Source organism: Ipomoea nil, unplaced genomic scaffold (genome assembly GCF_001879475.1).
Source record: "Ipomoea nil cultivar Tokyo-kokei standard unplaced genomic scaffold, Asagao_1.1 scaffold1932, whole genome shotgun sequence".
In the NCBI taxonomy this organism is placed as follows: Eukaryota; Viridiplantae; Streptophyta; class Magnoliopsida; order Solanales; family Convolvulaceae; genus Ipomoea; species Ipomoea nil.
This window is the reverse complement of record NW_017618360.1, coordinates 974744-1108741: the sequence shown is the minus strand read 5'-3', so window position 1 is coordinate 1108741 and position 133998 is coordinate 974744. Positions and strand designations below refer to the sequence as shown.

General features: G+C 36.4%; 17 protein-coding genes across 21 annotated transcripts; 6 read left to right on the top strand and 11 right to left on the bottom strand.

The window, feature by feature from the left end:
• Nucleotides 1–791: 791 nt before the first annotated feature.
• On the bottom strand, nt 792–4955 carry LOC109193930 (putative aminoacrylate hydrolase RutD). Its single transcript, XM_019344757.1, has 11 exons — nt 4673–4955; nt 4365–4560; nt 3840–3922; nt 3277–3377; nt 3022–3117; nt 2873–2926; nt 2572–2720; nt 2367–2484; nt 1692–1779; nt 1347–1554; nt 792–1250 (listed from the first exon to the last, which is right to left on the bottom strand). The coding sequence occupies exons 1-10, from the start codon at nt 4788–4790 to the stop codon at nt 1364–1366; spliced, it is 1194 nt and encodes a 397-aa protein (XP_019200302.1). The 5' UTR covers nt 4791–4955; the 3' UTR covers nt 792–1250; nt 1347–1363.
• Nucleotides 4956–7823: 2868 nt separating this feature from the next.
• LOC109193928 lies at nt 7824–10102 on the bottom strand. Its single transcript, XM_019344755.1, has 2 exons — nt 9204–10102; nt 7824–8531 (listed from the first exon to the last, which is right to left on the bottom strand). The coding sequence occupies exons 1-2, from the start codon at nt 9974–9976 to the stop codon at nt 8036–8038; spliced, it is 1269 nt and encodes a 422-aa protein (XP_019200300.1). The 5' UTR covers nt 9977–10102; the 3' UTR covers nt 7824–8035.
• Nucleotides 10103–11277: 1175 nt separating this feature from the next.
• On the bottom strand, nt 11278–15110 carry LOC109193926 (nephrocystin-3). The gene is made up of 10 exons (XM_019344754.1): nt 14979–15110; nt 14686–14829; nt 14107–14380; nt 13828–13978; nt 13495–13717; nt 13301–13392; nt 13061–13193; nt 12541–12872; nt 11789–12179; nt 11278–11564 (listed from the first exon to the last, which is right to left on the bottom strand). The coding sequence occupies exons 1-9, from the start codon at nt 15029–15031 to the stop codon at nt 11929–11931; spliced, it is 1653 nt and encodes a 550-aa protein (XP_019200299.1). The 5' UTR covers nt 15032–15110; the 3' UTR covers nt 11278–11564; nt 11789–11928.
• Nucleotides 15111–15236: 126 nt separating this feature from the next.
• On the top strand, nt 15237–16926 carry LOC109193935 (protein PLASTID TRANSCRIPTIONALLY ACTIVE 7). Its single transcript, XM_019344762.1, has 4 exons — nt 15237–15363; nt 15520–15579; nt 15658–15723; nt 16463–16926. The coding sequence occupies exons 1-4, from the start codon at nt 15307–15309 to the stop codon at nt 16790–16792; spliced, it is 513 nt and encodes a 170-aa protein (XP_019200307.1). The 5' UTR covers nt 15237–15306; the 3' UTR covers nt 16793–16926.
• Nucleotides 16927–17036: 110 nt separating this feature from the next.
• Nucleotides 17037–21606, bottom strand: LOC109193924 (importin subunit beta-1-like). Its single transcript, XM_019344751.1, has 3 exons — nt 21446–21606; nt 18011–20434; nt 17037–17892 (listed from the first exon to the last, which is right to left on the bottom strand). The coding sequence occupies exons 2-3, from the start codon at nt 20425–20427 to the stop codon at nt 17694–17696; spliced, it is 2616 nt and encodes an 871-aa protein (XP_019200296.1). The 5' UTR covers nt 20428–20434; nt 21446–21606; the 3' UTR covers nt 17037–17693.
• A 5651-nt stretch (nt 21607–27257) lies between these two features.
• LOC109194034 (luminal-binding protein 4) lies at nt 27258–30818 on the top strand. The gene is made up of 8 exons (XM_019344884.1): nt 27258–27464; nt 28000–28267; nt 28354–28568; nt 28669–28911; nt 29065–29544; nt 29642–29796; nt 29903–29985; nt 30084–30818. Exons 1-8 carry the CDS (start codon nt 27404–27406, stop codon nt 30580–30582), a joined length of 2004 nt encoding a protein of 667 aa, XP_019200429.1. The 5' UTR covers nt 27258–27403; the 3' UTR covers nt 30583–30818.
• A 188-nt stretch (nt 30819–31006) lies between these two features.
• Nucleotides 31007–34418, bottom strand: LOC109194035 (acyl-CoA-binding domain-containing protein 1). The gene is made up of 6 exons (XM_019344885.1): nt 33746–34418; nt 33090–33198; nt 32818–32915; nt 32521–32612; nt 32076–32173; nt 31007–31472 (listed from the first exon to the last, which is right to left on the bottom strand). The coding sequence occupies exons 1-6, from the start codon at nt 34228–34230 to the stop codon at nt 31299–31301; spliced, it is 1056 nt and encodes a 351-aa protein (XP_019200430.1). The 5' UTR covers nt 34231–34418; the 3' UTR covers nt 31007–31298.
• A 566-nt stretch (nt 34419–34984) lies between these two features.
• On the bottom strand, nt 34985–37617 carry LOC109194036 (thylakoid lumenal 17.4 kDa protein, chloroplastic). The gene is made up of 4 exons (XM_019344887.1): nt 37449–37617; nt 37219–37343; nt 35559–35805; nt 34985–35463 (listed from the first exon to the last, which is right to left on the bottom strand). Exons 1-4 carry the CDS (start codon nt 37570–37572, stop codon nt 35240–35242), a joined length of 720 nt encoding a protein of 239 aa, XP_019200432.1. The 5' UTR covers nt 37573–37617; the 3' UTR covers nt 34985–35239.
• Nucleotides 37618–39765: 2148 nt separating this feature from the next.
• LOC109194033 (2-deoxy-glucose resistant protein 2) lies at nt 39766–45089 on the bottom strand. Its single transcript, XM_019344883.1, has 8 exons — nt 44661–45089; nt 42875–44101; nt 42695–42785; nt 42405–42562; nt 42259–42310; nt 41668–41747; nt 41480–41573; nt 39766–41252 (listed from the first exon to the last, which is right to left on the bottom strand). The coding sequence occupies exons 2-8, from the start codon at nt 44003–44005 to the stop codon at nt 40732–40734; spliced, it is 2127 nt and encodes a 708-aa protein (XP_019200428.1). The 5' UTR covers nt 44006–44101; nt 44661–45089; the 3' UTR covers nt 39766–40731.
• A 32275-nt stretch (nt 45090–77364) lies between these two features.
• On the bottom strand, nt 77365–84439 carry LOC109193874. The gene is made up of 14 exons (XM_019344702.1): nt 84421–84439; nt 83112–83288; nt 82894–82962; nt 82382–82823; nt 81753–82296; nt 81368–81512; nt 81248–81277; nt 80534–81161; nt 80061–80362; nt 79667–79975; nt 79337–79513; nt 78655–79072; nt 77820–77933; nt 77365–77377 (listed from the first exon to the last, which is right to left on the bottom strand). Exons 1-14 carry the CDS (start codon nt 84437–84439, stop codon nt 77365–77367), a joined length of 3387 nt encoding a protein of 1128 aa, XP_019200247.1.
• A 5075-nt stretch (nt 84440–89514) lies between these two features.
• Nucleotides 89515–92320, top strand: LOC109193873 (zinc finger BED domain-containing protein RICESLEEPER 2-like). The gene is made up of 3 exons (XM_019344701.1): nt 89515–91591; nt 91681–91739; nt 92252–92320. Exons 1-3 carry the CDS (start codon nt 89515–89517, stop codon nt 92318–92320), a joined length of 2205 nt encoding a protein of 734 aa, XP_019200246.1.
• Nucleotides 92321–92957: 637 nt separating this feature from the next.
• Nucleotides 92958–95888, bottom strand: LOC109193872. The gene is made up of 9 exons (XM_019344700.1): nt 95736–95888; nt 95276–95546; nt 95095–95191; nt 94234–94366; nt 93852–94136; nt 93526–93759; nt 93275–93447; nt 93138–93168; nt 92958–93044 (listed from the first exon to the last, which is right to left on the bottom strand). The coding sequence occupies exons 1-9, from the start codon at nt 95886–95888 to the stop codon at nt 92958–92960; spliced, it is 1464 nt and encodes a 487-aa protein (XP_019200245.1).
• An 843-nt stretch (nt 95889–96731) lies between these two features.
• Nucleotides 96732–98514, bottom strand: LOC109193772 (protein yippee-like At4g27745). The gene is made up of 3 exons (XM_019344581.1): nt 98362–98514; nt 98096–98218; nt 96732–97253 (listed from the first exon to the last, which is right to left on the bottom strand). The coding sequence occupies exons 2-3, from the start codon at nt 98186–98188 to the stop codon at nt 97026–97028; spliced, it is 321 nt and encodes a 106-aa protein (XP_019200126.1). The 5' UTR covers nt 98189–98218; nt 98362–98514; the 3' UTR covers nt 96732–97025.
• A 1948-nt stretch (nt 98515–100462) lies between these two features.
• Nucleotides 100463–105589, top strand: LOC109146486 (RNA-binding protein 2-like). 2 transcript variants are annotated; one of them, XM_019294130.1, is made up of 7 exons: nt 100463–100773; nt 101260–101384; nt 101467–101704; nt 101784–101845; nt 101930–102011; nt 104017–104135; nt 104227–104688. In XM_019294130.1, exons 1-6 carry the CDS (start codon nt 100674–100676, stop codon nt 104118–104120), a joined length of 711 nt encoding a protein of 236 aa, XP_019149675.1. In that variant the 5' UTR covers nt 100463–100673; the 3' UTR covers nt 104121–104135; nt 104227–104688. The 2 variants fall into 2 exon arrangements, with proteins under 2 accessions (XP_019149675.1, XP_019149676.1); XM_019294131.1 differs by lacking the exons at nt 104017–104135; nt 104227–104688 and adding an exon at nt 105301–105589.
• A 4538-nt stretch (nt 105590–110127) lies between these two features.
• Nucleotides 110128–123235, top strand: LOC109193938 (MAG2-interacting protein 2). Of its 2 annotated transcripts, XM_019344765.1 has the most exons (11): nt 110128–110232; nt 110330–110381; nt 110699–110872; nt 111323–111524; nt 111704–111918; nt 112031–113018; nt 113584–114554; nt 114977–115419; nt 118480–119680; nt 119930–120195; nt 120301–123235. In XM_019344765.1, the coding sequence occupies exons 1-11, from the start codon at nt 110128–110130 to the stop codon at nt 122935–122937; spliced, it is 7254 nt and encodes a 2417-aa protein (XP_019200310.1). In that variant the 3' UTR covers nt 122938–123235. The 2 variants fall into 2 exon arrangements, with proteins under 2 accessions (XP_019200310.1, XP_019200311.1); XM_019344766.1 differs by lacking the exons at nt 110128–110232; nt 110330–110381 and having other exon boundaries at nt 110784–110872; nt 111303–111524.
• Nucleotides 123236–123491: 256 nt separating this feature from the next.
• Nucleotides 123492–127237, bottom strand: LOC109193943 (molybdate-anion transporter-like). Its single transcript, XM_019344772.1, has 8 exons — nt 126808–127237; nt 125915–126059; nt 125667–125835; nt 125049–125319; nt 124649–124914; nt 124363–124578; nt 124085–124187; nt 123492–123942 (listed from the first exon to the last, which is right to left on the bottom strand). The coding sequence occupies exons 1-8, from the start codon at nt 126956–126958 to the stop codon at nt 123878–123880; spliced, it is 1386 nt and encodes a 461-aa protein (XP_019200317.1). The 5' UTR covers nt 126959–127237; the 3' UTR covers nt 123492–123877.
• Nucleotides 127238–129489: 2252 nt separating this feature from the next.
• LOC109193940 (metal-nicotianamine transporter YSL3-like) lies at nt 129490–133392 on the top strand. Of its 3 annotated transcripts, XM_019344767.1 has the most exons (10): nt 129490–129579; nt 129842–129910; nt 130345–130703; nt 130793–130965; nt 131055–131152; nt 131232–131366; nt 131462–131651; nt 131999–132113; nt 132203–133176; nt 133280–133392. In XM_019344767.1, the coding sequence occupies exons 3-9, from the start codon at nt 130346–130348 to the stop codon at nt 133138–133140; spliced, it is 2007 nt and encodes a 668-aa protein (XP_019200312.1). In that variant the 5' UTR covers nt 129490–129579; nt 129842–129910; nt 130345; the 3' UTR covers nt 133141–133176; nt 133280–133392. The 3 variants fall into 3 exon arrangements, with proteins under 3 accessions (XP_019200312.1, XP_019200314.1, XP_019200313.1); XM_019344769.1 differs by lacking the exon at nt 133280–133392 and having other exon boundaries at nt 131999–132110; nt 132206–133273; XM_019344768.1 differs by lacking the exon at nt 133280–133392 and having other exon boundaries at nt 132206–133273.
• The last annotated feature ends 606 nt before the right edge of the window (nt 133393–133998 follow it).

The window sequence follows — 133998 nt, the reverse complement described above, 5'->3', positions numbered from 1 at the left end:
ATGGCTGCTCTCAACTCTCTAATCCAGCTTCGACTCAAGTCGTGTTTTGCAGAGTTCTCTTTAACATGACACATAACCTTCGATTTTGCAATAGATGTGTTTGCAGAGCTCTCTTTAACATGACACATAATCTTCGATTTTGCAACAGATGTGTTTGCAGAGCTCTCTTTAACGTGACACATAACCTTCGCTTTTGCAACAAATGTGAGTTCTCTTTAACATGACACATAACCTTCGATTTTGCAACAGATTAGCAGCTCATTTATCGTCTGTTCCAAGCTATTGGGTTGAAAATGACATAGTTTAAGGTCAGATCCTGCTAACAGAACTGGTGAGTTGAATTCTTTATCCATTTTTGCTGTTTTTTAATCTATGATCTTTTTTTTTGAAAGGTTAATCTATGATCTTTGTTTTCATGCATGTTGTTCTGATGATCTGTTAGTTTTGTTCTGCAAGAGTGACATTTTTGTTAGACACAGATAAAAGATCTTAGATTTGTTGTCTAAAACTTTCAGCCAAGGTTTCAGATTGCTTTCTGGTTCATGTTTCTGCTTAGATTTGTTTGGAGTTATACATGTATCAAACTGTCTGCAAAAGAACTTTACTTAAGCACGTCTCACTGGATAAGACTAATTCAACCTGTTCTTGGTCAATCTCAACCAATACCATCTTATAAACTAAGATTGACCAAACCACACTAAAAGATTGAATCCAACCAATTAGCTAATTTAACCCATGGCCTTATAAACCCGTATATTCTCTCTTATTTTTTTCAATGTGGGACTTTTAACATAACAAACTTGTTTAATTTAAACATGAATACTAATACTAATGTTGGCTCCCATTAAAATGAAAGGCAGCCAATTATACAACATTCTGAACATTAACTAGGAGTTCTAGACAGCCAAAATGTTTCAAATTAAGGTTTCTCGGACACTGAAAATTATTATAATACAGATTTTCTTCAAAGAATAGTGACAAGTATCATCAAACAACACACAGAAGACATCCCATTTTGTGCTGGGCTTCATATCCATCTCCTTTGTTTGTTTCTCTTCGAATCGCCCCTTCACATGAGAGTCGTACTTTCATTAGTTGCTACTACCATTCTGGCCTCTTGTGTCGTGTTATACAATTATGTCGGTAGGGATCAATCTGGGTAGATCTGGGGGGAAAAAAGAAGGCAAAAAAGGAGATTCTTGAATTAAGACTAGCCGTGTTACTGAGAGGCGATAAATAGAGAAAATGCCCTGCAAAAGGAAGGCCCGAACGATCAAAATTCAGTTCTAGAACTGATACTGGGTTGGGTGGTGACTTTGAAAGCTTCTAAAGAATGAATTACTTACCAGTGCCTCGTAAGCTTTCATGTGAGGGTAGCTCCGATTCTCACTGTTTTTGCTGGTTTTAATCTCTTTAATGCTCTTTTTGTGTGCTCAAATGCTAGTAGAAATAGGCCAAAAAGGAACAGGAGGAACACTTGGAGCCTGTCTATTACATAAAACATGAAAGGTAAACCGCTTGGTCTAGTAATTGACAACCGAGTAATCTTCCATCCTGACAATTTAACGTTAAAAGAAAAATATGACCAAAGGTATTATTACTGTGTACAAGATTCAGAAGCAACATTGTCTCAAAGAAAACAAAAAAAAACATAAGGCGAGCATTTAGAAGATTAGAACAGATGCTATTACCAGTAGGTTCCACGGACAAATTTGTCCAGTCTAATGCATTAATATTGCTTTCCGAAGCCTTGATCAGCTCAAGAAGTGCTTCGTTCACCTGAATTTTCCAACGTAACTTCATTTAGGCATCCTCAAATCTCAATAGTTGCATACTTGCATATGGTAAAATAGTCGAGCAACAGACATAGAATATCCAGGAACTATTCTCATTGCTAGAGAACACTCAAGCACAGACTTTAATGATGGTTTTTCCCACCCTTCCTCTGGGTGTAGGAGGAAAGGCGGGTTGGGTGATGAGGAAACCCGCAACCACTACCCGAGGGTGTGGACTGGGTAAACCCCGCCTTGTGACTCTAGCCAGCAAAGGACCAGAGGAAACTGTAGGCCGCTCCCGCTAGTCTAATTTGTAACTTTGTGGTTACCAAGTCAACAGCCTGACCAAATTGGTTGGAATTGCCCCCTGTAGGTGGCCTTTTTAGCATCATTAATGATGTCAACCATCCAATAATAAGACTATCCGTAATAATACTTAGATTTCATGAAAGCTTGTGTTAAACTAATAAACTCTAGTCTTCCGATAAGTCACTTTAAATCAGCGCATTTATAGTGTTATATCACATTTTTGACTACCTGGACGGCATAATAGTTGCTACGAGTGCTAACGTACACTTAGAAGAAGTTTACCTCTTCGGTCCTTTCATGGCTCACGAGATGTCCTCCATGAAGTTCTACCATTCTAGCAAAAGGGTATAATTTTTTTGCAAGCGCTCGTGCGTGGCATAATTGGGCAATAACATCATCCCTACACCGGAAAACTCGTCTCAGGTTTATCTGATATATTCGAAATCACCCCTTACAAAAAAATTACGTTGTACTATGAAGCATATACCTTCCATGAATTACGGATATGGGAAATTCAGCAGAGCAAATGGATTCCAACTCCTTCCGAGTCACTTTATGCGTCCAGCAAGCGTTGATCTGACCGTCCAATCCATGATTAGACTGCATTCCCGTCGCTGATATAGCTTTCACATATTCCTACAAAGGGTATCAAACTATCAACGGTTGCAAAAGCTTTTGATTTCTAAATGTCTTATTGTGATCACTTAGAATCGATAATAAAAAAAGTTTAGCTGTCTGAATTTGGATGAAAAGAACACATGAAAATAGTCGTATCTATAATTACTTACTTGATACAATATTGCTCTACGTGTACTCGTTCCCACACATTCCTCGAGAAATTCCTGCATGTTATTAGAAATTATATAACCCTCCACTGGCAAAATCGATACAGCAATGCCCAAAAGGGAGAAACGTGAAAAAGGAAACTCGTATTAACCTCTGAATAATGGGTATCTAGATCAACAGCTGCCCTTTGCTCGGGAGTCTTGGCCTTCAGAAAACGGACAGCAATTGACAAAGTTCGACGATCAAGCTGTAGAAGGAGAAAACTACATGTTACCATGATTACGATGTCAAAAACATCGAATACATTTATTTTCTCCAATTTCTTCGATATTTGAGATCTAATTACGTAACTTCCACAACAAGTTCATGAATGTTACAAAAAAAAAAAAAAAAAAAAAAGCACTACCTTTGGCATGCACTGAAAACCTCCACCCGTTACGTTTAGTAACGCCAAAGACAAAACTCGGTTGGGCACCATTGCAGCCAGCTTGCAAGCAATCATAGCTCCTGCATGATTGAAATAATATGCACAAAAACGTCAAGATTAATACCCATACGAGATACCACGAACCTTCCTAGAAATGCAATGACTTTTAACTCTTTCTTCTCGCTGTTTCACAGAAATCTAGATCAACCATAAGAAAAATGTGATACAGTGTAAATACAAATATTACACTTAGAGAAATTGTCAACATCTAATTCAAATTATAAATTCTAATAAAGAAAGGTAACTATCTGAAAGTTGAAAAGGCTTCATTAGGTGTATCTGAATTATGGAGTAAATATTTAAAGTCAACGGGCATGAACCAAAGATTTCCAGTAATTGGGACCTGCCATTTTTAATACGACTGTAATGCATATATGAATTATATTATTAATTAAAATTGCAAGCCAGACAGTAGAAAACGACTTGATTATACATGAAATGGTCAAAATTTGCAGCTAAATCTTGGCATTGTGAACACTCACCCATTGAATGCCCAAATACATGTGCTTTTTCCCAACCTAAATGATCCATCAGAGCTATTGCATCTTTTGCCATAATTCTCGTTCTGCAACAGCAAACGATGAAACATTAAATTCGCCTTCTCGACTGCTGACCACACTATACCCAACACTTAAACTCATTAATTCTGAGTGGCAAGGAAACTCGTAGTCACTACTCGAGACTCATTAATTCTAGTCTACAAAATCATCAAAAAAGAAAATGCCCAATTCAAGTTTCTCTCATTTGCCTCTATTTACTTTGGAAAATTGCCTCTCTGTTTTCAAGGCTTTCTGCCCACATATTTGCAGCCAGCAAAAGCCAAAGTTCTGAAAATATCTACCAAAATTAAGAACATCAAATTCGAAATCACTTTATTAGCATTGAATTGATGCTAAAGATTATCAGCCCAGACATCAAAATCAAAATCCAGGCATACCCAAAATCACTTTCTTAGCATTAATCACAATTAACACATAAAAATCAAATCTTTGAAACGGAAAACTCACGTATATTCAGATTTTTTCTTGGGCACGGAGCTCAACCCCACTCCTCGGTTATCGAAAGCACAAACTTCAATCTTTCCGTTTCCGGCGACCTCGCCGGAGCTCCCATCACCCGCCGCCGGTTCATCGTCGTTCGGAGTCACCGTTCCGGCGAGCTCCTCGATTTGCGGATTCCACGAATTGTGAGTCCCAGCCAATCCTAATCATCACCCAGACCAGCTTAAACCATTAAAAAAATCCAGCTTTTCTCGGAAAAATAAATAAAATCATTATAAAATTGTTCTCCTTAAAAACAACGAATAATACTATACCGATGATCATGAGAACCTTAACTGGTCCGTGACCATAAGTTCTGTAGAAAATCTCGATCCCATTGTTCTTAGCAGCATCCTCGTCGTCTTGATACCTTGCCACCTCACAGATTGGCATCTTCACCTTCTCCAAAAATAAAATTTACCGCAACTATAAAATATACAAAACAACAATGATAACAGCCTTATTCTTCTCCGGCGAATAAAAAACTCGGAGAAGACCAGAGGGCAAAGCAGATACACGTTGGATTAATTCTGTAAAAAAGGGTAAAAGGAACAAAATCCTGAAAGGTAGAAGAAAGAGAACGGGAATGGAAGCAAATACGGAGTATATATACAAGTCGTAAAGGTTCTAACTTTTTTGGTTTTTTATTATTATTTAGTTATTTTAATAATTATACGCGTTGGTTTAAGTTCTGGGGAGGTGGAAGACGGTCGGCTTTGGGTAGCTTCAAAAGTCAAAGGTACAATTTTATTTTTTTTTTATTTATTTTTTTGAGTACTATTCCTACGGAAGCTAACTCACAATCTCGAAAATGAGATAATAATTTAGTGTCACTAACCACAAGTCATTGGTTTAAGCCTCAAAGGTACAAATTTGAGTGTATATTCGATCTTGATTTTCATAAATATTTAAAGACTTTTATAAATTTTAAAAAGTTTAGAAATATTTAATTTGAATTTTTAAAAGTCATGAGATATTCAATCAAAATTTTTAAAGATTCTTTAAAAGTAATGTGGTATTTGATTAAGATTTTTAAAGAGTCTTTAGAAGTCATAAAGTATTTAAAATGTCATGAATTTTTGTATATTTTTGTAAAGCTTTTTTTTTTTCAAATACAAATATAAATAGTCAAAATTTAACCATTAAAGTGGCTTGTGGTCCATTGATATTTGATTTTTGTGGAAGGTTTAGTGTTTGAGCCTCAGTATAGGCGAATGTTGTGTATATATATGTGGGTGTCCCCCTTTCAAAGTTTTTCTCTCTATTTAAACTCTGTTTTTCTCCTTCACATTTAAACTTTATAAACCTTATACCTAAATTCAATAAATTATATTTCTTTAATATCCTATATTTTCTTCATAACATACTCTGTCATTTAAAATGTCATGAATTTTTGTATATTTTTGTAATTTTTTTTTTTTCAAATACAAATATAAATAGTCAAAATTTAACCATTAAATTGACTTATGATTTATTGGTATTTGATTTGACTTCTTTTGTGGAAGATTTAATGTTCGAGCCTCAATATAGGCGAATGTTGTGTATATATATGCGGGTGTCCCCATTTTCAATAAATCATTTTTCTTTAATATCCTATATTTTCTTCATAACATACTTTGTCAATTTTTTTCTATCCTAAACTTTACAATTTTCCTCAAAAAATTTAAATAATATTATTTTATATATTATTAATATTTTTTTAAAATTTTTATTTTATTTCTAAAATTGCTCGAAACCAAATGGGATGATGGTGTGTAAGGATAATGTTGTAAGTTTGTGCCACATATGGCATGGAAAACGTTGGGAAAAATAAGATTTTTTATTTTTATTTTGTTAGCCGAAAGGATTATTATAAATGTTTTTTGGATTCTTTCAAAAAAAAAAAGAGTAAATAAATGTTTTGTGGACGGGAGGAGATTCCCGTGCCGCGACGTCTCCGACGTGGACTCCCGACGTTCGATATGACCCCATTTACTTTATATAAAGTTGCAAAATTTAATTTATCTGTGGAGCTGGTCACACAGAAAATGTCCATTTTCCTCTTTTATATATATATATATATATATATATATATATATATATATATATATAGCATGCTCTCATGTGAATGTATGCTCAGGGAAGAATGAGAATCATTAAGCGTCATCCACGTGTCCACATAAATGAATCAAATGTAATTTTAAAAAAAAAATGACGCAGTGATATTTTCGTAAATAACTCGAATTTTGGTGCATGTAAATGTGTTATAAATGTAAATAGTTGGTGCATATTTGCAAGTAAAATGTGTAGGTAAAATCTCTTAGAACTGCACCTATTTTCACTTACAAGTGCATGTAATTTTACCTTGTTAATATTCATGCACCTAGGTGCAACTACTTATAACTATAGGTGCACCTTGTTATAACGTTAGATGCATTTAGTTTTGATACTCAGTGTAAATTTTACTTGCACCTGTAATAAATTTTACCTGCATTTGTAATACATTTTACATGCACTGAGGTGCATTATATGAAACTGCTACTTGCACTTGTAATACATTTTACTTGCACGTCGATGTTCAATTATTTACGAAAATGTCACCACATTTTTTTTTTAAAATCAGTATTCCTCATCCCTTAGATCTGGATACGTGAACGACGCTAAATGATTCTCACTTCTCTCCTGGGCTGGCAATTCACACCTATTTTGAGAGATCAGATTGAAATAAATTGAATCTCCTTAATTGCAGTCTGACAATCCACTGATTAAGCATGACATAAAATTTGTGTTGATAAAAAAATAAAAATAAAATTACTCGGTGATCACCTAAGCTTTTTACTCTTGTCCATTCTAATTTCTTGAAGTCCATTTTGAACACGCAAGCTTTTTACTCTTGTCCATTCTAATTTCTTGAAGTCCATTTTGAACACGCACACGTACACTTCCCGTATTCTATTTTCAAATGGCCCCATGAATACCATAATAACAAGAAAGATCTCAACAGGTTCTCATAGACAGCTCAATTAGTTGAAGTAAAATTTGTTATAAGAGACCAATGATCGAGTATCACAAACGACAGTGTGGAAGTGCAGTGAGCAAAATGATTTACCCATTTCACAAACTGTTGGGTCGGAGTGTATGGCAAACTTTGTGCTTAAACGCCTCTGGGTGACTTGGACAACCAAATTTGGAGGATCAGATTCTAGGTGGTTTTGCTCTCCTCTCAAAGTTTTCTTTTTCTCCATCTCTAAAGTACCAAAAAAAGCAAAAAATTCCAACAAGATACTCGTTGTACAGAATGAAAAATAAATTTTTTTTTTTTAAAAAAAAAAACAGAAAACATTACCAATGAGATTCCCAATATAATGGACTAACCATTACTCATTAAAAAAAAAAAAAAAAAAAAAAAAAAAAAAAAAAAAAAAAAAAAAAAAGAGCATATTTTACACAATCACAAGTACACACCCAGATAATTTGCAATGTATTTACATCAGAATGGGGGAGATTTTACAGCATCAGCAGAGAACCCACTAGGATACAATCCACTGCTGGCAAGAAATTTGAAGAAAGACAAACTACATCCTCAACACCAAAGAATACCCAACTGAGGATACAAAGTCTATGTCACAAATGGCACGACCACAACTTCCATAGGCGGATTAAAAAGCGGGGAACAGCCAACCCAACGTCCAGCCTATTAGCAGCCCAGCGCCTGCCAGGCTAAAGCCGACAGCAAAAGCAAGACTGCAGCTGTTCAGTTTGATTCTCGGGATACCCTGTTTCCTCCTCGTAGGAGGAGGCCTACGATGATGACCTTGACCCTTTCTGAGTCGTTTGCCATTCTTGAATGGCGAAGGACCTTGAAGGTGAGAAGAAGACTTACATTGGTCTTTATTCCTAAACTGGAGGCACAGAGCCTCGAGCTGAAGGATTTGGAGCCACTGCCGGTAGGCGAAGAGGTAGGAAGCCTGTTTGAAAAATAAGTTGATGACGTGCTCCTTCTCGTCGCAAGCTTGCTGCGCCAGTTTCTCTGCCTCCCTTGCCCGGGTTTGAGAATGGCAGAGCGCTTCTAACAACTCGCTTCTGCTCAGTTCACCCAATCCTTCTCCTTCGCTTTCTGTTGATTGCAGTTTTTCCGTATCTGCACCACTGTCACTGTTGAATGCCTTTGTTAAGAGTCCCACATTGATAAAATAAGAGAAAATATATGGGTTTATAAGGCCATGGATTCAATCTTTTAGTGTAGTTTGGCCCATGTGCATTTATAGCCCAATTGAGTGACCCTAACTCTAAGTTCTCAAAGTTTCACAAGAAATAACCGCACAAGATCCTACTCTGTCCTTTTTATGCATATCAAGCTCAATCTTAGTTTATAACAGGCTCTAAGTTCTCAATGTTTCACAAGAAATAACAGCACAAGATCTTACTCTATCCTTTTTACGCATATCGAGGGCATTTAACTATGTATAAAATTTCAACAGAAGGCCTCAAACAATAGCATGAACTTACAATTTTTACAGAAACATTATATGGGAAATAATCTGAATGATATTAGGTTGTTCAAGGTAACACGTGTAGAATACAGGATGCTAGAAGTCCTACTAATGAGAGTTATACTTGACTCGAACCTGCATAAGCTCTATCCAAACTGGGTCACAGTCATTTTTATAGAGGTCGGGTTAGATAGTAGATACTAGCAAAGTCAAACAATAGACGAATCCTTATGTTCAAGCCCTTTTGTTGCAAATTAACAATAAGCTAGTATATTATTCCCCCGAAATGACCATAAAAGCCTAAAAGAGAGAACACCAAGTAATGGAGAAATACCTTAATAGTTGGCTTAAACCTTGAGGTGAGAAACCGTCCACACTAGATGGGCATTGAGCTTTCAGTTTGTTTACTAAAGGACCATGTCCCGAATTATAGTTACTTGCATCCATAACACTTCTCTCTTCCATCCGAACCTCGTCAACACACTGAATACCAGTATTTAATTCACTCCCAAACTGCTTGGATTGAAATCGTTGGAGATCCCGATTTTTCATATAGCTGGATGACTCGAGATAAACAGAAGACATCTCCTTATCGGCTGCACGCCACCACGGTGCAGCTTTCTCAACGCCAATCGAATGAGAATCCAAAAGCTTTGTGGTTTGCTCAGAGGCGAGGCAGTAATAAGAATCCAATTCCATAAGCTGAGTATCGGCACACCAGAAACTTTCGACCTCCTTTCTTACCGGTGTTTTCTCCGAGTTGTTGCCACCTGGACTATTAAGTGATTGCATCACTCCCAGATGATCATTTTTCATACAAGCATCGTACTCCTTCAAATGTCCGTCTAAATGCAATAAATCGTTAGTTACTGTATAAGCCTGAGTGAAATATTCCTCAACGAAACGGCCCTCCCCAACTAATTTTGCAATTTGATCAACACAGTCGGGGCAGGAAACCCCGCAATCTGCCTCGGGCACATTCAGTAGTTTATCAACAGAGCCTTCACGGTGGAACCGCAGGTTACATTTCTTGCAGCCTAGAAAATACTCGGGCTCTTTTGACGCCTTACCAGAACTTTGCTTAGACTGTAATTTAACTGAAGACATCGCAAAATCGAGATGATTATGCTGTGGAGCTATCTTATGACACAACAAAGAAAATACTTATTCAAAACCGATAATCCATCGTTATATCTACCACATTTCCATAGCACCACTGCCTCAAACTCGAAGCTGGAAGCATGAAACAGAGAATATAAACCTTCAAAGTTTACGAGTTAGAAAGAACAAGACTAAATAGACAAATTCCTCATACAACTATATATATAGAAACATAAAAAACATTTGTGGGCAATGAAAAAGATTGTTTCACAGAATATATCTATCCACCATAGCCAAAAGGGGGAACAAACAGAACTTTTCATTTTCACTTGGAATCCCAAAATTTTTCAGAAAGTATACGAAAACCCAAGCTCGGATCATCACTCATTCCCACTTGAAATTGGTAAAGGTCTATTCATACCGACAGAACCGATTAATTCATCTAAATACATGTTTGGGCGTTCGTACTAGCAATCAATCAAGAATACATTAAAGAAAGCAGGTGGAGCATAAAGACAGATATGTTGTCGGAAACGTGGAAGAGACGATGAAAGAACTCACCTGATTGATATCCATTTCGGCAGAAGAGAGGAAGAAGAAGATCTAATCCGGATATCTTCGATCCACATCGGAGATATTATTATTATATTTGACAAATATGTAGCCGTATGACAGTGAACATACTCGGTCGGTCCCTTCTTTCTCTCTTTTAATGAGGGAATGTCTACATCTTTCTTCTTTTCTAATAATTAATTGATAAAGCATCAATTAATAAAAAAATTGATAAAGCATTATGCCATTATCCTCATATCCTGTACGGCTGTACCCACCCAATTCTTATATCATGGAGCAAAATCCACCTTACATTGTAAATTATATTCAAAACACATTTAAATTAATGTGCATACAATTAATCTTTTATGTATATATAGTGTTACAGTTAACATATTATGTACATTAAATTAATTAAATATTATTAATTTGTCGTATACACTATTACAATGAATTTTTCATCATTTAAAAAAAAAATTGATAAAGTATTACCTAACGTACACCATCGCACGACAACGGTAAATTTCTTTTATCAAGAAAAAATTTGATAAAGCATTAAGATCATATTTAGTAACATAGTTAGCTTATCAACTAATTTTGACTTATTTGATCACTATTAACTGTTTAACAATTAATATGAATGTTTGATTAATTAGCTTTTTGTAACAACTTATTGCTCAAAAATGCTAAAATTCAAAAAGCTGTTTAAAGTAACTTTTTCGATAAGCTTTTTTGAAAAAGTTATTTTACATGTAAGCTATCAACTAACAACTAATTTACCAAACACTTTTCTAAAGGATCTAATTTAACTGTCACAACAAGGTATCAAGAAGAAGCAAAACCATTTGTTCCCATTCTGCAAATCTTGCCACACGACTACTCTCAAGTCTCACCAATATGGTTCTCTCGATTTATACTGCTGCTGGGGGCCTTAATATTTGTCGTGTTTGGACGGTTGAAGCTCCCGAGCTGCAATCTGACAGAGATACGATCGAAGTTGTGGTAAGCTTTGGTAGCGGTACCACTTGCCCCAACCATGAAACTGCAGTGAACCAAACGAAAAGAGTTGTGTTAAGAAGATGTTCAGACGCGACTGTCAAGATTGTTATTGTGAATATCGTTTCATGCTCTCAGCATGTCAAGTTAAACCGATATTTATGCCCATAACTTGGTTATCATGTACAATCACACAATGAAGACCTCTAGAATGTGCAAATCTCTATCGAGATGAAATTATTAAGCAAAGAGAATACTATTGAAACTTACGTAGCAACGTGATCACTAGCTCCATTTCTGATGGCGCTCACCAGAGGGCGTTGAATTGCTCTGGCAATACGGTGTTTTGGCCTTGTTTATTGCATTGCCATGGCTACGTGTCTAAAAACGGTGGCAAAGGGGAGTGACCTTTAAAATTTAACAGCTTGTTTGTATTTATCTCTGAGACGGGACAATCTTCTTTGCAGAGGGAGTTTTTCGTGTCTCAACCCAATCCTGGTCATGTAATGTACAATCTTTTTGAGTGTTTCCATAACTTCCTCACTGTCGCCACCAAAAGCTTTCTCTTGAATTTTCAAAACTCTATTCAGATGGTCCAGTAACTCGTCGTCATCTTTTCCTAGTTTGCTCTGAATTGAAACTAGACAGTCAAGAGCCTCCCCTGCATCACAACGCATTTTTAAGGTTACCATAAAGCAGAAGTATATTGAGGTCTAGGCTGCTACAAATGCCATTGCAGTCAATGTACCCGGGAACAATTTAGACGTTAGCACCCCGCTGAGAAGGCATTTCCACTTATTGAATCGGCCAAATTTAGTCCAAAATACCCTCACTTGTAGAAGGGTGAATTTTGGTGAAATGTCCAAAAGGTGAGGGTATTACAGATATTTTGGACTAAATTTGGTCAATTCAAAATGTCAAGGAAATGCGAAATTGTTACTATAGTTGAAAGATAAAAAGTGGTATTAATTTCCTACTAACAAAAATGTTAGCATTATTGTCGGGAATCAACATGTGCTCACCAACAGGGAGAGAATCTTTTCCAAATGCCTTTTCACGAATACGTAAAACCTCCAATGCATACTTCTCAGCTTCATCTGTCCGGTTTAAACTGTAAAGAGCAACTGCAAGATGCAGCATCGGGAAGCTAATGGATTGATCATCAGGTGGCAGTGTCTTCAGCATAATTCGCAAACTAATACGTAGCAACTTCTCAGCTTCAGCATAATTTTTGGACCGAGAATAAGAAGTAGCAAGATTTACTAGATGAGTAACAGAGCTGGGATGCTCTTTCCCGTTGAATTTTTCGGTGATCAACAAGCACTCCTCCAAAAGGGCCCGGCCTTCACCCTCCCTGAAAGAAAAGTTGTAATTAATGTATTGTTGTTATATAAAAAAAGAATATACAGACTTAAAGTCATATGGCTAGGTTGTGAAGTTACTTCAATAGATATATGCGTTTTCAATAGAACTTCACGACCTAGCCATATATCTACTTAAAAATTAAAATCACAGTCGCTCTAAGTAACGCACGATATTTACCTTCCTACTAAATGAAGTAACTCCGCCAAGTCTACTCTCATCTTCTCCATAACTTTGTTGTCTGCTGCACATTCAGAATCTTTGAGAATCTGAAGAGCCTTTCTATATAGAACGATGGCTTCATCGATGTTTCCTGTATCAATCCAAAACCAGCGAGATGAATCACAATCCCTCCAAGTTACACATTAGCCCATAGTTTGCATTTCAGAACACGGGAAATAAGAAAATTTTAAGGTTCACCTTTACTACATTTCGCATCTGCAAGAGAACACAATGCCAATCCAACTTTTACATCATTTTCCCCGTATAACTTCATATAGATATTTATAATTCTACATCAAGCCAAGACAAAAGGGAGAAGGTAATTAAGGATTACAAAGAATAAATAACACATAACCAAACACGACCAGAAACTATGCAAGAAAAGATATAACCTTCCAAAAGCAGTTTCAGCATCTGCTGTTCTTCTTTCCTTCAGTAAAAGGTTGCCTAAGGCAAATAACGGAACCACCAATTCCTCATTTTCTTCACCCTTGCCAGATTCCAATATTGAAATTGCACGATGATATGTTTCTATAGCTTTTGTGGCTCTACCTAAACAAACTAGAGCTTTTGCCATCCCTAACAATGGAATGATAAGATAAGAACTGGCATCCCCTGCCAAGTTGGAAAAGTTGTTTATTATTGTGAATTTCCTTCTGCTAGCGACACCAAAGAAAACACGAGAACAGCATGCTATTGAATTCAGAAATTAACAAAAGGCTCACCATATTCTCTCTCCATAATAGCAAGTGCTCTGTTATATGACGAGAAGGACATTTCAAACTCTTCCATTTTCTCATACACACTTCCCATATGCATCAGTATTGAGTCCAGAAGAGGTTCATCGTTTTTCAAGCCTTCAACAATCTTGCTCAACTGCCAAAAACAATCCCCCATCAACCAATAAAGAAGAACAGGAAGTGAAATAGATAGAGAAGAATAAAAAAGACACCAGGGAGGAAGAAAATTCAGAAAGACGAGCTATTTTGGATAAAAGAAATTACCAGATCGAGCACGGATCCAACTTTGTTCAGGTCTCCAAGGGCCATGTGGCCCAAGGCTATTACATCGAGAACAGCAGCCTCTTCTATTCCAGTGAAACCAGAATCAATCTGTTCTTTAGCAGCTTCATAATTTGCCTGAAGTAGATCAACAGCATCTTCTCTCTTTCCTGTCTTTATCATGGTACTTACTTCATTAAACAGTTCATGCAGCTGCTCTTCAAGATCGTTAATATAGCTCATATCACTTTTTAAGCAATTCCCCATATTTCTAGACCTACAATAAGAACATCCGCATATAAACAACTAGAACAAATACTAATACGGGGTGTTGTGTAAGCTTTAACTCAGTGAACAGCCCACACAGATTTTCATGATCTTATATTCTTATAGCAACCACAATACACTGGAAAAGAAAAATCCAATTAGCAGCATCAAGCTTCTCCCACAAATGATTAATTATCAGAACCAAATGCAGAGTTATCCAGATATTAGAAATGGTTAAAATGTGCCATAAATAAAAGTAGAGCTCCCAATAAATGAAAATTCACATATACACACAACTGTAGCAAAAGTTGATACCTTTCTGGAGCAGCTGGATTCAAAACACCAGAGCCCGAAAAGGCTCTACTAAGCTGAAAGCAAAGCTTAACATTGCTCCTTTGTCTAAAGCGAAAGCTATAGAAAGACAATATGGTTTGAGTGCTTCGGCATGCTTCATTTGTCCTGATAATTCAACAATACATATACCGCAGAAACAGTGAAAAAAACATGCAAAAAAAAAAAAAAAAAAAAAAAAAAAAAAAAGGAGAAAAGTAAACAAAATAAATTGGAAATTCAATCACAAACAAGAGAGAGAAAAAGTAGAGAATCACCTGCAGCAGTGATTAAGAGAGGTAGAAGTCCAGGGGGAGAGAAGAGACGCCATTTGTGTAGTTGCAGTCAAAAGCTCTGAGAGAGAGAAGTGGGAGAGAACAGAGAATGGAGATTAGAGAAGAGAGATTATCCATAGCTACTAAGCGGGTGGGGTTTTGAAATATCGGGTCAATTCATGGGCCATTTAGTCCAGGCCCATAATACTAAAATGGGCTACCATCCGGCCCATTTGTTATATCGCTTTTATCTTCTTGACACTCGATAATCCACTTCCAACTTTGAGAGGATAAAGCCGGAGCCGGAAAAGAGCGATCGGCGAACGCAACAATGGCCGTATTAACGACTCCGATCACCAGAGGCTTCTCAACGCTACAAACATTCCCCGTAAACTAATTTCTACTTTCCGAGCTCTAACTTTTCTAGCTAAGAAATTTTGCGAAAAAATCGAAATTTGAGGTGTTTAAGCTCTCTTTCATGGAGACTCTCAGCAAGGTTGTGATAGTTGAGAAGCCGTACTGATTATTTATCTATGAAATGCAGAAAATTGGTGTTAAGCTCGAAAATCCAGGACGTGTCAATAACTTTGTGGTTCTGTCGCAGGTGAATTATCTTCATTTTCAGTATTTGTTGCTTTTTTAAATTGAGAAATCTTAGTTATTGTTTCCTTTAATTACTCAGAAAAAGAAGAGTTCCAACTCGCAAAATGAAGGCCGAGGCCGTAGAGTATGGAGGCGAAGGAAATTGGTAAGCCAACAAACACACTCCCCTCTCTCAGTTTTTCTTTGGATTTCCTGAAAGTAATTGTTGATTAGTGTTTATACTGAAATATGTTATGATGCGAAGAAAATAGGCTTCAAGAATGCATTAGTGTTGACATATATTAGCTGTTTATTTTAGTTTTGTGCATTTGTATGCTGAAGATGATCTTAACAAGACAGTAAAAGTTTGAAATTGGAAAAAAGATTGATGATTCTGTGGAAGTAATCTAGTCTGCGAGTTTCTGGTTGGACTCATTGATGCATAGCTGTGGATGAGATTATTTTCGAGTTACGGAACTTTGAGCAATCACAACGATTAATGATTCTGTGGATTGCTCAAAGTTTTGTTATTTTCGAGTTACAGAACATTGAGCAATCACTATGCTTTCGTTATTCATATATGGCTTTGGAAGGAACTCGAAAGTTTAATAGATCTTCAAAGATATCAGTTTCAAGGTGTGTGTAGAGCATACCATAGAAATCGCGAATTGTATCATTATATGTTTGTTGTTCCTAACCCAACAGGCTTTCAAGTTTCATCATATATGGCTTAGAAGGAACTCAATAGTTTAATAGATCTTCAAAGATATCAGCTTCAAGGTGTGTGTAGTGCACCCATCAGACCACAGAAATTGCGAATATTGGGTGGATGAGAAATAGCAGATTGTATCATTATATGTTGGTTGTCACTAACCCGATAGGTTTGTTTCACTTGTTTATCACAGACGAGGGTGGATGATAAGATGGACTACAGATTGGAAAGAATTCCTTTCTTGGAGGAGCACGTGAGGAAGATAAGGAGAGAGGGGAAGTTGTTGACAATGGACATTGAGAGGCTATTGCTATCGGAAGAGAACCGGTTTGATTTTGTCAATGAGATCGCTGCAGAGGCAAAGGAATATGTTGAGAACAACCGCGATGAGTATGGTTCAAAGAAAGCCATGCTTCATGTCCTTAGTAATCGTATGAATGATGCTGGGTTTTATCGACCAGAGGCATACATTGAGTCAGACCCCTTCAAACCTGGTCCAGGTTATATGAGGGAAGAACTTTAGATCATGCAACCTAAAAGTTTCTTTCTTTTAGCACTTCTCCATTGCCTTAACATTGTTCTAGTTTCATTTTTGGAGTATAATCTAAAGAAAATGATATTAATACTGCACTTTATATATTTTTAGTCCAATTGGTATACTTGACAAGTTGCAATAGCTTATTCCATTAGTTGTGTGCAAGATCGTTTCAAGCGTGTTTTCATATCATTCAACAGGGGAAAAGTAAGAAACAAGAAAAACAAATTACTGGCTGTAAATAGAGAAAAGATATATATAAATGATGATGCATAACATTATAACAAATGCCCTAACTAAAGAGTAGGTAAATTGACACGGATGAAATGGTGTACAATCCGACCTGAAAACCAGGATGCAATTGACTATGACAAATACAAGGGTAGACCGACAAAAAAAAAAAAATGTATGGAGGATATTTAAGAAAAGTTGGGCTTAAAGTGCCAGAGCACCAAAACTTGGGAATTATACTTCCAACCTTAAACCCCTGGATAAAACAGCAGCATCAGAATGGTATGGGGTGCTTCTGCAATGATGACCACATTTACGGTTGAAAACAAAAACACCAGCATACAGCAGCCCAAACTTTTGAACATGTTAGTGCAACCTTCCACGCCAACCAATTTTGAAGGAATTGATCACGAGTTCTCATGGAAGGCCTTCGACCATTTCTGAGAAGCCACATTCACCCCAATCCCTTGTGGGCAAATAAAGAATCCGACGCATGATGCTGGTGGTTTTGTTAGTGACAACTGGAATGCTACTTGCTAGCCGTTGTCGGGAAATGGCAATGACTCGACACATGAATGCAATGTTTGACTCTGACACAACCATATGCATGCAGGGACTTCTAAAAGGAAAAAAAATTATGTACCAAGTGGACAAAGCCTCAAACAGAAATGGCACGACTGATGGCCAACTTGGCCCATTCAGCAGATTCCTTGATCAAATGATCTGAGGAGGACAAACATTCATTCAAAAAGTCTCTGCTTGATAGAGATTGTTGAATCAAAGCAGCAGCATTGCTGCCCAGTGTATCTGCTAGGTCACCAAGGACTCCAATAGCTGTTTTCATCACAACTTCATCCCTAAGATATCAAAAATAGATGAGAAAATTAGTGTGGAAAAAACAACAAAACAAAACAATATCAAGGTTATTGTAGAATAAAGAATCAGAATAACAAAATGAAATTTGCAATTACTCACATGTCCTTTCCCATGTAAATGCTATCCAGGAACTGCAAAATGTGGGGTGCATAAGGGATCAGTAGCTGGGTCTTAGGAGAATGCTTAAATCCCTGAAAAATCCCAGAGTATGCCTCCAAGATACCATTTCTCAGAAGATTGGTATACTCTATCATCTCTTCATCAGCACCCGTTGTGTGGGCAGACAACTCAGCAGCACTCTGTAGCATAGGCATAGCATACAGTAAGTACTTCTCAAAATTCTCTCCTATTGCCAAAGCAATGTCTCCAAAGCAAGAAAAGATTGGAGGTTTCACAGAACGGTGGAGCTGGTTGCTTGATAAGTCTTTGAGAAGCTGGGTCATTATACCATCACAATAAGGCAAAACCTTGTCCTCCAAAGCCCTGCATATGTCACCCACAACACCTACTGTGACAGCACAGACTTGGTACTCCTCAAAATTCGTAAGACCCATTTCTAGGTACTTGAAGAACTCTGGCATGTACTTGGCAAAATCAGAGCCTGCTGCATAAGCAAGGGCTCCAATGGCAAGCATAGCTTCCTCATGCACTGTAGCACTTCTACATGCAAAAACTCTGAGAAAAAGATTCATAATCTGATCTGCGTACTGCATGAATACATATTTTGTTGGCTCATGTCCTCCTAGTTTCTGAATAATGACCTGTAAGCACCCACAAAGAAGACCGTGCAACTCACCCTGCTTCTCTTTCTCATCGGAAGATAGCTTCTGTGCCTCAAGAGTCTTATGGAGCTCCAACATCATGACTGGAACTAGTTGCAAAACGATAGAAGCTGTTTCCTCAGTTGAACACCTGACCACTTCATTCAGTGTCTCATATGCAGCAGTCCTCAAGTGTGATTCACCTGCATCTTCACGATGAGTAACTGTAAGAAGAGACTGGACAATTTCTTGGAAGTAAGGAGTCAATGGAGACAACGAGCCCACATCCTCATAACCCTGGGCAAGAAAATATAGAGCACCGCAAGCTTTCTCGGCAACATTTGGCGCATCCTTCATGCTCTGAAGAAGTACGGTAATAATCTGCTGACAGTTTGTTTGGTTAATAATAGGTGTCTCAATTGTTGATCCATGAAGAAATTCAAATATTCTTCCCAAGGTCCATGCCGTTGTATCCTTTACATGACTATTGGGATCATTTGTCAAAGCAGCAAGCATGAAATTTAGAGCAACATTAACAATAGGTGTTAATTTATCGGGCGAAGGACCTTCCAAAATGGAACCAAAAGCATAGGTTGCAGCCTCTCTTTGCCTCCAATCAGGTTTTGAAATATTCTCTTCAATGAATGGCATTACCAATTGGACGATATCATCTGCCACTGTACGAGCAACCAATCCAAGGCAAGTTCCTCCAGCCATTGCAAGATTCCAAGCACCTTCATCTTGATCTTGATCTTCCTCTTGCTTAAGAAGTGTCTCTAATAGCATAGGAACAAGGATCGGAAGAGCTTGCTTGATGAAAAAAAAACATGGAACATCAGAGTCTGCAGTGCAATCACTACCAAACTCTTCTAGAATATCAATTTCCTCATCACATATTGAACTCCAAAACTCAATGGCTTGAAGAGCAACAGGCTCCTCATCCTCCCTTACAGCCTTGGCTGTAATATTAAAAATATCCTGCACGTATGGAGCTAACTTCTCATAGTATGTTGATGAAATAGACACCAAACATTCAAAAGCAGCCTGTCGAATTTTCACTTCTGGTGAAAGAGTAGCCTCACAAACAACTCTCATAATATAATCCCGCTCCATATCATTGTTAAAATTTGCTTGAGCAAAGCCAAGAGCATTGTACAATGCCCTGGTAGCAGCGAGCCTAACATCATTATTCACTTCATTTGCATTCATTCCCTGAACTACAGCCGTAAGTATTTTATTTACTTGATCCTGGTCCACAACATCAGGTGATACTTCCTCACATAAATACCCCAAGGTTTCCAGAGTAGCTTGCTTGACATGAGCTGGTACCTGATGAACATTTGACAACAGTTCTCCTATCAGCTCAGGCCATTGCTTTTGTGGCAACTCAATACCAGCAACCTTTGCAATCACTTGTGAAGCAGTAGAATGAGCATCAAGAACAGGAGAAGAAAGTGTCTGTAGCAAACATTTCTTAATCTGGGTCTTCACACCCGCATCTAGTGATAACCACCTTTGCACAAGCTCATATTTCCTATGTTGTTCCTTGGCATCCAAGGCATTTTTAAGTATCAAACCTGCTAACTTGCGGCTATCAACTGGCTTTCCCTCATTGGAAAGCTCCCCAGAGAGCGACAAGAGGAAACCAGGAAGGTTTTGCTCCTGAAATTGTTTGAGAGTTTCTTCTGCATGTTTCCGAATTGTTGAATCGATTGATTGTGCATTCAAAAGAAACTGAGTGACTTCCATTGCCATACTATTTCTGTCAACAATCAAATACACTATATATTATATTATATTCAGAAAATCTACAAACAAAATGCATTTTAAGTTTCCATAGAATACATTACAGAACAAGGACATTATATTTTGAAGTTAAAACACGAGTATACAAGTGTAAGGGGGCAAAAATCATTCCTCGCCTTCTAAGAAGTTGTTCGATGTCAAGAGGCTACACAAACCTTTTGACCTTCCTAGAAAACCTTTTTTTGGAGAGTTAAGTTTCTAAGGTAACCAAACAATAGCCGTAAAGAATTGCCAAATGTCCCCACATTGAGAAGAACATAGAACTCAATGCTCATACAAATAAATTGTCTTCGAGACTATACATAAAAACACAGTTGTTTTCTGGCAGCAACCAAAAGAAGAATTCCGAGAAAAAAAATCCTTATTGAGTGTGACACATGACAGAGTAAATTGTTACAGATTTATATTTATAACAAAAAAATAATATGCCTATATTAGCAAAATGCAGAAAAAAAATCCTAAAAATCATTATCTTTGAATGTTTAAATTAGGCAGATCACTACAAACACTGAGGCTTAAGTGCCCTATCAGACAGCAGAATTTGACAATGTAATTCCACAGAAAACCAAAAATGGCAGAAGACAAGAACATGGATGCAAAAAATGAAAAATACCAAAAATCCGACCACAACAGAAATCTCAGAACTCTACGAACTTCAAATGCATTAAAATTCGCTCAAATATCCCCGATCTAACTAAATTCATAAGACAACTTTTTAAAAATCGAACAAAATTGAAATCCACTACTAAAAAACTGTGCCGGTTACACGCAGTTGAAAGCGTACCTACTGAAGACAACCACCACCCCCACCCAAAAAATAAAAATAAAAAAAAATGAAGGACTTCGACATTGCTTAAAGCGTAATGGAAAAAACAACCGATCAGCCAAGAGCATAGATCAAGCATCGAAACAATACACAGGAAAATATGAATCCATAATCAATTGAGTGACAAAGCGAGCGAATTACCTGAAAGCTTGAGAGTGGAATGCAAGGAGACACCACGATTTGAGATCGAACAGAGCAAAAGTGGCGGCTCCTGAAAACCCTAAGAGAGAGAAGAGAGAGGGGACGGGAGCTAGGGAGAGTGAGATGTAAAGCTGGAAACCTGGAATTGAATTATTATTATTGTGTAAATCTATATCTGTGCAATTATATTTCGAGAAATATTTTATTTAGGGAAGATGTTAAGCTGCTTTGATGACCACCGTCGTTTTAAATCAACGTCGTTGGACTTCTCATATATTATCACGGGCCCACAGCCCCACAGTTATTAACCGTCTTTTTTTATTTTTTAAAAAAACTAGTATTTTCACCCGTGCGATGCACGGAATGGAATTGTTGTAATATATTAAGAATATTTAAATCGATATATAATTATTTAAGAGTTAATTTCACCAGAGGTCGTTTATCTTTCCTGACAACTCCAAATTTAATCCTAGACTATAGTTATTAATTATTACAATTTATTCTATGTTACAACTCTTACGTTAATATTCTTACTATTATTATTAACACTTAATTACTTTTAGATATTATTATTACCACTTATATTATTATTATTATTATTATTATATTATTATTATTATTAGTTTCTTTTCAAGTACTGTTAGTATATAATGGTCGTGAGGCACAATAATAATATAACCATAATTAAATATTCTTGTATTGTATTCCGGAGTTAATGCCATTTTTGGTCCTAGACTTATTGAGGCATTGACACTTTTCATCCTCCATAATAAAAATTGCCTCTTAGTAGACACTGTTATTGGTCGTTGGATAGTTTTGATCCTCCGTCAATGAAGTCGTTTGTTGACCGTGAATTAGAAGGGCTTTTTCTGTCTTTTTATGTCTTATTCTTCTAATCTTGTTTAGACCAGCGCTGCTGTGACTCCTGTGAGGCGAGATGGCGAGACTTGGCGGCTAAGTAGTAACCGTCGGTAGTGAGTATCAGCGAGGTTCTTCTCCGGCGAGTTGTGGGTACGACAGCGAGCATACGAGGCAGTAACTCCTTCCGGCGACGGACCAGTAAGGCAGATCTGGCGGTGCAGCAACAGATCCGCCGAGGTTGGGGCCTTCACCGGTGGTTTTTGGTTCCGGCGAAGCAGAGAGGGCCGCAGGTCGTCGAACCCTCCTATGGTAAATAGCAGTTGTAGTTATAGATGACGTGATGTAGAATTTGCACCTATAAGTCCTCCCTTCCATATTGACCACAAATATCCTTCCCATCTCTCTCTCTCTCTCTCTCTCTCTCTCTGACCACAACTACTTGGTGCACAACCTCAAAAACTCTGTTATTCTAACTGAAATTCATTGAAGTTTCAAGCAGAAAATGTGGAATTCGCCGCTCCCCAAAAATCGCATTGTCTGAGGTGTTGGAATGGCCGGTGTTGACTTCCTGGCTGTTGTAGCTTCATTCCCCAACCCGGATGATAAAATTCGGAGCACCAGCTTTGAGGTTCAAGGAGGTGGTAACACTGGCAATGCTTTGATAAAACCTGGATGATAACATTCGTCTTGGTCTTAATCCAAGGATCATATCTAAGGTTGCTGATGACTCGCATGGCGAAAGAATACTTGATGAGCTTGAAAGGGATGGTGTTGATACATCTTTTATGGTGGTGTCCAAATGAGGAAACTCACCATTCACATATGTCATTGTTGACAACCAAAAAAAAAAAAAAACTCGCACGTGCATTTTCACTCCAGGATATCCACCCATGATATCTGAGGGTCTACATACCCAAATCAAAATTGCCTTCAGCGCTTGGAGTAAATATTGTCTACTTAGATGGAATGCTGCATGAGACTGCTTTGATTATAGTGCAGGAGGCAAAGAGTAGGAGCATACCTATTATAGTTGATGCAGAAAGATTAAGGGAGGGGTTGGGTGATATTCCTGACTTTGCTAGTTATGTTGTATGCTCGACATAATTTCCACAGGCATGGACTAACGCCCTTTCTATTCCAACTGCACTTGTTTCCATTATCTTGAGATTGATGTCAAATGTAAAATTCATGATTGTTAGTTGGTGAAGATGGTTTCTTAATGTTAGAAAGGACTGAAGCGGATAACCTCAGTTTGAAGAAATGGATGTAGCAGTGACCAATGGATGGAGAAATACAAGGATTAAAACATAAAAAGACAGAAAAACTCTTCTAATTCACGGTCAACAAAAGGCGTCATTGACGGAGGATCAAAACTGTCCAACGATCAATAACAGTGGCTACTAAGTAGCAATTTTTATTATGGAGGATGAAAAGTGTCAATGCCCCAATAAGTCTAGGACCAAAAATGGCATTAACTCTTGTATTCCGTGAGTCACAATAATAATATAACAATAATTAAATATTGTTCAATTCTATATTCTTCTAGGATTTCTATTACCATCATTAATTATTCCCAAATTTACCATAATTAAATAATTTGACCAATTATAAAGAAAGATTATTAAATAATGCACGGGACAATTGTTTAATTAAAAATTTTAAAAATTCATTAACAAAACATAAGGTTCTCATAGTTTTTTCTTAGAAACACTTTAATAAAGTATTTTATTTAGAAATTGGTGGGCCAAACCGCCTACAGCTGTTTGCGGTGGATAGATCTCGAAAAAATACGCGATTTCGAAAAAACATTTGTCCAAAACGGACAACGGAGTCAAAAGTTATACCTTGCCGAACTTTTGACACTTTACAATTTAAAAAAAAAAAAAAATTAAAGGCCGGTTCAGCCGGTGAGGAGGCCAATTCCTTCCTTCCTCGCCGCGACCAGCGACACGATTTTTGCAACACTGATATATAAAATAGATATAAAATTTTAACCCAGAATTATTGTAGAAATCAATATATTTTATTAGGAAGAGAGATTTTTTAGGAATTGGGCGAGAAGTTAAAATTTCAGGATTTTGTTTTTATATATAGTATAGATATAGATTGTATTACACTATTTTATAATATTAGAATAGAATTTTAACGCAGAATTATTGTACGAATGGGAAAGTAGAAATCAATATAGTTTATTAGGAAGAGAGATTTTTTAGGAATTGGCCGGAAAGTTAAAATTTCAGGATTTTGTTTTTATATATAGTATAGATTGTATTACACTATTTTATAATATTAAAATAGAATTTTAACGCAGAATTACTGTACGAATGGGAAAGCAGAAATCAATATAGTTTATTAGGAAGAGAGATTTTTTAGGAATTGGGCGGAAAGTTAAAATTTCAGGATTTTGTTTTTATATATAGTATAGATATAGATTGTATTACACTATTTTATAATATTAGAAGAGAATTTTAACGCCGAATTATTGTACGAATGGGAAAGAAGAAATCAATATATTTTATTAGGAAGAGAGATTTTTTAGAAATTGGGCGGGAAGTTAAAATTTCAGGATTTTGTTTTTGTATATAGTATAGATTGTATTACACTATTTTATAATATTAGAATAGAATTTTAACGCCGAATTATTTTACGAATGGGAAAGTAGAAATCAATATATTTTATTAGGAAGAGAGATTTTTTAGGAATTGGGCGGGAAGTTAAAATTTCAGGATTTTGTTTTTATATATAGTATAGATTGTATTACACTATTTTATAATATTAGAATAGAATTTTAACGCCGAATTATTGTACGAATGAGAAAGTAGAAATCAATATATTTTATTAGGAAGAGAGATTTTTTAGGAATTGGGCGGGAAGTTAAAATTTCAGGATTTTGTTTTTGTATATAGTATAGATTGTATTACACTATTTTATAATATTAGAATAGAATTTTAACGCCGAATTATTGTACGAAAGGGAAAATAGAAATCAATATATTTTATTAGGAAGAGAGATTTTTTAGGAATTGGGCGGGAAGTTAAAATTTCATGATTTTGTTTTTGTATATAGTATAGATTGTATTACACTATTTTATAATATTAGAATAGAATTTTAACGCCGAATTATTGTACGAATGGGAAAGTAGAAATCAATATATTTTATTAGGAAGAGAGATTTTTTAGGAATTGGGCGGGAAGTTAAAATTTCAGGATTTTGTTTTTATATATAGTATAGATTGTATTACACTATTTTATAATATTAGAATAGAATTTTAACGCAGAATTATTGTACGAATGGGAAAGTAGAAATCAATATAGTTTATTAGGAAGAGAGATTTTTTAAGAATTGGGCGGGAAGTTAAAATTTCAGAATTTTGTTTTTATATATAGTATAGATTATCATTACTAGTATGTTATATGTGTGATATGCAAAAATATGTGACTAATATTAATACTTATGTTAAAATTTTAATTATATTAAAATATTTTTTTAAATACTAGTATATAATTTTAAAAAAATTCATATTTGTAGAATTTATATTATTAACAAAGTGTGACGTTTATTTTATTTGATTGGCAAATCTAAAATAGTGTTAATATATACCTCTACTTTAATAACTACATCCGGTTTATATTGCTTATTTATATCAATTTAAGACAAGATAGTGAAGTTATAGGACAATCACAACAGCTCAACTACTAAGGCATAACTGCATAAGGGATAAAAAAACTAAATGGTTAATTAAGTACAACCCATAGATAAGGTGGTTAAAGTTATCTATCACGCCACTCACTTATCAAATCCCACACCACAAAAAGTGTGTAAATGTGTAATTCAATAAATAAATAAATAAATAAATAATATATATGTTGTCGGATAGTCGTTTGGCCACACACTATCAGGTATGCATAAATGCATCACAAAGTGTATGAAAATACATCATTAGATATGATGCATAATGCATTTTTTGGTGCATTTGTGCACTTCACTATGGTGCATTTTCGTACACTGTGTCACTGTGTGATACATCTATGCATACCTAATTGTGCAATCCGCACCAATTGCACAGGAAGTCATGTCCTCATTTGAATATATATATATATATATATATATATATATATATATATATATATATATATATATTTATTTATTTATTTATATTTATATGGCGTGTATTAGATATATTTCGTATTATGACCATAGTCAGTAAAAATTATTAGGAGGTAAATCGATCTAAATACATAGATTATTCATAACTAACCCATTCAAATAAAAAATGCTAATAAATCACAACCTTATAATTATTAAACTTGATGTAATGTATGAGGTTGCCTCTACAATTCAATACTTTAGTTGATGGGAAAACATTAATAAGTTAAAAAAAAATTAATAAACAATTTCAATCAAATAATAAACTTAACTTTGTAATTATCAAGTCATATACTCAATCAATTTATCTTGTTGTTTCATTCAATACTTCAAATAACAATATATAACTAACTCTAAAAATGAAATTTATAATTTATAATTATTAAATTAATTATTTAATTAACTCAACTGAGATTGTCTCAGTCATCTTGTCATGGCCTCCATCAACGGAAAATTTCTCCTTTGATTTCCGATTTTACTTCCGAGCTGTTTGGGCAAGAACTTTCCAGAAAAAAGTCGACTCCATTGCGTGTCACAGACTCACTAAAGTCGGTCCATCTTAAACCGACGGCCGAGATGATCCCAACGTAGAGAAGTAACTGATTGGCTTTTTATATCTAAAGCAAAATCCTGATTGGTCCAAGTCATCACGGGTGACATGGTCAGCAGCACACAGAAGCGAGAAGACGGAAAAATAACGTGGCAACATCTGATTGGTTAAGACACTTGGGTTGCTACAAGCGGATTGGTCCACGTCATCGCCAATGACACATTCACCTGGTTCAACTGCGTTATATATACTGGCCGTTCGAGTTCGGATACGATAACTGACTACGGCTTCTCTTCGCTATACTGAGTCTCTGATCTCTGTAAATTCACGGAAAAGTAGAGATAGAACAAGGAAACCATTTCTGAAAAGCGAGAACAAGAGCTCAATCTGATCATCGAGCAATGGCTGGTGGTGCGTGGACGAGGCGCACGTCCTTGATCGTTTTCGGAATCGTTGTGTTCGGTAAGCATTCTGATTTCCACTTTCAAATCTCTACACTGCAAATTTTATGAGCTAATATGCAAAGCTCAATGTCGAAATTTATGTAATCGCGTGATAGAAAAACAATGATGAGAAATTCCCAGTCCCTGAGCTGAAAGAAGACCGTTTGATATGTACTAGGATATGTGTTCTTATCATTCATGCTGTCTGGACCTGGAGGTGTAAGAAAATAATGATGCGGAGTAGTTATTTAAATGGAAAACAGTGCCTGTTTTATACTATTTTTGCTGGATTACTAGATCTGCTACACTTGTGCTAATTGTAATGTTTGGATTAAGCCTAAAAAGCATGCTGTGGGATTCATATTGTTATGGCAATTTTATTGACATGTTAAGCGTTTATTATTGATTCATCGGATGATCTTTCTTAGTTGTATGTTTAAACAATAATAAAGATGAAGTTTGGCATTGGCATTCCTTGTTTGTTGGAACTAATCTTTAAATAATTGGTTCATTTGGGTGTTGATGCATTAATTTGGCTATGTATCTCTTGACAGGGAGCTTATTTGCCTTTTCTATCGCAAAAGAGGAAGCATCCAAATTAGGGACTGTGATCGGAATAGATCTTGGTACAACTTATTCATGTGTTGGAGTTTACAAAGATCAGCGTGTAGAGATCATAGCTAATGACCAAGGTAATCGTATCACACCATCATGGGTTGGCTTCACTGACAATGAGAGATTAATTGGTGAGGCTGCCAAGAACCAAGCCGCTTCCAACCCTGAGAGGACCATTTTTGATGTAAAAAGGCTCATTGGAAGAAAGTAATGAATTTCTCTCCCACGTTTCCTCCAATATATGCATGTTGTGTGTGTTTTCAAGCTAATTCTTATGGGGATCTTAAATATAGGTTTGACGACAAAGAAGTACAAAGGGACATGAAACTTGTTCCTTACAAAATTGTTAACAAGGATGGAAAACCATATATACAAGTCAAGATCAAAGATGGTGAAACCAAGGTTTTCAGCCCTGAGGAGATTAGTGCCATGATTCTTACTAAGATGAAGGAAACAGCTGAAGCTTTCCTTGGAAAGACAATCAAGGATGCAGTTGTCACTGTTCCAGGTAAAATTCAGTAATGCAGTGGTTGATTATTTACTATGATTGGTTTTATTGTAATGTGATTACTGAAATTGCCATGCTCCCTCTCCTTTGAATTTGGCAGCTTACTTCAATGATGCTCAGAGGCAGGCTACTAAGGATGCAGGCATCATTGCTGGATTGAATGTGGCCAGGATTATCAATGAACCAACTGCAGCTGCCATTGCCTATGGATTGGACAAGAAAGGCGGTGAAAAGAACATCCTTGTCTTTGACCTTGGTGGTGGAACTTTTGATGTTAGTATTCTAACTATTGATAATGGTGTGTTTGAGGTTCTTTCCACGAACGGAGATACTCACCTTGGAGGTAAGAGCCTTTGTAGTTTTCTAAATGGTTATTTGAGATTTTGTTTGGTGGGAATGCATTTGACTATTTGAGTTTTAGATATGATAAATGATTCTTATGGCTGATCCTGCCGGCCTCACACAAGCATTATATACTTGCCTTTTCTTCTTGCAGGTGAAGATTTTGATCAGAGAATTATGGAGTATTTCATTAAATTGATCAAGAAGAAGTACAGCAAGGACATCAGCAAGGACAACAGGGCTCTTGGTAAGCTCAGGAGGGAATGTGAGCGGGCAAAGAGGGCTCTGAGTAGCCAGCATCAAGTTCGTGTGGAGATTGAGTCTCTTTTCGATGGTACTGATTTCTCGGAACCACTTACCCGGGCTCGTTTTGAGGAGTTGAACAATGATTTGTTCAGAAAGACTATGGGGCCTGTTAAGAAGGCTATGGAGGATGCTGGGTTACAGAAAAACCAGATTGATGAGATTGTCCTGGTTGGTGGAAGTACTAGGATTCCAAAGGTTCAACAACTTTTGAAGGACTACTTCGATGGTAAGGAACCAAACAAGGGTGTTAACCCTGATGAGGCTGTTGCTTTTGGTGCTGCTGTTCAAGGAGGAATCTTGAGTGGAGAGGGAGGTGATGAAACCAAAGGTATTATCTCTTTCAGCCATTTCGGACTTGGCAATATTTATGCTTAATTAGCCTAAAAACCCCAAGTTCTTTGCTAACATCTGTGCTTTGTTATCAGATATTCTTCTCCTTGATGTGGCTCCACTTACCCTTGGTATTGAAACTGTTGGTGGAGTGATGACCAAGTTGATTCCCAGAAACACTGTTATCCCAACAAAAAAATCTCAAGTTTTCACCACCTACCAAGATCAACAGACAACTGTCACAATTCAGGTGTGTCCTCTGCTTATGTGATCAGATTGTGTAGGGCAGTCATAGTCAATGGCATAATATATCCTCCTTTCTCACTTGATCTGATGTGAATTTGTGTGTTGTGCAGGTCTTTGAAGGTGAAAGGAGTCTCACAAAGGACAACAGGTTGCTTGGAAAATTTGATCTAACCGGAATAGCCCCAGCTCCTAGGTAAGGATTAGTATTTATTTTCTTCCCAAGTTGATTAATGATAATGGGTTGCCTTTCTACTCTCTCTCAACTGAAATCATAATAATCCTGTGGAACAGAGGAACACCTCAAATTGAAGTTACATTTGAGGTTGATGCCAACGGCATTTTGAATGTTAAAGCCGAAGACAAGGCCTCTGGGCGATCTGAGAAGATTACCATCACCAACGATAAAGGACGCCTGAGCCAAGAGGAAATTGAGCGGATGGTGAGGGAGGCTGAAGAGTTTGCCGAGGAGGACAAGAAGGTAAAAGAAAGGATTGATGCCCGTAACAGCTTGGAGACGTATGTTTACAACATGAAGAACCAGATCAACGACAAGGACAAGCTAGCAGATAAACTAGAATCCGAGGAGAAGGAGAAGATTGAGACAGCAACAAAAGAGGCCCTTGAATGGTTGGATGACAATCAGAACGCTGAGAAGGAGGATTATGATGAAAAGCTCAAGGAAGTAGAGGCTGTATGCAACCCAATTATCACCGCTGTATACCAGAGATCTGGCGGAGCCCCTGGAGGTAGTGGAAGCAGTGACGACGACGACTCTCATGATGAGCTGTAGATGATTTTCTTTCTTCTTCCTCTTCTTTATTTTATCACTAGTATGAGAAATTGATGCCTAGGAATCCTAGGATAGGCAGGCTAATGTTGGATAATCTTGTGTATTTTTGGTTTCTCTTCCCAATACCAGAAAGAGGAGAGTGGAATCCTTCCTGAGAAGGCCACGATTCCCCCCTTCATTTTTTTTGAAACACATGCTACTTACATCTATCAACACAAATTCAAATCCTTTAATTTTAAATCCAACTTCTTTAGCTACTAATCCAATTCCACAATCCAGCGAGAGAACTAATCACTCTATCCGTGTATCCAACGGTGAAAACTCTAGGTATACCAAAAAAAAAAAAAGAAATCCAATTCCACAATCCAAAATGGCATGGTATCAAAATGTCAACAGGAGAGATTTTTATTGTTATTTTTTTCTCTTCAAATTAGAATTCATTTTGCTGTAGAGTAAGTGAGAAAGAATAGAAGCAAGAATTCAGTCTATAAAAAGTCTTTCATTCCCCCTTACTACAAAACAATCAGTCTATATCCGTTTTCTGAATAAAATATAAAATTGGGGACCAGAACCGGATGTTAGACTAAGCAAAACAACTAAAAAATATACCAGAGGGATTTATATGTCAAGTCCATTAAAAGGCAATCAATCCACTGCCGAGATGTATATAAAGCATGTACACATCTATAAGAATTATCAGTAGTGGAGGAAAAACATCACTCGGTGGCTGTGTGCTGTAGCCATGGCCACTTCAAATCACACAGATCGCGAGGGCAATTTCCGTCATCATCCTTGTTATCTATGTCAGCATTGTGCTTCACAAGCAACTCTGCAATATCTTCCCTCTCGCAAACCGCCGCGTAATGTAATGGGGCCTGCCCTTCATTATCCTTCATAGAGAAATATAAGAATAAAACACTTTAATCAAAACTGGAACAAATAGGTGAACATAGTGAATAACTCAGCTGAGCTGTGCAAAAGGCATTAATCTCATCCCCGCACATGACACTTTTAACTAAATGTTCTTCGCCATCTAATGCTCAATTGAGAAAAACCACAGAACTTTCAAAACTGTAAAAAAAGGATTTCAGAGAAGAAACATCTAATTTAAGGTTTGACTTCATTGAAAAAGATGCAAAGAAGAAATTTTAGGACTTGGTCACAGTTTTGAGGAACTGAACCTTAATAAGCTCAGTGACACTTACAGGCTACAGCACATTGGAATTAAGATATCAGATCTTAATTCTTAAAGAGTATGGTGCACTGACAGCAACTAAGCACTATAAACTGTGCACTTCTTTGCAATTGGATTAATCATATGTGACCATATGCAACGAATTCAAGTATACCTTTTTGAAATAATTGCAAAATCAACCAATAAGAGCAGACTATTACTAATAAAACTTTTTGTCTCTATCTTCTTTAGCGTTTTCTAGGAAGAAATAATCCAATTTGATAAAGGGGAGCATAAAGGAATGGATGTCTAATATTACCTTTGCATTTACATTGGCACTCCTGCTTAGAAGCACTTTAGTGATATTTAGATGGCCACGGTCTACAGCCCAATGCAATGGAGTACGACCCTCGCTGTCTGAAATGGTTTTAAGAAAACATTATCCATTAGAGATAACCTTGCTAGTCTGTATTTGGAAATTCCCTGAAAAGGGAAAAAGGGAGGTACATGATTGAGCCAAAGAAACTAAGAGCTCATTGTACCATTAGTCTAAGAGCTCAGTTTCAACCACCCAACCCCTTCTGTTTTTGAGAGAAAGTAATCCTTAAAACAGAGATAAGTATTCTGCATAATTTTGCAGCAACAAATCACTACTACCATTGCTGATATCAATAGGAATCAAGGGTGTAATACGACACAATATATATTTCTAGAAAGCCGATGGAAATAGATATGAGAATATATGAACCATTTGAACAACTAACCCTTCAGATCCACAGGAACACCACTCTCGATACATTTGAGCAAGTTTTTATCGTCTCCTTCTCTTGCAAAGGCATGTATAGCATCCATTTTCCTGCAAAGACATCAGAAAAGCTTTAAAAAGGAAGTAACCTAACATTCTTAATTAATGGTGCAAAAACACATAATCATCTATCAATTTTTTCTAACCACCAAAAGCACAAAGCCCTGTTTGAAGTTAATTTTTTTTTTTTTTTTTTTTTGAGTCTTGTGTATTAAAAAATATAGACAAGCTGAAAGATTTTGTTCTAGAAGCTTACAAATCAGTTTCAGATTCCTCTTCATAAATGAAGGAGCTAAAAACAGGTCCCATTGTAGCCTTAGAATCTGCACTGCCACTTTCTTCCCTGTTCTTCTTCTGTCAGCATTTTTGAGAATACAAGGAAAAAGAAGAAGAAGAAGAAGAAGAAGAAGAAGAAGAAGAGAGAGAGAGGACAAATGTGAGATATACAGTACAGTGAAAAAGTTAAGTAATACTAAGCTAGAAAAAAAATTAAAAAAAAAAAAATTAAAAGACAGGTGTTGGCCTTACAGATGATGCTGCACCAGAAGCCCAAGTAGGATACAACTCAGTAACAATGTCAATGTACTTTTCCATGGCTTCTTCAGGAGGCATAGCTCCCAACTTTTGCCATGCTTGCCTAACATATTATGATACAAATATTTCAGCTTGCAAACCAGGAGAGATCAATACAAATATTTTAGTAAGTAGTCACTAAGGCAAACCAAAGAGAAAAAGTAATGCATCAAACAGTAATTATAGACACTGAAGTGATCTGAAATTCTGGAGTACCACATCTACCAATAACACTATTACAATATTCTATTGGAAGAAAAAATCATGTCAATTACAGAGGGGAAAAATTTCTCCTAGGTTTCAATATTCAAATTCTGTAGAATAACTATGAGTTTTATGTATCCCGCAGCCTGGACAGAGATGAGCTTTACTACTTCTAGAAACTCTTTTTATCTTAATAGTCACACTATTATCTTCCTCTGTACTGAAGAATCTCAAAAGGTTGAGATATTTATTGTTTTTGAATATTACAAATATCTAAAGTCTAGAATTTTCACATTCACTTCGTTAAAGTGCACAAAAAATTACTCCGTACCTTTTAGTTGTTAGAACACTTTGTAACTCGAAATAATCAAAATCTATAAATGGTAGAGTAAAATCAAGTGCATTACCATTTGGCACGAGCAGTCATTTTCAGAGCCGAAGGCTGGGGAGCACTGCAAGGTCCCTCGGTAGCAATCTTGTAGAATCCATATAGCTGCAACTGCAACTCATTCGACACTTTCAGCGCCGACCGATCCGCCGCCGTGGCAGCCACGAATGCAGTTGCAGCACTGAACGCCTCGTCCAGCTCAGTACTCTCAACTCCTTCCCAATCATCGTCCTCGCTATCATCGCCGTCAACCGTCGAGCTCTCATCCTCTTCTCCAATCAGCGGCTCCTTCTCTTCCAAAACCTCATCACCGAGGAGGTCCGCGTCATTACCAGTCTTCAACGGAGCATCAACCGCCTTCGAATCCTCATCTACGGAGTCGCTCCGAGAAATCCGAAGATTCTCGTCGCGGAAGGCGAAGATTACAGAGAAAAGCTTCGCGAGAAGGTAAGAGAAAATCAGGCCGAAGACCACCGATTGTACGAATTGTTGCCAGTCCGCCATGATTGGATCGAAAATACTAAACCAAAAACCCTAAAATAATCTTACGAAAGCCCTAAGAGAATCCGGAAAAAGTTAGAGAGAGAAAGAAGAAAGTATCAGCGGTGGGGGAGAGAGAGAGAGAGAGAAGGGAACAGTGGGCGACGGCGTCGCTGCTGTAAATATTCGCGGCAAGACTTTCTACTGGGAGCTTCACAACATCTCACACTCCCTAAATATCGACTAAAAATCTAATTGAAATTCACTAGAGTTATACTTCATCCATTTCATCACTTCTTCGAAGTTAAAAGTTGGAATTTATCTGAGAATTTAAAAAAGAGAAAATTATTTTCACATTTAGAAAGTTTAGGTTAATAAGAATGAATCTGTCAAGGTTATTCAATTACATATTTATTATTTTTAGTGTCGATTATCATATTAAAAATTTCTTATGTAACAAAGATATAGAAATTTTAAATTTGTTTTTGAAAAAATTTAAACGAATCAAACATATTAATTAATTTTCCTAGTAAAGTTATTCCTATCAAATACAAAGTATATTTATTGAAAACATTTTTTCAAGAATTTAATTGATCGGAAAGTATTAAACGTCCTATTAATGTGAAATAAAATTAACAAATATTATACATTTTACCTTTTAATTGTAGCACATACTTCAATTATATGACATATTTTAACCCAGAAATACTATGGATGGTTGTATTTAATAGTCGACACGGATCAATACCTTAGAATTTTCATATCTGAAATACACGAGTTTGGAGTTTTTCAAGAGCATTCTTATCTATTATTACTCATCATCTATCTCCTCAAGGGGAGCAAATGTATAGAATGAATTACATATAGAAGAACAAATTGAATCTGAAGCAAGGTTTTACAGTAAACACAAAGAACTGAAGCAATTCAATTCAATTCAAATTTTCCTTCACATTCATCATTTAGTTATACTCACTGTAGCAAAACTTCAGATGATATATATGTCTCTCCCTCCCATTGAGGTCATAACACGAGGCTATCGACATCCTAAGTTAGCCCTTCCTTCTTCGTCGATTGTTTTGTTTGTGCAGAGCTTCTGAAGATCAATGTAGCCGATGATGGTGTCCTCAAAGACTACGTTTTCAAGATGAGCATCGTTGAAAGTGGATCCAGATAGCACTGTGTTCTTAAACGAAGCTCCTTGCAGGTCGGCCTTCTCAAAGTTAACGCGATCAAGAACAGCATTGGAAAAGTCTGTGCCTGCAAAATGAAAGAGAGTTTTGCATTCCAAATCTCGTCTTCGTGGATCAATTGTTCTAATTTCTGAACTACAACAGCAACATATATATACTTACCCTTAAAGCTAGCTCCAACTGCATAAGCTTTTGACATTATAACTTCAGACATGTCTGCACCATCAAACTTGGCGTCTGACATAAGTGCTGCTGAGAGAGACTTCCCCTTGAGGTTGGTTTTCTCGTTCGTGTAATCACAAAAGCGCAGATCGAGTGGTTTGTCATAAACACCGTTAGCTTGACCTATCGTGTTGCCAATAAAAGCACGCTCACACCTGTTTGGCTCTGTCGATAAAGGAGGCAACCTCTGCAAATCCGAGGAAATTAGGTGAAAGGCCATACACTTGGATAAGCCAAAATGGCAAAAGGATACACATGATTGATGATCCCCCCTGTAACCATGGGGTGTTTTGCAAATGTTCCAACTCCCCAAATACAATATGCATTTGCTCAACCGCCAAGAACTAGCAGCTTTTACAGTTCATTTCTAGCACTGTGTAAACTTTTTTTTTTTTTTTTGAATGACAAGGGAAACTCACAGCCACTACTCGAGGATGTGCACAGGGTAAACCCTGCCTTGTGACCCTAGCCGGCAAAGGACCACAAGGAGGTAGATCAGCCTTGTTTGCCTATAACTGACCGGCTCAAACCAAGAAGAATAACAGACCGCTCCCGCTAGGAGTCGAACTTATAACCTTCTAGTTATCAAGTCAACAGTCTGACTAACTTGGCTGGGGTTGTCCTAGCACTGTGTAAACTTCAAAGGAGAATTGCATGTCTGCAAAGGATAGAAGCTGAAACCAGCTTTTTCCATTTTTAATGATGGTCAACATATGCAATAAGCCAATAACTTTTAGGGGAGAAATTATGAAAAACTCAAGTGCAAGAGGTTTCAAGCAAAGGGTCTCAAAGATAAAAATATTCTTGCTAACTACAAGCCTTCCAACACAAAGTCCTTGTTTGGTAAAATAGTTAACTTATCAGTTAATTTTGACTTATTTGACCACTATTTGCTGTTTGACTTGGTTAAACAATTAATATGAGTGTTTGATTAATTAATTTTCTGTAACAACTTATTACTCCAAAATGCTAAAATTCAAAAAGTTGCTCAAAGTTGTTTTTGAGAAAATCATTTGCATGTAATCCGCTATAAGCTAACAACTAATTTACTAAACACTTTTATACAATCAGCTAATCTCAAGGCCGGATTTTAGACTGTGCAAGCAGCCCAACAACACAGGGTCCCAAATTTTAGAGGGCCCAATATTTAATTTTTACTTAGCTAGTTAAGATATTAAAAGACAAAAAATTACAATTAATCTAAAAAGATTGTATGGAGGAATGGTAGAAACATGTGACTATTATGTTTCCTTTGGAAGGTTTGAGGTTTGGTTCTAGCTTGTGACATTTTTCATTTTTCAAAAAAATCCTTTTATTTTTTGGGCCTCATTTATTTTAAGAACGGGCCACACAAGACTAAAAACCGGCCCTGACTAATGTTATCAACTAGTCAAACCTATTAACCCAATCAACTAACACTATTTCCAAACACCCCAAAATCAATATAATTCTAGCATATACTTGGCTGGTTTGTAGAAATTTTCACAGCTTTCAACTTAAATTGCAGGGGATAAACAGGCATACAGTCAAATGAAACATATATTCAACAGCATAAATTTGCTAGAACTGAATCTTAAAAGAACACAAAACCATTTCTCACTTGACTGGCAGCAATAACAGGTGAAACAGCACTGATTGCCCAAGCAGCAAGAATCCCACAAGCTACATTTCTTATTTCCTTGAATTCAGATGTGCTTTCCTTGGCATTCGAGCTGTCACTGAAAGCTGCTCATATGAACACCAAACCTCAATCACATCTTATGAAAAAAAAAAAAAAAAAAAAAAAAACAGAATCTTGGAAAAGAACCAAAGATTAAGGAAACCCTTGACCTGAACATCTGATCTGCGGCGGCGGCCGGTGTAGCAGAGGAGTATAGTGAGAAAATTTCTTTGGGTAGTTGCGAAGATACTGAGACTGTGGTTTCTGCGTCGGGGAAGGAGAGAGAAACGCCATTTTCTTGGCTCTGTGCGTCGCTCATTGCCTTTGCTTCTTATCCATCCCAAAGTCTAACGTGGCCTTTACTTCCACGTGGAAAATAATGAAAACAAAAACGAGAAATTAATTGTTGCTGATTATGCAATGCGACAATGTAATTTTCAAGAAATCTAATTTTTAGCAGAAAATGTTACATGTATTCTCATTTTATATTTTCAACTTGTAATTTTACATACAAATTCTTAATGTAAACATTTATATTGAGATCTGAAAAAATAACTTATCATAATTTAGGGAGTAAGAATGTAAGATTAGAGAGTACATGTAGTACTCATTTTTAACCAAACACCTTGTGCTCAGATGACACCTCTGGGCTCTCCTTGAGGGAAGGTCACAAGATAGAACTCCAGTGATGGGATCTTGAGTCTTTGGACTGCAATAGATATAGAAAGTATAGAATAGATACTATGAGTCAATAGTATTAAAAAAAATCTAATTTTAAATTATTCTACAAATTATAAATATGGTCATTGTGGTAGTAAATCCAACTCCAATTTTATTTACGTTATTAAAGAATTTTTAGAAGAATATTGACACCTGCTCTAAAAGGCTTAATTATAAATGTTTGTCATTAATAAGGAATCACATTTTTATTTTTTAAATTAACAACAAAGGAATATATTGTATAATTAACAATAATTCAGGGATCATAGTAAAGAAAAGGCTTTGGTAGTTAAACAGTTAAATACCTGTTGTCAGTTGTAATATTAATGGGTAATTTCCCCGCGTCAGCCAACCCGCCATTTTTGCCATTGACCATTTCTCCATAGAATTCCTCACTTTCTCTCTCTAAATCGCTGAAAGACGGAGAGAAAGGCTTCTTCTTCTTCTATCCATCGAAAGTCTCATCTCTGCGCTATGGAGAATACAAGCGTCGTACCGTACGATAAGCTGGACGGCCTGGCCCGGTGGTTCGGCTCGAGCGTGGCGGCCGCCTTCTTCTCGTCGCTAGAGCGTTTCTCGTGCGTCAACCTCACCACCTACGACACCGAAGACGACGAGGAGGAGGAGGAAGACGAAGAGTCTAGGGACGGCTCTTCTCACGCTGGCCCTAACGCCGTCGCCGTTGTCCCCGCCGATAACAACTGACGAGTTTTCGATCGACGAAACCGCCGGTAAATCAGTGAACGATTAATGCTCCGTTTCTCTTTCCGTCAATCATCATCGATGTTGCTTTGTCGGTGGAGAGGACTGTTCTAGGTATTGAATCGCAACCATTTTCAATTGGAATTGTTGACGTTGTGAATTTTTAAAATTTTGTTTTTCTTTTTGTTTTGTTTTTTTTTTTTTTTTTGATCGCCATTGCAGTATCTTGCTTGATCGAGATTTCCCCCTGCAATGTTTAGGATGTATAGTTGAATTCGTGAATTCATTCAGCTTGATCTTGTGATCTTTGTTTGGATAATAATAATAATAATAATAGCTTAAAGCTTTGTGGCATTTGAATACATTTTCTGCAAATTCGCATTCCACTATACCCACAATATCGTGCCACACAATAAAATCTATGTAAATTATCAAAAAAAAATTGCCTAAATATGAATGTATTCGATGACATAAGTTCTCACTAATTTCGACCAAAAAAATAAGTTCTCACTAACTTATTCGACCTAACTTATAATCGGAAGCTCGACTTGCCATAATCAACAGATTTGATCAAACAGAAGATCGACTTGATAGATCAAGTGCAATCAAACTCATAATAGGAAGTACGACTTGTCATAACAGACAGATTCAATATAACTCATTATAAAAAGCTCGACTTGATAGATCAAGTTTAATCAAACTCATTATAAGAAGTTTAACTCGACAAATCAAACTCATATAAAAAGTTTGACTTGATAAATCAAACTTGGTATAGGAAGCGCGAGTTAACATACACAGAGAGATACAACAAACCCCTAGAAATACCATTTTTGTGTCAAGTTAAACTTGCAGGGAATAGGGAAAAGATGCAGACCAGCAGAAGCATATACTGAAGCACAGACCCAAACAACAAAATGTCCTTAAAACAAGGACTGCAACTACCACTCTACACAAACAAACAACTGAAGAAAACATCCTCGGCAGAACACAATTGAGCAGAGGTTAATAAATTGTGGTGAATATTTTGGTCCATACATTTGGATTTTGGAGTATTCAGACACACACTTCCAATTGAACAAAATGTGCATTGAGAAATGAGAATTTCATGCCAAAATTTCTGGGAACCTTTAGCCAGGTTCAAGGTTTAGGGAATTTTATGAATGAGAGACTGCACAGGCTATATGCATATACAAGAAGACTACTACTTGTTCTGTACAAAACTGTAAAACCTAGATCTTCCCTACAAGGGCATCCACCAACAATTACCACCGTGACACCATTTGGTGCTAAATAAATAAATTGTTTTAAGTGAACTCTATGGTCGAGCGGCTTCCACCATGAACAACTTGGATTGTCAGCTGCTAATTCAACGGGGGGAAATGAACGTACTTGCCTGAAAGCAGAGTATCGGCAACCCAGCATGAAGAATCTGGATTATCAGGCACAGTAGCATTGCATTGCAGCACGTTGAATCCAGCAGTAAATGGCCCACCTTTACCATCTCAACAGGCTTATGGCTCTTCCCATCATGAATAGACCAAAATGGCAGACAACCACCTCAATCATTTAGATCAGCCAACCCGCCCAAAAAGAAGAGTTGCCCACTTGGGGGAAATATCAGCCACCAGCTTTACCTCAGTCTCGATGCAGACCCCAGAGACCAAACGAAAGAGGTTCTACAAGGTCCCACGGGAAACTCAAACAGATATGCGTTTCATAGATCCCCATCCCTCTCTCATGCATATCTCCATTTATTTTGGGGACAGAAGATATAGATCAAATAATCCCAAATTGAGCCGAGTGTGAAGCATATGCCTTAGCTACTTGCCAAAGATAGGACAGGTCAAAGAACTCCCACCAAAACTTTTTGACATACAACATCTGAAGGGACCCACTCACAGACCTACTCTCAAATGGTGCATCCTGTACATGACAACGTGAAGCTGTTGAGTCCACCCAACCCCAGATCACATGCAGGCTCAGGCAGCATCGATCGGCAATAGTTTCATCTCCTGAGACGCAAACAGTACTTTACAATGGGACAGGCAATCCATAATTGTGGAATGACCTAATTCGCCCATCCTCGCCTGCAGTAACAATTACTAAACTCCAAGCATGACTAGAGGATGTACTCTTGCAAGAGTTTTTAAGAAATTTGTATTGAGATTTACACATTGCAGATGGCACAGTCTGAGAACTTGATGTGGGAAGTTTTTCTTCAGGCCAAGTTGCAGAGCCCTTAGGAATAGCCTCTAAGAACAATTCTTGGTCCAAAGGTATAGAGAAGGGCAATGCATTATTTTGGTTTTCATCCACTCGATGTGATAACTGTCCATTCTCTGGTTCACCAACTTTCAAGCCAGACCATGGTATCGCAATGGATGCATTGCCAGAGAAGAACTCAAATGACTTCACTTTTGGTTTAGACAAAGAAGATTCTTCTGGACTGATGCAGTTCCACATATAAACATTGAAATCGTCGGATGCAGAGATAATATGCTTTCCATCTGAAGTGAAAGAAGCAACAATCTGGTTTCCTGCATTCCTGGGTCCTACAGAGAAGAAGAATGAATGTCAAATGGAAGGGACAAGGACCAATTATATGCCATTAGAAACCATATGAGATATTGGTGATAGAAACAATATGGAGAACTTGCGAAGAATGCCAATTGGAGCATTTCTAATTCCATTACGATGAATAAATAAGTAATGCACCAGCTAAGGTCCCAAGAACGTAGATACCTAAACAGCTTATTCAAAAAGATGGAAATGAGGGTACCTTTATACTTGGTCACAACATTGTTCCCACTAATAATTCTGACTTGAGAGTCTGCACAAGTAACCATTACTTTGCTCGGGTCACTTGGAACAAACTGCATTTAAATGATATTTTATCCAGAGTGTGAAAAATATGGATGATGAGACTAATAAATCAAGGCAAGGTGTGTGTAGACAATGTATAATAACCTGAAAGCCAGTAATCCTTTTGCTTGGTGACTTCTTTTTACTGATCAGGCAAATATTTGATTCCAGTTGGATGTGATTCTCTGTAAGGGGGGAAACATAAACATATTGTCTTAGAAATCAATGAATCATAACTATTGGGAAAATATACCATTTTAAACAGGGAAGATACCATATTATAACCAGAGAATAAATTATTATATGTCCGTTAACAGATTCAAGCACTAGCATAACTCATTATACCAACTCAATCATTCATTACTTTCAAGTATTACATATTCATGTCTAACAAAAACTAAACTACATACAACCAGTAAATTCCAAAGACACAGCAACGCAAAAATAAAAATAAAAATAAAAATCATCCAATGAATGAATTATCTAGCAGGATCAATTGAGTACTGAACACAATTTGGATAGAAAAAGTTCAGTTTCATAATACATATACTTTAACAACGTATACTGATTCAATGGTACACATCAGTGAAATGGGGGAATTCAAAACCATGATTCATGGATAAGAGGGGTGGAATGTCAACCAAACAGACCACTTCGTTACATAATGACATCAAATAACGCAAAGGGAAACATTACCTGTGACACTGAAAAAGCGACAAGTGCCTGTTGTAGAGCCTATTATCCCACCCTAAAAACAAATGTGATATTAATTCAGTCTTTATACTATCAAAAACTATATCCCAGTGGTAAGGATTAAAGGAAGAGTTGCAATATCAGCAGACCTGTCCATCAGGACGATAAGAAACAGCATTGACTATGTCTCTTATTTCAGTCCAATCAACTACTTGACCACCATCAATTGCCCAAATTCGAACTTTCCCATCAATTGAACCACTAATAAAGTAGTTGTCATTTACAGGGTTAAATTGAACACAGGTCACTGCATCACATCAAAACAAAAAAAGAATGCACAAATAAGCTTTGATGAAATGAAAAATAACTTTCACAAGGCTAAGTTATTGAACATAATAAACAAGTACAAAAAAAAAAAAAAAAAAGACTTGGTCAGTACCATAATTGCTATGGGAAAAGACTTGGAGGCACTGATCAAATCCAACTTGCCAAAGCCGGACAGTTTCGTCCATTGAAGATGAAAGAAGAAACTGCAGTGAAGGACAAGCATGAGAAATTAGTCTAAAAAATAACTTAAAAAATCATACAACTTAAGAGAAACAGAACAAGGTGACCATACATTGTTCTTTGACCATGAAAGATCCAAAATCTCAGCATTGTGCCCTAGGAACACATGCAGCGGTTTTTCCAAAATTCGGAAGATTCTGGGAGGGAAAACAACACAGGCAGATTCTGATGTTTTTCTTATGCCCATTGATTTATTAATTCTATCCTTCTCTTTCACCACAGGTTCCAGTTGAGATAAATGATTCACTTTGAAGTAAATGCACGAAGGATCCAAATCTGGAATATCAATTTCATTGGATCTTTCATCTGCAACCACTTGCCAGACACGCACAACATTATCTTCACCAGCACTGGCTAGGTATTGCCCATCAAGGCTGAACTTCATTGCCAAGATTGAACCCTCATGGGCCAGAATTTCTTGCTCCATAAAAAGGGCAGACAGTTCCTTCAGCCTCTTCTTACAGTGGCGAACCTTGACCCTCTGAGCCCTAGCCCTGGGAACAGGGATAGAGCCATAGGATTCTATATAATGTGTTCTCCATTCACTGTCCATGATACAGTTGAAAGTACGCAATCTATTCAACCAACCGCTCTTCACTCTATTAGGTACCCTTCGATTCCTCCCATTTACATGTATCATCTCTCTATGTCCAAGTACACCTGTAGAATTCTCACACTCTTCAGACACCACCAGCTGTTCTAATGCCATACCTTGGTGGTTACTTTCCATTCTGTGCTCTGCCATAGTGCTAGTATCGCATATTTGATGATCCAGATTTGCACTTGTACATAGGAAGGCCTCATTTGAACCTGGCTCTTCTAATGAACCCATAGCATCAACAGATGAACTTGGAACAGAAGATTGGCTACAAGAAAATTCACCTTGAAAAATTGGGTTTCTCAGCACAGCCCCAGTGCTCTCATTAATTCTATCATTCTCTCTGCAGAGGGCACTAGAGCCGCAATCTAAATCAGATCCGATCCATTCAAGGAATTTCGTGCGGCGCTCTCTAATACTTTTGGGACTTCTAACCCACACATCATATTGGTAGCTTCTGGAGACACAATGATCAACCCATACATTAGACTCCAGGCAATTAGGACTTGCAGCAGATGGCTGGACAATACTCTCCGGGGCATCAAAAAACTGACAATCCTCTTCATCCTGGCGGAAGCTACCCATTATACCTTGAGTTCACCCCATGAAATCCAACCCTCAAGACATAACTTTTAAAGCCCTAGACAATGTGCTCAATTCCTTCCTTTATAATAATGGAACCTAACAGACATGGGAAACAAATAAATTATTCAAACAGAAAGACAAACGCAACCACCAAGATAAGTAAAACCGGAAAATAAATAAACATTCCACTCGTCAAGCAACAACACAAAAACAATTTAACTGCTTCCTATAATGTGTACAACCACAAAAAAAGTACAGATCCAGCATGGATCCCAATCCACAGCCACTGAACCTGGTCTCCCAACAAAACAGTTTCACATAGTAAAACTTCACCCCCTCCAAAAAAGTAAATAAAAAAACACAAACTTTTCAACCTAAATATTATATTTTATGCATAGAAATATGAACCCTAGCTTTCCCTCAGCCAAACTTTCAAATAAAATAGAATAAACCGGTAGACATCGAATACGGAGTTCAAATCAAAACCCCCACATCCAAAATGACAACAGAAATGATCCCAGAGATCACATTAATCGCATTTGATTGAACTGAAAACAGCAAACGCTATCGACATTCGCAGGAAAAAAAAAAAAAAAAAAAACAATAACAAATCAGAACAGCTACGAAATCTAACGGGGTAAAAAAATTTGCTTACATTGGTATATTTTGCTTCTTAACAGTATTGAATCAGGCGTAATAGAACAAGAGATTTTAGCAGCTCATGTTCCGGAAGAAGAGAACACAGTTACTCATGTGCCTCTTCCCTGCGCTCATTCAGCAAAGAAGAGAGTGCTGACCATTAAAAGATGGGGAGGAAAAACTTGTGTAATTAATGGCGGAAGACGGGGTGAAATTCGGAAAGTTGGAAAATTAAAATGGAAAAACTAATTTTGGAAGGAGAAAGTGAAATTTTCATAGATATTCGTGATTAACGGGCCCGAGAAACGAGATTTCGAGACGAGAGAGAGAGAGAGAGAGAGAGAGGTCTGAGACTCTCTGGTTAATGGTTATGCGTAGAGAGGCTGGGAGCCGAGTCGGTGGTGGTTAACGCTTAAAATGTCCGTACTCCTCCGCCTCTACTTCAATTTATTTCCGATTTGATTTTGAGTTCTCAATTATAATCACATTTTTAAGTAATGTTTTTAATTCTTTTCAAAAAATAAAAAATAAAAAATTTGCACAATATATTTTGTGAGCATATAACCATTAATGTGTATCCAACTATCAGTTTAGGCTTTTAGTTGAGATGGAGCACGCTTTAATTTATTTATAGCGTGAAATCGAAAACAACCAACCTCAAGGACCAGTTGAGATGGAGCACGCTTTAATTTATTTATAGCGTGAAATCGAAAACAACCAACCTCAAGGACCTCTTACACCTATACTCGACGAAACATTTGAAATGATATAAATTATGATTTTCGAATTTTAGTTTCTTCTCTCAAATACTGCCTACTGAACAATTAAACTCAACCCGTGCCGACTTGAGTTTGGATTAAGACAATTGAAATAAGGTGACCTTGGACATTTGTTATACAGTTAACCATGGTCCACACATCACGGTACAAATTATGATCATCGAATGAAATTATAGTATAATTAAAATAATATTTTAGTGTTATTATAAAGAAACTAGTGTATGTAAAAAATTGAAACTAAAAACATAACATATTACAAATGAAACTATAATATTATAATTAAAATGATACTTTAGTATTACTATAATTATACTATTGTCCAGATACCGTATAAGATTTGCACTCGGATTATATATTCGCGATGTAGTACAAGTTTAATTAACTAGTTAGATAATAGAAGCGTAGCCATAATGAAACTACTTAAAATGGTCGAAGACGATTTCACCTTCCAATAATAAGTATAAATATTGTCTTCATAATAAGATACGTGATATTATTCCATATAGTAATATACAATATTTCACAATCTCAAGCATTAATAATGTTATGTAGTATTATTGTTGCAATCAAGTTCTTATATTTGGAGCTTAGTTTGTTCCCAGGGTTGATTCAAGGGTTGTTTGGTAAATAGTTGTTAACTGATTGGATTAGTGGGTTTGACTAGTTGATAGCATTAACTGATTGTAAAAAAAATGTTTGATAAATTAAATGTTAACTAATAGTTGATTATATACAAAATGACATTCCCAAAAAATTTATCGTACTTTTTTTAAACAGTTTTTAAAATTTTAGCATTTTAAAACAATAAGTTGTTACAAAAAAAAAAAAAAAAAAAAATCTAATTAATCAAACACTCATATTGATTCTTTAACCAAGTCAAACAGTTAATAGTAATCAAATAAGTCAAAATTGACCGATAAGCTAACTATGTTATCAAACATGATTTTAACTTCAAACACTAAATTTTATCATAAACATTTACAGAATACATTAGTTTTCTTTTTTTATTTAGGATGTGTATTGGATAGTTATTCTCAAATGTAAAAAGATGAATTTTGCTGAAATTTTTATGTAATGACAATTACTTTTAAATTTTCTTGGAGAAAAGTCAAACAGGACTACACGAATTAAAGACTGGAAAAAATAAGTGAACTAAAATAAAAAATAAAAAATAAAAAATCAAAGTAGGTGGCTGAAAGTAATAATATTGCTATAATCAAGTAACTAAAAAGAGTCCAATTACTATGTAATAAGATGACATATCTATTATACTTCCAAATGACAAATTCTACATTTTAAGAATCATGAGTTTTTTTTAGTATGTAAAAAGAGAAAGAAAAAGAATACTTTTTAGTTTGTATTTATTGATTAGAGTACTATAGCACATATTTATTATTAAAAAAAAAAACTAAACAATTTTTTTAATAACAACGTTAATTAGACATAATAAATAAAAATAAGCAATTATAGTTTTATAAATAATAAATAACTATCTTTATATTCATAAAAATATCAATATTTTTTTTTTTTGAAATACTCATAATTCTTTACAAGATAGTATTTGTTATATATTTTAGCAACTACTTTTTTAGACCCAAAAAATTAATGCCCCACTACTATAGTGTTTTTTTTTTTTTTTTAAATAATAGTTGTCATAATGCACCTCAATTACAAATCTTAATTAAAATTGTATTTAATTAATTTTATATGTATATTATATACTCCATTTATCCATTTTATGTGTATAATTCAGTTAACGAGGCTTTACTGAAATTATCTTTAATCAAATTTGTCATAATATTAAATTTAACATTAAGATATGAAATTTATATATTTATAAACTACATTAAAAATATTATTAAACACAAATAAATCAAATTTAAAATAATTAAAAATAAAAAATAAAATAAGCAATTAATAAATAGTTGGTTTAACTAATACTCTGTACATAGTAAGCAATTAAGCATAATATGTAAAATAAGACAAATGTAATAATAAATTAAACTTTAAACAAACATTTTTTTTGTTTTGTTTTCTGTTTTTACATTTTTTGTTATTTCAAAACTTGCATATTTATTATAATATTAATGTTTTTTAGAACATTTTTATTATTTCAAATTTGTTTGCAGGGCCAAGTTCTCTAAAATCCACATTTTTCTTATTAAAAACTAGAAAAGACAATCCGTTGTTATTCTCTTTTGGATACTTTTGTCCAAACAAAGACAATTTGAATATACTAATCATTGAAAGCGATAAGAATGTTGATCTAAAAAGATCAAGTGTTGTACTCGATTAAATATGTTTATTTATATAAAATATTACAAGAGACTAATATGTGCACTAATTGAATGACATCATCTCAAGGGTATATATAAATTCAATATAATTTAATTTGTAAGTTTTTGAGTTTCCCTATGATATTGTGCAACAAGAATTGGTATATCTAGGTTCGTATAAGATTTATAAATATATATTAGTTCTAATATATATAGGCTTGTGTTCAAGTGAGAACTTACGAACTATTACATGAATGCACACAATCTACTCTGAAGTAAATTGTGTTCATTCATGTTAGTTCTTACATTTTTACTTAAAGAGTGATTTCTCATTATATATATATATATATCCACACACGTACGCGTCAAAGGAAGCCTATGAAAATGTCAAAGTCCACAAGTCAAAGTACACAAAATGCTCATTATATTCTCAAATCTCAAGAGTCAAAATTTCCAACTATAATCCAAATGTATACCACTAGAGTATTTGTGGGTTTGAAGTTTGAAACATGAAAGCAACCTTAATTGACTAAATTTGTTTTTGTTTGAGAAAAAACAACAGAACTTGTGTTCTTTGCCCAAAATATTTTATGAGATCAAACATAGATCAAATTTAAGATACTTCATATTAAGTTTCAAACATGTATTATCATTTGTAATCACATTTGACCAATTTGAGCAAATAATTAATTGTCATAGATCTTATACTTAAGTAATATAAATCTTAAATATAATCTTTTGATCATGCATAAAATACATGGTCGGAGCCACCTACCTTTCTATACTAGCTAATCAGGTCAAGGAACCTCTAGCCTATATTCTTCTACGTTCTGTATAACAACAGCGGCAAAAACACGTCATGCATTGTAAATTCAAAATATAATATAATAATATTTTAATTTCGATACACATTTTTAAAAAACGATCAAACTCAAAAAACGCTCAAAGATTAAAAACTTGCAGCCTTAGTGGGTGCAATAAAGCCGTAATGGTGACATTTATAAGAAATCGTTGTAGACAGGATGGAAGCTAAGAACATTCAAACACCGTATAGTAAACCTTGAGCATATATATATATATATGCATATTGGATAGAATGTGGTGCAAGAAAAGAAAAAGAAAATGGAGGAATCTCTGATTGTGATTATAGCAAAAAAATAATAAGTTGTTCCAATAATGTAACATCACACCCACATTGAATTGGATGCCAAAACTGAATTATGAGAGTCATGACAGCCTATATGCCAATCAGCCATAGTTAAAAACAGGCACCATTATTCATCACCCCATAGCTCCATCAACCAAACCCCAATGAATAAATATACATTATTTATATATTTGTTCACCATTTTCAAGCCAACATTTTCCCTTCTGCTCGTTCACTTTTACCTTTTCATGTTGGCATCAATATCCCTTTTACCTTTTCACGTTTTTAACCCAAATCAATAAAGATCCATCCATTATTGCAGCCCCTTTCTGCCACCATTTGTTGCAGCTAAACCCCTACCTGCCACAGGTCATGGGCCGCTCTATCGCCTTCTGCTGCTCTAAAATCTGCCATCAAAATTTGTATCCCCGACAACTTACGCCTGTTTTCCAACCACGACGCCGACATACGATATGGTCTATCTTAATTTCAAGTGGAACTGTTTTCTCGTTTCAGCTTGCATTATATTGTACTTTATCCCCACTCCCAATGCACACAAAAAAGGTTCAACGCACCGCGAATGAATGTGAGAGACGGAATTCGTAACGAATTATGCCAGCATAGACTTAACTCAATGGTTCAGTAGACAATATTTGATACAAGAGACAAAGGTTTGAAGCTCGACAGCAATAGTGTAAAGATTATGTCTAAAGTGAGCAGATTCTTTGTGCACACCAGCATTTGACCATGTCTGCTGAATCATTAAATCGCTGCATGTGATTTACATCCTCCCAAATGCTCTGTCAGGAGTGTGAAGGGTTCTTAAGGTTGGAAATTCAACATTTTTGCAGAATCTCCTACATACGTATATTTCACTCTATCATGCAATGAGTGTTTGATTTTAATTTCTAATAACGTTTCATTCTCCATTCATATAATATTTAATGTATTGGACGACAGGCTCAGGCAGGTTTCATATTATTAGCGTTTTCTTGGGTGTTTTCCTCCTTTCGATTCCAAAGTTACTAGTAGGGGAGTAAATATGAAAATGTCATAATAATCAATGGCTAAATATATAAGAACCCATGCATGCATGCAACTCAATCTTTAAGTGGATATACAACTATTTACGTCTCATTGCAATATGACTAACAATGCAAGTATAAGGTTCGTGTTTTGTTTTGTATCGTCGTTTGCTTGATTTATATAGTGCTAACACTCACATAATCAAATTATCATCAATTGTTCGTTAATAGATCCAAATAGGCCAATTCTATATATATATACATACAAGATTTAGTTTAGTGTACATGTAGTTTAATAGTGATTTCTGAGTTACCCTTTTAAATTTAAATCTCTATTATATCTCGTCTCCTATTATATGACAAGACAACACTAAGCACGTAACACTTGAACTAATCAAGCTAATCATTTTTAACCTAGTGCATCATTAATCTATTAATCTACTATACGACACCAAGACTTAGGGTAGGTTAGCTGTGTCTGGAAGAAAGCCAAAGATGGCTTAAGAAGTCAAAAAGTGATTAATTATGTCCCATTGTTTCCATTTCATGGAGCAGCTTAGTCAATTCCATTGACTAATCCCTAAGTTTAGCAATTTTTTATCCCTAATTACGCACCACATTGCCGACCACATAATTACAGCCTGAAGTGATTAGTACCGACAACACCCCAACAACATTAGGCATTGCGTTTCAAAGGCAACCATTGATGTGTATGTATGTGTCGTTGTGATATGATTTTTCTTTTGGTTTTTCCATGTCCCAAAGGTATGGCTTTTCTGCTAATTTGGTGCGAGGTCGTTATGGTAACAGTGGAGTTACGTTGAAATATGGTAAAGTTAGAGGCTTAATTGGGATGGTAGGTTCAAGGTATCTCGATGAAATTAGCTTTATTAAATTCTTATGGTTTATTGTGTTTTGTTTGATGATATGTGTTGTTAGTAATGAAAAGGTGTCATCCTTTGTAGTTTAATATTGATAGGGTAATGGCTTTGTATATGACTTCGCTTTCTGACATTGTTGAAAATTTGTGAGTTGAGTTGGTACGATACATTACTCCACGTGCATCGTTGTTGTTGCATAGCAGAAGTGCAAAACATTGAACGACACAACTTTTTGCTAATATTGTTGTTGTTTTTTGACGTATACCTCCTAACATAAGGTTAAAATTATTCTTAGTGCGGCTTATATTTCTCGTGATTTGTGGACTATATATTACACATGACCATAATTTACTTAGTGTACATCATCACATAGTGACTGTAAATTTCTTTCGTGACCCCAAAAAATTCATATGGTAGCAATCATAATATGTCAATGATAGTTTTACTATATTACTAGGCTTATTCGTGTGTGTGTGTGATTCTCACATGCATATAATCAACGAATTAGAAGTTTTCTCATTTGGTGAATACATAATTGGCTCACGATATTTAAAAAAAAAATAAATAAACTTGTACTTTAATTCATTTGTTGTTGTTAAAGAATTGTACATGAGAACAAAATTAATTAATCTTGATCTATAATTTTAATGACCAATCAAAAAACTTAATTGTAATCATACCAAAAACAAAACAAAAGAGGGAGAGAGAAGAGATCTCAACCTTCATAATCAATTGAGTCCTAATGTCTCTAATCACCGTGGGAGTTTAACTGTTTAATTAGTGGCGCACACGTGTGTGACATAAACATCATATGATCAACCATTATAAATAAACATATATATCATCTCCTAATCCTAAGATGTATATATATAAAACGTTAATTATTCAGATCGTAGAGATCAAGATTCCCTTCATGCTCTCACCCACGTTTAGACAAAACAACAGCAAAAATCTCAAAAGCAGCCGACTTGTTTCCCATCAGCATTTTTTTTTTTTTTTAATTAGTGAACCCGCTCTTAACTGTACTAAAAAAATCTTGTGTGACGAGTTCAATCAATGAGGGTGTTAACACTAATCTAACCCGTAATTTTCAAGTTACGAGAATCATGATTTACTTATTTAGCCACTCCTTTCGAGCCTTTTCATCAACAATTTATTGTATAAGGTTATTATAATTTACAAAGGGAAAATGACACTTTTTCCCCCTGAGTTATATACTTATAGCACTTTTCCCCCCTCAATTATTTAGGTAAGCACATTAGCCCCCTCAATTATTTAAAAAGTGGTGCTTTTTCCCCCTGATATATTAAATTGACATTTCTACCCTTAAAGTAAACATTTTATTTATTTTACTTCTCCAACAAATTATTGCGTATACGTAGGAATGTCCACAGTTCGGTTTGAACTGAACCGGACACTAAAGCAATCGAATTAAAAGTTTCCGGTTATGATTCAGATCTAGAACCCAATATTTAGATGTCAATTTATTAAAATTATGTATCAAAAAAATTGAATCTTGAACCGTGAACCGGTGGTTCCGGATCCGGTTCGCGATTTTGAACTGTCTTTATTTTAAAATAGTCTAAATTCAACAATAAATGTATTTTTTTTTTTAGTTCGGAACATGAACCGTCCGTTCCGGTTCACGATTTTAATAAACTCTAAATATTGGGTTTCGATTCTAAATTGTAATTGGAATATTTCAGTTTGGTTGCTATAGTGTTTGTTTGGTTTGAACCAAATTATGGTCATAATTTGTTGGAGAAAAAAATAAATGAAATATTTATTTTAAGGGTAAATATGTCCATTTAACATTTTAGGGGGAAAAAATAGCCACTTCAATAATTTAGGGGGAAAAAATGCTATAGGTATATAACTCAGGAGGAAAAAGTGTCATTTTCCCATTTACAAATATGCAGTCACATTGACCATGGCCGGTTGTTGGCCCTGCATAATGTCCAACAACACAAAACCTCAATTTTAGAGGGTCTAATATATATCTATATATTTTTTACCTAACTACTTAAAAAAAAAAAAAAAAAAAAAAAAAAACTACAATTAAGCTCACATTCCTTCACATCTCTTTCTATATATCTTGTCTAAAACTCACCAAATTTTTCCCAAATCACGCATCACCATTGAAGAGGGCAAAATTCTTTATTCCTCCATTAATTTTACAACTTTATCCTAAATTTCTTTGATTACTAAAGTTCTAATTCAATTTTTAGTTCTCTCTCCTAAATAATTGAGCATGATTATGGCAAAATCAATTACATAATTCAATTTTCTTCTTAATCAAATCTTCAGTTTTTATGTATCAAATGGCTAAATTAGGGTCTCATTTATATTTACAGAACAGGATCACAAAAATCCAAAAGACGGCCTTGACATCGAATTAAACCGAACTACATCACAATTTGCAAACATTACTATAAATTGGACGTACAATTCAGAATATCATATTGGTCTATATATAACCGTAATCTAAAGAAGTAAATTACGGTGATGTTATTTTAATTAAATTAATAATATGCTTTATGTGTGTTTTGTCAAGGAATTTGATTGTATATTATTGGAGCATTGGATGTGTTAGAGATAAGACGAATTTATTCTCGTTGGAAGATGCTGGAGCAGAGATGCGAACATGTTATAAAGCACCGGCCTTACCTTAGCTTGAAGGGAATTAATAAGGAAAAAATCTAAGAATACAAATTTAAATATTTTAATAATGAATATAAAGTGAAAATTAAAGAAATAAGATGAAACATTCATTTCAACGAACAATTACACCAACACTTCTTTTAGTTTTCATTAAACATTTAATTTTATTTGCTCTTATTAAATTTGTAAATATAATATTAAAACGCACGTAATATAATTGATATATAACGCATACTTCAACAAATAATAACTATATATATATATATATATATATATATATATATATATATATATATATGTATGTATGTATGTATTTTATTTATTTATTAATGCATGGATTGCCTGTTTCTTAAGCAACAAATATATAATTCCCCATGTTCCCATCTACGTAGAGATTCTATGCTTAATCATGTCTGCCTGTAGTTCGTGTGGATGTGATTCCATTCATACAATATAATATATATATAGTTTTGAGGAAAGGTTAATGTAACTATAAAGTTAGAAGTTTAGTCAGAAGAATTAAATTGTGCAGTACACAATTCGAGCCAATCGGTTTGATTAATTTTAGTATATATCTTAATATGGTGAAAATATTAGATGTTGTATGTAACTTTTTTTAAAACAAATGTTTCTCCCTTTTTATTGATCCCGTTTTGAATTATTCAAATATAATAATATGAGAGGTAACTCTAATCGAGTTGGTTAGATAATTTGCTTGATGATTGCAAAGTTCTAAGTTTGGCTCCTTATGGGAGATGTAAACTTATCGATTTGAACCGGATGATTTACTTTCTTGTGGTTTTTTACCAATTAGAGTAATAAGTTGAGCTTCATGCAAAGTGCACATTCGGATAATAACCGCGAATTTTTTTGAAAATTAAAAAATGAATAAAATGGAGAAATAAATTGGTATAATTATAAGATCAAATTAATCAATGAACGATATTCCTAAACTTTCGACAGAGTTTTGATTATAACGTGATTTATCAATTTTCTGTGTGTATTATGAACTATATTCCCTTTCTTTATTAAAATTTAAAGTACTATTTAATAATTGAATTTATGAACTATATTCCTTTCTTTATTAAAATTTAAAGTACTACTCCGGTATTTAATAACTGATTTATACAAGTTAATTTTATATGTGATGGAAACTCAAGAAACGCTCTCGTCACCTCAATCATCCGAGGATCTGGATCTCTTGGAGCGTAGCACCAAGAAATCCAAGAGGGAAAGGGCGAACATAGACTTCCCACCTTTGGCGAGCCAGGAGATCGTGATGGTGCAGGAGACGCCGGTTGATGATATGAGGGTGGAAACTGGTGTGATCCCTATGATGCAGACCTGCATGGGAACGCGATTGCCACAACTGCAGAATGCACCGCGCCCACAGGAAGGCCAAAACCGAACGTACGTGGAAAGCCTGACGGGTATGATTGCAGGTGATCCAACCAGATTGGACGACGTTGTAGATGCAGGTCCAGACCATGACACGCTGGTGGCAGAGGAAGATGATGATCCCCTTTGTCCAACCATCCGCTTGACGAAGGAGGAACTGGAGAAGATTCGAGCGCCGTGGAGGAAGTCTTTGATCATCAAGGTTATGGGGAGACGTGTTGGCTATGCTTACATGCTCCGGAGGCTCACATCGATGTGGAAACCAAAGAGCAGCATGGATTTGATCGCTTTACCCAACGAGTATTTTCTGGTAAGGTTCGGATCCGTAGATGACTTAGAATTTGCTTTATTTGAAGAGCCTTGGATGGTCCTAGACCATTACCTCATTGTTAAGCCATGGGAACCCGACTTCGATCCAATGAACGACAAGACGGAGAAGATGATCGTGTGGGCAAGAATCCCGTGTATTCCCATGGAATACTATGATTACATTTTTCTACGGAAGCTGGGAAGAAGGATTGGGAGGGCAGTTCGCGTGGATCAGGCTACTAGCATGGGATCCAGAGGTATGTTTGCTAGAATATGCGTAGAGATTGATATGTGCAAGCCAATTGTTTCTAAATTTACATATGAAGGAAAGGTGAGACATGTGGCCTATGAAGGGCTCCATTTGATCTGCTTCGCATGTGGGCGATACGGCCATGCAAAGGAAAGCTGCCCCTCGCTGAAAAAACCAGTGTCGGAAATTCAAACAGATGCAGAGGCAGGGAATGACGCTCCGGATCATGACCGTGCGACTGGACACCATGCGCAGTTGAAGGAAGCCGACGATCCGAAGATCCCTTTTGGATCGTGGATGATTGCACCTCAGCGACGAGGCAGACCGGTGGCAGCAGGACAGTCCAGAACGTCGCGGGGTGGAAGTAGCCGAGGTGGTGGCAGCGCAGGTGGCCGGGGAAGGACGATGACTGCTTCCCGGTTTGCGCCTTTGAATATAGAGGAGGGTGATGTGGATGGTGTTGGCGAAAATATGGAGGCCACAGAAGAAGCGGATGAGGCGGCAGTAACAACTCTGATTGGTGCGGATGATCCAGTGAGGCCACGCTCGCAAGTAGCTCCTGTACAGAGAAGTGCAATGCACCGCAGGCCTAATGTTGTAGTACATGAGAAACAAATCGTGAATGACCCTACGCCGGTGCGCGAAGCTATACCAATTGCATCACCTAGTGGGGTCGGAACACGGAGGTCAACGGGGGAGGGACCAAGACGAGCGGCAGAGGAGACGGAGCACGTGGTTGTCCGGGGCGAGAAAGGAGGCCTAGTTATACATTCTTCGCGTGTGTACGCCGGTGACGCCGGGGAGGTTTTGCCATCCCCGGTTTGGCAGGACACTGGGGAGCACTTTGGAGACCCACCGGAGGCCTTTGATGACGAGGGCGATGCGGTGATGAACATGGACGATCAACATGTGGAGGGAGGTAACAGGGAAGCCTAATAGGCTTTCCCGCGTTCTTGTCTGTCGCTGTGCTTTTCATGTTTGTGTTTCTTAAGATTATTGCTCTCTCTTTTCCCTTTAATTTTGTTTATCCATGAATTGCATTTTTTGGAATTGCCAGGGCGCAGGTGGTAAGCCGTTCCTGCGCGCCCTCAAGTTCCTTCTAAAGTCTCATAGGCCAAAGATCCTAGGACTTTTTGAACCCAAGGTCTCCGGCGACCATGCAAATTCTATTTGCAAGAAGCTTGGATTCTCGGATTGGATTAGAGTGGAGGCAATCGGCTTCAGTGGAGGCATATGTATTTTTTGGAAATCTCCGTTACGGGTCACGGTCTCATACACTCATCCCCAATTTGTGTTGTTACAGGTGAAGGAGAACAATCAACATCCGTGGTGGCTTGCGGCGGTGTATGGTAGTCCTACACACCATCTACGGAGACGCCTGTGGCAGGATCTAAGGCGATCTACATGTGGGATTGTCGGGCCCTGGATTGCAGCCGGGGATTTCAATTCAGTTCTATCAAAAAGTGAAACAAGTAACTACTCTTCTTTTTCTTCTTGCAGGAGCTCAGACTTTGCAAATTGGATCCTAGAAGAAGGCCTGGTTGATATGGGCTTCTCGGGGCCAAAGCTGACCTGGGTGAAGGATGGACACAACGAGCTCATAAAGGGAGCTCGATTAGACCGGGCCTTGTGTAGCACAGAATGGAGAGTGCGATTTCCGGAGGCGTCCGTGACGCATCTCGCCCGCTTCTCCTCGGATCATGCACCCCTCCTTGTCTGCCTGAATGAGGACAATAGTCGACGGAAGGAGGCTACGTTTGTCTTCCAGGCAGCTTGGCTCACACATGCGGATATTCATAATGTTGTGGCAAACGCCTGGGACACGGGAAAGACTTTAATGGAAAATACGAGCACCTTGGCTGCTACCCTGTCAATTTGGAATAAAGAAACCTTTGGCAATGTTTTCAAACGTAAAAAAACTCTTGCGTCCCGTATTAGTGGTATTCAGAAATGCTTGGCGACTTCCTATCACAAGGGTCTTGTCAAACTGGATCTTAAGCTCAGAGAGGAACTAGAAGTAACTCTCCAACAGGAGGAACTCATATGGTTTCAGAAATCAAGGGAGGAATGGATTTGTTCGGGTGATAGAAACACAGCATACTATCACGCTGCAACGGCTATTCGTAAAGCACGGGCTCCTGTCCGGGCGCTGCTCGATGATAATGGGGTATGGATTACTCAGAACTCAGAATTGAAAAGCCATGTCAGGAATTTTTATTTGAATCTTTTCACTAAAGATGCTCAGTAGGCTCCAGAGGCAGGATATTTTGCTAATTTCCCATGCTTAAGGCCGGTTGATTGGGCAATTTTCAATAGAACGGTCTCGAAGGACGAAGTACATGCTGCCCTCAAAGACATGAAACCGTTCAAGGCACCGGGCCCAGATGGTTTCCAAGCGGGTTTTTATCAACACATGTGGGCTGAGATAGGGGATGACGTGTTCCAGTTAGTTCAGCAGGCTTTCATATCGGGCAGCCTTCAGGATGGTCTTAATGATACCCTAGTAGCTTTGATCCCTAAGGTTAAGAACCCGGAGACGATCAAGCAGTTCAGGCCTATTAGCCTTTGCAATGTTGCATACAAAATCATAACGAAGACAATCACGAACAGGTTAAAACGGATCCTACCCAAAATTGTGGGACCTTTCCAGAGCTCATTCGTCCCTGGTCGGCAGATTACAGACAACATTCTCATCTTCCAAGAGGTAATGCACACTATGCGTGAAAAGAAAGGTGCAACTGGTTACATGGCAATCAAGTTGGACCTTGAAAAGGCCTATGATCGTCTATCTTGGGATTTTGTCCGGGATACCCTTGAATCTGCAGGTTTCACAGGTGTTCTTAAGGATCTAATGATGAATTGCATTCAAACCCCCAGACTTTCGCTAATCTGGAACGGGGAACGACTAGAGGCTTTCAGTCCGAAACGAGGTGTTAGACAAGGGGACGCAATGTCTCCCGCTATCTTTGTGCTCTGCATGGAACGGTTAAGCCAGATGATTGTAGCGACTTCGGAGAGGCGGGCTTGGACAGGTATTACATTGGCAAGAAATAGTCCCGTCCTAACACATCTTTGTTTTGCAAATGACATGGTGCTCTTCACGGAGGCTACGCTGGAGCAAGTTGATGTCATCCTGGATTGCCTCGATCAGTTTTGCAATGCATCTGGACAAAAGATCAGTTTAAGCAAGTCACAGGTCTTCTTTTCGAAAAATACTAACCAGACTATGACGGAGGAGATTACACGACGATTCCGGATCGACAGGACGGAGGACTTGGGGAAATACCTTGGCGTACCGGCGATCCATGAACGGGTTACCAGTGCCACGCACTCGAATTTGCTTGCTCGGATTTCTAGCCGCCTTGATGGGTGGAAGGCAAAAACTCTTTCACTTGCGGGAAGAATCGTGTTTGCACACTCTGTCTTGAATGCGATTCCAGCGTACACAATGCAGACGACTTGTTTACCTAAGGGGGTTTGTTTGGAGATTGAAAAACGTACTCGAAAGTTCATATGGGGGGGGGGGGGGGGGGGGTAACGGTACCAACAACAATATGAGCTTGGCAAATTGGGACCTTGTGACGACAGCAATCGAGGCAGGTGGACTAGGTATCAAGCGCATGCACAAGCTGAATTTGGCTTTTATGGCGAAACTGGGCTGGCGGCTTCTGACTGAAAGTGGAAGCCTATGGACAAAGGCAATCAACGCAAAATATAGAAAGTCGGAGGACTCACACAATATGCGACAAGGGCGGCGGAACGTCTCCAATGCTTGGCGAGGAATCTCAGCAGCTTGGAGACCCCATGTCCCAAAGAGTTTCATGTGTGGTCCGAAATGGTGCTACAACACGCTTCTGGATGGACAAGTGGATTTTCCCGGAACCACTGTTTGGGTAGCTCAAGACGCCTCTTCCTTTGCCAGAATTATATGGTATGGTTCGGGACTACTGGGATGAGGCAAGGGGATGGAAGTGGGAGTTATTAGAGCATGCCTTAACATATGAAGCCAAGGAAAGACTAGCGGGGAAAGTTTTAACGACATTGGATATGGACGATGAACCAGGATGGGGCTTAGAGATTAGTGGTAAATTTACTATACGTTCCATGTATGATACCCTGGTGGATAATTACGGCTACCCTACTGATGAGATGTGGAGAAGCATTTGGAGAATTCGTGCTCCTGCACGAGTTAATCTGTTTCTGTGGCTAGTACACCATAAAAAGGTTATGACGAATGCAGAAAGAGCCAGACGAAAATTAACGGCTGACCCTTTTTGTTTCCTTTGTGCAGGGAAGATTGAGGACTTGCAACACTTATTTCGAGACTGTTCGGCGGTGACGGTCTCTGGGAAGCAGTCATCCCCAGAAGCACGTATGCGAAGCTGCTCCTTGGGACCAGTGGTTAGAAGTCAACCTTGACGGCAATATAAGATATGGTTTTGATGAAGATTGGCAAACCCGTTTTGGGGCGAGGATGTGGTGGATATGGCGTTGGAGAAATGAAGGGATTTTTAATAACCGTTCTCTGAGGATGCAGGAAAAACTCGAGTGGCTCGCAAAGTACGATGTGGAAGTCAAGGGGGCTTTCAACAAACGTTTACACCCGGGGACTGGGGCCATGCAGACGGCCAATGAGCAGGCTGGATGGAAGAAACCGGATAGAGGATGGCATAAACTTAACATTGATGGTAGCTGCAAAGGACAAGGGACGGCTGGATGTGGCGGCCTGATCCGAGATGAAGCCGGAATTTGGTGTGCAGGTTTTTCGTCCAACATCGGGCGGTGTCATGTGCTCGAAGCGGAAGCATGGGGAGTGTTCCACGGTCTACGCCTGGCAAGGGAAGAAGGCATACAGAAGCTCATGGTAGAAAGTGACTCTAAGCATCTCATTGACAGGATACACAGGAGTCAAAAGATAGGTACCAAAGTATGCAACATCATATGGCGGTGCATAAGAGAAGCTGAGGGTATTCCGCACGTGAAATACGTGCATGTGTTACGTGAGGGAAACATGGTAGCTGATTTTCTGGCGAAGGCAGCCTTTGCAAATCCAGTGGGTTGCCGTACGCTCAAGGAAGCACCTCCGGAGATAGATGATCTTCTCAAGCAAGATATACTAGGAGCAACTTTCAGTAGACACTCATGACTCTTGGGTATCACCCTCCGTTTTTACCAAAAAAAAAAAAAAAAACTGATTTATACATTTTAGATGTAGACACCTAAATCTAATCTAAATCTAAAAACATAATAAGTTTCAATTCAAGTTATATCATTGATTTCATTCAAAAAAAAAAAAAGTTATATCATTGATTTATGTCTGTTAATTATATATTAATAAATGTATATATTTTACTTTAAATGTTGTACACTCCAATTTTATTAGATAAAATTGTACCTACAACATTCTTGTTAGACAAAATTACCTTACACCGTTATAACTCTGTTACTATCTATTTAATTCTAACATTAATGACTCTATCATTATTATCATACACTTATATCTATCACATCTTATCCCTATTATTTAATTATTATTATTTTATCAAAATTATTATATAATTAACTTAATTATTGATTATATAATTTATATGAATGGTAAATCATATGCGTGTGTATATAATACATATATTATTTGTGTATATATAATTTGAACTATACTTTTTAATTATTTATATTTATCAATGTTTTAGTCTTAGATATAAAATTTTACGCATCGCACTTGCAAAATGCTAGCTAGTAATATTTTTTTTTTTTTTTTGAAAACCAAAAACTTCATATATTGCATTAACTTAACTCAGAAGGAATAAAAGATGGGAGGGACTCCCTCCAGACTGAGCGTGCATGAACCGCTCCTACATGTTTAGCTAAGGCATGAACAACCAAGTTGGTGCCTCTGCGTACAAACTTGATGGAATAAGCTGAGAATGAATTAAATAAACGTGAACAGGAATCTAAAATAATGCCAAGATACGAACGATATGAATTGACGTCCCGAAAGCTATCCACGAGAACCGCACAGTCTGTCAAAATAACAATATTGTGGTCCTGTAGCCATGAAAGAGCCTCACGTATTGCCATAGCTTCGGCTAAAAGTGGATCATACAGGCAAGAGAGAGGGCCATTTACCGCTGCTATAAAAACACCTTCCGGGCTGCGCACATAGAAACCGAAAGTTGGGGCGTGTTGGGATCCGTAGAAACCGGCGTCCGTACTGCATAATACGGCATCATGGGGGAGTGATGCGGCGGCTTCATGATGCGTGGCGAGCTGCATGTCGGGCGTTGGTGGCGGCAAAGCAGCAGCACTGCTGTGGGCAGTACTCTTGATCCAGGCGGCCCAGGTACGCTGAAACGAGACACAAAGATGCAACGGGGATGGCAATGCGAGATCCCAAACCGCCATGTTCCGGGCCCTCCATATTTCGTAGAGTATTCCACATATTTGATCTTTTAGAAAACCAGCAGATATTGCTGAGTTCCCTAACCAAAGCTCCACCCTCTCATAAAATCATGATCACCAAAGTTAGGGATTTGGAGTTGTGAAATATTCCACACACGTCTAGCATAAACACAATTGCATAAAATGTGCATAACATCTTCTTCAAGCACACCACAAGCAGGGCACACATTTGGGATCTCCACTCTTCTTCTAACCAGGTTAGTAATTGTTGGCAAAATATTTGTGATAGCTCTCCAAAGAAAAATTCTCCATTTCGGGGGAACCTGTAATTTCCAAATGTTATTCCACACTGCATCACATGGGGCATTAATCTCCCCAAGCCGCCTATAACCGTTCTTGACCATATATACTCCCCTAATATCACCCATCCAGTACCAATCATCTTTAAACTCCACACACACCGGGGTCTGTAAAATCAAGCCAGCATCCATGGGAATAAAAATTTGCGATATTAATTCCTGATTCCAAATTCCATGCTCATAATTTATCAAGTCTGCCACCATCAAATCAGGATGTTGCGCAGGCTGATCTGAGTGAACAAACAGGTCTTGGGAGTCAGGCAACCAGGGGTGGTCCCAAACTCTAGTCATTCTTCCATTACCAATTCTTCGCCTGCAACCACTACGAACAAGGTCCTGGCTGGCCATTATACTTCTCCATACATAACTTGGGTTACCACCAAGCATGGCCTCATAAAAAGTAGTGTTAGGAAAATACCTTGCTTTAAAGATCCTGGCCACTAAGGACTCCGGGCAAGTCAACATTCTCCACCCTTGCTTCCCTAGAAGAGCCAAATTAAACTCATGCAGCCTCTTAAAGCCCATGCCTCCATGCTTCTTGGGTACATACATCCTGTCCCAGGCCATCCAGTGAATGTCATCCACCACATTGCTTTTACCCCACCAGTATCTATTCATCAGTCTTTCCAGTGAGACACATAAAGTCATAGGCAACAGGTAGATACTCATAGTATAAGTTGGCATTGCCTGTGCAACACTTTTCAGTAACACCTCTTTACCTGCCATAGATAGCAGTCTCTTATTCCAGGAGCCAAACCTCTGTTTCAATTTTTGCTCAACATAAGAGAAAACCACTTTCCTGTTTCTACCTATAACTGAGGGGAGACCCAGGTACTTCCCAAAATCCTCAGCTTGCTCAACTCCTAACCCATTACCAATGTCATTCCTGTCCCCCAAACCAGTATTACGGCTAAAGGAAATATTGGATTTATGAAAATTAACAGATTGCCCTGAAAATTCTTCATAAATCTCTAAACAATGTTTCACCTCCAAAGTTTCCTGCATGTTTGCTTTAAAGAAAAGCAGACTGTCATCCGCAAAGAAAAGATGCGAAATAGGTGGTGCTCCACGAGCTACCCTGCAACCATGTATTCTTCCTTTAGCCTGAGCATCTTGCAACAACAGAGACAAGGCTTCTGCACATATAATAAAAAGATACGGAGAGAGTGGATCCCCTGCCTTAAACCCCTAGGCGGGATTATTTCCTTACTCGGCCTCCCATTCACCAGCACCCTGTACTTGACTGTCCGTACACAGAACATGATTAGTCTGACCCATTTTTCATCAAACCCCAGCCCCAACAACATACGTTCCACAAAAGACCACTCCATCCGGTCATAGGCCTTAGCTATATCCAATTTGAGGGCCGCCCACCCTACCTGCCCTAGCTGTTTCCTTCGTAGATAATGGCCAACCTCAGACGCAATAAGGATATTGTCCGAGATGAGCCTACCTGGCAGAAAGGCACTCTGTGACTCCGAAATAATATTATCAAGCAGAGGTTTCATACGATTAGCAATCATCTTGGCCATTAGTTTGTTTATATACCACATTACACAAAGCAATAGGCCTGAGATCCGCAACAAACTCAGGGGCTGCCTTTTTAGGTATTAAAACAATATTCGCATCATTCAACTCTAGGGGGAAGGATGATTGAGATAAACAATTAAGCACAAAATCAGTAACATCCTTACCAACGAGATCCCAAAACGCCTGGTAGAAGCCCAGATTCATGCCATCCGGTCCTGGTGACTTATCCTTCCCCATGGAAAACAGGGCGCGCTTCACCTCCTCAGGTTCAAATGGACGAAGAAGATCATCGTTTTGCTCACATGTGACACGTGGTGTGAGGGTATCCACGTGAAACACACCGGCCCCGCCACTGGACTGAAATATCTGTTCATAATAACTCGTGACCAGCGAAGCAAGGCCATCCCCCTCCTTCCAAACCCCATTCTCATCTTTAAGCTTCATAACAAAATTCTTCCTCTTCCGGTACGTGGCGTACTGATGGAAAAACTTTGTATTTCGATTCGCACCCTGCTGCCAGTGCTGTTTGGCCCTTTGTTTCCAGAAAGTCTCCTCTTGCGACAGGATGGAACACAACTGTCCATCCAACTATCTAAACCGCCCCAAAGAATCCGGGTCCATACGACCTCTCAAAGCATTCATATCCCGCCTTATAGCATCAATCCTGGAACCAAATTTTTGAAAATGGTTCCCTCCCCATTTCTTCAAACCCTGGTGGGTTTAGCTAGTAATATTCATATATGTCATTCATAACATTACGTTAATGGAATCATATCCGTTTAAGGTTTAGGGAATCATTTAATAATTGGTTTTCTCTCTTATTAAAGAGAGTATATATAGAGAGATTAATGGTTGTCGGAACCCATCTAACACAAGTAGTACCAAGCCAATCAATTTCAAAACTACAAAACTAATTGAAAAGAAAATTTAATAACCAATTAGGAAATGTCAAATCATGATAAGAGATAGATTAGAGGAGAAAAATAAGAAGGTAATATTCTTTTTTTTTGTCAAGGGGGAGAGCAACGCTTAATGCATTAAATCATCACGCAAACAATCTACAAGAATAGAATGCGGAGTTAACCTCCACTCCTGAAAACCTGACACATAATTGATCGCCATTGTCATAGTATAAGCAACGCGATTCGCAGATCGCCTAACAAAAAGAAAACTTGCACCATTTATAGTTTTCTCATAATTATAAGCTTCAATAGTATTTCAATTGTGCTCTTAGAGTGATTTTGCCCATTAAAACACTTTACCACCTTCAATCACTCTCAATGACAATTCCATTAAAACCACCATTCTCACGATCAAATCATTCTCATATTACTACTTGTCTCTTATTAACAATAACTAGTTTTTTACGCGCATTGCGCGAAAGGGTTAATACTCAATGTTTTTTTTTTTAAATAAGTACTTTAAAGTATATCAAGGCAAGATTATACTGGAATTGTTCATGCATAGATAATTGAATGTTAAATTTGCGTATTTAAATAGGCAATTCTATGTTTACAAATGCAAAATAATATAGTCAAGATTGATTATATATAATTGTCAATAAAATAATTGTATAGGTATGGTTGAAACCAAATACGGCACATAAGGGAGAGCAAATAAAAATTAGGGCATAAAATATTAAATATATACTAATATTGAAGAGCTAACTGCTGCTGCTAAACAAGGACATTGCGAGATAGTTTCTCACTTCAATTTGTTTCGTGATTTGAATACTCCTTTTATCAATAAATCTCCCAATTAGTTAATATGATTGGCTTAATTATATTTTTTATTATTTTATTTTTTAAAGCAATTATTATTATTATTATTATTATTATTATTATTATTATTATTATTATTATTATTATTATTATTATTATTATTATTATTATTATTATTATTTTATGTATACTCTTAGGTCATTTTACACGTTAATCTAAACAACTAATATTTTCAAATATCTTTTTACCAATCGTCGATATAATTCGCTAATATAATCCGCTAACGGTAACCGCAAACTACTGATTGTCAAACAAGGACATTGCGAGGTAGTTTTCACTTCAATTTGTTGTGTGATTTGAATACTCTATTTGTCAACAAATCCCTCAAGTAGTTAATATGATTGACTTTATTAATTATGTTTTTTTTTTTAATTTTTTCATGGTATTAATAAAATACTTGGTAAACAAATATATAGCATTATTTTGTATTATAACTTTGATATTTAATTAAAAAATAGTGCACAAAAAAATAATAGACAATGTAGTGAATATAATCAATTGATGAATTTGAATGTAAGGAATTTTTACATTATTGGAGAAATATAAAGACAATATAACTACTACAATGTAATAGAGCTAGTAGCATTCAAAAAAAAAATAAATAAATAAAGACAATATAACTAATAAAATTATTTCTCTTAATTAATTTATTGATAATAATTATTTTTTTTAATAAAGACATTGTAGGGACAATGTAGCAAATATAATCAATTGATGACTTTGAATGTAAATTTTAATTTTTCCTAATTGATTATATTTGCTACATTGTCCCTACAATGTCTTTATTAAAAAAATTATTCATTATCAATAAATTAATTAAGAGAAAAAAATTTCATTAGTTATATTGTCTTTATTTTTCTCCAATGTAAAAATTCTTTACATTCAAATTCATCAATTGATTATATTCACTACATTGTAAATTAATTAAGAGAAAAAAATTCATTAGTTATATTGTCTTTATTTTTCTCCAATGTAAAAATTCTTTACATTCAAATTCATCAATTGATTATATTCACTACATTGTCTATTATCTTTTTTTGTGCACTATTTTTTAATTAAATATCAAAGTTATAATACAAAATAATGCTATATATTTATTTACCAAGTATTTTATTAATACCATGAAAAAAATTTTAAAAAATTAAATTAATAAGGCCAATTATATTAACTCACCCCAAAAGAGGCCGGTGCGCGCAAGGAATATATTTTTTAATTGAATATCAAAGTTATAATACAAAATAATGCTATATATTTATTTACCAAGTATTTTATTAATACCATGAAAAAAAATTTAAAAATATTAAATTAATAAGGCCAATTATATTAACTTACCCCAAAAGAGGCCGGTGCGCGCAAGGAATATTCCCACACTGTCGCTGCTGAGGTTTGAACATTGGTCTCTTACCCCAAATACTGCCCACTAAATCATTGAGCTAAGCCCGTGCGGGTACCAATTATATTAACTACTTGAGGGATTTGTTGACAAAGAGAGTATTCAAATCACACAACAAAATGAAGTTAGAAACTACCTCACAATGCCCTTGTTTGACAATCAGCAGTTAGCGGTTAGCGTTAACGGATTATATTAGCGGATTTGAGAAGAGAATTATATCAACGGTTGGTAAAAAAATATTTAAAAAAATTAGCTGTTTAAATTAACATTTAAAATGACCTAAGTGTACATATAATAATAATAATAATAATAATAATAATAATAATAATAATAATAATAATAATAATAATAATAATAATAATAATAATAATAGTTTTAATAATAATTTAAAAAAAATATAAATGTGTCTTGGGGAAATCATTATCAAAAACGTTAAGTGAAAATATTGTAAATTGCAATATTTGTATTTTCAGTGGTTTGAAACAAATTGTTGCTTCAAACGGTTGAATAACCAAAACACTTTCTTTAGCATTTTGATATTTGAGTTACATCATATTTACCAATCGTCCAATATCGTTGGGTTACATTATAATTAAAAATTTTATTTTTTTACTACATCTAAATTCCTTAAATTAGATTTTTCAAAAAAAAAAATTAAAAAATTCTTAAATTAGGAATTTCTTTATCCATAATAATTTATTCAACAATAATGGTTGAACTAAATGAACACTGAGCAAAACACCTAAAGAATTGATATCGTTGATTCATTCATTGATCTTGTATATATGTGCATTCATTAAATATATTAGAACCCTTTGCAACAAAAATATTTGGTTACTATTTAAAAAAAAAAAAGTTTAGTAACAATTATAATGAATCTCCTATATTAGTACATTGTATTCATATACTATGAATTACATATTAAAAAAAATAAATTAGACATTAAATTACTTATGTTGAACTTCTCATATCTCATATATAATCTTGCATTTATATACTTTCAAATATTTATTTAATTATAAACATTAGGTAGAAAAATGACCGTCAAATTATTAAATCAAATGAATAGTTCAAATTGTTCAGATTTTAATTTTTCCTTGAGATTTCTTATTTTATCCTTAATTATACGATTATCCAATCCGTTAACTTTTCCATTAAGTACTGTTAATTCATCGTTAGTCTAATTCTAATATTAAAGTCTAATATAAAATTATAACTATAACATTAATCTAATTCTAATATTAAAGTCTTAATAGAACTCTAACCACCGGAATCTCCTCAAACAATATTAGTATATATTTAATATTTTATGCTTTAATTTTTATTTTCTATATTTTATGCTTTAATTTTTATTTTCTCTCCCTTATGTCCCGTATTTGGTTTCAACCATATCCATACAATTATTTTATTGACAATTATAATCAATCTTGACTATATTATCTTACATTTGTAAACTTAGAATTGCCAATTTAAATACGCAAATTCAACATTCAATTATTTATACATGAACAATTCTAATATAATCTTGCCTTTATATACTTTAAAATACTTATTTAAGAAAAACATTGGGCATTAACCCAATCGCGCAAAGCGCGTAAAAAACTAGTATATATATATATATATATATATATATATATATATATATATATATATATATATATATATATAATCATATATTTCACCGGTTAGATCACGTTTGAATCAAGAACTTCCATTAATCGTCTTAAATCTTAACATGCACTCTTCAAAACTTAAAAAATATAAATCAAATACACATATATTCTCATTTTATTACTCTTTTATCTTCTAACATATTATAACTTTACCGTATGAGATAACATTCTTTTTTCTCTCTCTATCTTTCCAACCATGCTCTTGCTTGGTGCTCCGGGTTTGTGAATTTGAGTCAATCATCTCCGTGGGATGCGCAGTGATCCACGCCAATCTTATCCCGTCGACAAAGAGTGTCATTTGGTAAACGTGGAAATGAACACTCACAATTTAAAAATAGCACTTTTTCCCCCTGAGTTATGTACTTATAGCACTTTTTTCCCCTGAATTGTTCAAGTGGCTGTTTTCCCCCCCTGTAATGTTAAATGGACATATTTACCCTTAAAATAAATATTTTATTTATTTTTCTTCTCCAACAAATTATGACCATAATTTGGTTCAAACCAAACAGACATTATAGCAACTAAACCGAAATATTCCAATTACAATTTAGAATCGAAATTTGATATTCAGATTTTATTAAAATCATGAACCGGAACGGCTGGTTCATGTTCCAAACTGAAAAAATAAAATACATTTATTGTTGAATTCAGACTATTTTAAAATAAAAATAAAATTTTAAAATAAAAACGGTTCAAAATCGAGAACCGGATCCGGAACCGCCCGTTCACGGTTCAGGATCTAATTTTTTTAATTCATAATTTTAATAAATTGAAATCCAAATATTGGGTTTTAGATCTAAATCATAACCGAAAACTTTTAATTCGATTGCTATAGTGTCAGGTTCAGTTCGAACCGAACCGTGGTCATCCGTACGTATACGCAATAATTTGATGGAGAAGTAAAATAAATAAAATGTTTAATTTAAGGGTAGAAATGTCAATTTAATATATCAGGGGGAAAAACCACCACTTTTAGAATAATTGAGGGGGTTAATGTGCTTACCTAAGTAATTCAAGGGGTAAAAGTGCTATAAGTATACAACTCAGGGGAAAAAGTGTCATTTTCCCTTAAAACTATGTATATATAAAAAAACGTAAAATAAGAAAAAAAAAAAAAAAGAACTAAAAGAAAATGTTGTTTTTTCTAATACAAAATTATTAGTTTGAACTAATATGTATATAATAATGCTCTTAGAGCATCCACATTAGTTGGAGAGATTTGGGAGATAATGTAAGAGTGATTAGGAAAGAGAATGTGGGAGGGGGAGAAAAAGAAAGAAAAAAAAATAACAAAACAAAAATTGAAAATAAAAAATAATAAAAAATCTGCCGCGTCAGGCGCGCTGTCAGCGCGCCTGACGCGCTACACGGGCGCGTGCATTGCACGCGCCCGTGTAGACATGGCTGTGCGTATTTACGCACAGCCAGTGTTCTTTCTTTTTTTTTTTTTTTCTTTTTTTCTGACATTATGCTTGAATTTGCAGAGCAATTCTTTTCACAAATAACCCCACCCCACATTTGTTATTATCCCCACCTAAGTTAATAGATCTGACATTATCTCCTCTTTCACTATTGATGTGGATGCTCTTAGAAGAATTGTCTTAAGAAGATTGATTGATTGATTAAAGCTCAATTGGATTGATCATATCACGTGAGGTAAAGATAATAATATAAAGAAAATGCATACTTCTTACTTGATACATGTAAATGTAATATTTGTTTATGAATTTATAAAAATAAAATATTCATGGGTACATTTTAAATAAAAATGTTACACGTTTTATATAAAATGGTTTTGTTTTAAGCAAATTATACCATGGACCAGGAGTACTCAAATAATAATAATAATAATAATAATAATAATAATAAGGACCGGCTCTACCTTGAATTGTAGATTATGGTTCAAAAATAACTTTCAAATTCTGTATCTATAGTTGACACATTTTTTACCTGTAGTTGATAGTTTATGTACCTGTAGTTGTCATATTATGTAACCTTTAGATCTATAGTTGACACATTTTGTATATGCAATTGATAGTTTATGTACCTGTAACTATCATATTATGTATCAACAATTATCGAGTTATTTGTTTACATATACATAAACTGTTAACTGTAGGTACATGTTCATCGAAGGTACAAAATTTATTATCAGGACTCAAAATGCAATATCAACCCTGGCGCAGAGTATAACAATGGTTTGTTTTAATGGTCGGTCTGGGTTATTATGGTTAGTGAGGTCATGCAATACGTCGGGATTTCTCAATCCACGGCGTAACTTTGTTGCCGGCCATGTTTAGTATACAATATAATTCATCGTTCATAGACTCCATTCTCTTCTAAGTAACCCAATCCAACATATTTTTTCTATAATATTATATACTGATGAGTAAAGTGATCCAAGAAAGTAAACAATTATTTTTTATACAACATCATGTATCATATTATTGTGATATTAATTTAGATTCAGCTCGAGCTGTTTTTGTATAATTAATCTTAACCTTGTAGTTGCATTAAAATTACTATCAAACTTTAACATTTTAAAAACATAACGCAATCGCTACCCGAAAGTAAGTTATATGTGAAATTAAATTTGTATTATAATTCTAATCAGAAATAAACTATAATAAGATAAATCATCTTAAACTGTTAATAATTAACTGATTCAAATTTAAAAGATCAATAAACCGCTCATACCGACATTCAAACTTGCGCAGCTAGTAATGATGTAGAGTAAACATCATTGAAAAGCCAGATTTCAAATAAAGTCTCCCTTAGGACGTGGACTAATGGCCGACACATATACGAAATTAAACCAACTGCTTTCTTTAAACTAAATGATATGATATACATTAATTTATTATTCTGTTTTAATAATTATTTATTTTTATCTCCCCAATCAAGTTTGTAATTACATACTTGCATTAATGATTTGACGTTGGAAATTTTGTCTTCTTCTCCCATGCTTACCAGGTGGATTACAATTTACACAATACTTACTCCATAAATAATTACATATATACTACGTATAATTTAATTTACAATGCTCACATATATAGTACCAGACAGAAATTTTAAGCATTTCATTTACCTTGAAATCAGGGGCGGAATTAAAATTTTTATTCAGTAGAAACGGAACATTAAAATAAAAGAGATAACTTGAAAAAATTAATAATGAAATATTTAAAAGTATAATCATAAATATTATTAATAACAAAATAAAATATATTAAAACTTTATAAAAATATTTATAACAAAATATGAAATATAATTAATTTGATAAAATAGATAAAAGACATATATTTCGGGCTAAATGTTCGTCCAACAAAAAATGGAGGAAAACTTTCGTTAACTTTCCGATCCAAAGTTTTTTTTTTTTTTTCCTTCTAAAATAACGGCAAAATTAAAAATGGACAGAATTTGGTTAGAAATTTCGTCCAACAAAAAATGGAGGAAAACTTTCGTTAACTTTCCGATCCAAAGTTTTTTTTTTTCTTCTAAAATAACGGCAAAATTAAAAATGGACAGAATTTGGTTAGAAATTTTTGCCCACTTTAAAAGGTGGACGGAAAACTTTGGGTTGGAAATTTTTTTATTTTCTAACCACTTGTCAGTTTAACTAAGTAGATAAAAATATGAAAGTGAAAGTTAGCAAAATTTTGAGACATTGAACATTAAAACTAGCAAACATTTGACACTTAAAACTAATTTTGTCGACTCTTTTTTCTTGTGTGACCATAAAACTGCAGTCACTATTTAAATGTGTGCACCGACTACTTTAGATTCCATGTAATACCAGTAAATCACACATAAGATGTAAACAGTAAACTGCATTAGAAAATTCATGTGTGATGTGCTCTGTCAAGAAAGTACTAATAAGAATCAAGCTCATGTCCTTCTGGTACGAAAATCACTCTCTACCCACTTATTCATTCCGGTACAATTTTCATCCACTCTTGACTGGACAGATAATTGATATTTAATTTTTCCGGGTGGTGTTGTAAACATCAAGAGTTCACATATACATATTTTTAACCGGAAAATACTACATGTCCTTCCAGTTCTTACTTCCCAAGTTTTACTCTCTCTCACAAATTTTTTATGTAAACACTTTTATTGAGACCACATGATGAAAATATACCATCTTTATTTGTCACATCATAAAATAAAAGTAAGAACGTAGAATTTAGGAATACATGTAATATAAATCTTTTTAACCTATAGAATATGTTAGTCCAGAGTCATATTTAATTTATATGGATTAGGATTGGGTGGGTGAGGGAGTTTGATATAAAACTAATAAAAGTGACACACATAAAGACATTGCCTAATGTTTATTCTGTTACCTTACCTAGGAATTGACGTATCATCTCAATATTGACTTAAATAGATCGGAGTGATTTTAAAATATTATATTAATATATATATTATTTCATATAGAAACATAAATTTAGTGCCAAGAGGGGGAACAATGATGTGACATATGCCTTTTGTAGTAATTACTCTTTGTTCTTAGCTGACCTCAAAATATATAAAACATTATGTGATGCCCAACCTCTCTTTATAAACAATTTATAGCCACACTTCACACATACACCTTTTTCCTCTTTTTATATATAATTCATCGCAATCCAAAATATTGAGAACTTTCTTTCGTGTTATATTGATATTCACGTCATGAGGATAAGATTAAGGTGGCACTATTAGATCTCATTGTGAAACGACTCTTTAGATTTATCTCGCATCAACCAACACCTTTTATTAAGATTTTTTTTTTTTTTTTAGTGGTTTATATCAGGTTTCTTAGAATCTCAAAGGGTGACAAAACACTCCTTAAATTTTAATGTAGTTATGTTTCTAAGTTGGATCCTGATACCTTTAGTTAAGCTGGAAGATACCTGCACCATCTTATCTACAATCTCATGGACTTGAGTATTAATAATCGTATTAAGAAAAAATTGACATTATTCATCCCTTCGAAAATAGCGATTATACTTTTTGATACTTTCATTTCGAGTTAATACTCAATATAGTCCTCGACTTTAGTGGTTTCACTTAATTTAGTCTTAAATGACTTTTTGTACTCAATTTAGTCCTTGAATTTGATGATTTTACACAATTTAGTCATTTGTTAAAAAATTTGTTAGGTGACTGTTAGAAATAGGATCCTGACGGTAATTTCTCATCCTTCATCCCATTTGAGATGATTATCTTTGTACCCAAATCAACTTCAACCCTAAAGTTTTTTTTTTAAAAAAATAAAAATTTGTAGGCATATATATATATATATATATATATATATATATATATATATATATATATATATATATATATATATATATATATATATATATATATATATATTTATTTATTTATTTATTTATTTATTTATTTAGGGTTGAAGTTAATTTGGAGATGAACTATGAAGATCTCCATTTATGCATAGAGCTTAACAAGGGGAAGGAGAATGAAACATCCTAAATGGGATAAAGATGATAAATTCTCATTATGATCCTATTTCTAACAATGAACTAACATAATTTTTAACAAAGGACTAAATTGTGTAAAATCATTAAAGTCAAGGACTAAATTGAACACAAAAAAGTCATTTATGACTAAATTGAGTAAAACCACTATAGTAGATAACTAAATTGGGTATTAACCCCTTTCATTTCTCAATTATTTGCGAAGTAATTTTTTTTTCATGTATATGTATTTTACTAGGGTTGGGTTTAAAAACCCATTTCAAAAACAAGTGAAGGACTAAAAACCGTGAGACTGCAATTAAGTACTGAAAAATGCTATTTTTTCATAATTCAAAAACGAAATGTGTCATTTTTCTATTTTATTAATCAACAACTCAAAATAAATCAGAATACATACATAATTGGAATTAGGCACTTTAAATTAGTCTAAGAGATTTTATTACTATAACAAATAATAATCTTTTTTCATACTACACTAATATTCGTTCCTAATCTTATAAGATGTGAATAATGTAATTAAGTCTTAATCAATCATATTTATAAACAGCTCTCTTAAAACGACTATTATCATTCTTTAAAATTTACGTGAAATTGAAGGTGATGCATATGTATGTATATGTATATATATGTATATATATATATATATATATATATATATATACACACACACACAATGAGAAAGGAGGGGGTGGGGAGGGGGGAGGGGGGTAGACCCTAGACACTATTGTTTACAGTTTGAGCATGCCCATATGTGTTTGTGTGTGTGTGGAGCATAGAATTGTTCAATTGACATATTCTCATGGGGAGGGAAATGTGACAGCAAGACTAAACAGATGCAGTGATTTAATGTAGTGGCCGCCACTAAATGGTGGCTGCAACGTTACAATTTGTGTCTGCCTTTTAGGTTTGCCGGCTGGAGTGATTTGATGTATAAATTCAAAAAAGAAAAGAATTAATAATCTCGTAATGTAATGATAACTAATAGTCTAATACTGTAGTAAAAAAGATATAAAATAAAACGAACATATAATATTGAATGAAGATGTTACATTTTTACCAGTATGTATTAAATTATAATATAATTTGTAAGTTGTTACTAAATGTTGCGGCAGCCCAATTATGTGGATAATGTAGAAATTTCCATCTACTTATAGATAGAGACACCCAAATCTACCAATATCTTCTTTGAAAGAAGCCTCACGTCTTGCAAGAACTAGGAAGCCTAGAATGGAGCAATCAAGTTAAAGCATCCAACCACCATTGAATGAGGAAACTAATGTACATACCATCGCTTAAAAATAAAAATTCGAAATGATTATCTCGTCTATCATTTGATTTATGAAGAAGTTTATAGTTACTATCTGAATATACGTTTATGGTGAAATTGACATTGTAACTCTAACGGATAAAAGACCACAATAAAATTAACCAATCTAAGTTCTTTATTATTGACCGACTCAAACCAGGAAGAAATTAATAGGCAATTCTAAGAGTTGAACTTGAAATTTTAATTTTTGATATATATATATATATATATATATATATATATATATATAGTTAATTGTCTGACCAACTCGATTAGAGTTACTCCCACTTCTACATCTGTCATTGTAAGTGCACCAAATCAGACATTGACCTGTCCAGTGTCCACCTATGCAGTCGATTGAATCAGAGCGATTTTTTCTCTACTATCTTGTCAGATCAAGTCGAGATGTAAAAACACTTGAGACTAGAGATTTCGCCTTTCGTGACACGTATGTTAAACGCGTACTTAAAAGAATGGTGACATGTAAGCATTGATTATCTCATATTCAAGGAGGTAATTATTGGGAGAATGAAAATGTGGCGGTGGAGGAAGCGGTGGTTGTGGGGCTTTTGATGGCGGCGCGTTTCTCTGAAGCGTGACTTAATTACAATGGGCACCCACTCCCCACTCCCCACCCTAATCCTTTTTTCATGTGCTTTACCATCTTTTCTCCAATGAGAAGTTGCACACCCATCAAAAGAACTTTCCTTTTCCTTTTCATTTTTTCCTCAATCAACAAACGTTAATCAACATCGTTGTCACACCTAACGGTTGGGCCACTTCTCCATTTCAAATCACACATTCAAAAAAAAAAAAAACACAAATCATTCCAAACATCGTCCAGCAACAACATTACATTCACTTCCTTATCACTCACAGTGAATCTACATTGCCCACCCATGATTCAATAAGATTCAATAATCAACTATTGTCCCTGTGTGTGACATGAAATTTGAACGACAAGACGCGTATGGTCATTTACAACAGACGCGCAACACGTATAGTATGGTCAATTCTGTACTAGTGAACGAATGGCCGGGGGCTCGTTTTGGGGGATCCATGGCTGAGAAAACGTCGAGAATTGAAAACGAAGCAGCTAGCTAGCAGTGGGGATGGAGAAGGAAAGGACAAGAACATTAAAGGGCATTGATGAATTGATTCATAGTTTCTGACAAAGGGCAAGAACACAACTGTATAATGATTGGCCTAATAAAAACATCACAAGAAGCAGATGATAAAGGGGGGGACTGTGGTGTATATACAATTCATCACTCTCACATATACACACACCCATTCTTGGGATCTCTGCAATTCTGATGGGAAATCTCTGCTCACTGATACGTAGTAGTACTAGCTAGCCCGTTTGTAATGATAGATAAACCCCAACAAGAATCATGCAAATTTCAATAGCTTTAAACTCTCAGTATGGATCAGTGCGTACCATATATATCCAACGTTAGCTACCACTTCTCCACAAGTTTTGACAGGTTTAATGTTGTTGCGAGTGTACTAAACTCGTCTTCTACTACGTCACAAAAGCTATAGCTAGTAGCAAAAACAGTTATATTTGTTTTACACTTAATTACCTAATAACTGTTGAGCATATAACCATTAATGTGCAATCTAACTAGCTATTAGCTTAGGTTTTTAGTTGAGATGGAGCACATGCTTCAATTTGGTATCAAAACCATGCCTAAGGTCATGGACACACGTGAGGGACGTGAGACATCTAACTATACATGCTTCAATTGTAACATCGTCAGTTTTTAAATTTGAAATCGGCGATCACTACTTAAGAGTGTGGGGCAGTAGATAAATCATGCATTCTGACTCTAGCTGACAAAGAACTATCAGTCTGGATTACGTATAGATAACTTGTCAAACCAAGAAGCTGAATAAGAGGATTGAAGTGAAACATATATAACTTTGCATGATATATAAATCTTGGGATTACACGTTAAGGTAGTAGCAAGCTATATATATATAGTGGTTGAGATATATAATTGATATGAATGATGCAGATGATGAGTGTGAATGGGACAAGAGTGGTGAAGTGGGGTTTGATCATCAGATCCAAAACCTGATGACATGAAGAAATGGAACAGTGATAATGGAAAGCAGGCTGTAAAAAATTTGGACCACCCTAGCATGCAAAGCTGAGTTGGTAGGTGTTAATGAATTTTTCAGAGCCTTAGGGTGGTCCTGCACCATTATATTTTTGATCTTAAAGTCAAAACCAACTTTTATATTTATGTATATATGTGCTTGTAGAGAGGACACTTCAATTCCTTAAGGTGAGAACAATTTTTTTTGGATGTAAACCACGAGATGGTCTGGGTATTCTCTATCCATTTAACGGTTCAAATCCACCCGATTAATCCTTGTTCGTTTCAAGAGGTCATGGAGCTGGCCCAGGGAGAATTATCCTTGGGAATATGAACAAGCATAAGTGCACACATAAATATATATATATATATATATATATATATATATATATATATATATATATGTATGTATATTACCTCTCCAGAGTCCAGGCTGCTTCTTTCTGTGCAACAATTCCTGTGGCTTTAGTGGCGGGAAAACCACATCCAGGATTTGATTTGGAGTGGTGCATTGGGCCTGGTGTCCACTCCCTGTTAGGCCCACTTAAAGTGATGCAGATGCCATATAGGTTCAGCCCACTTTGCTGGACTTGTGAAAACCCGAATGACTTTTAGTGTAAAACTAGTAGGTGCACCCGCGCGATGCGCGGCTATATATATAGTATAATATATATACAGTATAGAATATGGTTATTTGAACCTGTAAAAATGTGAAATGAAAAGTTGTGATTTTATTACACATTGATGAATATAGTAGTTTTATTATACATTAAGGGACACTACCTATATAGTACATAGAATATTACGTATAATATAATAAGAATAAGAAACATAATAAGAAACGTATTATTTTGCACAAATACTAAATTTTAAATAATAAATTGTTGAATGTTATTATACATTATTGAAGACTTCTTTGTACACAACATTTTTAGTCGTACTAAGACATGGTACACTTTCCCCGCAAATCAAAATTTTCAAACCCCTGGGGTTACTAACTCTTGAAACAGCTACGTATAGTTGTCCATGGTTAAAGACCGGTTTTTTCAACAACAACCCAACTTTAGCAAGCGTTTGTCCTTGACTTTTGTTGATTGTCATGGCATAGGATAGCATCAAAGGAAATTGCTTTCGTTGAAATTTGAAAGGCAATCTTGGATCTGACGGTGTAAGTGACATCCTAGGAATCAATACTCTGGTTCCTGCATTTGTACCGCACATGATTTTGCCTTCCAACACATGGTCAGCCAACCTTGTAACAATCAACCTTGTACCGTTGCATAATCCTAATGTGTGATCAATATTTCGCAATAGCATAACAGGTGATCCAACTTTCAATGTCAATGCATGATTTGGTACTCCAGAACATCTCAAGGCATTCAAGAATTCGGGAGTGTGCAAATCCGCTAACATGTCAACATTGGCATCTGACTTACACACAGAATCACAACTCAAGTATGTCATACCCTCATAAGGATTATGATCATTCATGTATTGGTTAACGGCATCTACCACATCCAATGTTGGAGCTAAAATTGCACTATGATTAAGATATGACAAATCGGCAATTCCCAGTCGGAAATTGGGGAAAGTGCTATCAACAATTGTAGCAATAGGGTCATCTTCGCACTTCAACAACAAATCTTCTGAACAGTAATCTCTGACTCCCCCTCAAGTTGACACCCAATAATTCCATCACCTATATTAGCTATCCATTTTGCAAATTCCTCGATCTCCTTGCACTCGATTTCTGATTGAACACTCTTCAAACGTAGATTCTTAGTCAGCCTTAGGACTTTACAGGATTTCCATAGATAGGATGAGCTAATGCTCGCTCTAACTATATCCGGTCTAGTACCCTTTGGAATGACTGGTAAAATTTGCCTGAAATCGCCCCCCCCCCCCCCCCCCCCCCCCCAAAACAACTGTCTTACCACCGAATGTCATATTAGAACTCATTGGATTTATGAAGCGCATCAAATCCCGCATAGTTCGATCCAGGGCTTCAAAGCAGAATTTATGCATCATGGGGGCTTCGTCCCATATTATCAACTTTGTTTGCACAAGAAGTTCCGCCAGTTCACTGTCGTTACGTATGTTGCATGTGGAATCTTCATTAACAGATATCGGAATAGCAAACCGAGAATGTGCCGTCCTGCCACCGGGCAATAAAAGCGAAGCTATGCCGCTAGAAACTACATTTAACACTATTTGACTCTTAGACCTTAATGCGGAAGAAAGTGCTCGCCACAAAAAAGTCTTACCTGTCCCTCCATAACCATAAACGAAGAATAACCCCCCTTCCTGGCGATCCACGTCAGTTAACACTTCCTTGTATATTGTCTTTTGTTCGTCTGTTAACTGCCTTACCAATTCTTGATTCTCTTTCTCCTGTTCGGCACAATCGTATGCTAATTCTTTTTGAATAAATCTGTTTGCAATAACATTTAAGGCACCAAAATTTGCAGTTGGCATCTCAGGATAGTCCTTCAAACTCTTACCATGATTAGATAATAGCTTCTCAATCTCTACTAAAGCAAAGTTCATTTTGTGCGAATCGGTCAACACAAAATCTGCATAAATATATATAAAAATTTGATGTTATAACATAAGTACGTTAAACTTGACTTAATATTTTTTAAAAAAATGTACGATTACCTTTGATCTGCAGTTGTCTACGAACGTTGAATTGTGCATCGTCTGATAGATGTTGCCAAACGGCATGGCAAACTATTTCCGGTTTCCCCATGCAACTGCTCATTAGCAATGTCACAAACAATCTCCTCAATTGATCTGCTGACGCCCAATGACTGGCTTCATCTATTGCATCAACATATTCGTTGTCATCATCAACTAAACCCCTTGCATAACACGCATCTCGGAATGAGTCATATTGCACCCCATTTACAGTCCTAATATCTTCATAACTTTTAGGGCCGCGGACTTTGTTCAGCAAACACCTCAAATAGAAAATTTCACCAGTAGCTGGCGGGACATAGAATATATGTCCTATTGAGAACCCTTTCTTTCGTGGCTACCATTTTCTAAGGTCTTTCTTCCAAACGAATCTTGTTGGCATCTCAACATAAGTAAGCTCTCTCGCATCGGAGTATGTTTTATTAGCTTCGAACCATTCTAAAAACATGCTCTGTGCTATCGTAGGTCTATTCACAATGTTCTCAACAGCATCATCATCTGCAAATATCACACTCTGTTGATTAGGAAGGTGAAAGCTTAACCTTTCCACCGAAGGCGCCTGAAGTTGTATATCAAAACCAAACAGACGCCAGACCGCTTCACACGGGGATATGTACCTACAGTCATAGTACATATTTATCTCATCTATTGCTTTGCCATTCTCGTCATCATTGCCTGTTTTGTAAAACTCGGCGGTTACCCGATCATGACCCTTGTTAACATACTTGAACATGTACTTGATTGACCGTGACTGGTTGCACCACTCGACATTTATATGAGCCTTGTACTTGAGCAATAAATATCTATTGTACGGTACCACATACCTGTTGTCCAAGGCAATCCCGTTCTTTGTAATTACACTGCCATTGTCTCTCCTTCTATATACCGGGTAACCATCGTCATCAAATGTAGAACTATCAACAAATCTCTTAGGAAAATGTTTAGAGCATCGCCCATTTACCATACATGGAGAATTGGTCCTCGCTTTTCCACATGGACCATGCATCATAAATTCCTCTACCGCTTGGTAATACTCTGCATCTTTCTTTTCATCTGGAATCTCTGCGCAAATTATGTTGTCTAGAGTAAGAACTTGCCTAACTTCTTTACTTTTCTCCAAAAAAGTAATATATGAGCATGCGGAAGACCTCGCTTTTGAAACTCAATTGTATATATGACTGCAACAACATAGACATAAACATCATAAGATTAAGTAATTACATAAAAGTGTATCAAAATTGATTTAAAATAAAAGGACAAAATATTACCTCCAGCCACAGGGCCAAATATTTTATTCTTTCGACAATCAGCTATCAAAGCATCCAAATTAATCTTGAATAACCGGCAAATTATGTCCGGCCGATCTTTTGGCTTCAACCTTTGGTCTTTTAAAAAGCGTTGCACCTCAGGCCACTTCGGATTGCATGTAAAGGTTATAAATAAATCTGGCTATCCAATCCATCTACATATTGCCATTGCATCTTGGTAGTTTTGTATCATGTATCTAGCACCACCCGTAAAACTTGAAGGTAGTATTATTCTGCGACCTTGGGCTGCAGGGCTTAATTCACCCCTTGTCAAAGCATCAGTCAATCCACTATAACTCTCACACCTTAGGCTTTTTTGGTGTGTCCTTATATAAATCAGTCTTACAGACTCAACCATTGTGTAGCCATCTACAACAAATTGTTGGAACAACCGCTTTGCAAATAATATGGTACTCGGAGCTGACAGTCTAGACTGTATGCGGTAGCAAAAAAACTCCCTGGGACTAATCCTCTGTCTACCACCTGAGGAGCGCTTGCCTAAAACGTCAGCGAATGAAATGTCTTCCCGGTAACCGTCTTCGCCATATGGAAACAAAATAGGGTATTGCAGCGGCAAGTATGAAGGATTTAATTCACTAATCCTCTGTAGGTGGCCACCCTTCGATTGAACAATAATATCACGCTCTCCAATACTGGTATCCAGATCTCCCACAATTAACGCTGCTACTTCTGAAACTTGCGGCAGATTATAGGTCCTCGCATCTCTATTTCGTTTTCCCAACAACTTGATTTTGACCTCGGCGCATGGATTAATATCCAACTCAGACATAGCCATCCGAAAAGACTTAACCAAAACATTATTTTCATCGAGGTCTTTCTGAATGACATTCACTATTTCTACATGAATGTCATCTTGCTCACCACTACCCCTACAACAACATAAACTTGATGTATATAGTTGTCAAGATAAAAAATAGTATCTAATGATTAGTATTAATACGCAAACTTTTGTACCTCACAGCATTGATACGGTTGATCTTTTCATTTGTCGTGTCGTATATATATAACTGGGCAAAATGAGGTTCTTTGCCTTGTTCTGGAAGTAGAGTGCCCATTAGGTGATAGTTTTGACCGCTTAATCGAAAAATTGGAGGTGCTCCTCCCTTGTTCACGCTCTTGTCAATTTTACCTCCCATGGATGTGAAGCAGAACATGTTGTTGTAGGTCCTAATGTTGTGTAGAAATTCTTTTGATAATTCGTCATTGCCGAAAAAGAGATCAAATATACCTTTTGGTGGCAACTTATTCTCCGGCAACTTGATCTTCCTATTGTTGCAACACAACATAAACAGTGGAGATGCTTTTGTTGACAAATTCTTTTTCCTTTCTTCAAACCAAAACAAAGCCCCACAATGGACGCATTTATTTGTTGCATCACCAAAATCGCAGTATTGACCTGAAACAAAATATATACAAAATGAAATACTGATTGATATTTTAAGGAGTTATAAAACAAATCTACATACCATGTTGTGGATCAGAGGATGTCCCCATATCGAAGTTTTGCCTATCATCGTTTCTCGATATATTTGCATCTGAAATTAGAAATACATTTAAAAATCAATTTTAATAGTTTAAGGTTTGCATATGTACTTTACTTATAGTTGTTTCAATAACCGCTAGAGTATCTTCTTACCAACTATGTACGTATTTGGTGCGTCGATCATTGTAGGGTTACATTCACCTTCAAAGGCAGATAGCAAGTCTCTTGTTGTTACATGGTCATCGGCAATTCCATATTTATGTAATGGTTTACGAATTGCCAATTCATCTTGTGTTATCGTCGATGCAGGATTTTCTTTATCTACCAAAATAAATGGCTGGCAATTGGTTGCACCGATCTGTGTATTCGACGAACGTACTGTACACATACGGAATATTAGACAAATTTAAAGTATAACAACCTTTAAAGTCACATTTAATTTAAACCACTACATTTTAGTGGACTATAAAAAAATTAGTTGGTAGCATATAATAACAAAATAAATTATAGAAGTCTTAATATTATAAATTAAGTACACCTAACATCTACATTATGCTAGCCTAGAAAATGAAAAAGTAATTTGACGGTATAAGTATTCTATTTTAGTGGAAAACTTATTAGGTAGACCATGGTCCACAAAAATATGTGCACCATAAATAGAATTAGAATGAAAAAGTATATTTCATTAAGTACAAACCAACAAATTGATTACACATAATAAAAGAAATTTAACTATTTTAAAGAAAAATTAGAAATTGATATTAAAAAGTAAATCATATGAAGACAAATTAGTGAAATTACAATTCCACACTGAGTTCTATGGACCATGAGTTACATTATAATTAAATTCACAATGAATGTATATCAATTAATCTTAGGGGATTTACCGTTGGTGATGTTACTCAATGGTGTGATATTTTCAGACAAACATCCTCCAAGGGGAATTGAGTAAGGAGTAGTTGTCGTACGTTGATCTTTAGCTTGGGCAGCATTATTCGTAAAAGATGAGTTGCCGTAATAAAATTTGCTGTGATATAAAATATAACATTAAATTAAGAAATAATTCCAATAATTTATACCCGAAACAAATTAGTAGACATAACATAAATATTTGTTCAATTGCACGACATTAATATTTAATCAAATAGAATTAGGTAGACCATGGTCCGCATCTATTTGTGCAAACTAAATAGAATTAGAATGTAAAAGTGTATATCGTTAAGTACAATCTAATTAATTAATTACACATAACCAAAAAAATGTAACTATTGTAAAGAACAATTACAAATTTATATTATTCAACATAAATTACATTAAAAATATAACATTTAATTTTACAAACATCGTTTAACAATTAAAACTATAAGGATATTTAAATTCACAATGAATGTATATCAATTCATTCTCGGGGATTTACCGTTACTAATGTTACTGAATGGTGTGATATCTTGCGACGGACAACCGCCCCCCGGAATTTGGGAACGAATATTTGGCGTATGTTGGTCTTTACCTTGACCAGCATTAGTCATTAACGATGAGTTGCCTACATAATTTGCTGTGATGTAAAAAAAAAAAAATTAGAATACTATAATAACAACAGTAATTACAGCAGTTAAAATTATATAAATTAATCACACCTAACGCTATTAATTATGTTAGACTATAAGTTGAAATTGTAATTGCTATCAATAAGAGTTACCTAATAAGTGGAACAATTATTAGGTAGACCATGGTCCACATAATTTAGTGCACAATAAATACCATTAATATATATATATATATATATATATATATATATATATATATATATATATATATATATATATATATATATATAATATTACGGAGTATATGTTTGTTCGGTCGGAATATTATGAGAAGAGGAAGAAGGGTGAATACCCTTCTCCTTCCCCTTTGTCCGAACAGATCAGTTATTCACCCTCTCACCGCTCACTTCCGATCTCTCTCTGTCTCTCCTAAATCTAGATCAGTGCTTAGTCGAAATCTGGGTTTCAACTGTTCTTACTGAACATTGTTTCCGAAGAAATCTTAGACTGGTCTAGATGAGCATCTCCCCGATTCTCAGTACATAATCGCGATCTTTCATTTCCGTGAAAGATCGTAGTGTTCAACAACAGTAAATGGTGGAAATCACGCTGCAGTGAAGCTAATTTCGAACTACTAAGGTTAGTGTGCATTTAATTTCCAGACAATTTAATTAGGGTTCGGATTTATCACTGTTGTTTGTTCTAAACTTGATCTAATTTACTGGATCTAAGCATGCATATCGAGAATCATAGATAAAAGCTCTTAATTTCCGATTTGTATGATTCATAAAAATTAGGGTTTTAAGTCGTCTTCTTTGTAGTGTTGCTATAAAAACACACAATTGAAATTACTGTTAACTGTGTAAATATCATGTTCAAAATACTATAGCTATATTCTGGTACAAACAAATCCTAACCAATAAGTCTACTTTATCATGTTGTTTGTCATGGACATACTGGAATTATTTGAGGAGATGGAGAAGACAAACAGAATCGCACGGCAAGAGGGATGCTACAATGAAGCTTCATTTCAAAAACAAAAAGATAAGTTTCGAACTTACCTTTATTTGCTTCACTTGGTTTCCTTTTGATGCCTATAATTGTTGACTTAGTGATTTTTCTCATTGCACTGTCTATTGTGTGTACTTGAAAATGTCTCTGTGAATTGTCTATTTGGCTGGGGTCTGAAACTGGAGAACTGTGTTGGTAGTTAGATGGGGCATCTTTCTTTAGATGGGTTGATTGTAGTTTACTTAACTTTTTGCCTTGATTTCGAAAAAAAGATTGGAACTGAAGAGTTTTCTGTTAATATTAATGATAGCTGTCCATCAATTATATTTAATGTTTAGGGAATGTGTTTCTTTTCCTAAGAATGATTAACTTTTACTCAACAGTCCAATAATTCCATTGTCTTAAATTTCTTTAGATAATTGGTCAGAACATGGAACACACAGATTGATTCTTTGGTTCTAAAACTCTTCAAGATTCTCTGTTATGCCAGTCTATCAAATTATTTTCCTAATGAAATGACATTCTCAGTTTTTTAGTGAACACAGTAATGTTCATTACATTTAAAATCTTGAATTTAGGTGGTGTGATCTACTTTCTTTCTAAATGTGCTAGCAAATTTCTTCTATTATTTATTCTGAACACATGATCATTCTAACTTTTTTATTTGTTTTTTTATTCGTTTTAGAAGAAAATTATCCAAGCTGTGGAGTAATTGAAGAGCGGCAAGCAGAAAATAAGCACTATGTCCATATCAGCAATCAGGTTAAGACTCTATCTTGATTTACCTTACTTTAGATGACTTTGTATTGTTATACTTGCATAGTTTTTAAGTTTGTTCACTTAGTTTGTAAGGCAATGTATAGTTTGATTTAAAAAGACTTTTTTCAACAAATGGTCATCAAGTATAGACCAAGTTCTTATTTTTTTAATTTCATTTTTGTCAATTTGTTTAGGGAGGTTGTAAGAACATTGAACACATACATTTATTATTTGATTCTACTCATATTCAATTCTCTGTTATTTTAGTGTATCCTTTTCCTCTTATTAAATATTATGAACACAACTTCTAACCAATTTTTTTTGTTGTTATTCTTATTAGAATGAAACAATTCAAGCTTTGAAGAAATTGAAGAGCAGCCGGCAGAAAAAAACCAATCAATGAAAGACCACTAAAAGCAATATGGTCATATAAGCAAATAGGTTAAGACTTCCTCTTTACTTGGCTGTATTTAGATTAGTTTGTATGCATATACTTGCACCGTTTGTAAGTTTGTTCACTTTACTTTCTAAGGCAATAGTTTTCCATTACTGGCTTTCACTTTGGTGCATTGTTTGGTTCTATATAAGTATAGAACTCACTAATGTTAACACAGTAATGTTAATAACTTTTTATTTTTCTCTTTGGTCAAAACTGGTATAACTATTTTGTATATATCATAATATTCTTTAAATGTGTTTTATTGCAAGCAACAACTTTGTTTTTTTTAATATTAGACACATTCAGTAAAATGTCCTTGTTCAAGAAATGGTGCTCGACTATCGACCAACTTCATATAATTTTAATTCTAGTGTCTTTGATATCTTGACTTTGGTGCATTATTTTATTCTATATAAGTATAGAAGTGCCATTTGTGTAGGATCATACTTTTCTGTTTTTTTTTTTTTTTAATTTAAGGAGATTCTCATTTTTTTTATTAAAACAGAAATTTAAATTACTTTTTTTTTTCTCTTTGCTTAAAACTAGTATAATGTTCTTCTATGTATCATAATATTGTTTAAATGTTTTTTATTGGAAGAAACAACTTTGTTTTATTAATAATAGACACATTGAATAAAATGTCTTTGTTCAACAAATGGTCCTCGAGTATCGACACTGTTAATCTATTTGTATTTCTATTCTATTTGACCCCTGGAATTTGTTCAATTGTTTTATTCTATATCAGTATAAAAGTCAGATTTGTGTACGATCAAAACATTTTTCCGTTTAAAGGAGATTGTTGGTTTTTTAGTTAACACAGTAATGTAAATGACTTTACAAAAATCTTCTTTTAGTTGCTGTTATCTAATTTCTTTTTAAATGTGCTAGAAAACTTTGATGGATACCAGCTTGGACATCAGGTGCTTTGGAGAGATGCAAACTGAGTAAAAGAAGATTGTGCAAATAGGTAATTGGAACTAACTCTATTTTTTAGGCAGAATATATTTAGATATAAAGTCTTAGAATTGCAAACTGAGTAAAAGAAGATTGTGCAAATAGGTAATTGGAACTAACTCTATTTTTTAGGCAGAATATATTTAGATATAAAGTCTTAGAATTGCAAACAGAGTAAAAGAAGATTGTGCAAATAGGTAATTGGAACTAGGGCTGAGCATAATCCGAAGAAACCGAAAAAACCGGCCGAACCGCGAACCGAAATAGACCAACCGAACCGAACCGATACCCGAGTTGCAAAACCGAACCGACGCCTAAAACGACGTCGGTTTACGGAGTTCGGATAGGGTGGGTTAAAAATTCACCCGACCCGTCCGAATACCCGATAAAAGCTAGGGTTGCGTATGTAGATAGCAATACGACGTCGTTTAGGCTTAGTATATATATATGTTGTTACTCCTAACTCCACACTTGCGCAGTCAGTCTCTTGATTCCTTTCTCTTGCTAGGGTTTCCAGACGAGAGCTTCTCTTCTCTCATTCTCTGAGACTCTCAGTTCTCTCTGGTTCTCTGCGCAGTCGCACCTTGCGATTTTAGTCCTCACTCCTCAGTTCTCTCTAGTCTTTCTGTACTAGACAAAGACTACCTTCTTTGTAGTCTATACTCTCCTTGTCCGGTTGGTTCTGTTATAGTCCGGTTGGTCACTGGTGGAAGCCCTCATGCCCTGACTGGTGTAGTGGTGCTGTGGTGGTCGTGGACGTGGTGCTGTGGTGGACTACTGGTGTCGTCGAGAGTCGAGACGTCGACTTCCAGTAAACTGGAGGCCTGAAGGCTGAAGCCCTCATTCTCCGGTGTATTTGTGAGAAAAGAAGTAACTCGCTGACCCTATTCTTAAATTTATTGTGATGTATTATGTGGTCTCTGTGATATTGTAGTGTGAGCACTGACTTTGTGTCTTTGTTAGTTGTTACTGCAAACCCTAGTTTTGTAAAAGTTATTTCTTAGATATGTTGGCATATTGCTCTGAGTTTATTGCGAATTTGTGATCTATTTTGTGTCTCTGTGATAATGTGGTGGAAGCACTGACTATGGTTTCTATGATTCTCTGAATTGTGGACTGTGATTAAGTCAATCTGTTGAGAAGTTCCAGATTGTATATCACGTGTCCCTTGTCCCTTGTTTGTGATGTTATGATACTTGATTATGGTTTCTATGATTCTCTGAATTGTGGACTGTGATTAAGTCAATCTGTTGAGAAGTTCCAGATTGTATATCACTTGTCCCTTGTCCCTTGTTTGTGATGTTATGATACTTGATTATGGTTTCTATGATTCTCTGAATTGTGGACTGTGATTAAGTCAATCTGTTGAGAAGTTCCATATTGTATATCACTTGTCCCTTGTCCCTTGTTTGTGATGTTATGATACTTGATTATGGTTTCTATGATTCTTTGAATTGTGGACTGTGATTAAGTCAATCTGTTGAGAAGTTCCAGATTGTATATCACTTGTCCCTTGTCCCTTGTGGTGGAAGCACTGACTGTTTTAACTAATAAGAGTCTGTTTAATTTGAGTGTTATAAACTTATAATGTCTCTTAAAGGCTTTAATTGGTGGAAGCCACTTAGAAATTCAGTTAATGATGTTGATGAAATGAGCTGTTTTTATGTTATAACAGTCTCTGATTCATCTGGATATTTGAAATATATCCCTGAATCTAGATTTCTTTGTAAGTTTATGGATGTATTCCCTTAATTGTATTTGTATATTTGTAATTTTGTATTGAATAATGCCCTTTAATTAATTATGCATTCCTGTTTAATGATGACACAAAATGTGTCTGATTCTGGAATGTTTTTGAATCCTGTTGTGTGTACTGATAGTTCACCATTTTTAGATGGATAATATCAGTATGCCTGGTACTCCTGGTAGTCAACCTCCCAGCTCCTCAATTGATGGACCTTCAGGGGTGGAAGCCCAAACTGTTGAGAATCAACAGAATGAGCAACCTCCTACTGCTGTTCCAGCCAAGAAGAGGAAACAGGTTGCTTCCAGATCACCAGTGTGGGATCATTTTGAGGCAATAAAGGACACTAATAATGTGGTTGTAAAAGGCAAATGCATTTATTGTGCCAAAATTTACCACTGTGAGACAAAAAAACATGGGACTTCTTCCTTAAGAAATCACATGGTTAGCTGTTTGAAAAATCCTCACTCCATGGAAACTAGGCAGTCCCTGTTAACATTTCAGGCTGTTACATCACTTACAGATGGTCAGCCTACTGTGGGAGAAATAGGGACTTGGGTTTTTAATCAAGAGTCAATAAGGAGGGCCTTGGTTGAAATGATAATCATAGATGAATTGCCTTTTAGGTTTGTGGAGGGAATAGGTTTCAGGAGGTTCATAGCTATTGCTTGCCCTAGGTTTATAGTTCCATCCAGGTGGACTATAAGTAGGGACATCCTAGTTGTCTATGATGAGGAGAGACTGAAATTGAAGCAATTTTTAAGGGGAAGCAGTCATAGGGTTAGTATCACTACAGATTCTTGGACATCCATCCAAAGAATTAACTACATGGTAGTTACTGCCCATTTCATTGATTCTGAGTGGAAGCTTCATAAGAAAATCCTTGCATTTGTCCCTGTTACTTCTCACAAAGGTGAATATCTAGCCAAAGCCCTAGAAAATTGTTTGCTTGAGTGGGGGCTTAGAGATGTGTTTTCTGTGACTGTTGATAATGCCTCATCAAATGACACTGCTATGGTTTTTCTGAAGAAAAAAATGCTGTCTTGGGGATCATCTACTGTGAGGACAAAGTATCTTCACATGAGATGTATTGCCCATATCTTAAACCTAGTAGTTCAAGATGGTCTTAAGGATTGTGATAGTTCAGTTAAGAAGGTTAGGGAGGTGGTTAGATATGTTAGAAACTCTCCAGCTAGACTCAAGAAGTTCAGGGATTTGGCTGATTGGTTGAGTATTGAACAAAGGTCTTCTTTGTGTTTAGATGTTCCAACCAGATGGAACTCTACCTATTTAATGTTGCAGTCTGCATTAACTTACCAAAAAGTGTTTGAATCTTTGGAGTCTGATTGCTCTTTTAAGTCTGATTTGGGTAATTCAATTCCTGATTTTATTGACTGGGAATCTGTTGGCAGTCTGGTTCATTTACTGAAGTGTTTTTATGACATGACCATTAGAATTTCTGGTTCTTTATATGTCACCTCAAACACTTTCTTTACTGAGATTTCTGATTTGTACTGCCTATTGAAAGGCATGGTGGAAGTTGGTGGGCCAGTTGGTGTGATGGGGAAAAATATGAAGGCAAAATTTGAGAAGTATTGGGGTGATGTGGAAAAAATGAATCTAATGATATTTTTTGCAAACATTCTAGACCCTAGAGACAAGTTAGAGTATATGCCTACTCAGTTTAATCATATGTATGGTGAGGAAAAGGGTCAAAAATTATATGACAAAGTAGTTGCTGGTCTTGCTGAGTTATTTGATGATTATTCTACATCTGCCTCTTCTTCTGTTCCTTCTGTGCCTGTGTCTGTACAGCCTACATCTACCTCTTCTGTTTCTGTTGGGAAGCCACAACATTTTCTGAAGTCCCAAATTAAAAAGCAAAGATTGGAGTCTGGGGGTAAGAAACAAACTGAGTTGGATATGTACTTGAGTGAGGGAATAGTTGAAGAGGAAGAATCTTTTGACATACTTGGATGGTGGAAGATCAACTCTGCTAGGTTTCCAGTTCTGTCTAAGCTTGCTAGGGATGTCCTAGCCATTCCAATATCCACTGTAGCCTCAGAATCTGCCTTCAGTACATCTGGAAGAGTATTGGATCCTTTTAGGAGTTCTTTAACTCCAAAAATTGTGGAAGCATTGGTGTGTACACAAGATTGGCTTAGAAAGCAAAATACTCCTTTATGTATTGAGGAGAATCTGGAAGAGTTGGAGAGGTTTGAAAAAGGTATGACTTTGTAGTTTGAACATTATAATCCTTTATACTTATATTTTAAATTGCTTAAATTGTTAATACTTTTCTTGTTTATTTTGCAGAGTTAAGTGGTGATGGTGGAAGTGGGAGGTCTCTTGGTTCTACACTTGCTACAATTCCTGTAATGTTATTATTTACATTACTTGATTTTATTGATTCTAACTAAATTGCAATCTAATCTCACTTGCTATTTTTTGAGCCCACTGGACATCTGTAAGTCTCAGACTCTGTAACTCTGTAAGTATGAAGGCCTGGTAACTTGTACTAAGTTGCTGCCTCATGTACCTTGGGCATTTGGTAATGTATGGACTCTTTTATTCTGTTTGTTCACTTTAAGTTGGCAAGTTTGGCAATGATGAAACTTCCACCTTCAATCTGAAAAGGAAAGGATTAAGTTGGTCAGTTGCTCTATACTTAAGGTATATTGAAGCAATAGGCCCTTAATCCAAATGATATGTAAAATATGCTTACTGAGCCAATATTTATATAATCCCTTCTCTGTTTTTCATTTTCTAATGCTTGCTTAGTTGCTTTACTTGTTTACTTGCTTGTGTACTAATTATCTACACTAACTTGCCACAATTCACAGGAAGAAGAATAACTACTCTAATTGTCTGAATTCTAAAAGTCTAGGAGTTGCTGAATGCTGAGTTGCTGATTTTGGGTGAATTTGTTTTTGTGGGGCTTCGGTTTAAAGTTTAAACAGTTATGTAAATTTGTATGTAGTAAGTAGTATACAAGCTAGTATGTATGTACTTCTGTAGTTTTTTTGGAGTCTTAGTCTCTTAGACTCTTAGCCACTTAAGAGTTAAGACTCTTAATGTTAGTTAATAGACTACTTAGTAATACTAATTACTAACTTAGTAACTTAGTAACTTAGTATTACTGGTATTAGTCTATTACACTATCATTCTATTAATTATTACTTATTTATTCAGTATTATTCAGTATTTCAAACTTTCAGTTACTTATTATTTTGCTTTTGATTTTAATTTATGAATTTTTGATTTGATTTCAACAATTGTTAATATCCGAAATAATTTCGGATATCCGACCGACCCGACCAAACCCGAACTAGGATATAACCGACCGGATAAGTCAACATTTTTAAACGGATAGGGTAGTCAAAATACAAAACCGAAATCCGATCGGATGCACCTATCTCTCACCCGATCCGTCCGAACCGTCCGAATGCACACTCCTAATTGGAACTAACTCAATTTTTTAGACACAATATATTTAGATATAAAGTCTTAGAATTGGAATATTACCTACAAACTCTAACATGTAATTGAACATATAAAAAAACACAACTACAAAGTCTAAGTTGCTTGCCAAACTATTTCCATCCTGTCTGCCTTCTAAAACCTTGGCCACTTGGCATCCTTGCTAAACTTGGACACCTTTCATCCTTACTCTTAATAACCTGAAAGGAAAAGTAGAAAAACTGCAAAACAGGTTCTAATAGCAGTATATACACCAATGTATTGTACTAAACAGTTAGGCAATAACTAAAAACATTAGATAAAAGTTGTAAAACATCCCAAAAACTGAAAATAAGAAAGTTTCACATCACAGTCTTAGGAAAATAAAAAAAAAAATGTCTGGATAATGTCCCGCCAACAACAAACACTTTCAACCATCAATGTCAATTACAACTTTTCCCTCTTGATTTCTGAGTCATTCAACTTCTTCCTACTTTTGGATGATGAAAACTCATCCAAAAGTGACCTTTTAATAGCCCCAGAGTTTTCAGCATTGTCTTCTCCTTCCTTTTGCGAGGGCTGGACAGTGGCAGGGCTATTCACTTCAACTCCAATAGAATCTTCCTATTAGTAAGTAAAGCAGAAAAGCCTATTAGTAACCAATAAAAAAAAATCATAGACTTTAGGGTTTATAATTCTTACTCCAGAAACTGCATCGGTGTTAGTTTCCTCCTCAATCATCTTTGACATTAAGTCTTGCTCTTCATGCTCCACAAACCTGTCAGCATAGGTCTTAAGCAAGTGCTCATCCCTTACAACCCTAACAACATTGAATGGGTAATTGGGGCCCATCTTTTGAGCCAGTTTGAAGTTGATCTTAAACAGCATCTTCATTCCAACTATAGCATCCAATTCAGGGGGCACTTCAACATCAAGCTGTTTAGATAGGTGATAAATAACAAAATTAAAAACATATAATATAAACAGTTTAGGAAAAAAAATGTAGACATTAAATTATAAGAATTTACCTCCTTGTATTTTGCATACAAAATAGAGGCAGGAATACCCACAAGCTCTGTAACTTCCCTATCCCAAAGCAACATTGGAGCATCTCCAGATTTGTCAAGAGCAATAACAACTACTTTGTACCTAACTGTATCCATCATACAAGTCTTTTTACACTTAGTACAAAAAAGAGTCCCTTCCTGTTCTTTAAGCTTCTTATTACATCCAAGTTTCAGGCACGATAGGTAGTACCAACCATCCTCAAAATCTAACCCAAGAATCTCAGCAGCAACATAGTAGTCCCCATCCTATAGTATACAAATAATTTTGTAAGTATATATTGCACTTACCAAATTCAGTTACATCAAATAAAAGAAAGAATTGCTAGCTTAGTGTGTGGATTACCTCTTTCACCTTCTTAATATCATGGCAGTTAGTGACAATAACAGCAGCATTATTAAAATCACTAATGCCTATAGAGTTGGAATGCAGTGTGCCAGTACTGAGACTCCTCATTGGAGTACCCTGAGCTTTCATGCTTCAAAAACATTAGAAACTTGGTTAGATGTGTCTAAAACACCCTACAACAATACAGTAGACAACATTTAAAATATCTATCTTATTTTTTGATTGGTAGTTGAGTAAAGTTGAAGAAATGCATACACTGTACAACATGGTATTTCAATATATATACACAGTACAGTGTATTTTTTTTAATCCAGTATTCAGATGTTAAAAAAAAATATATGGCATAACTAAAATCAGAAGTACAAAGTAGAGCACACATTAATAAAGATACAAAAAAAAAAAAAAAAAAGAGAGAAATTTAAAAGATGAACTTACTTTGACTTAAACTCTTTAAACTCTTCTCAATCCTCATTAAACCACAGCTTCGTCGCATCATAGGAACTGGTTATTCTCACTTCACCTAAAAAAAATATATAGAATAGATGCATGTATTTGAAGATATATATTATGATATATATACAGTATAGAATATAGAGTATTTGAACTTATAGATTAGAAGAGAAAATAGTATAGAAACTCACCACCACAACTTTGGCCCTACAGCATTGAATGACAACAATCAGTGGTTCTTTCGAATCACTATTGTAAAAAGGCATCAGGGAAGAAACATGGTCATTTCAGAGTGTACACATCATGGTGTTATCACTGGATTAGAAACAGAAAAAAAACACAAAAGTATGAAAAAAAAAAAAAGCGCATCATTTTCGAATGTAATCAATTTTATTTTAAAAAACTTACGCATTGTCTTCAATTTGAAAGTCGATTAGTTTGGTGGCCTTCCCCCCTACAATCTTGTCCACAGGATTGTAAATCTCAATTACCCTTCCAATAACATCTGCAAAATGAACAAAATATTAGCAAGAACTACTAAAAGTAGAATAAAGAACATATTAGCAGTTAGGAAAGGTAAATTTAGTACCAATCAGCTCCTTGTCATTCACATCATCAGGATCTTTCAAAGCCAAAAAACTCTTTAATCTAAACATTTTGCAAGGAAAGCCAGTAGAATGTATTTCATTCACTTGTGTTATGTAGTTAAATTTGAGCATGAAACCATGCTCTGTAATCTTGTAGACATAATAGTTTGTAGAGGCCATGAAGTTCTTTATTTCAAACACTTTCCCTTCCTTGATTGTATCTCTATACTTTACAATGTCTTTCTTGATAATACTCGCATGAATGTAGTCTCCCTGCGAATACAATAGGAAAAAAAATTTAGACAGCAAAACAGTTTAGGATGAGTAGATAACATGGCATGAAAGTAGCTTAATTGAAAGACCATTAGATGAGAAGATTATAGACAGCAAAACATACTAAGATTATTAGATAACATGGCATGATTAGTAGACAAAATCAGATTGGCAAATAGATAAAATTACCTCTTCACCATGGAACAAAACTTCTATGCTCTTACTGACCTGCCCCTCTCCCCTTTTCTCAGGAACTTCATACACACGAACTGCTCTCACTCGTATTGCCCTTTCCTGGTGTTCCGGCTTAATGTTTCTGACAGCAATGAACATGGAAGGCATGTTGAAACACCAAAAGTGGCTTTCGAAAAGGCTGTAAAGTGTAAGAATTTTCTGAAGTGTTCTGCCATGAAGAAGCCCGGTATTTATACATACTGAAGATTCAAAAAAAAAAAAAAGATACCGGCATTCTATGTTTGGGAAATCGCACATCTCAATTAATGTGAATTTGAATATTGCAACTCTGCATATTCTATGTAATGTATGTAATATATATAATTCTTTCTCGTAGGCCGTAGCAGTTCATTATGCTTTGTAGATATTTATAGTAATGATCTTGTTTACAATACCAAAGAGTTCTACATTAATTGAACTCCTTGGGAACCAACTACCAAGGATTGTATAATAATAAGAACGGCTATGCATATTCCCAAGAGAGAATCCCATTACACGCGCACAATAAAGAAGGAACTAATTCGATATTCATGACTCCACCAAAACTGTGTCGTTTTCATTGGGCGGGAAACAATGATTGGCAAAACTTCTTGCTTTATTATAGAGTTAGATTAGATTAGATGGTTTTTTTTTTTTTTTTTTTTTTTTTTTGGTTAGACCACGAGATGTCCTCAGACTCTAACTGTAGGAGGCATTTTTAAGCCCGAACCATACTCAGACTAATCTCTGTTCACACTGGACCAGTCCAAGAGGGGGTTCGAATTCTCGACCTCTCTTAAGGGACAAAAGTGCACGGCCACTCACGCCAACCAAGCTAGTTTTTTAGTGTAAATAGTTGAATGACTTCTTAAAGACTGTCAAACTTGGCAAACAAAGAAAGAAGAGATTGGTCTTTAATGAACCAAGAAACACTAATGTAGTAGATTCATCTCTTGCACTGCCATCCAAATCAGAAGGCATAAATCTACTGATAAAGGGAAATGCCTCAAACTTGATTGATGTCTAGTACATATACATACACACATACATACAGTGAGATACAAGATGAGGTTTACCCCGTGCACACCCTCAGGTAGTGATTGTGGAATAATAGAGAAGGAATGACAGATGAAAGAAGTGTTCAATTCAAATATCAACCAATTTCTTCTAGTGTTTTCTATATGGATTGCACACAAGATAATATATGTAATTACACTTGCACTGATCTGTGGTAATATCTTAGCGAGCGAGCGGATGGGAATGGCGCTACCAATTCTCTTTGACGATTTTTGACTTCTCGAGTATGAACTTCCCTTCCTTGTACTTCTGCGTTGGCTCGTATGCTCGTTCATACTTCCACCCTAACAACTCGTGGCAATCTGAACAGAATATATCAGCAACTGTGTGAAGACCAGTCGTGAGATGTCTGTCTTCTTTGGTCCCAACTCGAATATTCATCACGTGAGAAAATAGAAACGCTCTTCCATTCCTTCCCTGAACAGAAATGCAGTGAATGTATACAGTATATATTTTCGATAAAACCATAAACACAAGCATACAGAACTGAAAAGTATCCTACATTCCTAAAGCAAGCAAATTGATCATTCTCGAGTTTTCATTTGAGGTGTGTTGATGGATAGGTGAGAATATGGAAATCCCAATTTCACCTTGATTGAATTATGAAATTTAAAGTAGGATGGACGAGACTCGAGAGGAAGTACTTTTCGAAAGAGAAAATTTTCACTTCTTTGGTTTGGGGGAAATGATTATATGAATGATGAAAATCCATTTTCCACATCAACCATACATGTCATAATGCCATCTCTGATTATCAAATTAGAAGATAAAGATCATATGAAATCATGAAGAGTGGCTGGTTGGTACTCGACTACTCGGTCATCTCTCCATCTTTCTTCACTCACCGTGGGTTTCAACCAAAACGGGGAAGAAAGATTCAAGAATGAACACTAAACCGTTTCTCCTCCTCCCCAAAATCTGAACCCAACAATGAACTTTCACAGTATAGAATTCACCAAAGAATGTGGTCACTTCAACAACCTATCAATCTTTAGATTTTCTATGCATTTCGAGATTTCTGCTTACATGTTTAGATTCATAATCCATTCAGTCAGCACAGATTACTATAGATCTTGCACTTTATAGAACTGGAAAAGACAAACAAATGAATGCCAGAAAGGACAAAAGACATAAAATGGCAAAAACCCAATCACCCTATCAACAAATCCATAAATTCTTGAATGCAGAAGATCTGTCATAGCAACAATTTCAACAAATCCCATGTTCCAGCAGCTACATAGGACATAAAAATGGCTAACCTGGAAGTCCTTTGAGATTATATCATCATGAACAGAAACATGATTTTTACACTTGTAGCAGCTGTACAACCTAGGTCCAATTGTTTCATCCATGGAACAAGAACACCAACACAAACACACCCACTGTTCACGGAACCAAATTAATCAAATTTCAGCATAGCCCAACAACAAATAACCATAAAGATCGAAACTTTAGACAAAATCCTAGAAAAAACCCAGAGAAATCAAAGCCAAACTCTAGAGAGAGAGTGTGTGTGTGAAGATACCTGAAATTCTACAGCTTTGAATAGGAAGAAATCGGAGATGAAGGCAAGAACAGCAGATAAGGCTAGCGTGCTGGACGATAACACTTCGGCGTAGAATGTTGGCTAAACGTATTAAGTCAACACATTTTTGTCGTAAAACCCAAGCGCGGGGTTGAAGAGAACGCAATTTGTCCTTTTATGTTAAAAAAACAAAAAAAAAATTGAAAGAACAAAAACATCGAAGTACTGCAGTGGAATGATAACCTGACCCAGTAAAACCAATCATACAAAAAAAAAAAAAAAAAAAAAAAAAAAAAAAAAAAACGAAAGTGCAGGAATCCCATTCCATTGTTCGTACTTTGCTTTAATTCAACAAAGTACCTCCAAATATTATAAAGGGTAAATTACTTTATTCTAATTTAATGACATCTCATTATTATGAAAGTCCTCAATTCTAAACTCAAATAATTAAATATGAAGGCCAGAAAAGGTGATCGAGTGGTAAAACATAATTATTGTATTATAAACTTACAAGTTTGATTCTTACTAACACATCTTCGATTAAATGGTAATATATAATTTTTTAATGCAATTTACATATGACAATTTTTACTTAGCTTCAAGTACTTAGTGTCACTCAATATATATATATATATATATATATATATAAATACCGATGGGGATAATATTGTATAATGTATAAAGGCCGACTTGAACCGAAAGTATCCGACTTAGTCCAATCACAACAACTCCTCGAACCACAATTTTTCTTGCAACGAGCAATTTGATCATACTTCCTGGCATTCACGTGTCGCGACTCGCGACTGACCTAAATACACCCTACTGATGCCACAAGTCCCATCACACGTCTTGTCAATGACACAATAAATATTCATGCAACTGACACTGATATAAACAACCAACTCATGAAATATACGTGTAAGATATGTTAAGGGTCCGACATGTGTCCTCTCAACCTCTATAATACCTCAATGCATATTTCATACACACTACATAAGGGGATGAAAATCAAGACACTCACAAGTCACAAGTACTCTATGTATTTCCTAACCACCACGAATTATAAGGGAATTTACACTATCATATATAATATTTGGTTATTTTGATAATGATTTCTAATAGCAATCAATATACTTATACTATGTATTATGAACGTACAAAATAAGGTCATATAATGTTTTTAAAAAGTATTTAACATATTATAATATGAGGAATTTAATAGTAAAAATTATTGAGAGAGGTGTCTGAGCAAGTAAAGCACGACTTTCATATTTAAACGAGAAAAGGCTCAAATAAGCTCCTAAACTTTACCCTAAGGTCAATTAGGCCCATAAACTTTTTAAAAAGTCAATTAAACACTCAAACATGTCAAATTGGGTTAATGAAGCTCAAAAACTGATAAATGACTTATTATTACAGGTCATTTTAATTCCGCGCGACGGATTCCGACCACCAGCGACATTTCCAGCCGTCCAGTCGTCTTCCACTGGAGAAGACGACCGGACGCCGCCTTCTCCCGTGGAAGACGACCGGACGGCCGGAAAATGTCGCGCGGTGGTCGGAATTCGTCACCAGTGGCCGAAAACCGTCGCCGATAACAGGTCATTTACAGATTTCTAGGTTTCATTGACCCAATTTGACATGTTTAAGTGTTTAATTGAACTTTTTTAAAGTTTAGGGGCCTAATTGACCTTTGGGGTAAAGTTTAGGGGCCTATTTGACAATTTTCTCTATTTAAACATTACGAAATTAATTGTTGCCAATACATTTGTTATCATGTCCGTTGTATTATGTCTTCATAATACATTGTGGTTTACTATGATTTACAAATTATTACACATGATATATAATAAACTAGCTCATATGTAATGAATAAATTTACTAATGTGTAATAATTTACAAATCACCACACGATAAATGTAAATTGTACTAAGAAGTATAAATCGAATTCGTGATCTTAAAGCAAAAAAGTTATTAGTATGTTCTATTAATTTAGTTAGTCATTTATTTTAAGTTGCTCCATGTATACTTTATTTGTAGTGGTTGCGATTTTTTTAAAAGATAAAAAAAAATAAAAAAGAATTTATGAAGAGGATTAATATAAAAATGCCGGGGTAAAAAAAAAAAAATAGAGGCAAAGTGTTAGACCAGAAGAACGACGTGAACCAGGGGGGCACGCTTTACTAGCCAAGACTGCTGCGAATTCTATCGAACTTCTACTCTGCTCTCTCCTTCCTACAGCTGATACCCGTGTTTCTGCTTTGGAATCGATCGTCTTTGTCTCCGAAAAGACTTCAATTTCCGGTGTGAAAATGGCAGATGCGTACTGGAGATTCGGCGACGTTCGGCAACAACCGCCGCCGGCAGCAGCTATTCCGTCTCTCCTTGCTAAACGCCCTCGCTCGGAATACGGTATCTAACTTCTTTTCCTATCTATCTATCGAATTCTCTATCTAATTGTTCTTTTGCAAAGACCCTAGGTTTTGTATTTGTCCCGACATCAGAATTTGTTGTAATTCGGACAGACAGGTAGGGTTTTTGGGGAATTTTTACTTATGTTTTATGGGGTATTTTTCCCGTAATTTATAGGAATTTGTAGAATATATGGAGTGGAAATTATGCTTTATTTAGCTAGTTTTTTATTTGTTGGGTATAGAATTGATATAAAATGGTCCTGTAACGTGAAAGGGTAGACAAAGTTTAGTTCAATTGTAATCTCTCTTGAGCAGCTATAGAGTTCTAGTAGTTGAACCTTTGTTACCTGTGGCTTTCAAAGAGAGGAGTATAAAAGATTGCATCTTTTTTTCTCTGTCATGGCTTCTATGTTGTGTTTCATTTGTTCTGTTTGAATCAGAATTGATCATACAGTTGGACTCTATATTTTCTTATGCTGTGTAGATCCTGCAAACAGCCATGACTTGGCTGGCTATTATGCTCGTGATGATGGAAGGGGGGGAGTGCATCGTGTCATCAGAGATACTGATCCTATTGGAGCATCATATGACCGTTATCTGCAAAGCGCGGTAAACAACTCTTTCTACTTTGTTGTGTGCTGCATATTTCTGATGATCATGTGTGTCTGAAATTCCTAACATAATGTGCCAGAAAGTTTCTGCTTATGGTGGGGGTGAATCTGCAAGACCTCTGACTGGTGGAATGGCTGGACATCCTACCGAAGATCCACGTGTTTTGGGCATTGGTGGATCAGACCCTGTGGGTGCAAAAGGCAGGGCAATGGGAGGAGTAGGAGGTGGGAGAACTGAAGTTCATCTCCCTCCTGATGCTTCAAGCACACTCTATGTGGAGGGCTTACCTGCTAATTGCACTCGACGGGAAGTGTCCCGTATCCTTTTACAATCCACCTCATACTGTTATGTTTCAACTTCTTTGTTCTGGACGTCTTCCTTAACTTATTTTTGCAGACATATTTCGGCCTTTTGTGGGCTATAAAGAAGTGCGACTGGTAACAAAAGAATCAAGACGTGTAAGGATTCATCAAATTGTTTGTTTTTAATTGCCAACACAGTATGTGGTTTTCTTGAATTCATTTCTCAATCAACATGTGCAGCCTGATGGTGATCCATTGGTTTTTTGTTTCGTTGACTTTGCAAGCCCAGCCCATGCTGCCACTGCAATGGATGCCTTACAAGGTGAAGTTACCTTTCTCATGCTTCTTATCATGTAATGCCATATTAAAGCTCATAACTATAGTTTTGAAAGTATCAAAAAGAAAAACAAGAAATAATATAATTAGAAGCATCTCTTGCATGGATCATTCTAAAACTGCATGCAGCACTAGAGTCCTAACATAGTATGTAATAATTAGATGTGAATGGGATACGTATCTTGTGACTTTTTTGAAGCCTCTGCAGCCAAGATTATATTTTACTGTCCCTTTTCTTGTCCTTACCAGAAATTAATTCAACTGCCTTGTCTAAACTGTGCATGTTATTCTGTTCTCCTTGTTTCATTCACTGCCTGTAATATAATGTAAGCTTGTGCTAACTTCCTATGACTATTCCATTGATAATCAAAATTTATCAGCCTGCTAGAGCATAGAACACTCAACGGGTAATTTAATTTGTTGTCCTGTTATTTTCACCTTTCTCTTCACAAAATATTCTAAATTTCCTTAGGATTTGTATGTTGTAAATACGTTCAGGCTACATGTTGAGGAGTTTTAAGACTCAATGGAAGATTTCTGTACAGATCTAGGTGGAAACTGACTGAATGCTTTATTTCCTCTTTAGCCACAATATGCTGTTAATAGGATAAATAAAGGTGGGGGGTTTGAGTACATCTCGTAAACATTTAGTGAACCTTAATACCTTTATGTGCACTCTGGATAAAAAAAAAATATTTTCACTATACAATTAGAGCCTCTCATAAAGCAGGTCTTAACTTTGCACCCATGGTTCAGATCTACATTTGAATTTTTAATCCCTGCTTTCGAAGTCTAATCATGGACCTCTTTTATAAATTGCAAGTAAAAATACATTCTAAAATTAGTGACCTATTCTTAGTGGGGGGAAAAAAAAAACTTCAGAACATTCAAGAGGAATTCTTTTTTTTTTGAAATGGAAAATAAAAACTCAACTTCTAGTTTTTCACTTTAAAAGACGAGGTTGGAAAATATTGAAGAGATGCTCTCGAAATTTCCTTCAACGATTAAGCAATGCTTTCCCCTATTTTTCAATATGGACGAAAAATACACGTGAATCACCTCCCTACCACAAGTGCCGCACTGCTGCTCTCTTCTGCTTACCACTATCACTTCCACCCACATCTGCCGCTGCGCCAACCATCACCATTTTCATGGCCCCTCTTCCACCCACCACTCTGTATCATTATCATCCCACACACGTCTATCTGCTTACATCACTGCTGGGCTAACCACCATCACTATTGCAGTCGCCAGCTGCTACCACCATTCATCATCACCACCCACCCCTACCCACTACCACACCACCTAATCACGTATCACCCATCATCTCTGTCCACCATTAGCAAAACTCACCACCACACTCCAACATTGCCACTGTCTATTTGTGTTGCTGTTTTTTATATTAGTAAAATGGTAAAATTTGGACAGTTTTCATATTTTTTTAAGTTGAAAAGTAATTATGATCTAAGATTCTAAGACCATGTTTTATAATTTTCCATTTAGTCAACTGGAAATGGAAATCATTTTCCAGTACAAAATTGGCCCTGGGTGATTCAACCCAAGCATTAGAGCTGTTTGGGCCTCCATATTTTGTCCTGGAAAGTATCCTTTTCTTAACTGTCCGATATGCCAAAAAGAACGCCAATGAATGCATTCTTGAATCTTGAGACACTATCTGCTGATTGGTAGATATGTTTCATCTTACATGATCCAAATTGCATGCGTCTCATGATAAAGCCGCGCAACAACTCCACATAAGTGTGAGCAGAAATTCTTCTCCCTGCATGTGACATTGAGTCTGCCTAAGCTTGGTGAACTTTCTGTTGCACAAGTGACAGTAGGATGCTTGGCAGTGGAAGTTTACGTCTTGTACCTCTTCGGATTCAGATTAAGCCGTAACTGAACATATCAATGCTATGCCAGTTCCCACGACTAGACAATAAAACGACACTTGTTCCGCAGCGTAAAATGGTAAAAACTCTATCTTGCAGGTTATGTTTTCGATGAGCTCGAACGTGATTCGGTTACTCTAAGGCTGCAATTTGCTCGCCATCCTGGTGCACGGTCAGGTGGCGGGCATCGCGGGAGACGTTGAACTCTGCACGTGCAGGTGATATATGCTAGACTCTCGGACACTAACGCTTTATTCTTATGGGAATTGCGTACTGGAAACTAAACTCTGGACGGACGCTTCTATGTAGGACCCACTCGAATTGTGATATTACGATAGTGAGAGACGTTACGCCAGCGTTGCAGTTTCATTTGCGATATCTATGCTAGACTGCTACTCTGCACGGTGCTTTCATTAGGACAGACCAGCTCGAATTCAGTGGGAATCTGTTATTCAAGGAACAAATATTCGTGTTTAAAAATGTTTTAGCCTCCTTTGCAACCTTGTTTTCTGTCCACGGCGTCTCTACTGGACAACGCTACTGTTATATTTCATTCCTAGATGGACATAGTAAGGAAAAAATTCGATAATGTTTTGAGTTTAGATTATGATCGTATTTGGATGTATTTTATTAAAATCGCGTGATAACAAGTCATTAGCTATACCTTGTCCAATGATGCACATGAATGATGTGAAATCATTTGCTACTTCAGTGCTCTAACTCTCTACTTCAGTTTAATGTGAAAAATGCTTGGTGTTCTATCTTCTCTAATTGCTTACTTCAGTTTCATACACCCTATGTTGTTCTTGTTCTATCTTCTCTAATTGCTTACTTCAGTTTCATACACCCTATGTCGTTCTTGGGAGTAACTTTATATTGCGTTGGGTAAGAATGACATTTCAGTCCGTGTAGTCCTGATACGAAATCCCCCCTGGCAATCTTGCCCTTATAACTCCAGGCGTCAGCTCTCCTGTACTCTAACTGGGATGTAGTTGGTGGTTTTGATTTGGTCGGTGAGATTATGCGATTCCTTGGCCTGGAAAAATTGAAAATGAAGCACTTGTACATGGCCACAGAATTTCTCTCTTGTTGGGTGACATAGGAATAAGATACATGTGGAATTTGGACTCATTATGTCTATGTAAGCAGAATCCTACTTAACCATTTTGCCTAGTGCTGCAAGGATAGGTGTTTTGGCTCATGGCTCATCAATAATTGACATTACCATATGGCCATTGTTTATGTTTTATTCTCTCCATTCATTTCTTCAACTTTACAGCATTCCCTGTGTACCAGTCCAATGTTCTTGCCATGCTATTTTATTTGCATATTACCAGTTCATTGTGTGTTTTGGGTTCTTTCTCTCTCTTATATGTTGCACAGGGGAGGAAGCATAGCAATCCAGCAGCTATTATCTGTGTACTACCCTGCAAATTTTGTCAAGAGCTGTTGGTAGTGGAGAGATTGATATTACAAATTTACACTGACCCTATGAAAAACTCTTTTGCTTCTAATACTTGGGCATTTCTCTTATGCCTTGCAGTGTGAATTTGTACATCAAAATTATAGGGTTACGTGTCAAATTACCTTGAAGTTCTTGTATTGTACTTATAGGATCTTGTTCTATTTAAATTTTGGTCAATTTAATTTTATTAGTGTCTGGAATTGATAATTTGGCTGTTATCAACTCTTTAGACAGGTCCATTAGTGATGTGGCACCAATATGTCAAACTTTGGTGAAGTGATATTTCCATGCCAACATTTATTATGAATATATCATTGAATAGTTTTACTTTCTTCTTTTTTTTTTTGACTTTTTTACCAGGTAGTATATGTTTTTGATCGAGATACTAATCTCTGCATACTTAAATCATAGTATAGTTCTACATCTCTTGATCTAATTTATGCTATGACTACCCTTTTTTTTTTTTTTTTTTTTTTTTTTTTTTTTTTTTTTTTTTTTGAAGTAATAAGGACGAATGCATTAAGGGAAAAGTGTCAAATTGACCCCTTAAGTCAAGTGGATAGTGCATTTGGGTCCCCTAAGTGAAAAAAGCTCCATTCAAGTCCACTAAATTGGTAAAATTGTTCAATTAAGTCCAATATGACTTGTTTATCATGTTAAATTGATATGGTGTTGACACGTGTCCTTCTTATTTTATTTTTTAAAACAAATGTTTTTATTTATTAAAAATAAAAAAATATTATTTATTATAAATTAATTAATTAAAATAATAATAATAATTAAAAATTTTTTAAAAAAAACAACCACCAACTGTCTGCACTAGACAGCTAGTGGCTATCTTCCTTCTTCACAGTCGTCTAAGGAAGGCGCCATGGACGTCTGTAGGGATGGCAATGTGCCCCGTCCCCGGGATCCCCGCCCCGAAAGAAAGAGATGGGGATGAGAAAGATTTTCGGGGGACGGGGAACATTTGTGATTCCCCGTTGGGGACGGGGACGGGGATGGGGATACCCCTCCCCGCCCCGCCCCGTCCCCGAATAATTTTATATATATATATATATATATATATATATATATATATATATATATATATATATATATATATATATATTACATATATAAATATCTCAAATCTCAAAACATAATAAGTGTGAATGAAAGTTATACCTCTGATTTATGTCTGTTTTTTCCGTTATGTTTTTTTTGTACATTATGCTATAAAGGTTATACATTAAAATATTTTGGACAAACATACCCCTGCCATTATAACTTCTGTTATCTTTTCCACTATTGTTACCATGCACATGCATCCACCATATATTTTCTTATCTTCTTCATTAATAATAATATATACACATTATATATTTGAGTTATATGTTAATTATCACATAAAATATAAATATCAGATTTATAAAAATGATTTAAATTATTATTATTATTTAGAATAATTTAAATATCTAAAATCTAAATAAATTTAAAATTTTAATATATTGTATTAATATTGGGCACTTATTTTGTGCGCATCGCGCATAAAAAATACTAGTTGTTAGTATAAGTGTACTGTTGTAGTTAATTACATATATATAAGTGTACTGTTATAGTTAATTACGTATATATAAGTGTACATATACTGCCACTTATATATATAAGTGGTAGTATTATTTCACTGTACTACATACACATGCAGTATGCTATATATATATATATATATTATTTTAATTTTTGAAATTATGATTTATATTTTAAAAATTTTATTATTAAAATTTAAAATTATTTAACATTTTGTCTAGAAGTTGATGGAGAGTGGGGAATCCCCGTCCCCGCCTAATTCCCCGTGGGGACGGGGATGGAGAATATTTCCAATTCCCCGCCGGGGATGGGGACGGGGACGGGGATGGGGATGAGATAGCGGGGACGGGGATGGGGATGAGATAGCGGGGACGGGGACGGGGAGTATACTCCCCGCCCCCGCCCCGCCCCGTTGCCATCCCTAGACGTCTGGCCGTCTTCCTTAGACGGTCGTGGCTGTCCGTGAAGAAAGAAGACATCCACCGATTGTCCAGCGCGGACAGTCGGTGGTTGTTTTTTTTTTTTTTTTTTGAATTTTTAAAGTATTATTATTATTTTAATTAATTAATTAATTAATTAAAAATAATATTTTTAATAAATAAAAAGTATTTATTTTACAAAATAAAATAAGAAAGACACGTGTCAACACTATATCGATTTAATCTGTTAAACAGGTTATATTGGATTTTATTGAACAATTTTACAGGTTTAGGGGACTTCAATGGAGTTTTTTTTTTTTTTTCACTTAGGGTCCGTTTGGAAAGCAGGAAAATGACTTCTGGAAAATGTTTTCTGGAAAATGAGTCATTTTCCGGAAAACATTTTCCTTTCCCGTGTTTGGTTGCATTATGGAAAACTGTTTTTCTGTGTTTGGTTCATTTTCTGGAAAATGAGTAGAATTGTATAATTAAACATTTTAATTATTTTATTTAGAATATTACAACATGTATAATAATATATAATAATATAATATTAATTTTAAATATAATAAAAAATAGCTAAGTTTTTCAAAAAAAAAAAAAACTAATAATATATCAAAAATATTATGGTGGTGGTGGTGGTGTAGTGGTAGTGGTTTTATTCGTTATATAATAATAATAATAATAATAATAATAATAAAAAAATAATAACAATAACAATAATAATAATAATAATAATAATAATAATTGGTGGTGGTATAACGGTGGTGGTGTGGTGGCGGTGGTATGGTGGTGGTGGCGACGGTGGTGGTTGCGGTGGTATGGTCGTGGTGGTGGCGGCGACGGCGGTAGTGGTGTTGGTGTGATGGTGGTGGTAGTATGACGGTGGTGGCAGTGGTCGTGTGGTTGCGGTGGTGTGAAGGTGGTGGTGTGGTGGCGGTGGTATGGTGGTGATGGCGGTGGCGATGGTATGGTGGTAGTGGTGGCGGCGATGGTGGTTGTGGTGGTATGGTGGTGGTGGCAGTGGTAGCGGTGGTAGCGGCAACGGTGGTTGTAGTGGTATGGTGGTGGTGGTGGTGGCGGCAACAGTGGTTGCGGTGGTATGGTGGCGGTGGTTGCGGTGGTATGGTGGTGATGGCGGCGGCGGTTGTATGGTGATAGTGGTGGCGGCGACGGTGATTACAGTGGTATGGTGGTGGTGGTGGTGGTGGTGGTGGTGGTGGCGGCAGCGATGGTAGCGGTGGTATGGTGGTGGTGGTAGTAGTTGCGGTGTTGGTGGTGGTGTGATGGTGGCGGGGGTATAGTGGTGGTGATGGTGGTATGGTGTTGATGATGTTGGTGGTGGTGTGATGTTGGTGTAAAAGTTGGAAAATGACTTCCCCCCAAAAAAAGGGAAAGTCATTTTCCTCCAAAACAAGCCTATTTTCCAAAGTCAACGGAAAATGATTTCCGTTGACTTGATTTTTCAGGCACATCCAAACACTGAAAACTTGGAAAATGATTTCCAGAACTCATTTTCCAGGTTTCCAAACACACCCTTAAGGGACCCAATTGCACTATCCACTTGACTTATGGGAACAATTTGACACTTTTCCCAATGCATTAATAAAGATCAAAGAAATTCTAAATACAAGGAGGTGAGGTATTTTTAAAAATTACATTATTTAATTTAATACGTATGCAACTATACATGTTTAGATTCAATATCAAACATTTATGTTGCGTCTCAAAAATAAAATATTCATTCAATATAAAATACAAAATAATAATAGATGGACATTGAAAATTTTGGGCCTTTCCAAAAAAAAAAAAAGTCTGGGTCACTCGCAATGGGCAAATTATACTGTGGTCCACAATGCATTGTGTCCAAACATCAAATATGCACTATAGTTTCATTTCAACATAATTACAGTATCATTTTGATATAATTACAATTTCGCTAGACAATATATACTCAAATATATGAAATTGTTATTCAATTTCATTTCAACACAACTACAGTTTCATTTCAATTCAATTGCAGGTTCATTTGATAATATAATAAAAATAATACTTGAGACAGTGCAGTTTAGATACACTATAGTGTCTACTGTTTTGGACCATGGTCCACAATATAATTGTTGCTTGCCATGACTGGGGCAAAACTGGCTACTGCTCCCCCAAAGAAGTCGAGGCATTGACAATCCGCGAGGCACTAACTTGGCTAAAATAGTATAACTTTACCAACATTATTATTAAATCCGATGTCGGTCCAAATTCTTGATGTCGAGAATCAAACATCTTCCTTTCCTTTGACCTTGTCATCTTAGATATTAAAAAATTTACTAAACGTTCTCCGAATGAAGTTGCTCACTTGCTTGCTAGGGACTCCATCTCTATTGCAGGTCGTATGGAATGGTTTCATTTGTAACTCGCTTTGTTATGATATTAATGAATGAATTTTGTTTTTGTTTGAAAAAAAAAAAGGAAGAAAGGTAGTAATAGGCACTCTTTTTTTTATACGGAGTATTCATTAGCATTTAGCCCGAAAGATATTAACTCGGGGGATCACTCTGTCGAGTCTCGATCCAGACCGGTTCATCTTACGCATCTCGAACCGAGTGATCTTCTTCATCTCTCCGCCTAAACAGTAGATGTTCGACAAAAATTTGCGTGCGTCTTCTTCCACACCCCATGGCCTGAGATCTCGAAGAAGACAACACAATTTAACAGAGGTTTAAGTTTATGGTGGTTGCTGCATGTATATAAAACTCAAAAATGGAGGGAACAGAAAAGAGAGAAGTCCTCTTCGAGACTCGTCGTCACGCTTCCAGGCCTTACACTTCCAATTATCCTCCTACAATCACACATCAGCAGCAACAGGTCCGCCTTCCATCCCTCACCTTCACGAATTGGCTCTTAATCCTGGATTTTATTCATCGTCTTTTGATTGAGTTTACTTTGTTTTTTGCTAATTTAGCTGAACGGAGGTTCTAGAGGAAGTTTCCTCTCGAGATTGCTCCCTTCGCGAGGTAACGGCAGCTTTTTTTGCTGAATTTGATTCGTATTGTGTTTGATGATACTTGGTGGTTTTGAAGTGAGCTCTTGTGCATTGGAATAAAATTCAATAATCTCCAAATGTGTGAAGCAAATCACATTATTAGGTTTATGACAGTATGATCTTCATTCTCTGGACGTTTCAGCAGCTTAAGTGAATTCATGTGATAGGTTATTTATGTTGCATATATAAGAGCGTGACATGCTTTTATAGATTCCTTATTAAAGAGAATGCGATGGATTGCTTCTTCTTTTGCTAAACTGTTATGCAATTTTCTCAATGTACTTGAAGGTATTGCCCAACTTAAGGAGAAATGGAGCAACTACAAGCATCCAAGAAGATTAAGGAAAAGTGCATCCCTGTTTGTTTCCCCTGGGGGTGATCTTGTCGCTGTAGCTTCTAGGAATCAGATAACAATATTGAGGAAGGAGGATGACTACCAGGAACCTTGTGGGATTTTTACCTGTAAGGATCATAACCTGTACTGTATCAATGTAAAGGTCTAAAATAAGATTAGTGCTATAATTATATTGCATTCTACTTAAAAGAGCCATACATGATATGTTACTAGGTTTTTTATTTTTATTTTCATTTTTTAGCAAAATCTGGTTACTTCGATCAGATTTCCAAAACCAGGTTGCCCAGTTAAACTTTTTCTTGTTTTTGTTTTATTGGTTGTGGTTGGGAAGGGGGCAGGGGGTGGGTTTCAAGGTCTTGGAACAAGATAAGCTCCTGGTGGAAGTGGTTGAGGAGGGAAGTAAAAGATGTCGTGTTGACTTTAGTATTCATACTTTTTACATTTCAGCTAGTAGCGATCAGATTACATAATTTTTAATGTAAATTGCAACTAACTTGTAAATTTCCTTTACAAGCCACTGATCACTTACTGCCTCAGGATTTTGTACATTGAAATAGGTGAAAACAATGCTACGTTTATGTTTGGGGTTTGGGCAGAGACTCATGATGTTATTGGTGTTGTTGATGATGCTGACATGCTTTATCTAATTAGAGCTAACGGTGAAGAAATAACCAGAATACCAAAGAGATACTTAAAAGTTTCATCGCCAATAATAGGCTTAATTGTGCAAGATGATATTAATGTGAAGGCATCATGCTTGTAAGTTTAATTCTTATTTATTCCATAATATATATATATATATATATATATATATATATATATATATATATATATATTCTCTAGAATACTTATTTTATTATCACTTGTTAAAATCACTTGCTATTTTAACTTTCATTAATAGCTCATTTATGTATTTAGTTGTATAAATTGTTTTATAGGTGTACATTTAGTGTGTTCACTTCAGATGGTTCAGTTCATGATGTTGAGATCAGTCAAGATCCTAGTGCTTCAGTTTTCTCTGGAGTTGCCTCAACCAGTGACTCAATGAAGAAGCAGCAGTTCCCTCAGCATGTTGTCTGCCTGGATTACCATCCAAAACTGTCTTTGTTAGCTGTAGTAAACTATGCTGGTAGTACACAATCAGCATCTAATGGTAGTAGTATTAATCCTCTTTCCCCTTCTTCATCAATCATTTGAACAAAACATTGGTCCAGTTTTAAAAGAAAATGGTCTCATCATCTTCAGTGGAACTTCTTCCTTTACAGGATTGTACAGTGTTTCTCTCTGGCAGAAAAACAGGAACTTAGACCTAAAACTGGTGGCTTCTGCTCAATTTGAGGGCTCAAATTTCATAGCAAAAGGAAATGTAGATGAATTAGCACTGCCAAAGGTGCGAATTTCGGTGCAAGGAAAATCTGTTGCTATTCTGGATGTGGAAGGATCTTTGGTTGCTTTTAAATTTGATAATGAACACCATTCTCTCTCATTTACTCCTGGAGAGGGACATGACTCAGATATAATAAACAGTGAGCTAAAGAAACACTTGAATAAGATAGTGGATTTTGCCTGGTGGTCTGATGATATTCTTACCATAGCGGCACGGAATGGTATTATCACCATGTTTGACATGTATGCTGGTGTTAAGTTATTAGAGACTGATACTAAATATTTGCTACCCCTTTTGGAAAGATCACAGCATCTCGCTGGAAATCTTTTTCTATTAGAGAGTAAGTCATCTGCGGGGAGCTATGACTTGTCTGAAGAAAGTGCTACAAGTGTGCATCTCATTGAACGGGATGCTGTTGATATGAATAACCAATTTGATTGGACCAAACTGGGTTGGACCTTGGTTTCCTTTTCTGAACGATCTATTCTAGAAATGTATGACATACTAATTGCTCAACAAGAGTACCAGGCTGCTCTCCAATTTGCAGAACGCCATGGGCTGGATAAAGATGAGGCACTGAAGTCACAGTGGCTGCATTCTTCCCATGGAATAAATGAGATAAGGACATTGCTTGCAAATATCAAGGATAAAGTTTTTGTACTCTCTGAATGTGTTGATCAATTTGGACCAACGGAAGATGCAGTAAGGGCTCTACTTGATCATGGGTTCCGCCTAACAGACTCGTACCGGTTTTCCCAGTCTGAGGGTATTGAGCAGGATGAGATTTGGGATTTCCGTCTGACAAGGCTCAGATTGTTGCATCTCAAGGACAGGCTAGAGACATTTCTTGGCATAAACACTGGCAGGTGATCATTTTCATCAACACTTTTTATTTTTTTCTTATTTATTTATTTTCTTCCTTTCTTACTAACATCTTGGAAGTAAGTTTTTTGTACTATTTATTCTGTACTCAGACTATGTATGCATGTAAAGTTGTAAACCATATTAAATATAAAATGGGAATGGATATGCGTTCCAACGAGTTGGTTTTCTGTAACCAAAATAGAAAATGGAAATGGATTCAGATTTACTTATTTGTTGGATAAAATCACCCCTTTTTTATGTTTTTTTTTTTTTTTTTTTTTTTGGGGTTGGGTTGTGGGGGGGGGGGGGGGGGTGGGGGTGTCTTAGCTTTCCTCGAGCAAAATAAAGCAATACATGCCATACTTTTATATACAATCGATGGAGCACAGGAAATGAAGTTGAAATTTTATTCTCTTTCAGTGTTTCATGCCCTTGTTTCTCATTTGCTTCCTCCTGATCTGGTTTTCATCATTCTTTTTCGTAGTGTGTGTTTTCATTACATTAGTGATTACTGTTTACTAAAGTTGTTCCAACTGACTTGGAACTTAATGACATAGCCTTCTGCAGGTTTTCTGTGCAGGAGTACACGAAATTTTGTAATCTGTCCATCAAGGAAGCTGCCATTGGACTTGGAGAAAGTGGAAAGATTGGGGCACTAAACCTTCTCTTCAAACGCCATCCTTATTCTTTGACTTCTTGTATGTTGGATGTCTTATCTGCTATCCCTGAAACTATTCCAGTTCAAACATATGGACAGCTACTTCCTGGGAGTTCTCCTCCTCCAAATATTACTCTAAGGGAAAAAGATTGGGTTGAATGTTTTGAGATGGTTGCTTTTATCAACAAACTCCCTGAGAATCATGAGAGCAATATTCAAATCAGAACTGAACCAATTATCAAGCAATCTATGGGGTATCAATGGCCTTCAATTACTGAACTATCTTCATGGTATAAAAATAGAGCCAGAGATATTGATAACTTTAGTGGGCAGCTAGATAATTGCATCTCCTTAATTGACTTTGCTTGTCGGAAAGGCATTCATCAGCTGAAACCATTTTTAGAGGACATCTCATACTTAAATGAACTTATTTATAGTAATGAAGATGAAGACGCGATGAATTTGTCAATGAGCCTTGCAACATGGGAAAACTTATCTGATTATGAAAGGTTCAAGTTGATGCTAGTTGGGGTTAACGAGGAAAATGTTATTCGAAGATTACATAATAAAGCAATCCCATTCATGAAGAAGAGGTTGCACTCTATGACTGTGGTTTCCAGAGATGAGGAGCAACCCTCCACTTTAGTTAACTCATCTGAGTCTTTTCTGGTTAGATGGCTGAAAGATATTGCTTCGCAAAATAAATTAGAGATGTGCTTAATTGTGATTGAAGAGGGATGTAAGGAGATTCATAATAATTGTTATTTCATAGATGATGCTGAACTGGTAGATTGTGCTTTGCAGTGCATATACCTGTGCTCTGTTACAGATAGATGGAGTACTATGGCTTCCATCTTGTCTAAACTTCCAAATACAGGAGGTAAACTTCCATCCATGTGAATGCTAGTATGATTACAAGAGTTTGAATCTTCCATTTGTGTTTCATATTTTTATAACATGTATTTCTTTAACACTTTATTGGGTATCAACGGAAAATATTGAGTGACAGTATACGAAATGCTCATTTTCACAGAAAGCATTAGTTGCAAGAAGATTTGCCATTTTGTATATTTCCCTTCCTGTTCTGGGTGGGATGAGTATCAGTTTTTGGTTTGGCTAATGATGAAATTGTATGTTGGTTTGGAGCAAACTCAAAGTTCATTGTCTTGCTAAATCTCCCTGCAATGTTCATGTGTTTCTTGACATTTTTCTTCTAATTAATATGTGAAATGTATAGTGTCAGCCAAATAATTCATATGAAATCTGCTGGTTTGTATGATTAATATATGCATGGTTTAACAGAGTTTGATGATGCACGTCTCAAGGAACGACTTAGACTTGCAGAAGGTCATGTTGAAGCAGGAAGGCTTTTCGCATATTACCAGGTTCCAAAGCCTATAAGCTTTTTCCTTGGAGCAGATTCAGATGGAAAGGGAATAAAGCAGATCCTTCGTCTTATACTATCCAAATTTATTCGTCGCCAACCAGTTCAAATAGATAATGATTGGGCAAATATGTGGCGTGATTTACAATATCTTCAAGAGAAGGCATTTCCCTTCATAGACCTGGAATATGTCTTGGTAGAGTTCTGCAGGGGATTGCTGAAAGCAGGAAAATTTTCACTTGCTAGGAGCTATTTGCGGGGTGCTGGTTCAGTATCTTTGGCAACTGATAAAGCAGAGAATCTTGTCATTCAAGCGGCACGGGAGTATTTCTTCTCAGCATCAAGTCTTTCGTGTTCTGAAGTAAGTGGATTCTATGGCTATACTTTTTACTATGGAAATCATCTATTAAACCCATATGGTATTAATAACTCGTATTGGCTTGTCATGGTTGGTATCTTTATATGTGTTTTGGTATCTGCAAATGCAAGCGGCTTTTAAGTCAGGCTCACTGAACAGGAGCAATATATTACGGAGTATATCGTATATTGCCGTTTTAGTTAGGTGCAAGTAACATAGGATGTAGCTTTGGAGGGAATGAGTTCAACCGTTTTTAGCTCTTTGATACAATTTTGGAGGGAATGGCTCCATACCACCTCAAACACCCCCCCTCCCCCCCCCCCCCCCCCTCCCTCCTCCCTCTCCCAGTGTGCAACCAACCACAAAAATAAATAGAATTCCTTTTTCCTCTAACAAAGTTAAGAGATTTGGTCCTGGGAATTCTTTTTGTGCATGACCCTGTTATAGTCATTTTATGAAGAAACGTCATTGTGAACTGTTAAGGAATATATATTTGATATATAGAATCTCTATATATTAGGCAGTTTAGGGTTTTAGGTAGGTAGGACATATGGAAACTTGTTTCCTATTCGTAATTTTCTAGTACCTATTTATAGGGCTTTGTATTTTCTATTCCTATGAGAGTTTGATATAATATATGACGGCACATTAGAAACTCTCTCTCTTCACTTTCGTAACATGGTATCTGAGCCTTTACGATAATTTTTTTTTCCGCTTCGTTGTCGTCACGTTTTGACTAGCGCGTGAGCCTCACGTGCCGCCGGCGCTTGAGGCTCCTTCAACGATTGAAAAATGTTTTGGTCAACTTGTTCCTGGGTCGCCTAAGTCTGTTTGTCTTGGTTCTGGACTTAGTTTGGACCATTGACTTTTGTTCTACGGTCAGTTTGTCTCGTTTTGGTGCTGTCTTGTTTTGTGTTTTAGTGCTGTCTCGTTTTGTGTTTTGGTGTTGTCTTGTTTTGGTCCATCTTGTTTTGGTGCTGCCTCGGTTTGGTGTTATCTCTCCTTCGTTTTGGTGTTGTCTCCTTTTTTTATGCTCGTTGATTGGAGCATGCTTCCCTTTTGTTAGTCAAGATACTTCCCTTTTGCTAGTAAAGAATTTGTGTCCTCCAGTTTGGAGTTTGTCTTCTTTACTTTGTGTGTCCTTAGCTTGTTCGGTCCACTTTTGGTTCACCCGGAGTTGCAGTATTGGCGGAGTCCAAGCTTCTGGTTCAGGGGAGGGTTCAATCCTAAGCTTGTTCGGTCCACCACATTGAGTTCACCCAACTGTCCGTAGGTATTGGTGGCGTTCACAGCTTTCGTTTCAGGGGGAGTATCCAATTTCAAGCTTGTCCAACCATGCAATAGTCTTCTTTCCAGCATCCTTCTCCAAAGGTTTCTGTTTCTCTCCTGGCCTTTGGATTTCTGCAACCCGGTTTGCACATGCCCGACCAAAAACAACAATGTCAAGAAGAGAATTTGCTCCGAGCCTGTTAGCACCATGAACTGATGCACAGGCAGCTTCTCCAGCAGCCATTAGTCCAGGAACTACAGCATCAGGATCATTACCTTTGACAGTCACCACCTCTCCATGGTGATTTGTTGGAATCCCACCCATATTATAATGCACAGTAGGTAAAACAGGAATTGGCTCCTTTGTGACATCTACACCAGCAAAAATGGCAGCAGTTTCAGAGATACCAGGAAGCCTTTCTTTAAGGACTTCCGGAGGTAAATGGTTCAAGTGGAGATAGATATGGTCCTTTAGTGGTCCGACACCACGCCCTTCTCGAATTTCCATTGTCATAGACCTTGAAACAACATCCCTAGATGCAAGATCCTTGGTTGTTGGTGCATACCGTTCCATAAATCGCTCACCTTCACTATTCCTGAGAATCCCACCTTCACCACGAGACCCTTCAGTAATTAGACAACCAGCTCCATATATACCAGTTGGATGGAATTGCACAAACTCAAGGTCCTGGAGAGGAAGCCCAGCACGTGCAACCATAGCATTCCCATCTCCTGTGCAAGTATGAGCTGAGGTTGCAGAGAAATACGTTCTGCCATATCCCCCTGTGGCCAAAATTGTAGAAGCAGCACGGAAGCGATGTAAAGTACCATCCTCCATATTTAGAGCAATTACACCTTGGCAGCTTCCATCTTTATCCATTAGTAAATCCAAAGCAAAATATTCCACAAAGAACTGCGTATTATGTTTCATAGCCTGCCCATAGAGAGTATGCAACAAAGCATGTCCAGTCCGATCAGCAGCACAGGCACAGCGGTATGCTTGTCCGCCTGTTACGAAAGCTGTGAACGCCACCAATACCTAGTAAAGAATTTGTGTCCTCCAGTTTGGAGTTTGTCTTCTTTACTTTGTGTGTCCTTAGCTTGTTCGGTCCACTTTTGGTTCACCCGGAGTTGCGGTATTGGCGGAGTCCAAGCTTCTGGTTCAGGGGAGGGTTCAATCCTAAGCTTGTTCGGTCCACCACGTTGAGTTCACCCAACTGTCCGTAGGTATTGGTGGCGTTCACAGCTTTCGTTTCAGGGGGAGTATCCAATTTCAAGCTTGTTCGGTCACTTTGTGTTCACCCATTGTTCGTGGGATTCGTGGCGTTCGAAGCTTTCGTTGGAGGGGGAGTATGAGTATCCAATCTCAAGCTTGTTCGGTCTTCGGTCAAAGGAGTGTCCTAAATGGACTTGAGTTATTAGTTATTTAGTTATTTTGGGTTATCACTCATTTGTGTAACAAGTTGGGCATTATTAAAATATATGCTCCAACTTGAGGGGGAGTGTTAAGGAATATATATTTGATATATAGAATCTCTATATATTAGGCAGTTTAGGGTTTTAGGTAGGTAGGACATATGGAAACTTGTTTCCTATTCGTAATTTTCTAGTACCTATTTATAGGGCTTTGTATTTTCTATTCCTATGAGAGTTTGATATAATATATGACGGCACATTAGAAACTCTCTCTCTTCACTTTCGTAACATGAACTATTAACTTATTATGGCTTATATGTTGTAAAAATATATAGCTTGTGCAATGCCAAATTTTTGATGAAGTGTTGAAACATGCAGATCTGGAAGGCTAAGGAATGTCTTAACATCTTTCCAAACAATAGAAGTGTGATTGCTGAGGCTGATATCATCGATGCTGTTACTGTTAAACTTCCAAGTCTTGGAGTGAACCTCTTGCCAATGCAATTCAAGCAAATCAAAGATCCAATGGAAATCATCAAGTTGGCAATTACAAGTCATAGTGGAGCTTATCTGAATGTTGATGAAATTATTGATATAGCCAAACTTCTTGGGCTGAGTTCCCAGGATGACATATCAGCTGTGCAAGAAGCTATTGCAAGAGAAGCTGCAGTTGTTGGGGATCTTCAATTGGCTTTTGATCTTTGTCTTATTTTGGCCAAAAAGGGGCATGGCTCTGCATGGGATTTATGTGCAGCACTGGCAAGAGGTCCTGCTCTAGATAATATGGATATTAGTTCTCGAAAACGACTGTTAGGTTTTGCTTTGAGTCACTGTGATGGAGAATCGATTGGTGAGCTACTACATGGATGGAAGGATCTTGATATTCAAGGCCAGTGTGAATCTTTAATAATAATGACAGGAAAAGAGCCTCAACCAATCTCAGTTCAGGATTCTTCCTATCCTCTTCATGGTGGCAATAGAGTTGAGGATATCAGTTTATTTGGTCAGGATGCACAACTGAACCACATAAAAGATTTCCTTGTTCAGGTGGCAAAAGATTTACATCTAGAGGGTGATGTTGGTCTTGAATCAATCCTTAGAGACAATGGAAAAATATTATCCTTTGCTGCTATGCAGCTTCCTTGGTTGCTTGAACTAAGTCAAGTTGCTGGAAGTGGTAAGAAATTCCTATCAGGCTCTGTTTCTGGGAAGCAATATATCAGTGTAAGGACACAAGCAATAGTTGCTATTTTGTCCTGGTTGGCAAGGAATGGTTTTGCTCCAAAGGATACTTTGGTTGCATCTTTAGCTAAGTCAATTATGGAACCTCCTGTAACTGAAGAGGAAGACATCATAGGGTGCTCCTATTTGTTAAATCTTGTTGACTCCTTAAATGGAGTGGGGATAATTGAAGAAAACTTGAGAACTAGGGAGAATTATAGTGAAAGAACTAGCATTATGAATGTTGGGATGATTTATGGTCTAGTAAACAACAGTGGAGCCAAGTCTGACGAACCTGCTCAAAGGAGAGAGCTGATTCTAAGGAATTTCCAACAGAAAAATAAACCAATCAAGTCAGGTGATTTTTTTTTATTTGGCAAGCTCATGATCTAAATAGCATTGTTGCATTCTCTACTGCAGTTTAATTTTCCAAGTTGGAGGAGTTCTGCAACCTTCTTTTGTACAATATTCTGTTTTCTGTTGCTTCAGACATCTTTTTTTTTTTTCTTTTGTTTGTATTTTTTTATATTTTTTAAAATTATTATTATTATTATTATTATTAATATTATTATTATTATTATTATTATTATTATTATTTTGAATTCAGATGAAAGAGACAGAATAGACAAAGCACAATCCACATTCTGGAAAGCATGGAAACTGAAATTAGAAGAACAGAAGCGTTTGGCAGACCATTCAAGGGTTTTGGAACAAATAATTCCTGGTGTTGAAGCCACACGCTTTTTGTCTGGAGACACAGGCTACAAGGAGAGTGCCATTCTATCACTAATTGAGTCTGTAAAACTGGAGAAGAAACATATTTTCAAGGATGTATCAAATTTGGCACACACCTATGGCTTAGATCGATGCAAGGTATGCATGTTTTCCCATACCCTGGATGCTGTACACTAGAATTTGAATGTTAGAAAGACTAGTAAACCTCTAACTGTTGTTTTCTTTGCCTTGCTCCTGTTACAGTTGATCCTGCATTACCTGAAGTCCATATTTCTTTCTGAGGCTTGGAGCGTTCATGATATAATTGCTGAAGTGTCAGAATTTAAAGGAGATCTGTGTGGTTGTGCTGTGGAAACTGTTAAATGTTTTTCGTGGTCTATCTACCCTTCACTTAATGGGTATGACAAGGATCGGCTTGCTCTTATGTATAGCATACTCTCTGACTGCTACTCACGGTTCACAGAACTAAAAGAACTACCACCCATTATGGAGCAAGATTTTGTGTGTAGAACTTCTACTTGGTTTGCTCGCTTTTACAAGGTTGCTGAACAAGAATGCAATAGAGTGTCTTCTATTATGGGCTTAAATTTTAAAAACATTGCTGGAATGCAAGGTTTGAATTTAGATTGCTTCAATACTGAAGTCTGTGCACACATAAATGAAAATAATGTTGATCTTTTGGCCAAGATGGTTCAGAACCTTCTTGATGTTTGTGAAGATCCAGTGCCTGATGGCTTCTTGTCATGGCAGGATGTCTATGGACACCATATACTGGGTTTGCTGACAGCTTTGGAGACTAAAGGGAAATCAGAAACTGATCTTGAAAGCTCTGAAAATATACATGACTTTCTGACTGAGCTTGAGCAGACCTATGATATTTGCAGAAAGTATCTCAAATTCATTTCCACCCCTTCTTTTATTGACATAACAAGGCGATTCTTGACTGTGATAGTGCCTGCTGTGAAATGTTTGAAGCCTGAGTTTTGCAATCCAGGCTGGCAGGTATGCCTTGTCATGTTTGTGGATATCTGGCTGAGAATTCTGAATGATATGCTGGAAATTGCATTCCTTGAAACTTCATCTGAGAAGTTTGTTTCAGAATGTCTAGTGATATGCCTTAAAACTTTTCGGAGCCTTGTTGTCCAAGAAAAAATCTCACCAAGTCAGGGTTGGGTTACAGTTTTATGTCTTCTTAGCTATGGTCTTGTATCTGATGTTGCTGAAGAGATCTATAATTTCTGCAGAGCTATGATACTCTCTGGCTGTGGGTTTGAAGCCATTTCAGATGTATTTGCTGAGGCAATAACACAGAACCTATGTGAAAGAACATTGATCACAAATGCGCACAAAGGTTTTACTGGTACACAGGATCTTCAACAGCTCTATCTAATTATCTTGAATACCATGTTACAAGAGTTGGCTAGCCAATCCCTTGAGTATCAGTGCCTACATCACTTTTTGTCATCTTTGAGCAGACTGGAAGGTGATTTAGTGACCCTAAAGAGCATAAGGCAGGCAGTATGGGACAGAATGGCTGAATTTTCAGACAACATAGAGCTTCCAAGCCATGTTCGAGTTTACATTTTGGAACTCATGCAATTCGTTGCAGCCTCTACTAGACATATGAAAGGGTTTTCTTCTGAGTTTCAGGCCAGTGTTCTTCCTTGGGAAGGCTGGGAGAATATGCAAAGTGCAAATGCAAGTAGCAAGAAGCCAGTCGATGATGGGATTCCAAACAGAGCAGATGCATCTAGCAGTCTCACGAACACTTTGGTTGCACTCAGGTCTACACAGTTGGTATCGGCTATCTCACCAAGCATTGAGGTTACACCAGAAGATCTTCTGACTGTTGAAGCAGCTGTGTCATGCTTCGTTAAAATTTGTTCATCTGCTGTATCCATATCCCATGTTCACACTTTGCTAGATATTTTGAGAGAGTGGGAGGGTCTCTTCTCTGGTGGAAAGGTGGAAGCAGACTCGGGTGATGTATCTGATGGTGGAAATAGTTGGGGAAATGATGACTGGGATGAGGGATGGGAAAGCTTTCAGGAGGATCTTGTTCAGCCAGAACCAAAGAAAGATGATGATGCTTCTTTCTCTATTCATCCCCTGCATGTGTGTTGGATGGAGATCTTCAAAAAACTACTAATGCTGTCTCAGTTCCAGGATATGTTGAAATTGATTGACCAATCCAATGCAAAGAGTAATGAAGTATTGATAGATGAGGATGGTGCTCGTAGTTTGAGCCAAATTGCACTTGACATAGACTACTTTCTATCACTCAAACTGATGCTTCTATTTCCTTACAAAGCAGTGCAGTTGCAGTGCTTGGATGTGGTTGAGCACAAGTTGAAACATGAAGGCATATCTGATAAAATCAGAAGGGACCATCAGTTTTTAGTTCTTGTTTTATCATCGGGAGTCATCTCAACTATCATCACCAATTCTTCTTATGGCACAGTTTTCTCATGCATTTGCTATATGGTGGGGAACCTCTCACGTCAGTGCCAGGAGTCCCAGTCATCTAAGATTGCAAGTGGAGGGTCTGTTGAAGGTGACAACATAAAAGACATGCTTGTTTTTACAAAACTTGTGCTTCCATGTTTTATATCAGAGCTTGTGAGTGCAGAGCAGCAGATCCTAGCAGGACTTCTAGTCACTAAATTCATGCACACAAATGCTTCAGTAAGTTTACTTAACATTGCAGGGGCTAGTCTTAGAAAGTATTTGGAATCACAGATCCAAATTCTTCCAGGCATTGAGTCCTCTTGGGATAACACACATTGTTCTGAATTGTTAGTGAGCACTTTATCCAGTTTGAAGGGTAAACTGGGAAGCTTGATGCAGTCCTCATTGTCGTTGCTTCCAGTTGATGGTTAATGAAAAACCTTTGAGTTTGTTCTTTCATTTTTGTCTTCTTCCCATTCTTGGAATTCAATAGAGGAACATTTTCCTGAACAGGTTTTTTCTTTATGGAGGTCTGTGTAGAAGGAACGAAATATGTGTATACTTTTATGCTAGGGGTGGAAAGGTAATAGAGGAGCAATCAATGTATTCTTTTGTATTGCTTAAATGTATTTTTACATAGGACATGTCTGCACCGACTGGACAATCATAGATGGGATGTAATTTACCCAAACTTTTTCTCTTTTAAAAGCCCCATTAGATTACTGGACTACATAGTGTGTGTGTTATCTCTACAAAATAGGGAGGAGATGTTCTTTGCACAGCACGGGAGATGTGCTTTATATTTGTTGTGCAACACAAAGATGTGCATTATTCATCGATTTTGGCTTTCCTGCAATTTAGGATAGCTAGATATAGGTATGTTTAGACTCTCCTTGACATGTAGCCATGTAGGTGATGTTGGGATGTGGAAAAAACTGTACAATGTTCTCTTTTACTTATTAAATGCCTTATCACTTAGCAGCATGGCAAGGGAGAATTTGTGATAATGTAAAGAATGATAGAATGTTCAGTAACTAATATTCCGTACATTTGTTGTGATAAAATGATTAAAAAATGGGAGGGTAAGTAAAACACCGTACAAAATTATAGACTTAGCCAGAGACCAGGAGCGGCAACATAACAAAAGCAAAGAATTATGAAAAGGGGAATAATAGCTAAAGAAATGAATAGATGGATGCCGATGTGTTCTTCTGGTATAAATCGCAACAGAAAATCGAATTAGCAGCAACTTCTTTGTTCCTGCCCACTTCCAACTAGGGAATGTTTGGTAGTGTCAATATTGGATAATTGCACTTTCAACCAAGCCCAAGGTCAGAACGTTGTTACCCATTTTCCCATAGTTTTTTTTGTATCAAGGAACGTTGAGAGGATCAGCCTCAGAATCCCTTTCTCTCAATGCTGTCCAATTTTCTATCCCTGCAATCAACAAAATTGAGCAACCACTTACTTGGCCAGGAGAAGAAGAATACGATAATGCCACTGCCTTAACAGATCAGAAAGGTCTATAATGTGAGATTAAAAAAAAAAAAAAAGCAGAAAATATAACAAAGGTACGCACTTGGCTTGTCAGAAATGACTGCGAGACGTCTCTGCAAAATCGATGCCACAAACAAGAAGATTGAGCACATACCAAACATAACTGTGATGGGGAACGCACCAACCTTGAAATGGATATTAAGAAAATAGTCAGATGTAATGATTAGTTTAGTTATCTTTAGGAAGTAACATGTAATCCAAGTTTCAAGTGCACAATATATCTTCAAACACGTGTGTATACCAACATGACCTGAAACAAGAACAACTAACAAGCCATCAATATGAGACCCAATAACTTACATTGTAGAGGACAATGCAGACGAAGATGTTTAGAGGAATCCTGAAGAAATTCATAATGGTGCTCCTTGCTTCCTCTGGAATGTATTGGGATCTCATCTTCATAATGGATGGCCAGAATATCCCCACACACGCCTCAAATGCGGCAAAGCCAAGAAGCAGGATACAACCAGCAAATGATATGCCACCTCCTTTCACAGTTGATGGAGGTATGAGGAACTGTTGCAAATAGAAGATTAGAACATGCAAATGGTTTTGATGCAATTAAAACAATTGTTTTGATACTTACACTTGTCACGATTGGTAGGAGGAGGGATGCAGAGGCAATAATAAATACAACCTGCATATAGACCTCAACCTTAAGTGAGTTGCGGGTCATAAGGCGAGATGCAAATGAGCTTCCCAACATTGATGCCAACATAAAAGTTGCGAAGATAAAGCCGTGAGGGATTTCTTCATCATTTGGACTAAGAGCAGGAGTCCAGAGAAACACAAAGGTATACATTGAACCTTCAAACAGGGACTGTATAGCACCCAGTAATGCAATCTTCTCATCTGATCCATACAAAGCATACATTTAAGAGTGAAGTGAATACAGAACTACAGAAATAGCGTAAGCAGTATAGTTGTTCAACCATGAAACAAAATAAAATAATAGTCGTTCAACCAATCAGTATCTGTAAACCTACCTGAAGCAATGGCTGCGGCTGCATTTTTGAACTGAGTCAGTAAGTCCTTGTTTTCTGTAGCATCTCCATAATTCTCAGTCCACGTTAAAAATATGATAACCATTCCAATGGTGAGAAAGCAAGAAGCAGCATCAAAGGGTGACACGGGCCCAAGGTTTAATGTGTCAACCAGATAATTTCCAAACAATCCAGAAAGAATGGCAACAAGACCATTTCCAAGAAATATTGCCTTGGAGAAAGTCAATGAAAGCCATTGCTGATCAAAACCCCTCTGCCAACAAATTCAAACAAAAGTATTACGGCAATAATACACATATAAGCTTCCATAACATTAACCAAATTGTGGTTGGTGATAAGTAGATAACCATAGAATGGACTCCCACAAAAAGTTACAAGTAATTCTCAACTATAGAATAGTCTAGATGGTAGCTTATTCTAGGAGGCTCCTCAAAGTAGGCTTCCTCCAATTCACTAGAGATCACCCCTTGGGTAAGAGAGTTAATAGGACATCATAGAATATCCATCCAGTGACTAATAATGTATAAGCACATAACTACAGACCAACTTAGCATAAATTCCTTTTCACCTGATTACACACTATATTCAAGTACCCCTCACCTTGAAATGTTCTGCTACAAGCCATGACTCAAATGCTGAGAAGAGGAGAGAAGTGGCAATACCACCCAAGACACGTCCCAACATCAAGACTTTGTACTGTGGTGAATGCTTGGTTATGCAGCTCAAAATGTAAGTAATGCAGTAAGTCAGGCATGCTCTCTTTCGACCCCTGAAAAGTGAGGAGAAAACATTAGTTGAATTCCCTTTCTGAGAGAGTTTAGAACATAACTTGAAGAAGGGCATCTCACTGTTTGTCAGCAAGAGATCCAACTATTGTGCCAAACAACATGCTAGACCCAAATCCAGCAATAAATAGTTGTCCAATCTCTCCCTTTCCATAGCCATATGTGGTGTAAAGGTAGTACACATATGGACCCTGCAACCAATCACCGGCTATTGCCATAAAAGACTTTTAAGTTAGAAAAAATAAAGATTAATAATTTAGAAATTAATTTAATTAATTTATCTGTAGCAAATGGTCGGAGGTTGTAGCTACTGGTGTAAAACTATATTAAGGCAGTAAAGTTCAGTCATCTTTTCACCAAAAATCTGATAGCATTATCATCAGTCAAAGCATATGACCATGGAATTATAATAGCAACCACATAATGCAGATGAAATAGCCAATGATGAACAGAAGAATGTGTGTATCATTCAAACCAAACCATTGTGTTGTGATCCATACCACACTTTTTAGCAGTGCACTCTAGTTAGTGAGTTCAAGGGAACATCACAAACCATCAATCAACTGATGCCTAATCCTCAATTCATCACTCTCATTTTCTGAACACACACATTACTGAGAAAGGTTTCATTCACTTCATCCTAATTGTAAATAAATGAATTAGATGGATAAATGAAAACACGTTATCTGGATTTACGGTCCTTCCACCAAAGCACGTTCTCTAAACACACCGATCCACCATATATAATTTCATCGCATCACAACAAATACACACATAGACAGTAGATCATATCAACAAACTCACATAAACAAATCGCGTATACTTTTAGAGATTACTGACGATAAGTCACAAGTGGATCAATAATGCAGACATGGAGAGCAAATCAAAGCGCCGATCTTAAGGTACAGCAATGACGGTAATAATAACGAGAAGTAGGTGTAAGGCATCATGCATACCCATCATAAGCGAGTAAACGACGAGATAATTGTTCTTAAAAGCATTGAATAGCGGAGAAGTATTGATACGATCTTTGCTCGACTTGCTGAGCTCCAGAATGGCCACGACCGCCGCTAAGCAGCCGAACACCATGTAATAGAAAATCTCCATCCTCGATCTTCCCGGTGGAAGACGCCGCTACTCTCCGTCAGTGAGGCGATAGATCAGCCGGAGATACGACGAGAGCACACGCTACACCGCCTAGTGTGTGAGAACAGAGAAGCCAGCTTAGGCGTTGTACGTATGAGTTCTGAGGTACGAAATACATGCTGGAAACGGAACGCCTGCGTATTTAGCGGGGGAATGAAATGTGACACGTGGCGTACTCCGATTGTTTCATTTCCTCCGGTGTTAATGCATTGAGATTCACTTTCATTACTCCGATCAAGATTTTGGATCTGGCGGGTACACAAATCGTGGGGAGCGGGGCCCACTCATTGGTTACCAAAGCTCCTGGAGGACCTGGACCCACTGCACTGCTTATCTCATCGAACCTTCAAAAGTTCAAACACGGATAATTTCTTTGGTTTTTATTTATTTTTTTCTTTTAAATTTTTACGTAGAAAGTAAAAATAGAGCAAATTATACAAATCTATATCTGCCAACAACATTAGATTGTTGAGTTGGTAATCATAAGATTATGGGAGGTGTTTGGTAAATAGCTGTTAGCTTATTGGTTAGTGAGTTTGACTAGCTGATAGCATTAACTGATGGTAGAAAAGTGTTTAGTAAATTAACGATTAGATGATAGTTGATTACATGCAAAATAAATTTCTCAAAAAGTTATTTTGAGCAGCATTTTAAATTTTAGCATTTTAAAACAATAAATTGTTACAAAAAGTTAATTAATCAAACACTCATATTGATTATTTAACCAAGTCGAAAAGTTAATAATTATCAAATAAATCAAAATTGGCTGATAAGCTAACTATGTTACCAAACAGGACATATATGTTAAAAAATTAATGAAAGAGACAACTCCAATTAAGTTGGTCAAATTATTGAATCAATAACTATAAGATTACAAGTTACATACTCTATACAGAGCAATTTATTATTATTTTTATTTAAATCAAGCTGGTCTAAGAAACCCTAATCAAGTTGGAAGCTCACACCTACCTCTATTAACCTTTTTTAGGCACTTCTTAATCTCTAAAGTTGGAAAATCAACTTACCTAGCTAGTATACCATGGCATCTATTTAGCCATCATCACTTAGAGCATTAAAATCATAGGATTATTAAGAGTTTATTCACGATTTTTGAGTTATGTTTGTTTATATGGAAGAGAGAAGGCAAGAGAGAGAGAGAGAAGCAGCTCTCCCTGCAAGCATTGAGATATTTCTCTTCTTAAGGAAAAAGAAATATAAGAGGAGCTTAGACTGCTGTGCGCGTTTCAGTAGAAATTACTGCACGCGCCCGATAGCGCGTTAGGCGAGCCTGAGAGTCCCTTTATATTTATATATATATATATATATATATATATATATATATATATATATATATATATATATATATATATATATATATATATAATTTTAAAATAAGTTTTTTTTTTTCATTTTCCTCTCCCCTCCCTTATTCTCTTTCCTAATTACACTTACAAAAATTTCTCAAAATCACAAAATATCTCTACTATTATGAATGCTCTTATGATTACCTCAATACCAATGTATGTCATAATTAACCTATCAGGCCATTAAGGGCAATCGCAATAGGAGTTTTTTTTTTTTTTTTTTTTTTGGGTGGGGGGGAGGGGGGGGGGGGGAGTGTTTTAAGGTGCCCATTACGAAGAGAGGAAGGAGAAAGAAGAAGGAAAAAAGAGAGATAAAAATAAAAAGCAAAAAAAAAAAAAGAGTTAACACATCCGACTACACTTCTCTTTTTCACTTTGTCTCTTTTGTGGGATTCACAAAAAAACAACTTTTTACTGGCCGGTTCAAATCTTCTCTTTCCTCCACATAAATTATGTTATCCTAAATAATTAAGCACAAACTATTATTGTGATGGCTCTAAGCCAACTTCCAACACCATAGAGAGGATTTGGACACCACAAGCCTTAATATACCTCCCAATCCTAAACACTTCCAACATGGATTAGTTGCAACTCTACAGTGTTCTAAGCCCTTACATTTATAAAATACCTTGTAATAGGTCATGGTTGAGTGTCATTGGTCCCCATCATTTTATATTTTCTTTTCTTTCTGAATGACAATGAAACATTGTAAAAGACATCTATGATAATAATCTCCTAAATCATCTATGATAATTTATTACTAATTGAGCAATTAACAGTTCCTTGTTTCATCTTATACTATTAATTAATAATTACCTAGAGCTTTAATTTGGTGGCCACGACGTCACGGTGATCTCCGGCCACTAATTTATACTAATTTAAAGTTTAAACTGTTAATTTTTGTGTATAAGACAATAACTATTTTTGGACCCACCGGATGCCAAAATGCTCTTCCTGTAAGCCTATCTATCTATCTATCCGATCATTACCTGAAAGAAACGCCATGTTTGAACAAGGAGCAGGAAAGTTTGTTCTTTTTACACTTTTTGAATGGGAATTCAGAAGAGAAAAATGGGTGAAGGAGGAGAATGATAAAAAACATTTCTTTTCCACCAGCTGTGAAAGATTCTTATAAGCAAGTTTTTGGTCTAAAAGTTCCTTTTTGTTTGGAAATTTTGGAGTCTTTTGACTTCATTTCACCTGAAGAACTCCCTATTGGTTAGTAAGATATGGTTTCATCCTTTAAAATTGGGCTTTTTTCTGCAATAACCTGCTGCTTCTTCTCTGTTGAAATTTGGAAATATCTCTGTGAGATTTTTTTAGTTTGTGTCTGGATGAAATTTGGTTGGGTATTTATGGTGTTTTATGCTTCTTTAATGTGTCTTTGATGGTGATATTGGTTACCCATTTCTCCAATCATCATCAGTTATCACTACCATATTGTCAAATGATAAAATTCTACCTGTTTCACATTTGTTAGCTGAGACTCTTCAACACACCAGAGGAGCTAGCTATCTGTTCTTTAACTAAATCTGCAGTTTTTTCTCAGGTAAGATTCATGATGTTACATGTTATTTAGCATTTGCATATGTATAAGTTTTTATCTTTACATGTTGGGTAACGAGGGAAACCCGCACCTACTAAGGATGCGCACTGGGTAAATCCTGCCTTATAATCCTAGCCGTCAAATAGGTAAACTAGCACAGGTTGCCTATAACGACTCAAATCAAGAAAGTCAATAGGTTGTTCCTACTGAGAGTCGAACTTGAAACCCGCACCTACCAAGGGTGTGCGCTGGGTAAATCCCGCCTTATAAGCCTGGCCGTCAAATAGGTAAACCAGCACAAGTTGCCTATAACGACTCAAATCAAGAAGGTAAATAGGTTGTCTCCACTGAGAGTCGCACTTGGAATCTTGTGGTTATTAAACCAACAGTTTGACCAAGCTTTACAAGTTTTTATCTTTACATGTTATGATCACTAGAATGAGGAGCACAAGCAAGGAAGGAGGAGGGGAGATTCAAGGGGAGGACTTGGAACAGGTGACAGAACAGCCATGGGATGTGAAGAGTATTCTTCCATGGACAAAACAGATAACCATTCGGGGGATTGTCGCGAGCTTATTGATTGGAAGCATTTATAGTGTGGTGGTGATGAAGCTCAATCTCACTACTGGACTGGTCCCAAATCTCAATGTCTCAGCTGCCCTTCTTGCATATGTATGCATACAGACATGGACTAAGGCTCTGCAAAAGGCCAATATTGTCTCAACTCCTTTCACCAGACAGGAGAACACGGTTATTCAGACGTGTGCAGTTGCGTGCTACAGCATTGCTGTGGGAGGTTAGAAAGTTTTCGTCTTTCACCTGTTCTTAGTGACGGGTTTTGTTTAATTCTTATTGGTTTTTAATTAAACTAAAGTATTGTTTAAGGCGGTTTTGGATCTTATCTTCTGGCATTGAACAAGAAGACATATGAGCAGGCTGGGATTGATACAGAAGGAAATGTACCTGGGAGTTACAAGGAACCTGAACTTGGTTGGATGATTGGTTTCCTTTTTGTTGTTAGTTTTGTTGGGTTATTAGCCTTGGTTCCTCTCAGAAAGGTGTGTGTGTTTTCTGCCTAAATGTCAGCATGTATTACTTGACTTTTGCTAATGTTGTTTCAATGTTTTTTTATTGTTGTATGGCATAGATCATGATAATAGATAAGAAACTACCTTATCCAAGTGGAACTGCAACTGCTGTTCTAATCAATGGGTTCCATACCCCAAAGGGAGATAAGATGGCCAAGTATAAAAGTTATTGAAAACGTCGTTTTATGGAAATGAATCTAGTTTTGAAACATAAAAACGAACACTGTCAATTACAGGAAACAAGTTCATGGGTTCGTGAAATTCTTCTCGATCAGTTTCCTGTGGAGTTTCTTTCAGTGGTTTTACTCTGGGGGAGACCAGTGTGGATTTGCAAACTTCCCAGTGTTCGGGTTGAAAGCTTGGAAGCAATCGTATGTACTGGTTCTCTCGTCTTCACAAGAATGAATCAGTTGTGTAACTATATCTGCTTCAATCTTGACTTCCTTGAACAATTCGAATTCTGCAGATTTTACTTCGATTTCAGCATGACCTACATAGGTGCAGGAATGATTTGTTCCCACCTCGTAAATTTGTCTTTGCTTCTCGGAGCTGTTCTGTCTTGGGGGATAATGTGGCCCTTGATTCTCGAGCGCAAAGGATCTTGGTTCCCTGCAACTTTACCCGAAAGCAGCATGAGGAGTCTGACTGGTTACAAGGTGTGTAGTTCAACTTTCATACTTCAATTCCTTCGGTGAACTGTGTTGAAAAATAAAGAGTTAGAGGTTTATGTATATGGTTGTGTCTGTTTATGAATAAGTGTCAGTTATGGGTAGTTACTTACAGTTATGTGTTTGTATATATATATATATATATATATATATATATGTACTATGTTTCTTTATTAGAAACACAGATAATACTAATATATTTCAGTCTTATATACATTTTCTATTCTTTGATTCTTCATCATTGCTTCCACCTAACTGGCGGTGCCAGGACATTCCATCTTCCAAATTCAACAAACTGCTATTACTTATTACTTAATGCATGCCATAACCCACAGGTTTTTGTTTCGATTGCTCTGATTCTGGGGGATGGTCTCTACAATTTTCTCAAGATACTCGTTTTCACTGGTAGAAGCATATACACTGCCCTGAACAAGAAGAATTCTAGAACAAGTAAATTCTTCGTATAAATCTCTTCACCCTTTTGTCAAGTTTAATCGGTTCTTTACTTGCTACTGTAACTGACCTGTTTGCCATAATAGCAGTTCCAGAAGGCGAGAACGAGCCCCTTGATGCTCTACAAAGAAACGAAGTGTTCATTAGAGGCAGCATTCCCTTGTGGGTAGCGTGTGTTGGGTACATATTCTTCTCGGTTATCTCCATCGTAGTAATTCCAATCATGTTCCCCGCGTTGAGGTGGTACTATGTTCTTGTTGCTTACATTCTCGCGCCATCTTTGAGCTTCTGCAATGCATACGGGGCTGGTTTGACTGACATGAACATGGCGTATAATTATGGCAAAGTGGCTCTCTTTACACTAGCTGCTTTAACTGGGAAGGAGAATGGAGTAGTTGCTGGGCTTATCGGGTGTGGGCTCATAAAATCCATTGTTTCGACGTCCTCTGATCTGATGCACGATTTCAAGACGGGTCACCTCACGCTCACTTCCCCTCGATCGATGCTCGTTAGCCAGGGCGTCGGGACTGCAATTGGCTGCGTGGTGGCTCCTCTCACGTTCTTCCTCTTCTACACCGCCTTTGATGTAGGGGACCAGAACGGGGAGTACAAGGCGCCTTATGCTCTCATATACAGAAACATGGCCATCCTAGGCGTCGAAGGCTTCTCTGCTCTCCCCCGCCATTGCCTGCAGCTTTGTTATGGCTTCTTCGCCTTTGCAGTATCTGCCAACCTGACGAGAGACGTAGCCCCAGAGAGCGTCGGGAAATGGGTCCCTCTCCCAATGGCTATGGCGGTTCCCTTCCTCGTCGGGGCTTCCTTCGCCATTGACATGTGCGTTGGAGCCTTGATCGTGCACGTATGGCATAAGGTTAACGGTAGGAAAGCCGATCTGATGGTCCCTGCAGTGGCATCAGGCCTGATATGTGGTGATGGATTATGGATTCTCCCATCAGCAATTCTTGCATTAGCCAAAATCAAGCCTGGAATCTGCATGAGCTTCTTCCCAACAAAGACCTCTTGAAAATCCACCTCAGATTCTGCAATTTCGACAACAATATCACTATTCCAGACTGTCATATACAGATACCTTCTAGTTTTACAATATGCTTGTAATAGCGTAAATAGGAACAGAAAATCTGCAAAGGTACCTAACTTTGATGCAGCAACTAATACAAGAAACATTCCCCAACTCTTCCTTTTCCGTTTTCCTGTTGATGAAAAAGTAAGAAAACGAAAAAAAACTTATCTGATACAAATGAAATATCAAAAGTTGTGGTATAATGGGATAAGCATATAGTAAAGGAATTAGATGATAAGATAAGAAAGAAGTGACCTCAGTGGAAAGCACGGTTAGTTGCCTCGTTCATCAGGCAAGAGGGCAAGAATCTTTCATCCTCGCCTTCAAATATGGAAAGCAATCATCATGCTGGAGCCCACTGGTCAAGTAGTGGTTTGCGAAAGCTTTTCAGCAACAGAAATGATTTTGCAATCACCACAGGTTTCCACAGTTTGAAAAAAATCCAACCAGACCAAGACATTATACATGAAAACGATGTGTTCCAGAGAGTGACGATGAAAATAAGAAGAGACAAATGATGTTTTGTCTGGGCTGTGGAGGGGGTGGAGTGTCATCATCCACCTTAGTTTCCATCCCCACAGTCCACACCTGGCAGTGCTCTTACCACTAAAACAACAACTATTGCTTTTCCCCCCTTTCATTCTTTCTTTCTATAAGACTTTAAGGTGTCTCATTCACTAACTCACATGTTTTATGAACACAGAACTTCACTTCCATCCTCAAAAAACTTTACATCTAATACTAACAGAGAAGATTTGGGTTTTTTCCCAAATTAGTAAGCACAGTAAAGACCTGAACTAT

Excerpts from the sequence above, each read along its gene's own strand:
- LOC109193930 (XM_019344757.1), bottom strand. The coding sequence starts at position 4,790 with ATGCCAATCTGTGAGGTGGCAAGGTATCAAGACGACGAGGATGCTGCT. Across the intron at positions 4,561-4,672 it reads TAAGGTTCTCATGATCATCG|GATTGGCTGGGACTCACAAT; the intron begins GTATAGTATTAT and ends GGTGATGATTAG. Across the intron at positions 2,927-3,021 it reads TAGATACCCATTATTCAGAG|GAATTTCTCGAGGAATGTGT; the intron begins GTTAATACGAGT and ends AATAACATGCAG.
- LOC109193928 (XM_019344755.1), bottom strand. The coding sequence starts at position 9,976 with ATGTCTTCAGTTAAATTACAGTCTAAGCAAAGTTCTGGTAAGGCGTCA. Across the intron at positions 8,532-9,203 it reads GGTTTAAGCCAACTATTAAG|TGACAGTGGTGCAGATACGG; the intron begins GTATTTCTCCAT and ends GGCATTCAACAG.
- LOC109193926 (XM_019344754.1), bottom strand. The coding sequence starts at position 15,031 with ATGGCGTCTCTTCTCTCCCCCTGGACTTCTACCTCTCTTAATCACTGC. Across the intron at positions 13,979-14,106 it reads TTGGATCCGTGCTCGATCTG|TTGAGCAAGATTGTTGAAGG; the intron begins GTAATTTCTTTT and ends TGTTTTTGGCAG. Across the intron at positions 12,180-12,540 it reads AAAAGATTCTCTCCCTGTTG|GGGAGGCTCTTGACTGTCTA; the intron begins GTGAGCACATGT and ends GTTGTGATGCAG.
- LOC109193935 (XM_019344762.1), top strand. The coding sequence starts at position 15,307 with ATGGCCGTATTAACGACTCCGATCACCAGAGGCTTCTCAACGCTACAA. Across the intron at positions 15,364-15,519 it reads CAACGCTACAAACATTCCCC|AAAATTGGTGTTAAGCTCGA; the intron begins GTAAACTAATTT and ends TATGAAATGCAG. Across the intron at positions 15,724-16,462 it reads TATGGAGGCGAAGGAAATTG|ACGAGGGTGGATGATAAGAT; the intron begins GTAAGCCAACAA and ends TGTTTATCACAG.
- LOC109193924 (XM_019344751.1), bottom strand. The coding sequence starts at position 20,427 with ATGGCAATGGAAGTCACTCAGTTTCTTTTGAATGCACAATCAATCGAT. Across the intron at positions 17,893-18,010 it reads ATTTACATGGGAAAGGACAT|GGATGAAGTTGTGATGAAAA; the intron begins GTGAGTAATTGC and ends TTGATATCTTAG.
- LOC109194034 (XM_019344884.1), top strand. The coding sequence starts at position 27,404 with ATGGCTGGTGGTGCGTGGACGAGGCGCACGTCCTTGATCGTTTTCGGA. Across the intron at positions 28,268-28,353 it reads AAAAGGCTCATTGGAAGAAA|GTTTGACGACAAAGAAGTAC; the intron begins GTAATGAATTTC and ends TCTTAAATATAG. Across the intron at positions 29,545-29,641 it reads GGGAGGTGATGAAACCAAAG|ATATTCTTCTCCTTGATGTG; the intron begins GTATTATCTCTT and ends CTTTGTTATCAG.
- LOC109194035 (XM_019344885.1), bottom strand. The coding sequence starts at position 34,230 with ATGGCGGACTGGCAACAATTCGTACAATCGGTGGTCTTCGGCCTGATT. Across the intron at positions 33,199-33,745 it reads ATGACTGCTCGTGCCAAATG|GCAAGCATGGCAAAAGTTGG; the intron begins GTAATGCACTTG and ends ATAATATGTTAG. Across the intron at positions 32,916-33,089 it reads CTTCTGGTGCAGCATCATCT|AAGAAGAACAGGGAAGAAAG; the intron begins GTAAGGCCAACA and ends AAATGCTGACAG.
- LOC109194036 (XM_019344887.1), bottom strand. The coding sequence starts at position 37,572 with ATGGCGTTTCTCTCTCCTTCCCCGACGCAGAAACCACAGTCTCAGTAT. Across the intron at positions 37,344-37,448 it reads GCCGCAGATCAGATGTTCAG|CTTTCAGTGACAGCTCGAAT; the intron begins GTCAAGGGTTTC and ends TCATATGAGCAG. Across the intron at positions 35,806-37,218 it reads CTGTTATTGCTGCCAGTCAA|AGGTTGCCTCCTTTATCGAC; the intron begins GTGAGAAATGGT and ends TCGGATTTGCAG.
- LOC109194033 (XM_019344883.1), bottom strand. The coding sequence starts at position 44,005 with ATGGGTAGCTTCCGCCAGGATGAAGAGGATTGTCAGTTTTTTGATGCC. Across the intron at positions 42,786-42,874 it reads TTTCATGGTCAAAGAACAAT|TTTCTTCTTTCATCTTCAAT; the intron begins GTATGGTCACCT and ends CCTTCACTGCAG. Across the intron at positions 41,748-42,258 it reads TCGCTTTTTCAGTGTCACAG|AGAATCACATCCAACTGGAA; the intron begins GTAATGTTTCCC and ends CCCCCCTTACAG.
- LOC109193874 (XM_019344702.1), bottom strand. Across the intron at positions 81,513-81,752 it reads GCTACACAATGGTTGAGTCT|TGGCCTGAGGTGCAACGCTT; the intron begins GTAAGACTGATT and ends TGCAATCCGAAG. Across the intron at positions 81,278-81,367 it reads ATTTGGCCCTGTGGCTGGAG|TCATATATACAATTGAGTTT; the intron begins GTAATATTTTGT and ends ATGTTGTTGCAG.
- LOC109193873 (XM_019344701.1), top strand. The coding sequence starts at position 89,515 with ATGGATAATATCAGTATGCCTGGTACTCCTGGTAGTCAACCTCCCAGC. Across the intron at positions 91,592-91,680 it reads GTTGGAGAGGTTTGAAAAAG|AGTTAAGTGGTGATGGTGGA; the intron begins GTATGACTTTGT and ends TTTATTTTGCAG. Across the intron at positions 91,740-92,251 it reads CTACACTTGCTACAATTCCT|GAGTTGCTGAATGCTGAGTT; the intron begins GTAATGTTATTA and ends CTAAAAGTCTAG.
- LOC109193872 (XM_019344700.1), bottom strand. The coding sequence starts at position 95,888 with ATGCCTTCCATGTTCATTGCTGTCAGAAACATTAAGCCGGAACACCAG. Across the intron at positions 95,192-95,275 it reads GAATGACAAGGAGCTGATTG|ATGTTATTGGAAGGGTAATT; the intron begins GTACTAAATTTA and ends TTCATTTTGCAG. Across the intron at positions 93,448-93,525 it reads ACACCGATGCAGTTTCTGGA|GAAGATTCTATTGGAGTTGA; the intron begins GTAAGAATTATA and ends ACTTACTAATAG.
- LOC109193772 (XM_019344581.1), bottom strand. The coding sequence starts at position 98,188 with ATGGATGAAACAATTGGACCTAGGTTGTACAGCTGCTACAAGTGTAAA. Across the intron at positions 97,254-98,095 it reads TAATCTCAAAGGACTTCCAG|GGAAGGAATGGAAGAGCGTT; the intron begins GTTAGCCATTTT and ends ATTTCTGTTCAG.
- LOC109146486 (XM_019294130.1), top strand. The coding sequence starts at position 100,674 with ATGGCAGATGCGTACTGGAGATTCGGCGACGTTCGGCAACAACCGCCG. Across the intron at positions 100,774-101,259 it reads ACGCCCTCGCTCGGAATACG|ATCCTGCAAACAGCCATGAC; the intron begins GTATCTAACTTC and ends TATGCTGTGTAG. Across the intron at positions 101,385-101,466 it reads ACCGTTATCTGCAAAGCGCG|AAAGTTTCTGCTTATGGTGG; the intron begins GTAAACAACTCT and ends ATAATGTGCCAG.
- LOC109193938 (XM_019344765.1), top strand. The coding sequence starts at position 110,128 with ATGGAGGGAACAGAAAAGAGAGAAGTCCTCTTCGAGACTCGTCGTCAC. Across the intron at positions 111,919-112,030 it reads TACACAATCAGCATCTAATG|GATTGTACAGTGTTTCTCTC; the intron begins GTAGTAGTATTA and ends CTTCCTTTACAG. Across the intron at positions 115,420-118,479 it reads CAAGTCTTTCGTGTTCTGAA|ATCTGGAAGGCTAAGGAATG; the intron begins GTAAGTGGATTC and ends TGAAACATGCAG.
- LOC109193943 (XM_019344772.1), bottom strand. The coding sequence starts at position 126,958 with ATGGAGATTTTCTATTACATGGTGTTCGGCTGCTTAGCGGCGGTCGTG. Across the intron at positions 125,836-125,914 it reads GGATCTCTTGCTGACAAACA|GGGTCGAAAGAGAGCATGCC; the intron begins GTGAGATGCCCT and ends CTCACTTTTCAG. Across the intron at positions 124,915-125,048 it reads AGCCGCAGCCATTGCTTCAG|ATGAGAAGATTGCATTACTG; the intron begins GTAGGTTTACAG and ends TGTATGGATCAG.
- LOC109193940 (XM_019344767.1), top strand. The coding sequence starts at position 130,346 with ATGAGGAGCACAAGCAAGGAAGGAGGAGGGGAGATTCAAGGGGAGGAC. Across the intron at positions 130,966-131,054 it reads CCTTGGTTCCTCTCAGAAAG|ATCATGATAATAGATAAGAA; the intron begins GTGTGTGTGTTT and ends TGTATGGCATAG. Across the intron at positions 132,114-132,202 it reads CAAGAAGAATTCTAGAACAA|CAGTTCCAGAAGGCGAGAAC; the intron begins GTAAATTCTTCG and ends TTGCCATAATAG.